This window comes from Mercenaria mercenaria, chromosome 12 (assembly GCF_021730395.1).
Source record: "Mercenaria mercenaria strain notata chromosome 12, MADL_Memer_1, whole genome shotgun sequence".
NCBI classification, from domain to species: domain Eukaryota; kingdom Metazoa; phylum Mollusca; class Bivalvia; order Venerida; family Veneridae; genus Mercenaria; species Mercenaria mercenaria.
In genome coordinates, this window is record NC_069372.1 from 67443237 (window position 1) to 67587415 (window position 144179).

At 34.8% G+C, this 144179-nt stretch overlaps 4 protein-coding genes and 1 long non-coding RNA gene across 8 annotated transcripts in view; 1 reads left to right on the top strand and 4 right to left on the bottom strand.

Annotated features, from left to right (window-relative positions):
* Positions 1-8572, bottom strand: part of LOC123533769 (uncharacterized) — a 42810-nt gene extending 34238 nt beyond the window's left edge. Inside the window, exons 1-2 of the mRNA XM_053520635.1 lie at positions 8507-8572; positions 4728-4815 (exon numbers count right to left, since the gene is read on the bottom strand). Of these exons, the coding sequence (XP_053376610.1) occupies positions 4728-4815; positions 8507-8557 (139 nt within the window). The 5' untranslated portion in view covers positions 8558-8572. The remainder of the gene's footprint in view (positions 1-4727; positions 4816-8506) is intronic.
* A 41445-nt stretch (positions 8573-50017) lies between these two features.
* On the bottom strand, positions 50018-78720 carry LOC123534739 (uncharacterized). Of its 4 annotated transcripts, none has more exons than XR_008366539.1 (8): positions 78691-78720; positions 77050-77183; positions 70725-70757; positions 67924-68040; positions 67207-67397; positions 64211-64315; positions 56110-61955; positions 50018-56046 (listed from the first exon to the last, which is right to left on the bottom strand). XR_008366539.1 is itself a non-coding variant. In XM_045317131.2 (7 exons), the coding sequence occupies exons 2-7, from the start codon at positions 77120-77122 to the stop codon at positions 61410-61412; spliced, it is 1065 nt and encodes a 354-aa protein (XP_045173066.1). In that variant the 5' UTR covers positions 77123-77183; positions 78691-78720; the 3' UTR covers positions 50018-61409. The 4 variants fall into 4 exon arrangements, 2 of the variants coding, with proteins under 2 accessions (XP_045173066.1, XP_045173067.1); XR_008366538.1 differs by having other exon boundaries at positions 50018-55868; positions 55912-61955; XM_045317131.2 differs by having other exon boundaries at positions 50018-61955.
* A 4933-nt stretch (positions 78721-83653) lies between these two features.
* On the top strand, positions 83654-107196 carry LOC123534738 (gametogenetin-binding protein 2-like). The gene is made up of 12 exons (XM_053520274.1): positions 83654-84090; positions 88825-89018; positions 89285-89428; positions 90192-90290; positions 93457-93567; positions 95459-95662; positions 96895-97075; positions 97640-97837; positions 98516-98831; positions 99850-99959; positions 100570-100659; positions 103704-107196. The coding sequence occupies exons 1-12, from the start codon at positions 84004-84006 to the stop codon at positions 103905-103907; spliced, it is 1938 nt and encodes a 645-aa protein (XP_053376249.1). The 5' UTR covers positions 83654-84003; the 3' UTR covers positions 103908-107196.
* Positions 107197-115005: 7809 nt separating this feature from the next.
* On the bottom strand, positions 115006-120807 carry LOC123534433 (sodium/calcium exchanger regulatory protein 1-like). The gene is made up of 4 exons (XM_045316681.2): positions 120596-120807; positions 116894-117066; positions 115607-115705; positions 115006-115327 (listed from the first exon to the last, which is right to left on the bottom strand). The coding sequence occupies exons 1-4, from the start codon at positions 120666-120668 to the stop codon at positions 115274-115276; spliced, it is 399 nt and encodes a 132-aa protein (XP_045172616.2). The 5' UTR covers positions 120669-120807; the 3' UTR covers positions 115006-115273.
* Positions 120808-131864: 11057 nt separating this feature from the next.
* Positions 131865-135215, bottom strand: LOC128547434 (uncharacterized). Its single transcript, XR_008366540.1, has 3 exons — positions 135080-135215; positions 133935-134044; positions 131865-133389 (listed from the first exon to the last, which is right to left on the bottom strand). It is a non-coding gene; the product is annotated as an uncharacterized LOC128547434 (long non-coding RNA).
* Between the last annotated feature and the right edge of the window lie 8964 nt (positions 135216-144179).

A 144179-nucleotide genomic window follows, 5' to 3' on the forward strand; every position in this document is an offset into this window, starting at 1 on the left:
AAAATCATACTGTGTCTTCACAGCTGAAGGGATAAGGATCTTAAAAAAACATTAAGACTTTAGAAAAGTAATAGGGTTATGAAATTGTAGTGTTCAACATTTAAATTTTGTATTTTTTTCACTATTTTTTGTGAAGGGGGTTCCATCACAAGATGTGAAATATTGGTAACAATAAGATGTCGGTAATGAAAAGAAGTATTTTATTTAAATGTGCAGAGTTTAAGTTATACAAAAAAGCCAAAGCTGTAACAATAAAGCATGGTTTTAAAAAGTAAGCCACAGTTCAAAACTATACTTCATGTAAAATGTCACACTTTTTTGGGTGCACAGGGGACAAAATTAGCTATATAATTTAAAATAACTTTAAAACTGTTTGATTCATTAAGCTGAAATCGCACACATTTATTGACTACATTGATTTGGATATAATTTGCCCCAAAATGCATTCTAAAACTAAACTGAATTAAAGTAAGGTGAGAGAAAAGAAAAAGCTTCATTATTTTGAAAACCACCCATTAGTAATATTGTTCTTTTGTCTGTTTTTGTGCCAAAACTATTCGAACATAGAAATATTTAGTCATCAACTAATTAAGCACTGGAACACAATGTTCTTTCAAATCAAGATAAACATTCTGAAGCTTCATGAAGATATGGTCATAAATGTGGCCTCTGGAATGTTAACAAGCTTTTCCTTCGCTTGAGCGAGTGACCTAGTTTTTGAATCCACATCACCCAGATTCAAACTTGGCCTTGGAATCAGCAAGATAACATTCTGACAAAGTTTCACGAATATAGGGTCATAAATGTGGCCTCTACAGTGTTAACAAACTTTTCCTTTGATTTGAGTGGCAACCTAGTTTTTGACCCAACATGACCAAGTTTGAAACTTAGCCTAGGAATCATCAAGATAAACTTTCCTACCAAGTTTCATTAATATAGGGTCATAAATATGGCCTCTTAGAGTGTTAACAAGCTTTTCCTTTGATTTGAGCGGGTGACCTAGTTTTAGACCCCACATGACCCAGTTTCCAACCTGGCATAGGAATCATCAAGGTAAACATTCCGACAGTTTCATGAAGATAGGGTCATAAATGTGGCCTCTTAGAGTGTTAACAAGCTTTTCCTTTGATTTGACTGGGTGACCTAGTTTTTGACCTCACATGACCCACTTTCTTGTCTGGCCTAGAGATCATCAAGATAAACATTCTGTGCAAGTTTTATCAAATCAAAGCATAAATGAAACCTCTTTGTGGCTGAACGGGCCAAAATAGAAAATTTTACCCCTTTCAGGGCCAGTAACTCTAGAACCCATGATGGAATCAAGCCGGTTTTCGAAAGGAACCGAGATATTATGCCAATACAAGTTGTTTGCAAGTTTGATTAAAATTATAGATTGCAAAATGTGGTCTTTATCGTGTTCACAAGAAATTGTGGACAAGACAACGGACGGTGGGCGATCACAAAGGCTCACCTTTTAACTATGTGACAGGTGAGCTAACAATATTTCGAATGGTAGCATATTATGTGACACACAAAATACATTTGTTTCAAGCTTTCTTGAACTAATATTAGGCTAGATCGCAATTCAATGATCTCAGATGTTACCGATAATTGTACTCGCTCGTGGATACCCTGGTACTCGGAAACTCTGCAGCCCTACATCACAATAGCCCACCCTAACACCTTAAATAACCTTATTATTCTCTTCAACTCTCTCCATTATTGTAATATCATTAGGAAAGGAAAATAAATGAATGTGCTCCAGTGTTAACACACCGAAATACCACTTTTTCTATGTACCAAAGGTCATAGCTGTGTAATGAATTGGATTTTCTCTATATTTTAACTTGTGTGATGATTTTGTGGTCATGATACATAAATTAATCTGACCAACTTTGACTACATTGCTTAAATTTTTTTACATTTTTATCAAGATTATGAGGAAACTGAACAGACATTAGCTGCATCTAGCACGATCAAATTAATATTTGCTCGGCCTGAGTCAGCTACTGTAGTGTGCTAAAAATGTAGTCGCCTTTAATTATTCACACTGGTATTTGTAGCATATGTTAACATTTCTTATTTCTGAATTGTCCTTTAAGGACTACTACTTGATAAAATTATTTTAGCAACTGCCACCTTTGAAAGAAAACATTAACTGACTTAAGAAATTAAGCTGAAAATTTGATTTGAAAAGGCAACAGAAAATAAATTGTTAGATTCTCATTCCCCGCCTGCCCCTGTCTGAAACCCACCACCACAAAATTTAACAATTACTGGTCAAAATCCATAAAATTTTCTTATCTTAATTTCAGTGCGATTGATTTTTAATTGATTAGAATTAAATTATCAGTTGTCTGGATCGTGTTAGATATGAGCCCGGCAAGCCATTTTCAGGTGCAAACCTGGCGGCACTACTGCACTATTTCTTTGCTAGGTTTGGAAATAAGACTAAAATATGTTAAGTTTGTAAGTCAGCTAGAAAAAGCCCTGTTTTTATAACTTCTTCTTTATAAGTCTTTAGCCTGCTTGGCCGCAAGTGATTCTGCCTTTGCAACCAGTGCAGACCAAGATCAGCCTGCACATCCATGCAATCTTGGTCTGCACTGTTTGCTATTCAGCCAGTAAATTTTCAGTGAACAGCCTTTGGAATAATAAATGGTACAGCCCAAATTGATAGACCAGTCCATTTTAGAAATTTAGCAGGGTAAAAGTTTATAAGCTGAGTATTGCAGAGAATTTTGTGAAATGGCTTTTCAATTACTAAATGTCATTTTAGATGGTAGTGTCCTATGTGGTGGAGTGGTTAAGGCAGCCGACTGAATCTCTTGCCCCTCATCTATGTGGGTTCAAACTTCACTCGTGGCGTTGAATGCTTCATGTGAGGAAGCCATCCAACTGACTTAAGGAAAGTCGGTGGTTTTACCCTGGTGCCCGCTCATGATGAAATAATGATCGGAGGGGCACCTGGCGTCTTCCTCCACATCAAAAGCAAGGTCGCCATATAAATGATGAGAAAAAGCCCTGCTGTCCTAAGTGCCCTATGTGTGTTAAATTTCATGAAAATTCATAAACTGATTACTTTATCATGGGAATTTATGGATTGTTTCATTTGAATTGGAAAGGAACTGTAGGAATTGAGGACATGATGTACAAAGCCTTTTTCTGCCTATTTCTGGAAAAAGAATTTTTCGAGTCATAAAATGCGCAAATTGGGGGGTGGGGGGAAAAAATATCAACAAAATTTGTACTCCTTTGATTTTATTGAATTAATATATTCATCTACACAAACCACCAAAAAGTGCGGAACAATCCGTTAAGTAACTTAAATGATAAAATATTTGTACAGAGAATGAATTAGAGTAGGTGTTAGTTCAAAACCCTGTTATCATGTATGACATGTGCGTAGGAAGCACTTCTCACATCCTAAAACTGGCTTAAGAAAAAAGCTATTAAAGCTCTCAGTGCTAAATGTACTAAAATTGTAACCACATAAGTGACAAAACCCATAGAAAACATCTGACAGTCATTTCAAGTACTAAATGTGTATCACACTGACGCTACATCATTGCGTCAACGGCGGAGACAACACACAGAATGAAGAGGTTCCTCCGATCCTGCTAGAACTGGCATGCATTTAAGCTCATCCTAGGTTTAGCCAAATGTCTGATGCAGTACCGGATGTCAAAATGTGAAATTACTTTTCAAACATCACCTAAATCAAGTAGGTTTGGTAAAGTGTTATAAACTAGGGATTAAAATAAAAATTATGTTGACTTTATTGCAGTATGGTAATCTACTTTCTGAACAGTCAAAGACAAACTCAACACGCATTCTCTTCGAATAATGCATCTATATAGACGATATCAGTATCGACATTTTACCATTTGAAAATTGCAGGTAGATTATTGAAACCAGTAAAAGTTATGGCACAAATATATAGAATTTTTCACTTTACCACTCACCATTTTTATTCACCTTTTTGACCGCCAATAAACCCACTGGCTCTGACCTGGTACTTGCCGAATGCAAGACTCCCGACAGGGATTACAGCTCTGGGATGGGATTTTTTGAGAGGGAACTGGAAAAAATACCCCTATTCGGCATTGAACAAAGTTCCAAATTCACAACCCATGAAATAAGCAGAAAAAGGCCTGTGTTTTGATGTAGTTGTAGTATTTCAGTCCAAAAAAAATGACATAACTCGAGATAACATGCATGCATTCAACATCCATTTCTTAGAATTTGTGTCTCCAATATATATATTACATAGTACCTATGAAACGATATGCTGGATTACACAGTACCTACATAATATATTTACTTAAGTAAATCAATGAAGTAGAACATTTAATTGGCAAATAATGGTAATGGTTACCTACAGCTTTTGAAAGGTGTTTCATGTTTGTTTTCTGTTTCATCAAGATTTGCAAACATTGTTTTCAATTTCCCCTCATAATTTTCCCAATTTTTGGAATTCTTAAAATCATGCTTTTTTGCATAAAAAAACCCTGTCTGACCAAAAGCCTGAGGGGAATGACTAAATAAATGTGCTAAGTACAGACAATGGATGCTGGGCCATCAACCTATACTAACAGCCTAACCATAAACCTTTGGTTCAGTTAAGGGCTCAAAATTTTGTATGTAAGGTTGGTGTATTTCTTTTTCTGAAGGTCATCAAAAATGTTCAGAAACTGGGATATGTTGTACTATACTTGTATACTTACTAAGTAGAACATGCAAGAGCTTACAGTGTCTGCATTGATTTCCATTCAGAACACACTTTTCATAAACTATAGTATTTGGATACAAAACCTGAAAGAAAACAAAACCTTTTGGATAGCAATTGGAGTTTCATTATTTATGTGGAATGTGGAAGTTGCAAAGCAGAAAAGGTGGGGGTCCTCCCATTCAGAACTTCATTTGCTTCAGGCCACTACAGCAGAGGGAATTCCCACCCCCACCCCCTCCCTTAATCAACCAGCCCCCACAAAAAAAAAACATTTAGAGGTGTTAGCCTAAGGCAGATTCTCCAAGAAAGCTGATGGCCCTTGTTCACTCCTCACCAGAGTTTAACAGCCTCCTTGAATAGTTCTGATGCTTGCAGTTTTGGTTGCCTTTAAATAAATACGGGCAGGTAATGTATGGGGTGTAATGGTGGGATGATGTTTTCAGAATAGCACAACACTTTACCTCTTTACCAAGAAATAGTAAAATGTATTTTTCTGAGAGGGGGTTGGGAATGACAACACCAGAGACTGTATTAAGAAACATAATAAACTAAAAGTTTGTTGGGTTTTTTTTTGCTGCTGGGTGGGATGCTTAGACAACATCAAGAGACACAATAAACTGGATGACTTCTTTTTTTTTTAATTGCTGGCTGGACTGGAGGTGCAGTAATGTGGGTAAAGATGACCTAGTTCTAAGAAAGAACACAAGACCCAAACAGTAAAAACAAAAGCTGTCGTCACTATTGGTGACAAAAGCCCCCGAAGCATGCCTAAGAATGCTACAGTTGTCTGGATCTTGCGCATTACACGTCGTTTCATTGTGGGGAACATTTATACCAAGTAATTTTAAAAATCCCTTCATCAATGGCAGAGTTATGGACCAGACACAAAACAGACCCTGGTAGCCTTTAACCTCTGTGACCTTGGAGCTAGGGGTCTGGGTCTTGCGCATTATACGTCATCTCATTATGGAACCTGGTCCTGCATGTTCAGAGAAATTCAGTTTTTCATTTAGCTATACAGGGTAAACTAGCCCTGCTGCCCCGAAGGCCATGCTTTTGAATGAAAGGGAATTATATAAACAATCTGGCACAGGTCACCAAAGAAATATTGCAGGGCTTTTTCCACCTGTCTTAAGGGGCCCGATATTCGGCCTCATTCCCAACGCCAAATATGCGCCATTTTCCCCAATCTGGGGCAAAAAATTCCTAACTGAAATCAGTTATTTTTTGTTATTCAAATGTAATTCTTGGACAGACTCGTTTTCATTTTTAGTAACATGACTGTCTGCAACCTTGGGAAGAATTAAATACAAGATTTTGCTAAAGAATTGTATGATTTGTATGTAAAAACCTCTCAAATCATAAGTACATCAATATTTATTGATTAAAGTACCCAAAACATGTTGACAGGTAGTTCTTACACCATTAAAGTCATTTGTCACATGTTTTCACGACCCATTTTTTTCACTTGAACATTCACACACTTTGCCACTCTACTTTTAGAAAATTCAGTTATAATTATGGTGAAAACAAACTGAAAACAAGTTTAAATATGACATTAATGAAGAGTTGCTGTATTTCATTTTTGCAATATAATATCAGCAACTTGGAAAATAATCCTGAAAAAATAAATTCTCAAAATTTCACAAGGGAATACTTTAAATTTGTAATTCATTTGAATGCTTGAGACTGAAGTTTTAAACTAACATAATTAAATGTTAAAAACTCCCTTGTTTTGTCAATATATTTCCCAATTTTGACAATTTACCGTGTTTAAAATTCCCAATCTGACCAGGGCCTTTTCCCCAAAAAAACCTAGAAAAAGCCCGGTATTCCTGCAAAATTATCAGTATCTGGCCAGCAGTTTCTGCGATTGATCAAGTCTTACCATTTGGTGGCAATGGCAACCACAATTCTGCATGGATGACCCAGATAAATCTGAAGGAATCTGAATCAGGACCACTCAAGGAACATTCCCCATAAGCTGGAGAGAAATTGGCTTAGTGGATTTTGAGATGCCCTTTACACAAATTGCGGATGACAGGCGACTGATATCCAATGATTCAAAAAGCTCAGCATGAGCATTCAGTCAATCAGTGCACTTGTGAGCTGAAGGGCTGTGTGAGTGAATTCAAGAAAAATATATCCTTTAAGGAGGTAGGTTACCTTGTTACAAGGGTAAATTCAAATTAGTTGAACCGCAGCAATTTTTTTGTATTTCGTGTAATACGAAGTTTTAACTGCTACAATCTCAGTTTCGTTTGTCTCTGTCTCTTCAAGTTCAGTTTTTATCCAGGTTTGAAGAACATGACCCTCCAAAGGTATTTCATATTGAAAGAAGAAGGAAAATACTGATATTTAACACTTTTCGGTGTATTTTAGTTTCATTGATATCCGTAAAAGTCTGCATAATTGATAATTTTACTAGTATGCACGTTAGCTTTCTAAAATAAGCTTAAAATGTATATGTCGCGGGGCTCGTGTTTCCATGGTAACGCATTTTCCCTAATTTTTAAACAACTTTGTATAAAAATACGGGTTTTCGACGGCTTCAGTGACATTCTGTTAATGACCAACATGGAATATTTGGGTAATACTATCAGCAAAATACCAAGCACTTTACATGGTACCCTATTTTTCTCAAAGCTTAAAGTAACCATGGCAACAGAGATGTTTAAAATAGCTTATATCTTGCTTTTTGTAGTAATTTCTTATAAGAAATATTGAATAAGATTATCTTTCTAGTTAATGTAGCTTTAAAACATGTTATTTCTAACGCAAGTTATATTTTCGTGTTATTTGCATTTATTCAAACAAATTTCACAGCTTAGAATACTTACAGCAGTACCCCTCGTCTGGCATTTTTCATGGAAAAATCGTTCATCATGCTGTTTTTATTCTCATGGATATTGTTGAAATGAAAATAAAAAGTCGAAGCTGTGTTTCTTAAATAGACCAGTGTCAACGCTATTGAATTTCACATTTAGATATATAGGTCACGGGCTTCGTTTCCATGGTAAAATCAATTTAATTCCAGAAACCACAATTTTCTACTGAAATTTGAACAATTTTAGATCTTAATTTAGGTATATAAGTAACAAATTATCAACGGAACCTGAAAAATAGGTATTACAAATCAAACTGCTAGATTTTTTATTTGAAAATGGCCGTAACAAGTAACCATTCACTCAACTATATTCCAAATAACTTGGTTACCATCGTCCATTTTCTTACATTCCTCATACCATTTCAATATAACTACACAAAAGAAGCAAAATATTGATTATTATTCAGAGCAATAGACTCATAAAAATATTTCAGCAAATAATGGTTATTTGAAAATAGTTGAAATAAAGTAAATGCACAGAATTACGTACTTTCAAGATAAAACCTATTAATTTAGCGCGGTAACTGACACGTAACGTCATGACGTCAATGACGTCATTTTGAAGCAACATTGTTTTGAAGCGTTCCTGCGGCAATTTATTCATTATTTCTGCATTATTAAACCATAAAGCATCAGATCGAAGACAGGTTCATGATTTGTTTTCAGAAGAATGAATATACAAACACATTTAGTTTGTCGTAAACGTCGTCGTAAATCGTTACGTTAGCTTCCGGTTGGACATGCGCACATAAAATATGAAGGTAACCCACCTCCTTAAGTGAGAGAGGAATTGGGACAGAATTCCTGCCCATAAAAGGCCAAATAAAAACACCTATCACTAATCTTTAAGTTTGGAATTTGTCAAATAAAACCAAAAAAGTTGTTACCATTCTATGTCTGTGCTGTATAAACATCTGATCAATCAGGCCGCCATCCATGGACCGTGTTTTGTTGGCTGACGGAAATAACCGATTCTGAATCACGTGTTACGTTCGTATCGTTCATGTATACAAAATGACAGAATACTCACCAATAAAACTTCTGTAAGGAAATATCTTGATATTACTCTTTCACCTGTTAGCATTTAGCACAGCAAGAATAAAAATATTAATAAAGAAATATTTTAGATTATGGCTTCATCTTTAATATTCATTAAAGGGACCCATTTTCCTCAAAGTGGGTTTGTTTAACAAGGCTTGTTTCCAGCCAGTCCAAGTGTATGGGGCATATTCCTAATTTAGACAAAAAGTCCAAACTGTACTGCACATAAAACAAGAGGGCCATGAAGGCCCTGTATCGCTCACCTGACCTTTTGACCTAAAGATCATCAAGATTAACATTCTAACTATGTTTCATTAAGCTATGGACATAAATGTGGCCTCTACAGTGTTAACTAGCTTTTCCTTTGATTTGACCCGGTGACCTATTTTCTGACCCCACTTGACCCAGATTCGAACTTTACCTAAAGATCAACAAGATTAACATTCTGACTAAGATTCATGAAGATATAGTCTTAAATGTGGCCTCTTAGAGTGTTATCAAGCTTTTCCTTTGATTTGACCTTGTGACCCAGTTTTTGACCCCACTGGACTCAAATTTAATTGTGACCTATAGATCATCAAGATTAACATTCTGACCAAGTTTCATTAAGATATGGTCATAAATGTGGCCTCTGGTGTTAACTAGCTTTTCCTTTGATTTGACCTTGTGACCTAGTTTTTGATCCTACATGATCCAGATTCAAACTGGACCTTGAGATCATCAAGATTAACATTCTGACCAAGTTTCATCAAGATACAGCCATAAATGTGGTCTCTACAGTGTTAAGAAGCTTTTCCTTTGATTTGACCTGGTGACCTAATTTTTGACCCCAGGTGACCCAATATCGAAATTGTCCAAGATTTTATTGAGGGTAACATTCTGACCAAGTTTCATCAAGATTGGGCCAAAACTGTGACCTCTAAGAGTGTTAAGCTTTTCCTTTGATTAGATCTAGTGACCTAGTTTTTGACCCCAGATGACCTAATATTGAACTCGTCCAAGATTTTATTGAGGGTAATATACTGACCAAAATTCATTAAAATTGGGCCAAAATTATGACCTCTATAGAGTGTTAACAAGCTTTTCCATTGATTTTACCTGGTGACCTAGTTTTTGACCCCAGATGACCCGATATCGAACTTGTCCAAGATTTTATTGTGAGTAACATTCTGAACAAGTTCATTAAGATTGGGCCGAACTGTGACCTCTAAGAGTGTTAACAGTCAAATTGTTGACGCCGATGGACGGACGATAACAGACACAGGCGATCACAAAATACCAAAAAGTCTGACTGCAAAAGTTCAGCACAACTGATAAAGATCACCAAAAACGCAAGTCAGTATGAAGAGACTAGTCTCTCAAACAGACATTATGGTGCTGTTAATAATAACAGTAAACATTATCTTGCCAAAAAACAGGCCATCAAAATTTTCAAAGCAAAGGCTACGAGTCCACTTAAAAGACACTGAGAGCTTTAATATGAAGTTTATACATAAGCAGGGCTTTTTCTTCATCATTACTGACTCCATTTTCTAAACTGAACCAACTAAATAAGCATTTTGAAATTTTTCCTTAAAAAGACAAAAACATAATTTCAAAGACATGAAAGAAAATGTTTTCAACTTCTTGTTTTTTTATTTATTTACATGTTTTAGTGACTTTTACCAATTCCAAGTTTCCCAATCTGCCATGTTCTAGAAGAAAGGCTACTTTTTGTTCTGAAAGAGCCAAGTTTGGGGGGAAAACTTAATAAAAATGTTGCTTTGATTTACTCGTTTTTTTTATCCGCACTCGAAAATTTTATATAATCATCTTTAACCCAAACACAATTTAAATACTGCCATGTACATGATGGGTTATAAAAATTTTTTATGAGAAGTGTAAAAACGAAAAAAACCCATCTTTACATCGATGACTGTTTGCACTTAAAACGTAGTAAGTATTTTAGTAAGATCTTTTTTTTTACGAACTTTTTAAAATACGGCTGTTGACATTAAACAAGATGCTTGGTCGTCCCGCAGATTCGGGAAAAGTTGGGAAAAATTCCCGGACATTCGGACCCCCAAATCCCTTAAAATACGCCAGACGAAAAAAGTCAGTACACCTCTATGTTGCTTTTCTCATCATATACGACCCCGGGTGCGATTTTAGTCCTTCTCAAAAAAATGTTTGGTCCCCCCTTTATTTTTGTACATTTTTTCTTTTCACATGTGCGGACGTAAGTACGTTTTTTTTCTGGGTTCGGAAAGGGCATAAATGTTAGTGCCCTTTTTTTGATGTGTTGTCCCAGATGTTATGTTCCCGGGTATAAAAAATCCGTCAGTCCGACCGCACCCGGATTAAAGAAACGCGGACATGTCAAAATTTTCGGGTATGTTCTGGGGAAGACGATTCCGGGAAGTCTGCTGTGCACGGGCATTTCTCCCTTTAAAACCCTTTAAACCGAAGAGCATTTGCAAAAAAATATGATTTTAGAAAAAGAAAATATTTTCTTTTCTAATAGGATCATATTTTTTACTAAGCATACAATTGCAATAGCATTACAGTAAAATCAGAACACACAAAATTTGTCAAGATACTGAAAATTTGTTCCTTATAAATCAGAGGTTCTTTGAGTGTGTACTGTTGTTATCATCTTTCAGATATATAACTTGTGAAGCTTGTACGAATTTACCTGTCTGTTACTTCCCTTAAAGAAAAATCTGTATCAAATTTTATTTTAAAACAAGTCATTCTGAAAACAAGAGCTGCTGACCACTATTAGTGACAAATGCCCCCGAGCATTTACCCAGTAATTTTAAACCCAAAGTGTGCCCTGGATTGGGAGGGGTCTGGATCTTGCATATAAACCCCTTGTACATTTGAGGAACATTAGCCAAGTAATTTCAAAATCCTTGATAAAGGCAGTTATGAACCGGACATGAAACGGACCCTGTTTACCTTTGACTTCAAAGTCTGACCTTGACCTTGGAGCTAGGGGTCTAGTTATTGTGCATGACACATCGCCTTTGGGAACATTTATAAAGTTTTTTAAAAACCCCTCAGGATGGCATTTACCCCCGGACAAAATTTACCAGACGCACTTGCGATTTTAATATGCCCACCTTTGGGGGCATAAAAAAAAATGTTTTCCGCCCTGCTTCCCCCCTTACAACATTTAGTATCTGCAGTGTTTATAATATTTTTGGATGTGCCCAAAATTAATTAAAAAACGCTGAAACATGTTGTGACAAAAAAAAAAATAGAAATTGCCCCTGGAACAAAAATGCCCCCACAAACATGAATTGCGGGGGCAAAATCCTACAGACTGGATGAACCCCGGACGCAAAACCCCCCGGTGCAAACTACCATGTGACCAAACATCCTGAAAATTTTTGTGCTCTGGGTATAATTTTTGGACTAGGCCGACAAAACATTAAAAATGCCCAATTTTACAAAGGGGGGGCCTAACTTCTACTGACTGCAGAACCGGATGCTAAACCCAGGTGCACAATACACATGCTGACCAAATTCTTGAAAATTTGGTGATTCTAGGTAAATACTTTTGGAGTAGGCGCACACAACATTAAAATGCCAATTTTTTACAAAGTCGGGGGCCAAAATTTCTAAATGAGAAAAAAACCCGGACTTTAAACCCCCAGGTGCACAATAACATGCTGACAAATTCCTGTAAAGTTTTTCCCCTACGTAAATACTTTCAGAGACCCCGGACACAACTTTTTCGGAAGGAGGGGACGGACAGACGGAAAAGAGAAAAATTATATGCCCCCCCCCAAAGTGGGGACAAAAAAACTTCAGTTATTTAAAGACAGAAAATAAGTATCTGGAGTATTTTTGATTTTAGATACTTTTTTAAAACAAATTTGTTCTATTGTGTACAGCCAGTTGCGGGTTCAACTGGCAAAGGACTTGACATAAAACTTCAGATTGTCACCTGTTTTTGAATATGGTGGATGAACTGATGGGGCAGCTGTATGTGTTATATTTTCTTTTTTCGATTTAGTTCCACTAACCCTGTGTTGCTCGCTACAAAATTTTTCTGCAGTGAATACAGCGAATCTACTTACAAAAGGCGGGATGAAATGAACCCCTTTCTGAATAAAAGCGAAAGGGCCCCAGAGCTCAAATGTATTTTGATGCGGGGCATCTTGGCAGTTTTTGTGGTGTTTACGTGTCCCCAGAAAAAAAGTTCCCTTTTCTCGAAATGGCAGAAAAACCCCCCCCCCAAGTCAGTTGACAAGTAAAACTAATACCCAGAGGCAAATGTCAACCCCACCACATGAGATATGACATAATTTGACCTCCAACTGTGACCCTGATTTTTAAATTTGGAAACCCTGGGTTTGCGCATGAACTCTTTTCCACGGGGGTTAACATTCATGAAATTAAAAAAAATTCCCCCTGCAGGGTAAAATTTTGGGTCGGGGACTTTGACCCCTTGTGCCCTTGCCCTTTTGGTACAAACCCGGGGTTTGCGTTGACACTCCATTCGCTGGGGTTTAAACTTATCCAAAATATAAACAACATTTCCCATGCATGTTCAAAGTTTGGTCCGGACAATCAAATTCAATACATTTTGTGGTTTTTGAACATGAAAATCATACAAAAATTGTCATAAGTAAGGGGTTTGATTCTGAAAATTGACACAGCTGAGTGACCCAAAAAAGCTATTCACATAAGTCTGTTGAAAATATTGTCACCCAACTATGAATAAAATTTGTATCTTCAACAATTTATCAAAGCAACTGCATTTATCAAAAATTCAAAAGCAACTGCATTATCGAAAAAAGAACATGAAGCCCTTGGTTTTTGTTTTGTCTGCTGTTTTTTGTGTTGGCGTATCTTATAAACCCATAGGTTTTGAAAAGCCCATTCTGCATTTCTTTTTGGAATTTTTTGCACATAATTTTTGGGGTTTTTATAGCTGATTCTAGAAAGATAGCAAATTTGTGACATTTCGGGAACCTAAATAAGGCTGAGGGGTGGTTTTTTTGGTCTGTCAGCATTTTTAAGAAATTACCAGGTTAAAATTTTTGGAAATTTTTAAATACTGTGCAATGCCTGTTTTGGAACTTATTGAAGTTATTTGCGGGGACTTTTTTTTTGGGCCGAAAAAAAAATTAAAAAATGGCGTCCCCCTGAAAATCCATGGACACAGTTCCGCACCCAGTACCAAACACTTTACAATTTATCCAAAAAAAAATAAAAAAGATTGGTAAAGCACATAAAAAGACGTAAAGGTTTTCCTCTTTCAGAAAAAATATTTTATACTTCAAAAGTGCAGGAGAGTTTGATATCTACTGGGCCAATCCCCGAAATATATCGAAGCCAAAATAGCAAACAAAATTTACCTTTCGTTCTTTCGGCCTGTTCTCCCCAATTTTGGCCCCCGAAAATGACTTCTTTTCCCCCCATCTGATTTTTTTGTGAAAAAAACACGGATTGAGATGGATAAAATATATTCTGTTTTTCCCCGACAAAGGGCTGTACCCCCCCAAGACAAGAAGTAGTTCCCTGCTAAACTTTAAAACGAACACTGCGATATCGTTTTAAACCCCGTGAAACATGGGGTTTTTCCCGGGTGGCAAGGGTGTAGGGCGAACACCACAAAATACTAAGCCAAGAGAAATACAACAAAAATGCGAGGGAAAAAATTTCAGAAATTTACAGGAACAAGGGGCCCAAGTTAAAATTTTTTTAGACGGGTGCAGCATTAGGTCCTTCAAAAAAAATATCTCTACGAAAAAACCCTTTTAAAAAACTTTCTAAAAAAAAATTCAAAAACTCTTTTCTCTGACTCAAAACTTTTTGAGAAGACCCGGGGGGAAATTATTTTCTGAAAAAATACAGTGTCAGTGTGATGAAAAAAATCACATTATTACGATTATTGATTAAAATACTTTGAAACTATTACTTTTTTTCTGGGTCTAAACTGTGGAAGACATTTGGTTTTTGTTTTAAAGTCTATTGAAAGGGTATATCTTTTTCCCAAAGGCTATAAAAATAAATGTTTTTTATAGTTCTTTGTTATTCCAACAAAAAGATACAGTGAAAAAGATCTCTGGCCGGATTTGACAATGTAAAATTTTTTAAAAAAAAAATTTAATGAATACTTTTAACGGCGTAAAAAAAATAGAAAATCGGACCACAAACAAAAAAATATGGAAATTTAGATATTATCAATTAATTAAAAAGGGGAGCCATTTTGGGTCAGTGACGTCATTCCCTTTTCCCTTTTTTGGGCATTACCAAAATTTATTTAGCAAAATTTTGTTAAAAAACAAATAATATGGGCTTAAAATTTTAAGGTTTAAATTTTTTCAACTACTAAGGTTATATTTATTTGGCCTTTGTTGAAACATGAGTTTTTGAACAGTTAACCCCATTTGACCCTTTTTTCCCCCTTTGGCAGGCTGGTCAATTTAAAAACCCCAGGTTTTAAACCCAGTAAAAACACTAAAATTTTTAAGTTTTTAAAATTTAAAAAACTAAATATAATGAGTTTCAAAATAAAATATATTGTTTTTAAAGAAAGAAAATTTACTGATAAATAAATCCTCATATGTTACGGCAAAAAAAAGGGAAAAGAATGTTTAATACCCTCGCATCTTGTGGAAAATGAAATCAAAGTTTGTTAAAAAATACATCACAGCTGGTAATTAGATATTCCCGCAATGTTACCTTTTATACCCCAAGAAAGGTTTAAAACCTCCCAGGATATAACATTATGGACCCGGAAAAAACCTTTAGATAACGGACCTCCTGTCAACGAACTGGATGCAGAGTATGGCCCTGACTTTGTTTTTACATGTGTAAAAGGGGACTGCGACAAAAATATGCTTTCCAATTTAAATAAAAATAAATCAAAAAAATTTGGAGAAAGATTGCAAAACATTTAGTTGTAAAAAAACCCGCTATCAAAACGAAAAACAAAAATTGGTCCGGACAAAATCAAAAAAAAAGGGAAAAGGGGGTGAGCAAACTTTTACTACCCCCGAAATAAATTGGAGTGTGAAATTTGCAGAAGAATTCACGACCAATTAAAAGAAAATTTCAACAAAGAAGGGTAATAGTTAAAGACATTGATGAACTTTGGGCAGTGATTTGTTGACATGAAACTTTTCAAAATTAAAATAAAAGGGGGTAAAAATACTTGTTAACCGTTATTGTATATTCAGTAAATATGCTTGGGGTTTTTCCGTTAAAGAATAAAACGGAGAAATTGTTACAAAACATTTGAAAAAATAATTTTTAAAGGGCGTTTTCCCAAAAAATTTTGGGTGGATGAAAGGGAAAAAAAAAATTTTTTAATAAAAAGTTTGAATCATTTTTGATAAAATAAATTAAAAATGTATCAACATTTAATGAAGGCAAAGTTAGTAATTGAAAAATTTATAGAACTTTAAAAAGAAAAAAGGGAAAAAAAATTTTTCAGCAAATAATATTTTACTTATTTAGATAAATTTGAGGATATGGTTGATAAATATAACAAACAAAAAATTTAGTATAAAATGACACCAATAAGCTAGTAAAACTTAAATAAAAAGGGATTTTTACTTTAATTTATATGGTAATTTAAAATACCAAAAGTAAAAAAAAATTTAAAATTGGTGATCGAGTCCCCTTAAGCAAAATGGAAAAAAAACATTTTGAAAAAGGATATACACCAAATGGACAGAGGAAAAATTTTTTAATTTATAAAAATTTACAAATCCAGAACTACACTATTTTAAAAATTTAAATGATGAAATAAATTTAAGGTTCATTTTTTGAACAAGAAATTTTTCCTACTACACAAGAGGTTTTTAGAAAAGAAAAAGTATTAGACAACTATGAAAAAACAAGCTTTGTAAAATGGAAAAGGGTTTCAAAAGAAAAATTTAAAAATTGGGTACCTTTAGAATGGGGAAAAAATTTTTTAGAAATAAAAAAATTTAATTATATAAATGAGTAATAAAAATTAATTTTAATTTAAAAATGGAATAGAAACAAAAGATCAATTAATATTCACTAAAAATAAAATGTGCTGCTTACAAAAAAAATTATAAATTTTGGGGAGAGTAAGTACTGGATTAATAACAGCAGTGTCTTTGGTTGTTCAGCTGATTGCACTTTTTCCCGATTCCCCTTTTTTGTAGCAGTTGTGGCGCTTTTTCCATAGTAAATTACCAAAATTTTTAACAACTAAAAATGGGCGACAAAATTTATTTTAAAAACCATCATCACAAAAAAAAAACAATTTTAAAAAAACGAGTATTGGAAAAATAATAAAGAAAAAGAGAAAAAGGTTTTTTCAAGATATTTTTTAAAAACTATTTGAAATGCGGGAAAAAAAAAATTATTCAACACCTCTTGAAAGATATGAAAAGGATTTAAATTAACGGATATAAAAGTAAAAAAAGAAGGGTTGTATTTGGTTTTTAAAGATTATTAAAGTTTTTTCTATAAGTAATTTTTTAAAAAATGAGAAAAATTATATATTTAAAGGGAAGACGGAAAAAGTACGTTTTTAGATATTATTAAAGAAAATAATCCCAATTTTAATATAATTTCCCGAACCAAATTTACGAATGGCAAAATGTTATGGATCTGTTATAATTATATAAAACCTTTTTTAACTTGCTGCTCAAGAACCCTTCCAAATATTTATTCTTTTCAGTAACAACTTTAAAAAGTCATTTAAAAAAAATTATTTCTGCTAAACAGTTTGATGGTATTTGTCTGAAACTTGTTATTTTAAATAACATAACGTTTTTACAAAACAACATCACGACAACGGTGTTTTAAAAAGACCCCCAGTGGGGAGTATAAAATTTTTTTTAACGATATATTATAAAACCCATACGGAAAAAACCCTATTGATGGATTTTTTTTATGTTTAAACCGACCCCGAAATATGTTTTTAAAAAATCCAAAAAAAAAACGAAAAGGGAAAAAAAACAAAATTGGTTTAGATTATTTGAAAAACCCCACACAAAAATTTCCGAAGAATGGTTAAAAAGAATGTTTCAAGAAAAGGGATTAAAAATTTTAAGAGTTGAAACAATTTAGAAAAAATGACTTTTTTAAAAACTTATAAAAAATATAGATAATATAAAAAAAATTTTCAAATAATATAATTTCTTTTGAGTGTTTTTAAAGATTTTTTTCTATAAGTTATTTTTATAGATGGTTAATAGAAAGGTAGATAGAATGTTATGCCAAAATTTTGGGCACTTTGGAGAAATAAAGAATCCCGAAAAAATTCAATAAAAAAGTTTTTAAAAAAAGAAATGTTATTAAATCAAAACTTAATCAAATAGTTAGCGATGAATTAAAAATTGTCATTGAAAATTTCAAAAAAGTTTTAGATCCTATCTTTAAAAAAAAAATTTATTTGAATGGAACTGTGTTGTCTATTAAGAAGAAAAAAAAAACGAAAGATTATGTGATTTCCCCGACAAATAATATTAAAACCAAAAATTATTGTAACCGACTGTGATATAAAGAAGAAAAAAAATATAAAAACAATTTTGCAGGTCTAAAGACCTTGGGATTAATTCTGGGTTAAAAAATGTGCTGCAAAGGAGAAAAACCCAGTAAATGGGAATATCAAAAAAAATGGAAAAAAAATTAAGTTTAAATTTTTAATTCTTTTTAAAAATAATTTAAAACTTTATTTATTTTATTATTTTTTTTTAAATTTTTTTTTTTAATCTTTGCTTAACGAATTTTTTTTTAAAATATAAAAATAGATGGGAATAGAGACTACAAAACAAATTTTAAAAAATTTTAAATTAAAATTACATTTAGAGAAGATCCAAAAAATCATTATAATTTTAATATAAACGATCTATGAAAAATTTAAAATCGAAATTAAAAATTTAAAAGGTATAAAAATAAAGTTGTTTTTAAAAAAAACTTTTTAAAAAAGGATAAAACTGTCAAAATTAAATCAGTTATTTTCAATCAAAGGCTTTAGAATTATTAACAAAACGAAATAAAAAAAATTTAATCAAGCTTTAGATGAATAATAAATAAATTGGGAATTGGGTTTGAAGGGAAAGGGGTGGGGAATAGAGTCAGTTGATGCTCTTATATAAATGATATAAGTATGTCCTTTGGCGCTTTTAAGTTATTTTGAAATTTCCCCCCCCCCTTACAACATCCCAAAGAAAGGATTAATAAATAAAAGAATGAGTAACGATGTTTTGTGGGGTCATTTAGCTTACAAATTTCCGTTAAAGAAAACCCCCAAAAGTTTAAATACAAAAAAAATATAAAGATCTTGATTATACTGGAATTAAATTTCCTGTTACATTAAATCAAATCCTAAAAATTAAAATTTTAATGATTACTTTTTTTAAATTTTTGGGTATGAAGAACCTACGGGGGAATTTTTTTCCATTGTACATATCAAAAAATCAATACGAAGAATGTGTATGTTTTTAATAATAAAAATAAAATAAATGGCGCTGTAAATCACCCCCGGACCCCAGTCCAACATTATGTTGGATAAAAAACTTTTTAATTAATGTTCAACAAAACAAACACAAAAAAAAAAACACTTCTGTAAAAAACTGTCGCAACATTTTTCTCAAAAGAATATTAAAAGAACACTACCAAATTTTTTAGCTATTTAAAGGTCCCCCGGGGTAAAAATGCCAAAAGGGGAAATAAATACAATTTAAAAATTATAAAAGGTTTTGCAGTACCTTTGTAATTTTTGGATTTTGAATCAAAAACAAAAAAATTTTAACTGCTTTTTCCATCAATGAAACTTCATTTATGAACCCAAACAAAATCATATAGTTTTTTGGGGGGGGGCCCATAAAGTTTTTTTGTTTTTACGGGTGACAAATAACTAAAACCAACCCGATTTACAGAGGTCATAATGCAGTTTATAAGTTTATTGATAAAAGGCTTGAGGAAGAGGAATATTGGATTAGTAATATTTAAAGAAATCATTTAAAAGAACTAAGAATGTCTAAAATATGTTGGTAAGTGGTATGTAAAAAACAAAAGTTTTGTCATTTCTGTGAAAAAAGACTATTAGGGAATATGAAAATCCTGGCAGGGATCATTTGTCATATTTAAAGGAAATTTCAGAGGAGGTGGTCTCACTCTGACATGTAATATTTTTTTAGAACTAAATACACTATATTTCCTGTTTATTTTCTTAATATTTAAGAGGTTATGACGGTTCATTTTATTATTGCATCAATTAGGAAATTTCAATAAAAGGAAATGTATGTGATTCCTTACTTTTTGGTATAGTTTTATGGTGTTATGTTTTTCCGACTTGGTCTTTATTGATTCTTTCTTTTTTTTGTCACTATTTCTTTGGATAACAATTGTAAAAATTATTCCTGATTGTTTTTTTTTATAGACGTATTGGATTACTTAGATTATTTAAAAACATAAGGTGTTTATCTTTATGATTACATGGATTCATTTGAAAAAGTCAAGGTAAACAAAATTACCTTCTAAAGAAGATTTTTATTCAATTTTTTTAAGAAACCAATATTTCTGATTATTGGAATACGAACATGCTAAAATTATTTCTGAGAGGCGGGAGGGAAAATAAGTTTTTTAAAATAAAATCAATTGGGGAGATGTTTTCTATGATTGTTTATTTAAATTCTGACGTATTACTTTTAGCTGATGTATTCGAAAATTTTAGAAAAATTATGATTTGGATAGTATACAATTTAGAATCCTTTTCATTATGTTAGTTGCCCTGGTTTAGCTTGGGATGCCTTTGTTGATAAATGACTGGTATTAAGTTGATTTATTAACTTGATATTGATAGTATTCTTGTTTTTGAAAAAGGGACTGAGTGGTGGATTAATTTATTTTTCATACCAGATTCAGTAAAGCAAACTATAAATTTACGAAGATTTTGATACTAAACTTGTCAGAAATTTACATGATGTACCTCGACGCTAAAAACCTTTACGGTGTGGGACCATGTTCTTCCTTTGCCCTCTGGAAACTTTAAATTTATATCCGTATAAAAAAACAATTCATGTAAATTATTTGCAAAAGGTAAAAGTATTTATAGTTGAATGTGATCGTGAATATTCAAAGAAAATACATTAAACCCACAAACTCGATTATCCTTTAGATCCTGGTAAAAATTTAAAATACCAGACGATATGGCTTTCCATTTAGTATATCTTATTAAAACATAATTTGAAATAGGTAAATGTATATGTAAAAAAAATTAGTTCAACTTTCATGAAAAAACTTAATTATGTTGTTTCAGTATATTAATCTTGAACTATTTACATATATTACGGTTTTTATAAGTAACAAAAATACACAAAATATTAACTTTTGACGAAAGTACTTGGTTAAAAAAAGTTTATTGATTTTAATACTCAAAAAAAGTTCTAAAGCAAAAAAATTCATTTGAAAATGACTTTTTTATATGTTATTGATCAATTCTGTTTTCGGTAGACGATGTGGAGATATTTACGCAAGTGGGCTAAGTTATATATTAAATTAACTCTTGATGAAAACCTTTTTTTTTAAATAATAGCCAAACATCATTTGTTAGTTTCCTACGATGTTTAATAACAAGAATTTGTTTGGAATTCATAGAATAAATGTTAAGGTTGTTATTATTCAGACCGTGTTTGTTGGAAGTGTGCATTTTAGTTTTATCAAAATATTTAATGTATGATTTTCATTATAATGTCATTAAGGAAAAGTACGTAGGGTAATTGTAAATTACTATTCACTGACACTGGTTCATTATGTTTGAATAAAACCTTAGATGCATATGTGGATTTTTATAAGGGACAAGATTATTTGAGAATTGGATTTACGATAAAACTCAAAATTTTATTCGCAATAATAAAAAAGTAATTGGTAAATTTAAAGTCGAAGCTGCCGGCATTTCCCATTGTTGGAATTTGTCGGATTTTTAATAAGTAAAAATGTCATTCTTATTTATTAGAATAAGATGTTAACGTAAAAAATGTAAAGGCATTTAAAATAACTTGTTGTTACGTATAACAATAGTTCATAAAAATTACAAAGATTCTTGTTTAATTCAACCCAATACTAATCACACCTTTAAAGTTGTTCGTTCTGTTAGCATAATCTTTCCAAGCTATGTGTTAAATAAATCCATTTTTTATGTTTTGACGTTAAAGATATATTCTTGATAATGGTATTGATACATTTGCTTATTCTTTAAATTAATTCTTTAATTAATTCTTAATTTAAATCTTAAATTATAGTACCATAATTGTTTACTGAATATTTTTCACGTTTAAGAATTAATATAAATAACTTTAGTTATTTCAAAATTTTATTAGAAGTAATTATGAAATAGATTCATTTTTTTCTGTTATTTTTTACATCGGTAACTTTGAAGATATTACATTTTTCTTTATTTTTGTTTGTAATTTAGCTTCTCCTTTATCTAATGGATTTGCATCAACAAGGAATAATTAAAATGCTATTAAATTAATCTTACTTTATTACCATTTGAACTAAACAGGGACTAGCATTTTACAGTTTTCCATTGAAATAATCCACTTTCGGCTATCTGGGGTTTTTTAACATTGTTAATAACATCGGAGGTTTTCTTATAATTGTCTTTCTATTTTATTTTCTTTTTCATGTATATTATTAATTATTCCATTTATTATTAATTATTCCAGTTAAATAATAAACACATGTTTTATAAGCTTGCTACACTCTATAAACCCCGCGAGAAAATTTACATGTCCTTATTGGTTTTTTATTAATTTTTAATAGTTCCCGGTTTCTTTTGTTTTACATTTTTAATTTTTAAGTATTTTATTACAATAAATCATAAATGTTTATACTATTCTTGTTACATTTTATGATTAAATTTATAAACAATATTAACCTACTGTGTGTACTTGTTTTGTCTGTTATTGATACTTTGTTGTATGTTTCATGTGGTATATTGTTAATTACTTCTTCGGCGGTGGTAGTCCAAATGGATCGAAATACTAAGATTTCTCAGAATATCTCGGTTTTATCGGAATAGTACATTTATTTAAGTAACAAATCCCATTGTGTTCCAGGTCCTGCTGAGTCTCTAAATTGCTTATTCCACAACCCCGTTCCTTTACTTTTAATTTTAGTTAAATTATTTAGACTAAATACACCCTAAATGTTTTTTTAAATTTTTATTGTTTTACCCATTGTTCATTTCAAGTTTGAAATTGGTTTGTTTATAAATTTTTTTATTTTTTTTACTATAGGTATTCGTCTAATATGGTCTTTTCTGGATTTTTCCCCCCACCTAATCTGTTGAACCAAAACCTTGGTTCCTGGGGAATTATAATTTCCACCCTGACCATGTCCCTTTCACTTAACAAGATGTATCAAAGGTATTCCTAGACTAGCAGCAGCATACCCAGGAACCCGCCATTTTGGTTTTTGTTTTTGTGTAAATTTATCACTCCAGATCTACTAGTTGCTTTCTTTGATTAGGTGTAAGATATGGTGATATTATTTTTCTCTTATCATTAGGCTACTGAAATCATACCATTCCCAAGTAAACTTACTATACTACTCAGTAATGGTCAGTCCAGAATGGGCTCCATATGCCTAGAGGGGATAATATTTTTTTGGAGATTTTTTTGCTGCCATTGGAAGATTGTTTTTCCTAACAAAAAACCAGCCAAAGCTCTAAATAATCCTCCATTTAGACCTTGAATGGACATTGTTATTTTTGTATTTTTTAATTTCTAATCCCTTCTTATTGCAACAGCTCATTTTTAATTTGATTTAATTTTGTGTTTTTGTTAATATTAATGGGATAGTTTCCATGTAATTGTCATGTTTTTAATCTAACATGTATGTGGAATCTTCTCCTCTTTTTTTAAGCTTGTGCTTAATTTTTTCTTTTGTCTCTGTTGGTAATAACTTTATATTCAATATAATTTGATACCATTTTTTAAATTTTATATTTATTTTTTTTAAACAATACTAAGTTCATTTCCTGAATTGTATTTATTTCAACTTGTTTCCTCATTTATTACAATTGCGTATATACGTTTTCTTGCAGTGGGAAGTGTAGTTAAATTATTGGTTAATGTTATATGCTTAGGATCTTATGGTATTGACTTACTTTTTTATTTTCCAGTTATAATGAACAAATCCATACAAACTCCGAAAATTAATCTATTTTAGAGGTCTTCCAGTTAGTTTTGTTATTTTGGTTTTATAATTATAATTGTGCATATACATCATCATATTTTCTTGATATTTCTTGGTATTGCGTTTTATGGATAAAAAAACAATTACCAACTTCAAGACGCAATAACACTCAATGTACTATTTTAATCATCATTGGCTCTGCATTTAATTGTATCTATAAAGTGGATTATGTTCCCTTGTGTGAATTACTTTTATAGTCGTTTTGTAAAATACAAATTCTGTTGTGGTTTTGTTACACAGCCGTTTTTCTATAGTTGTATTAATCTGTTGTGTATCTGTTGTTTGCGTAATCATTTCCGAAGGTATGACCTTCTTGCTTTTTGTTATCTTTCAGAAATTTAAATTATGTCCAAATTCTTAAAAAGCAAAACGTGGAACCATAGAATTAATGTTTGTTACAATTACCTACCTGGTTCAGCAGCATTTGCTCTAATTAATTAATTATCATCATCTGGTCAGCTTGAAGTGTTTTTTGAATTTGTCTTGGGTTTGGTAAAATTTTAGTTTCTAAACCATGAATAAAATGAATATTTATTAAATGGAATTTTAGTATTTACCTCAGAACCAACTTGGATTATTTCCTTTTCTAAAGCAAATCCTGAATTGTCTCGCAGTAGCTGCAGTAGCAGTAGTATCTTAAATAGATAAAATTCATTTGTTCCAGTTGATTTTTGCAATAATCCTCAGACAATTCAACCAAAACTCTTTACATTTTCTACACTTATATAATTATTACAATATAAACAATTTTTCCTTTTTGTTTATACCACTTACTGCATCGATTAATGATGCTGCATTATTAATTAGGGCAATTTGATCTCCACCAACAGATTAATTATTACCATTATGCAAGATTATTTACTTTAAACTTACTTCAAAATAAGCATTATTACCAATCAAATATGAGTTCTATCTTTAATTGTAAAGTGATATCCGTTTTTTTTTGATGACTGAACATTTTTTCCCAAGGACAGTATTAAGGCCATGTATCTAATTGAAAATGGAGTTAGTTTGTTTCTTTCACAGTATTGTTTTGTTCTAAACATGTATATATTATATATATTTTATTTTTTATAAATTTATTGTTAATACGTTTATGTGTTCCAGATCCTGACAATAATTATTTAGTCTTATTTCAATATCCTCCTCCTTATTATTATTTTTCACGTTATTCTTTTCTTGGTATTCCTTAACAATTAAATCACCAACTGCCGGAGCAGGTTTCTTTTTAAGTTTGTAACATTTTATTTACTGCTAAATTTCAAACTTGACTGTTCCAACATTTTTTGGTCCACTTTCTAACGCAGCTTTTCCTGCTGTTTCCAAGAGATTTTTTTCCAAGCTGTGCTAATTGAACGATGCTAACTCCGTTGAAATCAATTTCGTGAAAGTGCAAAGTTACCTGTTCAGTGTATTAATTTCTTCTGCGGTTGTGCATCAACATTCAATAAATATTTCCTTTATTTTTGTCATAATCTTTTTTGTACATTATATAAAATTAAATTTATAATTTCATTTTTCTTTTAATTAGTAGTGTAAAATTGTTTCAACCTCATTAAAATTAATTATTCTTCAAAATACACTGTAATATATAGTATATAACTAATTGAATTTTATTAATATATTTATTAATTTCAGAATATCAACCTCTTTGTGGTTATTTTGTAAATGGATAAGCTCTTGTTAAAATCTCTGTACTTAAAGCATAAATAATATCTTGATATTACCTTCTCACAGTGAAATATCATTTAGATCTTCAATAATTGTAATTTGTATCACTGGTTAGTTTTATTTGGTGTTGTAGTTTCCCCATTCAGTATTTGTATAATTTTTTTTTCTACTATTTCCATGAATGCTATGATTATTTTGACATCTTAAATCCATCATAAATAAAATTTTTTTTAAATTCTTTTATTGATATCAAAATCTTTAAACTACTTAAATAAATTCCAAATTATTGGAGCACTGTCTGATTATCAAATTTCAAATTCACCAGTACTTATTAATGTTTCCTAAATATAATTATTAATATCTGTTGTAAACTGTTAGAACCATTTCGTAAATATGGATATTCTTTCCAATCCTTACCATTATTATAACGGAATTCTTTTATTTATCATTTCATCACTTATATTATGCCAATGTGTAGGTCTTAGTGTTTATACTATCCAAACCGTCAACATAAGTTTATTTTTATCTAAAATTAAAGGAACGACTAAATTGATTGTAAAATCACTCGGAGTATTTGCGATTATCTTTAACTGTTCCAGAACTTAATACTATTTTTTGTTCCATTTATATATTCAAAGAAAAATTATTTTTATATAACTTTTCATGTTGTTATGGTATGAGTGAATTTCATTTTATTAAGTGATCTTCTACCTAATACCTTCATTTTTTAATTCTTCATTTTATTATTTCCTGCATCTATCGATACCACCAAATTAACTACATAACTCATTAACCAATTTTCTTCTGGATTACATGGACATAATACATACCCATTGTCCTCTAATTACTTTTTTAAATTTCATAGATCTTTGATTGATAGGTATTCCTGACTTTTTCTGTTAATTCTTTGAATATTTTCTTGAGAAATTGAATGCTTTTTTATTTTGTTAGATCTTTTATTATTCAAATCAATGAATTCCTTATTACTTCGTTTATTTACTACTTTTCCATTTCTTTGATCTTAGCAATTAATTTGTTGTGACCATAAAGTTCTATTTAAGTTAATATTAAATTTCCTTGTTGCAATTTGGTGAAACTTTATATGGGTTAGGATGTATTATTCCTTTTCCCATATACTTTTCCTTGTTTTAAAATATCAATGATTACGTCTCTATATTTTTTATAATTTTTCCGACTTTGATTAATTGCTTCCTTTTGCTTCAGGTCGAATATTTGTTTTGTTTTTCTTTCTTGTTATTGCACCAGATTCTATTACCAATTTTTTTTATATCCTTTGATGCGTACTTTTCTATGATATTTTTTTATACTTTTCTCTAGTCATTTTTTCATTTTCTGGTTCTTTAGATTTGCATGTGAAAAAAATCAAACTATCTTTTTTTTCTTGCGGCGTTTTATATTTATTGTTTTTCATCATAAACCTACGATCTAGACAATATCTTTAGTAAAATTAATATGTAATATTCTTTTGTTCTTGCTCCCAATTATTCTTCTAATTCTTCTGATTCTTCAGGAAATTCATTTAGTGTCTTCAAAATCATCTTCTTCATCATCCAATCCCTTATGTTCTTTCGGCGGATTATAATCGTATTGGTTTTGGAATATTGCTCTTCCAACCCTTTTTGATTTTCTGACTTCTTGTATCTTATCAGCAAACTGTTCTGGGAATTAATGCCACGTAGTTCTTTAATTCCAGGTTATGCTTTTAACTGTTTTCAACAATTCTTCTTTTTTGAATTTTTATTCCTTCAGTAATTGGCTTATATAAATTTCAGTGTACAGATCCTCGATTTGTAGCTTTTTTAATTTTTTCTCTCAGTATTTCTTCTCTAAGAGCTCTTGCTTTTGCCTCGTCTAAGTTTTTTCTTATTCTTATTTCATTATAGTTGTTTTGATTGCATTTTTTTAATATCGTAAGATAATGTAAGATAATGTAAAAGTAATGTAAAATAATGTAAGATATTGTATTATTATATATAAATGAAATTCCAATTTTTGATACAAAATGTGATATATCTTTTAACTTTAAAAATTTAAGCAATATCCCTTTATGCCTGATTCTGCTTTAGAATGTTATATGTGGATCTTTGGATCTGGAAAAACAAATATCATGAATGTTATAATCGAAAAACCTCTTATATATTATGATAAATTATACTTATTATGCTAAAAACCTAGAACAATCTAAATATCAACTTTTAATTAAAAATCTTAAATGGAATTGCAGAAAAAAATAAAATTATATCAAATGAAATACATTGTATATTCAGCTGTTCCCAACCAAATTGTTCCTGCAATAGCCTTGATTAGAAAAACAAATAAGTAGTAATTTGATGATTTGTATGTGAAGATAAAAAGGTTCAACATGAAATACCAAAAATTACTTTATTCAAGGGGACGTCACATTATTGTTGTGTTATTTTATTTAAGTCAGTATTTTCTATTAAACACAAATGTTATCCGAATTAAATGTTCACATTATATTTTATTTGAAAGTCCAGGTAAACGAGATAATGATATGATTTGTAATGAACAGAAATATTAACCCTAAATCTTTTGTAATGTGCATACAATATCAAAATTATGATTTCTTTTATATTGATAACCAAGGAGTTTTTAGAAAAAAACTTACTGGTAATATTTATAATTATATATTGGAGTTTTTTTCATAATATAGAACAAATAAGTGAACCTGGCAGTATAAGTAAAGTTAAATTTGATATTGAATTAAGTGATTATGCTACTAAAATTCATTCAAAAAACTAAAAGGTAATAAACGGAATCGTTTCTCACAAAAATAAGAACTTTGATAACTCAATGAACAGAGCAGTAGGATATGGGAGGTAAATAACTTATAACCTAGGAGATCCAGATAAACACTCGATGCAGTTTCAAGTCGATTTATGTTTAAAATGTACCAAAGTGTAATGATATCTATATTCTTTGAAGGGTACCATAAAAAAATAAATCAATCTATAATCAAACACTAGAGCAGAAGTAAAGGAATATGAAGAATTAAAAAAGATTTTAAGAAGAATTCATTATTAGTAGTTGATTTACAAGATGAAATTGAAAAAGATATGTAAAGCTATGTTGATTCTATTTAAAAGATCTTGAAGAAGAAATCTGATTTGACAGACACAAATAACATAAAGTCTAGTATTTAGGAACCAATTTTGTAAAAAAGTTATACTTATCAAGTGCAAGAATTAAAAGATAGTTTGATTAAACATGAAGATCTAATAAGAAAGATTGTGTGGCTGAGGGAAAAAGTTACAAAATATGTATCTGTTAGAAATCAATACAGAATAAATAATCTAACAATACTGAAACTGGAAATTTGAATAAAGTTTTATTAGATTTATTTCTAAATAACTTGCAGAATATAAATTATGAAACTGGAAAAGGCAGCTTCACAAGAGGTGATGATCATAACACAGCATTAGATAACCTTAAAATGAAAGTGAATTCTTATTATGAGATGACTTTTAAAAAAACAAATTCGAGTTAGTACTGTTGACAACCGTCTAATTTAAGTTGCAGAATTAAGTTTTATACAAAAAAAAATTACAAGATGATATTAATGGAATTTATTGCTAAAGTTGAAAAACATAAAAATAAAAAGGAACGGACTTGTAGTTAATATTCAGGTTAAACAGGCTGAATCAATTACTGCTATTGCTTGAAAGCTTTCAACACATTATATGTCAGCTAGGAAAATTTTAAGATAAACAATTCAGAACTTGATTAGTACTGTTGACTAACGTCACATATATAAAGTACGCAGACTCTTAAGTAAACTTTAAGGTTTATTTCAAATAGATTATCATCGAATTTATGTATAAAATTAAATATATTATAAATGATCTGGACTCTCAGTAGTTGAATATCAGATAATCAAGGAGAAGTCAATCACTGCTTATACCCAAGTATTTACTGCTAATACCTTAAGCTATACACCACAATGTTGAAGAAATTACCCTACTAATTACCATGAAATTTTCAAATGTATATAAATGTTTGTCTTTTTACATGTTATATCAGTTTGCTAGATCAAAAGGCGTTGTTGTTGACAATTTTTCTGCTTAGTCTGTATGTTGCTACAAACCCACAAAACGAATTGATGATTTAGCGAAATAATCTTAAACTTAAATAAAAGAATGATAAAAAAATAAAGAAGAATTGGAAAAGAAAATAGAAAAAGTAAACATGAAGGTTTCTATTTGAATACTTTTATAAAAGTTTTTTGATTACGTAAATAAAATGGACCAAAGTATTTTGTCCGTCGGGGGGTGCCTGGATATTTTCAACATATGTAGATATGACCGGTTTGAACTATTTATTTGCATTTGAATTAAAACCTGAATTATTGTAGGTTTATAAAGATTTTATACAACATAGACCAAGTATATATTACAGCTCGTTCCAGATGTGCTTTTGAAGTGGTGTGTTTGTAGAGTCGTTATAACGGGAAATTATTAATAGTTATTAATATTTTTATTAACGGGGACCAGGACTATAGGGTGAACCGGTTACTACCGATTAAATGTCCTATATCACATTTTATATTTAGATGGTTGGAATGATTTGGAGCGGATTATTAATCCATTTTTTAGGTTATTTGGTGGTATATTTGAAATTTGTAATATAGCAGACTGAGGACTTTGACACTGAATCAGTTTATTATCTTTGTTATGTAAAAAATTAAATTTTATTTAACACAAGGGACAATGTTTGTCAATTCATCCTTATATACGATTTCAAAATCTTCAAAAGTAATATTTACGCTTTTGGCGGATAGTTACATTAGATTCTACATTCGGATGAATCGGCATTTTTGATAGGAAACCAAAATTGGAGTGAATCTTTAGTTTTTATTAATTACTGTATGTTTTTATTTAACTGGAATATTTAATATAATGGATTATTTAATAATATATAAATGAAAAGAGTATGTTACAATATGCATATGCCTATGGCCTTACTCAAACGATTGAGTGATTTTCATAACCATTATAGTATTATGATATTCAATCATGTGTATACCCTTTTAGCTTTGCAGACCGTACCATAGCTCTTCGCATAACGTTGATTTTTCTAATCTAAAAGTGATTTTACAAGTGCACAAGGTTAAGATAAAATATCGTAAACAACGGGACTCTGTCTTGAAACTTTGTAATTGAATTGAATGACAGTCGATCTCAGTCATAATTCTGATTGACAGTGAAAGGATTATGACTCCATGTGTTGCGAATGGTATTTAGTTCGAGTTGGTAACTGTAATTTCCCATCAATTGAAATTCCCGCTCATAACTGGTAAAAATAATTACTTATATATGGGAAAATCTCATCGTCTTTGCCGTTCGGCAGCTGCCAAAAAGGGCATTTATAAAGATCAGTTATGTAATATTTCACTGGTTATGCCTGTTAGTAAGTTCATACTTCTGAACAGCACGTCGAAGAAATTTGGGCAGATTTGACCAATTTGACGTTGGACGAGCATATGTAGATCATTTTTGTCTTTACACAAAAATTGCCGTTAGGTAACCATAAGCGAATACGCGATAATCGGTGTTTTCTCCGATTATTGTTCCAGTTCACGCATTGTGAATCCAGCAATTAAACTGCATAAGCTATTAGGCTACTTTGCTGTTATTCAGGGAAGTTGGTAGTAGAGGTGTCTGCCCTAGGGGTGAGAGGTCCTGGGTTTCGAGTTTCCCAGTTAGAGCTTTATATTTAGATTCTGCTAAAGCATAGTTTTGCTGTTAATAGATGTTCTAAATTTTTAGCACACAGTATCATGGATCAGTATTTAGCAATCCAGATCAAAGTTGAATGTTAAATCAAATGTACCCAATTAGAAAATATTGACTATATTATGTCCCTTTGATGTTTATGCTCTCCATGTTCAAGAAGAGTTACATTTCCTTGATCACAAAATTTTCGTTATCATGAAAATATTAAATGCTCATAACTCCGCACTTCTGGTTAAACTATTGTCTATATTTCTGTTTTTGAGAAATATATGGACATTTCTCTTCATTTCAAAGCTTTTTAACTCCAAACCTATGATTTGAAAAACTTAGGTACTATCTCTATATAGCATACTCAAACGGTTGAGTGATTTCAGTTGTTTGTACTTAAATCTTGTAATACATGTTTAATAGTTATTAAAAAAATGCAAAAGCCGTGTTGTATACATTTATTTTAACCCCGACGCCAGGTAGAATTTATTACGTGCACACCCGACGCCGGGGTGAACCATTAGTGTTTCCTAAGAGACCTCATCTGTAGGCTCACCATACAGCTGGTTTTTCTTAAATCATCAAACATGCCCGGTTTTGCAGCCAGAATCACCTTCTACCCCATTGTTCGTTGAAACCTTCGAAACTAGAGACAAGAACGAAGTAAGGCAATTCAGTGCTATTACAACATTGACGGAAAAATTCTTTATGTGCACAACCAGTCAATGTCATAACAGCAGGCTGTAACCGTTAACAGACAAGGCGACCCAGTACACAAACCATACTGCAAGCTACCTTTAAACAGACAAGGAAGCGTCAGATCGACTTCCGGAACTAAGCGTAACACAACACGACTCAATGATATAAAAGTTGAAACCGGTTTTATATAGTGTTTATTCTTTATTATAATAGTGTTATGGTTTTGAAATTATCATAATTTTATTTTTCATGTGTTATAATTTATTCAATTACTTTTTGTTTTTAAATAATAACAACTCCTAAAGTAATTTTATTCATCCAATATTAATTAAAATAATTTGTATGAATTTCAGTTATCAAAGGGAGATATTACTTGTTTTTTTTAATTTCAATTATTAAAAAGGGGGATACATTTGTAAATAACCTGACCTTGTTATATTTGTTATATTTAGCATTTGGTTTCCCGGTCTGTGTTATTTTTAGTTTGAAATTTTCTTGTTTCATGGATAATTATTAATGTATTTATTGGTATTGTGTACATTTTGTGTCATTTCTAATGTCTTTAACAGTTGTTTTATCTATGTAGAAGGATTACAAAACAAGGAAGTAAAAGAGTGATTTAAACAGAAAATAAATGTGGTATAAATTCAACCACATTATATTTTACTTCCTGTATGTTATATTAGGCCAAACTTATTCTACATTTTGTCTCCCGGTGTAGTGTTTAAAGTTTTTAAGTGGAAACTATTTTTAAATAAAGACATATGTTTTCTTCATTTTAAATCATCTTTAGTTAAATCATCTTTAGTTAAATCAGAGGTTTTTACTGGGTTTAAAACCTGTGGATTTTAAATTGTCCGGCATTGACCAGTCCTGACCAAGGGTCAAAAGGTCAAATGAGGTTATACTGTTTCAAAAACATCATGTTTCTAACTACTATGGCCCACAAAATATGTTTCTCTTAGTTCTTATTCACTGATTTTCCATATATGGTAACGCCCATATACGGAAAATGATGATGTCATTGTGCCCAAAATGGCTGCCATTTGAGTAGATATATAGTATTCAAATGGCTATATATTTTTTGTTTGAAGTCCGATTTTGATACTTTTTTCATTAGTGTTTATGTTTCACTTAGTTCATTCAAATAAGAAATGTGTCCAAATGTTGCATATACCCATTTAAAATTAAAGTATTGATAAGAAAAAGAGATACATCATTTAGAATGGCCAAACAGGCTGGAATGGGATATTTGGCTAAAAGACATCTAGCACTTAAACATTTGATAAAACAGAAGAATAAAGTATCCTACACTAAACTGGTGAATCTATCAATACAAGAAGGTGTCTTTCCTGTGAAATACAAAGAAGCTGCTGTCAGACGTTTGCTAAAAAAAGCAGGTGTTGGACTAGAGCTTTCCAACTATAGTCCTGTGAGTAATTTATCATTGCTGTCAAAACTTATTGAGAAAGCTGTTCTTTACAGATTAAACAAACATGTAAATCAAAAACAGTCTTTTCCCTAAGAACCAGCCTGCATATGGGAAAGTTCTACCACTCCTGCGAATCTGCGCTGCATAGGTTGGTTAATGATCTTCTAAGTGGTATGGGGAAATGTAAGAAGATCCTTTTGAAGCATAGAATGCAACCAAGCAAAATAATAGCAGACTCGGTCTGACTGAGTCTGTTCATGAGAGGTAATGAAATGTCATTGTAAAGAAATATGTGTTTGATTAATTTTAATCAGTTTTAGTTTCAGTTTTCACTTATTTAGAAACTATCCTTGGCTTTGACAGTAACAATCCTGATCAAAGCTCATTCTCTACAAAAAATATTCTCACTAATTAAAATGCCAGACCAGACACACAAGGTTTTGCATCCCAATTAGATAATTCCAGTGGTTCAATGAAATATGGTAACACTGACAAAGCAAATATTCTTAATAACCAATTTCAATCCGTTTCCACTCCATTAAATTCCCCCTCTCTCTCGGACAGTCCTGTCTGCATATCATTATGGACAAACTGTGATTCAGAACTCCCCTTTCATCTCAAAAGTAAATATCCCATCATATCTGACATTTCTGTAAGTCTAAATGTTATTCTCAAACTGTTGGCAAATCTTAAAACAGTTAAAGCTGCTGGTCCTGACAACATCAAACCAATTGTCTTTAAAGAACTTTGTTATCAAATTGCACCTATCCTTAAAATACTTATCCAAAAATCTCTTGACTCTGGTACTTTGCCATCAGATTGGACAAAAGGAAATGTTGCCCATCTATACAAGAAAGCAACTCAGAGTAATCCATCCAACTATCACTCAATGACATTAATATATGTGTTCTTTGCAAACTGACAAAAAAAAACATTACTGCAACAAATATTTCCTCCCATGTTACTAGGTACACCATTCTTTATGAGCTGCAACATGGATTCAGAGAGCGCCGCTCATATGAAACGCAACTCTTACAATTGGTTGATAACCTAGCCAAAACCCTTGTTCTCCTTGTTTTTAGCAAGGCTTTTTATGGAATTGCACTCTGTGTATCACTGAAGGTTTCATGTGCATCGCCGTGTGAACACATCTGCGGATGTCTCTAAATTACATTCTAGTACTTACAACATGTGTAAATGTTGAGTTCTGCTCCACCCGGGGATAGAGGGCGTGGACGGTAGCTTGCATTTTCACTACCGTCCATGAACAGGCTCAGTCAAACCGAGCGTACTACATTTTCGTTTATGTTGTCTAGGACGACCTGTGGTTTTCCATTTTTTTATTTTGATACATTTAGTCTCACTTAAACTACTTTACAAACTTCATGAGCATGGTATCAGAGGCTCTACTCTTAACTGGGTTCGCTCTTTCTTAATAGGCAGAACCCAGGTGGTTGTTCTCGAGGGCGAGAAATCTGTAGAAGTTCATGTGACATCTGGTGTCCCCAGGGGTCTGTCCTCGGGCCTCTCCTCTCTTTTCTACATATTAATGACTTAATTAAGACATTCAGCTGTCTATCTTACTATCAATAACACAACTGATTGCAATAAGTTACAACATGATCTTGACACCCTAAAAATGGGAAAGTATTTGGGAAATGCACTTCAACCCAAGTAAATGCCAGGTTCTTAATTTCTCACGAAACAAACACACAGTACAAAATGGTTATATGTTGCATGGCCAGATCCTTGAAACCATATCAAATGCAAAATACCTTGGTGTAGACCTAACAAACGCCCTCTCCTTTAACACTCATATTAACAAAACCTGCACAACAGTAAACAGAACACTTGGTTTCATAAAACGTAACATTCAAACTAAAAATAAAAAGGTTAAAGAAATAGCATATAAAAGTCTTGTCAGGCCTCAGGTAGGATACCCATCCTCAGTCTGGTCACCCTACACTAAACATGATATCAATAAGATAGAAATGGTACAAAGAAGACTAATTAGATGGAAATACAACAACTATTCCACATATGAAAGTGTCTCAGATGTATAAAATTCTCTCGGTTCATGTAATTTTGTTTCAGAATTCATTCAATCGTCAACATATTTGTTATTTTCAATTACAAACATGTTAATTTCATTAACACTGAGACAATTGCAATTCTGAAACGGAACAAAAGGCACTTGCTAGGACAAAAATACGTCTATCCGGACGAAATAGGACATACGGTAATCACCAAACGTATAAGAAATTTAAAGGTTTGAAACGATTAAGCATTATTTTAAATAAATGAATGGCATTTTGATTGCTTCAAATGAGTTTGACAAAAAAAGAAGAAAGAAAAAAAAACACCAAACAAACAGAAACAAAGAAACAACAGGCAATGCTCCTTTCATGATGAACAATGCCAAATCTTACTGCTTTTTTTTTTAAATATAAAATCCACATACTTGATAACGTTACTTAAACATTTTCCAGTATATCAGATTTTCAGAGATTTGTATTCCTATAAAGAACTGTATCGCTTTCACGGTGGTTAAGCTACTCGGTCTCAGCGTCCCAGACTACTTATGATCAGGCGGAGGACTTCTTTTATTTTCATCAGAATATTTTAGACATATATGCTCTAAATAATAGTTTATAGTAATGAATGCATGTTGCATACGCAATGTAGATGCCTGACGGAATGTCTCACAGTGATGTCTATAGGAATAGAGTTTTGTATTCAAGAAACAATCAGGAGTTTTTGTGTGCAGAGGAAAACAAACCCGCATTGTGCCGGTAAAATATATCAACAAGAGGATCAAATGGTCCTAGGTCGCTCACCTGAAGAACATCTGGGAAAAACTTGCTGAACGTATGACTGAAGAAACTGTTCTCTTTTTTACTGTATTTTTTAAAGAAAGAAACGGAGAGGAATCATTCCGACTGCTGCATCCTTAACCTTTAACACATTGATCTTAAAAGTAATAGGGGTTATCTGCTCCATTTGGCCAATCACATATTCAAACTTGATCTAGATTTCATTAAGACAAACTATTTGATCAGATTTCATGAATATCTGGTGTAAATTGCTGCCCCATATTGCATACACAATGTTTTTCTTTGATTTGACCCAGTGACCTAGTTTTTGACCTTAGATGACCCATAATCAGACTTCATCTAGATTTGACCAAGACAAACAATTTGATCAAATTCCACGAATGTCCAGTGAAAAATGCAGCCCCTATTGCATACACAAGGTTTTTCTTTTGACCAGGTGACCTAGTTTTTGACCCCAGATTTCATCAAGGCAATCATTCTGATCAAATTTCATGAAGATCAAGTAAAAAATGTAGCCTCTTTTACATACACAAGCTAAGTGTGAACAGACGACAGACGTCGAGCGATCACAATATCTCACTCGAGCATGCTCAGGTGAGCTAAATAGCTGACCAACCTGTAAAAAGTTGTTTTTAGCGAACCCTGCATACTTTGAGATAGATTTTATGAAAACAATGTATTGCAAATTTGTATTAGAAATAATGTATAGACATTAAAACAGCTCAATAAGCTCACGTTTAATACAAAATAATGAATTCTATGTTTACTGTCTATAACTTTACGCACATTTTAAAAAAAATTCATGTCCATCCGGTCTGTCCAAATGAATTTTCATCTATTAGTGTATTCCGTAAATGGTGTTGAAATTGATACAACTACGAAATAATAAAAAGTATCAGCAACTTGCTACATATGGTTTATGCTTAAGTAATTGTTATATAACTATTACATTATAGTAAATATTGTCAGCATGAGAAGGATATTGCCAAGAGCCCGAAAACTGTTTTTCGGAATCATGGTCTGCTTACACGTAGCGTGCATTGCTTGAAACGTTCTAGTATCTGTGAGTGTAAAGTCTGTCAACGTATTAACTGTATCTTTTTATCAAAATATAACGATACAAAAATGATAATAAATAGAATAGTAAAAATAATGAACAATGTTATATAGGGGTTTTGTTTTGGAAAGATTTTTTTCTGTGATAATCGAAGCGTAACTACAACAAAAGAAACCACCATATTAACAGTAATGAATATAAAAATATTTGAATTTTCCTTATATAAATGAAGGCATAATTAAGCGGGTCTTCTTAACGGTCCTTTAGTTTTTTTCGGCGACGCCGTCTAAATTCGTTTTCGTTACCTATGCCACGTGACTTCAGTTTGCAAATCAAACGCATTATAGATAATTTATCAAAATGGAAGATTTATGTAACACTCTGCCTGATTGGACGAGAGTGTCAATTTCTTTCACTCTGTTGATTGTGCTACGCTGAGTGAAATGTAGACAAAGCGTTTATCCTAAACGACGCTGTTCACAGTTTTAAAGCTAACTTTGGCTCGGTATATTTAGCAAGAATATTGATATATCTCAAAATGATAAGTAAGTTTAATAAATATGATAAAAACCTGTTCAAATACCAACATATATCAAACTAAAGAAAGAGCTAAATACGGTCTGCGTATCACTTGAATAAGGGTGTGATAAGAGTCTTTTATGTAGAGAAGTGCTTTTTAAAAGATTTTCCTTGTTACAATTGTCGTCTGTATATGAAAAGGTTTCTTGCTTTTGTGACTTATTCAGATTGCATATTAAAATGAGTACTTGTTTGCTTTGATATATTTGTTATAAATTATTTAACTGATTTATTATATATGAATATTTTTCTTTAGTATGGTATGCAAATATTGAACTCAGTTGAAATCTGTTTTATTATATATATGCTATATAATGACTGAATCTCATTACACTGAAATGAAGGTACGCTGCATACAGTTTATCTATGTGATATGACTACGGTCAAACATTGCTTATAAAACAGAAATATTGAAATAATTACAATTGTATGTTTTGCTTGACCTTCACGTTTTATAGGTGTGACGTCATTGTCCAAAGATTCATGAATAGCGAATATGCATTTGTTAAAGCGGGATCAGTTGGCCTATTTTAGAAATAAATAAAAATAATAAATAAAAAAATCCTTTAATTGATTTTTTCTCATGTATTCTAATCAAACTTGATTTGTAGCATCTTTATTAGGCCCGCAGCCAACTTTGTACAGCTGGGACATTTGACCCCTTTTAGGGGCTGCTAGAGCTAAAACTAGAAATGCCTTTATACAGCGTCTCATGAACAGCTTGGTTGATCTTTGTCATACTTGGTCTGGAGCATCATTATAAGGTCCTCTTCCAAATTTATTTATATAGGAACTTGGGCCCTATTAGGGACCACTATAGCTAAAAGTAGATATGCCTTTCTTCGCATTAACCACTAAAATGTAATGGATTTTTATCAAACTCGATGTTTAACAATATCGTATGGTCTCCTGCTATTTTGTTACAAATGGGGATAGGGACCAATTTAGCTAAAAATATAAACACGTTTAATGACCTCTTCTCATGAACCGCTTCATGAATCTTCAAACTACTGCTGTAATTATTCGTCTCGTCTAAGGATAAACGAAACAAAATTGCAACCCTACGAAACCTTTGCGAAAACTTAAAAGAGAACCATTTAAATTGTTAAAGTGCGGTGTTTAGTTTTGCAATTTGAAAAATGTTAGATGAAAGATGAATGTTAGATGAAAAATTCATAAACTTCTTTCCTTATTAAAATTCGCCGACCATCATTTTCAAAGATATTTCTTGTTTACATATCATCTCCCTTGGAATGGGGTCTAAGTCGATATTGAGTTTGCTCTCACAGAAAACTTATGCAATAGATTATAGAGCTTTTTTTCAATCGATCATTATTCCGTGCTGCTGCATGGAATACCGAAAGCAAATGTAAAAAGACTACAGCACGTTCAAAACACAGCAGCCCGCCTCATCACAAAAACGTCCCGCTATGACCATGTTACTCCTATCCTGAAAGTTCTCGACTGGCTACCTATAGAGTACATAATCAAATTCATAATCCTTACACTTACCTATAAAGCATTACACAACAAAGATCCGGTATATATCAAGACAATGCTGAATGAGTACCAACCAAAACGAGACTTACGATCCCAGAATGGTTCATTAAGACTGGAGTTACCTACGAACATTCGAACAGCAACTTATGGTGACAGACGTTTTGAAACAGCCGCTACAAAGCTTTGGGACGCACTCCCTCCAGGAATAAAGGATTCAGCATCATTGTGTTCATTTAAAACATCTTTTTCATTCAATAATACGGCAGATAATTTTTGAGATGACTGGACGATGTCTCACACTTGGAAAATGGAACAGTGATATTATTTAAGTTGGAAATGGAACTGTGTGATATCATTTTACTTATTCTAATTATTTTATCATTTTAGTAGCGTCCGGTTGATGTGCCTTCTCGCGACAGCTTAGTGCGTAATATCTTCGACCTTGAGAAGGGAGGATTGTTCTATGTCTGGGGCTCTGTTCTAAGCACTCCGGGTAGGACCCGCTTTCTTGACGGGGGTGAGCACACTGACGACGTTTTAGCTAGTTTTTATTGTTATGTATTTGCTAGACATGATATCTTAGCTTAAGTTCCCGTTGTAGAATTGATTGTAAATTGTATGTTTTATTATACGTTGATATGTCTTTTTAAATCTCATAGTCATATGTTAAATTATAAATATCAAGATGATTTTTAGTGCATAACATTTATTATTTGGATTAGTTAACAGTATCATAATTTTGGTCTAGTCGTTTAAATAGTTTCATATATTTACTATTCAAATCAAATTATATCATGTACCTTGAATAACTGAATTTTTAGTTTAATTTCGTTCTACTGCGTATGTCTTATAATTATACTACGTTTTCTTATACTTTTTTCATATCTGTAATATGTCATATGTTATCATGTAAAGCGCCCTTGAACGTGTATTTTATATGAAAAAGGCGCTATATGAATATAGTATAATAATAATAATAATAATAATAATAATAATAATAATTAAAACGAATATTTTTTACCACCTATCACGATAAAATTCAATTCATCTACTTTAAAGTAATATAAACCATTGCATTTTTATTGTATTTCTTCTTGCTTCCATTTTCGTTTAAAAACGGTTTAAGTTTGAAACTCATGAGAAATGGTCAGAATGTTTGTCTTGATGACCTCTAAGTCAAGTTCGAATCTGGGTCATGTTGGGTCAAAAACTAGGTCACCCGGCCAAATCAAAGGAAAAACGTTTGAACACTAGAGGCCACAGTTGTGACCATTTTTTTACGAAACTTGGTCAGAGTGTTTGTCTTGATTTGAAAATGAGTCATGTGGGATCAAAATCTAGGTCAGTAGGCCAGATCAAAGGAAAATGTTGTTAACACTCTGAGTCCACTGTTTAAGTTTGAAACTCATGAGAATTGATCAGAATGTTTGTCTTGATGACCTCTAGGTCAAGTTCGTATCTGGGTCATGTGGGGTCAAAAACTAGGTCACCCAGTCAAATCAAAGGAAAATACTCTAGAGGCCACAGTTGTGACCCTATCTTTATGAAACTTGGTCAGAAAGCCGGACAAGATTTTTCTATTTTTAGCTCTGGCGGCCAATTTATGCAGCGAAGCGGAACATGCCGGCGATTTGCACAACTAAGCTTGGTACTGTTCACTCCTATTAAGTTTCGTCGAAATCCGGCCAGCAGTTTGACCTCTGAAAGCCGGTCAAGCTTAATGCGGACGGACGGACAGACGGACGGCGAAGGCAAAAACAATATGGGGGAGACATAATAATATTTATTTATCAGTGAGTAGTAAGTTTCTAGTTAAAAAAGCGAGTTTCGAGTTTAGTTTTAAAAAGTGAGTTTCGAGTAAACAGTGAGTTTCGAGTTAAAAAAGTGAGTTTCTAGTCAGAAAAAGCGAGTTTCTAGTGAGTGACTAGTAGTCAAAAAAGGTGTGTTTCGAATATAAAGTTTATTTATCAAATCAGAGCCAATATGGGTCTTTGCTGGTACTGGTACTTCTAAAATGAATTATTATTCTCTGTTTAACGATTACAGGACTTATCTTTGCATCTTTTTAGCATGGATTTACTAACTGATACTGCGCTGCTGTGGTTTGCGATATAGGAAGAGCGTGGCTTTCCCTTGTTGAGTATTTATCCTGACTTTTTTCCACTTTCCCCCAGCGCCTGGCCCATTTGTCTGCCCCTTGCTCCCCAACCCCCTTTTTCTGTACTTTTCATATTATTAAAATGTACTTGTTATTGGATTTTTGAAGCAACCCATCTACAATATTTTTCCGTTACAGCTTCTTTTTGTTGTGGGCCTACTTTGCGATGCATGGCCTTATGGCTGTGTTTGGGGTGCTTGTGCTTCCGGGAAATCTACCCTTACCTTTCTCTTTTTTCGGCGACGCCGTCTAAATTCGTTTTCGTTACCTATGCCACGTGACTTCAGTTTGCAAATCAAACTGCTTGATAACGCATTATAGATAATTTATCAAAATGGAAGATTTATGCAACACTCTGCCTGATTGGACGAGAGTGTCAATTTCTTTCACTCTGTTAATTGTGCTACGCTGAGTGAAATGTAGACAAAGTGTTTATCCTAAACGACGCTGTTCACAGTTTTAAAGCTAACTTTGGCTCGGTATATTTAGCAAGAATATTGATATATCTCAAAATGATAAGTAAGTTTAATAAATATGATAAAAACCTGTTCAAATACCAACATATATCAAATGAAAGAAAGAGCTGAATACGGTCTGCGTATCACTTGAATAAGGGTGTCATGAGTCTTTTATGTAGAGAAGTGCTTTTTAAAAGATTTTCCTTGTTACAATTGTCGTCTGTATATGAAAAGGTTTCTTGCTTTTGTGACTTATTCAGATTGCATATTAAAATGAGTACTTGTTTGCTTTGATATATTTGTTATAAATTATTTAACTGATTATTATATATGAATTTTTTTCTTTAGTATGGTATGCAAATATTGAACTCAGTTGAAATCTGTTTCATTATATATATGCTATATAATGACTGAATCTCATTACACTGAAATGAAGGTACGCTGCATACAGTTTATCTATGTGATATGACTACGGTCAACCTTTGCTTATGAAACAGAAATACTGAAATAATTACTATTGTATGTTTTGCTTGACCTTCACCTTTTTTATAGGTGTGACGTCATTGTCCAAAGATTCATGAATAGCGAATATGCATTTGTTAAGGTGGGATCAGTTGGCCTATTTTAGGAAATAAACAAAAATAATAAATAAAAAAAAATCCTTTAATTGATTTTTTCTCATGTATTCTAATCAAACTTGATTTGTAGCATCTTTATTAGGCCCGCAGCCAACTTTGTTCAGCTGGGACATTTGACCCCTTTTAGGGGCTGCTAGAGCTAAAACTAGAAATGCCTTTGACTTCATCTCAGTGTTGTAATATTTTCTGGTTTTTCGGGATCATTCGGTGCTAGGGGGCGTGGGCAGTGTTGCATTTTCCATTACTGCTCATGAACAGACTCAATCAAACCGAGTCTGCAATTTTCACTGTTTGCCTTGTTTTCGGTGCTTCCGAGGGATCTACTTTCCAGACTTTATTTATACAGCGTCTCATGAACAGCTTGGTGGATCTTTGTCATACTTGGTCTGGAACATCATTATAAGGTCCTCTTCCAAATTTCTTTATATAGGAACTTGGGGACCACTATAGCTAAAAGTAGATATGCCTTTCTTCGCATTAACCACTAAAATGTAATGGATTTTTATCAACCTCTATGTGTAACAATATCGTATGGTCTCCTGCTATTTTGTTACAAATGGGGATAGGGACCAATTTAGCTAAAAATATAAACACGTTTAATGACCTCTTCTCATGAACCACTTCATGAATCTTCATCAAACTACTGCTGTAATTATTCGTCTAAGGATAAACGAAACAAAATTGCAACCCTACGAAACATTTGCGAAAAATTAAAAGAGAACCATTAAATTGTTAAAGTGCGGTGTTTAGTTTTGCAATTTGAAAAATGTTAGATGAAAGATGAATGTTAGATGAAAAATTCATAAACTTCTTTCCTTATTACAATTCGCCGACTATCATTTTTAAAGATATTTCTTGTTGACATATATTGCGGGATAAATACAGAAAGTGGTTAAATACAATGCAGCTGAAGAACTACTTTTTCAGCTCTACATTCAAGTAAGGCCTATTAAGTTTTATTGTTTATTGACGACTGGCTAATTTTAAACGGAAAGTTGGGTGCAGTTGAAGACTCGTCTTCGTACAAACAAGTACAATAATAATGCTATATAAATTGATTAATTTATTCAAGTATGACAGGGAATGCATGTATATCAAGATATTCATAAATTTGTTTACCTCATATATACTGCTAAAATACATTATTGAGTAATGCAATTTGAAAACTCTAAAACATGTAGAAGACGCTAACGTAAAGTCATGAAATGTGTATATTTTTCTGGAATATGTGCGTCTATTTTTTTCTAGAATGCTTACGTCTTTATATTTTATATTTACGATCTTTTAAGATCAAAGCGTGCGGCAAAATAAATTTTGAAATACTTATTAACTTTGGCATCAATTGTTCAGATATGCGGCCGCGGAAGCTTAGCATGAAAATGACAGGACTTGTTAGCCTGGTGTTTGATTTAAACAGATTTTATTCCTTCCTTTTTTTCTGACAACATATACAATGTACATATACAGAACATATACAAAACATCAGGCTAGGAAAGGTAAAAGGGTTGGACGACAAGTTCATCAAACATTAGTAATTCGGTCTGTCCCCGAAGGTATATTTAAAGGAAAAAAATATTTTATTGATTGCGTTATATTCTTATGAAAAAAAAATGACAAAATGTATTTGGAAGAGTACGAAGCTAAGCGAAATGAATAACAACGGAGAAGAAGTAGAAATGACCTAACTGTAGAAATTTAGAGAAAGCGAGATAGATAGAAAGATAGAGAGGCAGAGTCCGAAGTCCTGGGTCATAACTGGGGAAGGTACAATTGCGTTAAACTAATAATTTGACAGCAATCAGATATCTTAACGAAAACGATTTGTAAGTTTGATATATTTTTGTACTTCTAAAAGTTTTAGTGAACTTTCTTCTTTAGTATAAATTTCATCACCAAACGAAAGAGTACGCGAGTACTTACGCGTATTCACACGGCCTGTAAACACTGGCTCGTCCTCTTTGAGGAGATGAATTGAAAAAAGAGCCAATGATACTTCCGAGGAGGCGCTAATGACCGGAACTTTATGCAGAATGTAAACAAAGAAGAAAGGTGAGTTGATTGTTTCCTTTCTCTGATAAATATAAGGCCATATTTCAAAAAATAGTCAATGTAGTTCCACTGAGAAATGATTATTCTTTTTATATATGCAGGTCATTTTGCAAGGTAGAATCATTCCTTGACGTGAGAACTTTTGAAAATTGGAAAATAGAGCAAGTCCTAACCAAAAGTTGAGATTTTCCCATATATTTCACCCTAATTCACACAAATTTAGAATTTTATAGTCCCTGCATCAACTTTGCTGAAAAGCATATCATACTACTGCATGACTTATGTGGTTTACTAGCGTGTTTATCCGGTACATTTGCATTTATCACCATGTGGAGGAGCCATCGCCGCAGAGGAGGCGCTAAGAACCGGAGTGGGAGCCAAAGCACTTTGAAATTGAGATTTTTTTAATGTATTATCAATTCTCACAAACCAGAGCTTTATGATTCCCTCGGATTGTGACAAACATCTGATGGATGATATTGTAACAACAACCTATTCGTTTCCTTAGAATGTATTCTGAGATATTTGCACTTCTCTTTTCTTTTGCACTTGTCTAATGATGGGCTAACATGGCGTTATAAGGTGTATAATTATGATATTTTCTGTGAATGGGACATTTCCTAATGCACAACGGTTTTCATGTTCAACTCATTTTGGATTGTTTAATAGTTAGTGTTAACTTTGTGGAAGTCTTGAAATGCAATTGCAATATGTGCTTCACTAGGTACTTACGAATGCTAACACTCAAAATACTTCTCCCAGATGTTCTAACGATAACAGTGAAACTGAAAACGTTAGATATTCATTCCCCGGTCGAACCGCTTGTATTATATAGGTTTTGTCTTATCCTTGTCCGTCTGTCAGTCGTTCTGCAGTCAAAGTCATATTAAGTTATTATTTAGTACTCTGAGTTTGTAAATAGGGTACCATCAGTTGAGGCAATATTTGCTGTCAGATTTTTTTTTAATAAATGACACGTAGTAAGAATGGGTATTGACCGTTACTGAGCTTACAGTTACAGAATTATAAATACAGTTTTCTAATTTTACTTAAATAACGTTTGTAAGGAAACATGTATGTTGATACTTAATTTCCAGCTTATATTTACATTATATACTATCACTGCCTTACTCGATTTTATTTATGCTTTCAAATAAACTCTTAAAAAATTTGTTTCTAAATGAATTAGAAAAGACATAAAAGTATACTGAAAAGATAAAAAAAAAACAACATATTAGCAAAAATATCGAGGGAGTTTTATAAATAAAGAGTACATTCTAACATGACTAGCAATGCTTAAAAATCGTCAAAACGATATTGTGTTTACGTCACACGGACGTTGTCTTTAGCGCCATGTTTGCACCAAGAAATAGCGCTTCAAAGTTTAATCAAACATTTTACTTAGTAGCAAGTATAAAACCAAATGTCAAATAGCACAACTGTTTTGCTTAATTTACACATATACTAAGCTGATTAAAGGCCTTGTAGAATAAATCGCCATCATTTCCGCAAGAACTATTACTATTTCCGGTCTACAAGCGAACAATCGGTGATAATACATTTTTTTGTGCAAATGAGATCTGAATGTGCTCATTTTATTACTGGTGACAGCCGTTCTCTTGCGCTTTTTATTTGGGGTACTTGTGGTTACATTTCTAAACTGTTTGTCTAAATTTGATGTATTTTGCTGTGTTTTCTTTTCTTTTCTTTTACATTTGTATGTTACGTCGTTCTTTTTCGTCGTCAATGATAACCCTTTCCTACGTTTGCCTTTAAACAGACCCATCTGGAACAAAAGTAATAATATCACACAGAACTGAGCATCCTTTCTTTGCGGTTCCTTTCAAACATTTAAAATAAAATTGACCATTTAACATTAAACTTTGTAGCCGTTGCGTTGATACATGCACATATATTTTTAGCTCGATTTTCCGAAGAAAAAGTAGACTTATTTCACTCGCACCGGCGTCGGCGTCGGCGTTGGCGTCGCCGTTGGTAATTTTTTAATAAAGTCAAATATCTCTGTTACTATCAAAGCTATTGACTTGAAACTCAAAATAGTTATTTACTATCAAAGTCTACACAAGAGGAATTTAGCCCCATGCTTTGATTTGAATTTTGATGGAGTTATGTCCCTTTTTAACTCAGATTTATTGGTTAACCCTTTTGGTTAACACTTTGATAGCAACAAATATCTTTGTTACTATCAAATCTATTGACTTGAAACTTAAAACATTTATTTGCTATCAAAGTCTACACCAGGAGAAATAATCCCTGAATTTTGACAGAGGTATGCCCTTTTTAACTTAGATTTTTAGTTTTATAAAGTTTCTACCTACTGGCAAAGCTCTAATTCAGAGTCAAGCACTGAGAAAAGTCGAGTGCGCTGTCTTATTGACAGCTCTTGTTATTTTAGGTAGATTATGTGCATTTGGGTAGTATAATACAATTTCAAGCATCAAATTACAAACATTAAAACGAAATAGATATTACATTGTCAGAACGAAAACGCTTTATACGAGTGTTATTCACCCAGGAAAAGAACTGGTCAGTGGCTCCGACTCTGGACTTTTGCGCCTCCTCCAAGGCTTTGGCTCCTCCTCTTAGCCAAAATAGAGCATAGAGGGGTAAAACCCGCCGTCAAAACACATAAATAATTCAGATTTAACATGCCATTATGGGAAAAATTGGTACAATGTATGTTTACTCTTATTTGTGTAAATTGGGGCGAAATATATGGGTAAATCTCAATTTTTGGTTCGAACTTGCCCCTTTTTCCAACTTTCAAAAGTTCTCACGTCAAGGAATGCATTTACCTTGCAAAATGGCCTGCATATATAAAAAGTATAATCATTTCTTAGTGGAACTACATTGACTATTGTTTGAAAAAGGGCCTTACATTTATCTGAGAAAGGAAACAATCAACTCACCCTTCTTCTTTGTTTACATTCTGCATAAAGTTCCGGTCATTAGCGCCTACTCGGAAGTATCATTGGCTCTTTTTTCAATTCATCTCCTCGAAGAGGACGAGCCAGTGTTTACAGGCCGTGATTCAGTGGATGAAAAATACGTGAGGCGTTAAAAAGCTGTATTCTTTGTAAAGCATAATATCTGCATTTAAAGAGAAAATGTTCAGCATCCTCAGTAGCATGACTACAATCAAATGCAGCATTGTCCCTCAAATGATTTCTATATAAATCAGCATTTAAATTAATGCATTTATTACGCATTTGAGCATGGAAAACCGAGTACAGCCTTTCGCCAATACAAAAATATGTGGGTACAAAGGAGGATTGTATTTTAGTTTAAGTTTTGATTTAAAAATATCAGTTGTGGATGAATTTCTTATATCGTATTCTAAATCGTCCCACAAAGAAGCTGATGGAATAAACAAGTTATCAAAAATGTGTGTGCGACGAGCATCTGTTATAATTAGGCCTATTATCATTCCTGTTTCTTAGAAGACAGGGTACATCATTGGCAACAGTTAACTGTTTCTGGAATTAAATTAATAGATTGTCCGGTAATGTACGATGTTTGACTTTATACATGGAAACAAGTTTTTGAATGTTCCGTCTATCGGACAGAGATACCCAACCAATTTCATTAAGAAGACGTTCGATAGACGTGCAGCCTCATACTGGAGTTTTTCGTAATCTGCACAGCCGTCCCAGACTACAGATGCGTATTATAGAACAGGTCTCATATAGGATATATAAATTTGATTTAGAGTATTTCTTGTTAGTCTGAAGTGCTTGGTATTTTGCTAATAATATTACCCAAATATTCCATGTTGGTCATTAACAGAATGGCACTGAAGCCGTCGAAAATCCCTATTTTTATACATAGTTCTTTAAAAATGAGAGAAAATGCGTTACCATGGAAACACGAGCCCCGCGACATATACATTTTAAGCTTTCATTAGAAAGATAACGTGCATACTAGTAAAATTATCAATTATGCAGACTTCTACGGATATCAATGAAACTAAAATACACTGAAAAGTGTTAAATATCCGTATTTTCCTTCTTCTTTCAATATGAAATACCTTTGGAGGGTCATGTTCTTCAAACCTGGATAAAAATTGAACTTGAAGGGACAGAGACAAACGAAATTGAGATTGTAGCAGTTAAAACTTCATATTACACGAAATACAAAAATGTGCTGCGGTTCAACTAATTTGAATTTACCCTTGGAACAAGGTAACCTACCTCCTTAACGAGACTGGATAGGATGTCATGTCATGCGACACGGCATAATATTTCACTGAAACAATTCTATAAAGTTGTGCTTCGTGTTCACTGCTACATGTAGATATCGTCGCTATTTGACTAAAATCGTTAAAAATATAGACTCTTAACCCGAACACGCAAAATAGCCCCTAAACCCGAACACGCACGCACGCGCGCACACACACGCACATACACAAAGGACTTTTTTATCCAGTGTTTTTAATTCGAATGCAGCATGTATTCATATTAACGTTAAATACGCTATAAAATACAACTGACCCTAGTTGAATTCGATTACACAAACACGCAACCACACACGCGACGCTCGCCCACACGTTGGTTTTGACAAACAACTGAAGCTTGAAAGTTGCAATACTTCTAACAGAATAAGTCCATTTAATAAACTGTAAGTAAAATATTATTTAATAAAACATTATTATTAAATCTACATTTAAAGTCCTTTCCATTGGTCTAGATGTGGTCAAATGATCAATAAAAAAAAGTCGTATTGACTCGAAGGCGGAGCCAAAAACACGTATTGACCTCCAGCTGTGACGTCATCAAGGTTTGACGTCAAAACAATGCGACGTCATAAACAATTTAGCCTACCACGAAAAATGACCAAAGGCTGCAGATATTTGTATTTAATCTTTATACTTATAAGTAGGCTGGATTTAATAATAAAACAATTGTTGCCTTTTAGGTTCGGTCGATATGTGGATTTATCGGCCTATCGGCCTCACCAAAAGGCAATAATTGTATATTATTTTCATATTTATAAGTAGGCTGGATTTAATAATATAACAATTGTTGCCTTTTTGGTTCGGTCGATATATGGATTTATCGACCTGATAAATCCACGTCGATCTCGCCAAAAGGCAATAATTGTATAATGGTTTCTCCCCCTATGGTGCTATGCCAAATGATTATATACATGTTACATGTGTTAGAATGTATCAATTGGAAATTATGTAATTTTACAAGAACTTGTGAATGAATTTAACTGTGATATATATTGACTGCAAGTTTAAATGGAATCCCTTCTGTACTCCAGGCAATGTAGCGTGGCCGCCGTATAAATTCAAGTCAACATCCAGTCTGTTTACCTACAAATTTATTTCATAAGATTTTACTTCATATATAGTTTTCAATGTAATCATTTTAACAAGTAGCATTTATCGTGCCTTGGACCGCTCTCGTGACTACTCCAAAAAGCCATGCAATTTATGTGATTGAAGACAACTGCGTATTTCATGTGATTCATATCTGACCAGTATTTATGACATAGCCTAAAACAAAATCTCCTACAGTAAAACCATCAAAATTATAGAAAAATCAATAGTTTTGTTACAACAAGCCTTAAATGTGCTTATTAAACTCACTGACCTCAAGATATTTCATTAAAACTGAAGCTGGGTCATATTACGAACATTAGAATATGAGTTTTTGTTTCTAAACTATCTTAAAAATGCCAAATCAAGAAAAAAGATACTCGCGTCGGGAATGGAACCGGGCCGCGGCGGCATGTTTTCCGTTGTCTTTACCAATATTTATTATTAAGGAAGTTTACCTCGAGTAAAGCAATAGGCCTACAAACGCTGTTCGATTATCATAAAACCAACTAATTCTCACGTGTTTCTGAATTCTGCATTGGTGCTTTTTGGAATTTCATATCCATTTGAATTATCCGTTTTGGGGCCGTAGTACCTTTACGCTTTGCCACGGAACGTGGATATATAAAATGGTGTTATAACCGTACGTGAGCGCGAGAATCTCTATGTTATCAAACATTTTCTCTCCAGTTAAAACACCCCCGGAAAGTGAAAAGAACAGCAGTTTTATGCTAGAATCTACGTTATCCTGATAAATGACATTTGTGCAAAAACTTGAGAAAGGATTATCCCCTTATATGAGAAGGTATTACATCAATTTTGTGCTGTCTATCAGTTTGTCCGTCTTTTGTCTGTCACAATTTGATTTTGATTTGGGTTTTACGGCGCACCAGCAGAGTATAGGTTACATGGCGCCAAACAGGACTAAATGTTTTGATTTCACATCTCATTTACATCTCATACTGACTCAAAACCTTTATTCCTGCTTGAATCATAGAGATACAGCAAAACCAAGTGTTCAGACCATACTATTCGCCTTTTACGATCATGCAAGGGTATGACAGTGATTACATTCGTGAAGATAAGTCTATTTAAAATCTACTTGTGTATGTATAAGAGATTAATTCTAAGGTAAAAAACTGAAATTAGAATCACACAGGAATAGAAAAAAAAATTGCAATGTTTACAAAATACACAAAATATAATGCAAAAAAATAATTTTCTCTAAAATTAGCCAGCCATAATATTTTGTGATTTTAAACAATATTTTATTGTCCTATTGTTATACAATATTACAAGTATCAGCACTGAAGCTCGAGTAGTAAGCTTATTTCAAAACTCTCACCCTGTTTTCCTGTTGTTTACTGCTGATGCGATATCTACTGAAATAAAAGAAAATCCTGAAGAATAACCTTTATATATAAACAAGTATGCCAACGGGCAGAATGTCGAGCCCGCCGGCTGTCAAGTGTGACCTTGACCTTAGATCTGGTTCTTGCGCATGACACTCCGTCTCATAATGGTGAACATTCATGCCAAGTTACATCAAAATCCCACCATGCATGAAGAAGAAATGCCCTGGACAAACTTCAATTTGACCTTTGACCTCAGTGACCTTGACCTTTGAGATGGGAACATGGGGTTTGCGCATGACATGCCTTCTCATTGAGGTAAACATTCATGCCAAATATAAACAAGATTGGTGCATGCATGTCAAAGTTATGGTCCGGACAAAATCGGACGCTCGCACATTCACTGAACCGCCAAAAGTTGCGACTGTATCGAGCTCACCGCAAGCGGGCTCGACAATAAAAACTATAACTTTGCCAATTTCTATGTATTGCAATTCAACCAAATTTTGAACATGTGCTCTTATAAAAATGTGGAACATAACGTCTATTAGTCGTGTATTGTTTCACTTGAGGCAAAATTTGTTACCTTATTTGACAATATCAACAAATCAGGTATTGATACCTAATTCCACTGACAATAATTGGTCGCACAGATTGAATTAAATATTCATTTGATGATAGTTTATCTTTGTTCAATTATTACCAAAGCTTGAAAGACCAAAAATGTTGAACAGAGTAAAGAGATAGAGTGTGCTTGCTCACAATATGAAGATGGTTTAACAGTTCATACAGCTATTTGTGATGTACTGAGTCATGCCAGTTAGGATGGCCTCACAGTCAGGCAGACTCTTGAATAAACTGAATAAACAAGAGCTGTCTCCATAGGATGACACATGCCCCCGATGGCACTTTGAATGAATAGTTATGGCCGATGTTAGAGTTTAGGACCTTTGACCTACGGAGCTGGGTCTTGCGCGCGACACGTCGTCTTACTGTGTCACACATTCATGCGTAGTTATTTTAAAATCCATGCATGAATGACAAAGATATGGACCGGACACGCCCATCAATGCACTATCATGAAAAATGACCTTTAACGTCTAAGTGTGACCATGACCTTTGAGCTACGGACCTGGGTCTTGTGCGCGACACGTCGTCTTACTGTGGTACACATTCATGCCAATTTATTTGAAAATCCATTCATCGATGACAAAGATATGGACCGAACACGCCCATCAATGCACTATCCTTTAATGTCTAAGTGTGACCTTGACCTTTGAGCTACGGACCTGGGTCTTGCGCACGACAAGTCGTCTTACTGTGGTACACATTTATGCCAAGTTATTTGAAAATCCATCCATCGATGACAAAGATATGGACCGGACACGCCCATCAATGCACTATCCTTTAATGTCTAAGTGTGACCTTGACCTTTGAGCTACGGACCTGGGTCTTGAGCGCGACACGTCGTCTTACTGTGGTACACATTCATGCCAAGTTATTTGAAAATCCATCCATCGATGACAAAGATATGGACCGGACACGAAAATTGCGGACAGACTGACAGACCGACAGGCCGACGGACCGACAGACGGTTCAAAAACTATATGCCTACCTTCGGGGGCATAAAAAGTACTTGTGTTGTTTCCTTATTGGAAAAAGTATTTGAAAATGATTACGGCTTAAAAATGAGGCACCTTGAAAATAAATCGCCAAATCCCTACTAAGTCATGGCATATATAAAGAGATTTCAGGGTATTAGTTTATATCTCAGTTAAGTGTTAGCATGCATAGATATGGGCCATTACATGTATCAGTGACAAAAAAATCAAAATTTGTGATAACAAAATGTTCATGAAGAACATTCATCTAACTTTCAAGTATGAAAATATGAAGAAATTATCTTTGCTATTTCAAGACTTGCAATACTTTTAAGTAGGTCACCATAGGCATTTAGAGATGTGATGTTAAGAACATCATGAAAGCAATACCAGTTGTTGTGCAAGATCTGTATTTTTCATGTCATTTATGCGGTAAATTATGTCTATCACTAACTAAACATCATACATTTGAATATTCAGAAACAGTTTAAATTGATTTTATTGAAAAATAACTTAGCCTTGTATTATTGGTTTCATCATGGGCCTTTTAGCTATACACCACTGAATTCTGCATGGGTGCTTTGGAATTTCAGTTGCCATGACAACACAAATAAAATGTTATTTGTAAAATATGGCAGAATTTGATCTGCATTAGATACCTGCATTACAATATACTAGTTTCTAGTTTCTGCATAAACATAAGAAAAATAATGATTTTCCAGTATTTGAAACTATTTATTATGCAATAACTATACTGTGTCACTAATACAGGGGTTTTCTCATATAATGGGTAAACTGTTTAAAAACATGTAATAATTTATAACTGAAGCCAACTAAAACTACAGCTATCACAGAAGGTGATGAATGTACCCCCATCACGCACTGACACTGTACATTGCAATCTGACGCACATAAGATTGCATAATTATGTGGACTGTATGTATATAGACTCTATGTATAGTATAGTAACAAAAATCAAAGTCCCATTAACTCTGCAGAATATGTATCTTAAAGAACATAACATGCACCATGTATAACTAGGGTTGGTACTGATCACTTGTGTGAAGTTTCATTAAATTGTGTGCAAGGGTTCAGGAGATTAGGCGCACACAAGATTGCATATGCAGACTGTATGTATATAGTATATTAACAAAAAACGAAGTCCCACGTCTGTGCAGAATTTTTTTCTGAAAGAACCTAACATGCACCATGCACAACTAGGGTTACTACTGATCACTTGTGTGAAGTTTCATTAAATTATGTGCATGGATTCAGGAGATTTAGCACCCACAAGATTGCATATGCAGACTGTATGTATATAGTATAGTAACAAAAAACAAAGTCCCCTAACTCTGCAATTTTTATCCGAAGGAACCTAACATGCACCATGCACAACTACTGATGTTACTGACCACTTGTGTGAAGTTTCATTAAATTGTGTCAAGGGGATGAGGAGAGATGGTGCCCACAAGATTGTGTCTACAGACAGACGGACTGCCTGAAACCAGTATACCCTTCATACAACTTCGTTGTTCAGGGGGTAAAATTATTACAATTTTCAATATACAATTACACATATATAGAATTGTTCTATTACAACAGGAATTCGTTAGAAAGTATATAAAAGAAACAAGAAATTAACTTAACGAAAGATACATTTAACTTAAACTATCAACAAATGTAGAAAAGATTAATAAAGTTTCATAACTATAAATATACACAATTCTTTGGTAATGTTGGACATGTCTAAAATATATCATAGTTCAAATCTTATATGTAAAGAGATAACAAAAAATCACACTTACACATTAATTTTATAACACTTAAAATAAAAAAAATAAACCCCAAGAGCTCCCAAAAGAACAGCTAGGCTACTTGAAAATGTTTGCCAAGCTATTATAATAAGATATAAACAAGTGTGACAGTCTTTTTTAAAGTGGGATGTAATGCGATGTGGGTTGTAGGCGCAGAGAAATGAGAGAACCCAAGAAACAAAATAACATATGATATTGTGAGAAAGGTGAAACAAACTGGAAGCTGGGGTTTGGAGGGGAGCAAGAAGCAGTGTGTGGGGGTTATGAAGTCTAACAAGAACGGATATGAGATGTGTGAAAGTTGTATAAAATATACAAGAACAAACTTGAAAGGGTGGGTTTGGAGGCAGGGAAATAAACTAAAACATGTCTACCCCCTTACTAAAATTAATCCTTAGGTGAAGTTTGATGATAACTGGGACAGTAGTTAAGATGATATAGAGAAATTGAGAAGGTTGTCATAAACTTTAACCAGCACTCTTACAATATTTAACCTCAGTGACCTTGACCTTTATGATACCTGAAACTTAACTTACAGATGTCTGCCCCGTGCCAAGGCCTACTCTTACGAGATACTAGAGTATAAGGGCAGTAGATAAGAAGATAACAGTGAAACTGAGAAACATGCCATAAGCCTTCAACCTGAATACAGCAGCCATGCCAATACCAGGACAAACTTATTCTCTGAATAGATGGGCTAACGAAATTACAGTGATAACTCACGCTTTTGTCAAATCTTAAATACATCTTAGCTGTTATTGAAGTACAATTCTGATTGTTTTTAACAGTTTGTTTCTTCTGTTTTCACTGCTGTTTACACATGACTGAAATATATATTTCTTATTTTGGCTGTGAAATTACTAAATGTATTTCACAGCTGTATTTCAATAATCCACAGTTATATTTCAATAATCTGCTGTTTTATTTCAATAACAGGCTGTTATATTTCAATAACCTGCTAATAACCTGCTGTTATATTTTAATAACCTGCTGTTATATTTCAAAAACCTGCTGTTACATTTCAATAACCTGCTGTTAGATTTCAATAATCTGCTGTTATATTTCACTAACCTGCTGTTATATTTCACTAACCTGCTGTTTTATTTTCAATAACCTGCTGTTATATTTCAATAATCTGCTGTTTTATTTTCAATAACCTGCTGTTATATTTCAATAATCTGCTGTTATATTTCACTAACCTGCTGTTATATTTCACTAAAACAATAATTTGCTGTTATATTTCACTAACCTGCTGTTATATTTCGCTAACCTGCTGTTATATTTCAATAATCTGCTGTTATATTTCACTAACCTGCTGTTATATTTCACTAACCTGCTGTTTTATTTTCAATAACCTGCTGTTATATTTCAATAATCTGCTGTTATATTTCAATAATCTGCTGTTATATTTCACTAACCTGCTGTTATATTTCACTAAAACAATAATTTGCTGTTATATTTCACTAACCTGCTGTTATATTTCACTAACCTGCTGTTTTATTTTCAATAACCTGCTGTTACATTTCAATAACCTGCTGTTATATTTCAATAACCTGCTGTTTTATTTCAATAACCTGCTGTTATATTTCAATAATCTGCTGTTTTATTTCAATAACCTGCTGTTACATTTCAATAATCATCTAAGAAAACATGTAATAAATATGTCGTTACATATTATCAAAAATATTATTATTCAGAGGTACTTGTCAAACATACCCAATGTACATGTACAACAATATTACATTTCATCTCCTTTCACTACACATTTACAAATCAACATCCTCATGATTATTTTTTTATCCTTTATACAGAGGCATAATGTTGTTATGAAAATGAAAGCCTCATACTGCATTTTCAATAGTCTATGTTTTGGTCTGCCCTTTTCCTTGGCAAAACTCTGTATTTGTGTTCAGTTTTCAAACTAATCCATAAATATAATAGGAACATGGCATATAAATACTTGAGGATGACCTACTCTAATGATACAGAAAAATATGATCAACCCTTGTCCCATACTTTATCACTGCAACCTTTTGAAATTCTACAGTATTAGTTATACATACTTCCTCATGACCAAATATAAAATGCATTTACTGTTCTAGATTATTAGGACACTTCTGTGGCCCACTACTGTAAAATCATTTAATTTTGTGGGCATGAAATTTTTTGGTTTTGGTCAAAATGGCAATTTCGTGGGGATATGAATTTGTGGATTTCACCTTCTAAACATAAAATGAATGAGAATTTTACTTGTTCGTTGGAATTAAATTTCGTGGATTGACTCAACCACGAAAATTAGTCCCCCACGAATATTAATGATTTCACAGAATCCATTTGTATAAACAATGTGTAATACACCTATTGAGCATTTTATTATTTCTATGGTCTTCAATTTGTAAAGCTATGATCATGACCTAATTTATTTACCTGGATTGAAAATCTACCAAGCTGTAAGTATGAGTATTCTACATGATTTCCAGCTTATGCAAGTAGTACTGACACTTTTAACCTTTAGACTGCTGGTGGCAAGTGATTCTGCCTTTCCGACCAGTGCAGACCAAGATCAATCTGCAAGCTGATCATGGTCTGCACTGTTCGCTATTCAGTCAATAAATTTTCAGTAAACACCCCTATGAATAATAAGTGGTACTGCCCTAACTGAATGATGGACAAGTCCATTTTAGAAATTTAGCAGGTAAAGGTTAAGGTACATATAAATATAGAAACAAAGAAATCTACCATGCTATAAGTGTGAGCACACTCCATACATTCCAGTGACAAACAGCTTATGCAGATAATACTGATGCTTTTTTAAATAGAGGATATTACAAGAGTGTCTTTTCATACCGAATTTATTAAACAAGTTTAATAAATTCAATGTGTAAAGTCACAAATGTAATATTCTTTTTATCACATGTTAGCTTTTCCAGCCAAAAATTTAAAAAATCTACTTTCTTTAACTATAATAAACAAATCAGTTAGATCAACGTCTCCGATACTTTAAACGATGTTGAGATCAAAGCTAGTGTATTATCAAATTTATGTAACGGCTTTATTTCACTCCTGTGACGTCAAACATGTGAAAATTATGAAACAATGCATTGATGTTCCTTGTGACAGACAGCAAAATAATGAAACTTGAAATAAAATAAATCAAACTGAAGAAGGCCAGTGCATTATGCTTCATGTATACTAAGCTAAGATGAAACTAAAATCTACCTTCTAATCAACTATAAAAAATCCCATGAAAAGAATGACTAAGGAGTGAATAAAATTATTATAACAGATGAAAAGTTTTAAAAAATGTTGGTCTTAATTTAATATACTTATAAACAGGAGCTGTCATATAATTTTGTAATCATGAAAACTACAACAAATAAGTAGTTGGATGAACAACTAACAGATAACAATGATGAACACTTCATACCTACATGTTAATACTGGCTACCTTATGACTAGGTACTTATAAGTACAGAAGTAACAAGAACTGTCTGAGGACATCAACTCTCCACTATTCAACAGCTGTGTTTTTCAATTGTATAAATATAGTACTCCAAAAAGGGGCACAATTTTGTAAAAAGGTAAAACAAGAGTTATGGAACCTGTACAATGCATATCAACTCATCACAGTGAATAAATGTGTGAAATTTCAATCAATTTTCGTCAGCGGGTACCAAGATACCAACTTACATACAAAAACTTAACCAAATTGGAATGTCAACAGTTGGGAATGTTCAATAGCTCTACCTATTTGAATAGTTGAGCTAACAATGAATTGAAAGGTATCTAAAATACTTCTGTGAAGATGCTGTGTGATTGTCAATGCATTTTTGTTTTATATTTAAAGATAATAATAATATAAATATATACTTAAAATATTTTATAGTTGTAGGTTGCAGCTGTCACATTCTACCAATCTCTAAAACAAGTTTCCACAAGCCCATGAAGTTCAATCGAACAAAGTTAGACTAAATATCAATAACTTTTTGTAACTGAAAGCAGTCAGGTTTAGTTACAAGCAGGATTATTAACAAAAGTTAAAATAAAGAAAACAATTAAATATAATGTTTCCATGGAAACTACAGTTGAAAGCAAATACTAACAAAACTTCAAAATTTGTTTCATTTTATAAATATTTTGTAGTTTTGAGACTAGCTCAAATATGTAAAGGTAAAACAAGAGGGTAATTGACCCTAAAGCGCTCACCTGTGTACAAGGCTTCAAGTGTGTTTGTATAAGTATAGAGTTAGAATTCTTCTATGTTAGCCTATATTATATACATATCATACACATTTTAACCTAGGGCAATAATTTGAACAATTATGGTAGACATTACAAATCTGATATCACATGCAAAATAATAAAGACTCTAGCTATTACTGATTCAGACAAAGAAGTAGATTTTCAAAGTTTCTTAAATAAAAGCCTATAGTAAGTACATGTCAGACACAGGGGCGTTGCCATTTTTTTGACCTTAGGGCAATATTCTGGACAAGTATGGTAGAGAGCCAAACACTTATATCACATGCCAAATATCAAAGCTATAGAGAAAAGGATTTTTGAAGTCTGATATCTGAAAACCTATTGCTAACCAAAAAGACACATCCACATGTTCAATGAACCGGAACATTTTGAACAATTTTGAAAGAGTGCTACCCAGAGATCATTTGTGTAAAGTTTAATCAAAATCCATTTGGTGGTTTTGAAGAAGAGGTTGTTTAAAGAAATTGTTGATGAAAAGTGACGCCTTCTGGCAGCCATGTTTTTTGACGAATCAGAAAAATTTGTACACTATTTGTAGAAGGTCACACAAGGACAATTTGTGTGAAAATTATTTTATAATTGGGTTAATAGTTTTATATAAGAAGATTTTCTAAGTTTCTACTATATATATAAAGGGAAAAGTTTTTTGACAAATTGATTCAATTTGAAAATCTTGGTAGAGGGCAACAGAAGGACCATTTGTGTGAAATTATTTCAAAATTGGACCATCAGTTTAGGAGGAGATGTTGTTTGAATTTTTTTTCTATTTTTAGCTCTGGCGGCCCCTATATGCAACCAAGCGGAACAACTTCGATAGAGGACTATCAAAGGAACATCCATGCCAAGTTCCATCAAAATCCTTTCAGTGGTTTTAGAGATGTCTTTTAAACAAAATTGTTGGCGACTGACGGACTGATGCACGCATGACAAACGTCGGACACAGCCTGATCACAATTGTTCAGGTGTGCTAAAAACAACAACCTCATTTCACTTACATTTACATGCCTACCACAATATAAAATAGTCTTGTTCAGGCATTATACAATTACTGCTTTCTAAAGAGGTCAATATCAGGATTTATCAACCTGGCAAAAGATACCGAATGGGTAGCCTGGCTCCCTGGCTGCATGATTATTTTTTTATATTTATAAATACTGCAAGCAAAATAAGAAAATCTTTAGCCTCTAAAATAGCACATTTTATCTGATGGCTGAACCATACATGTTCGGAGCCAGGGGCAATAAAAAAAGTCAATGAAGAAACAACCTGCTGGAGTTACTTCCCTCTTAATGAATAAACATATATATGTAGAACAAACATAGGGACGGGAGCCAGTCTACCAAATGGGGGACGTAGTCTGAGATTGGTATCAATTTTTCCTTGTTGATAAATCCTCATATTAACCAAATGTATACAGCAACAACTGTTTTATCATTACATATAACAACTATCAGGCTAATAATATAAACAACTACATCATGGGTAACAAGCAAAAAAGTAAAATTCAAGTAGAAAATCTACTATAATGTTGTTACTAATATGGTGTCATGGTTATTTCATGCCTTTGTGAAGTCATGCCTGAGGATTTTTTGCACTTGTCAACATGTGTTTTTAGACTCTGCCAATGAGCAACTACCATGTTTTATCAGTAATCATGTAACTGTGTTAAGGTCAATGGAATGAATATAGCAAAGATTCAATAATAATCTGATTTTGTGCCCTTGCCAATTAGCTTAAACATCTTATAATCAGTCTGTTCATTACTACAATTCAAACTCCATGGTTAAATGCCAATCCCTACCCCTTACCCCAGAGTTTGGAGACCAGTCTAAGAATACAAGATTGCCAATTTGAAGACTTCGGCCAGAATCAACCAATCACATGCTGGAATTTTCAGACTTAGGTCAGAATCAATCAATCACATGCTGGAATTTTCAGACTGCTTCCAAAACTCAAGTTTTACTAGAGATGCTTTTGAGGAAAGCGCATGTCTCCCACAACTGCCTAATCATCTGAATAGTAGTATACAAGTCAACCATGCACCAAGACCTCAACTGCCTTATCAGACTTTGAGTGCTTTGATTATCAAAAACAAGTTTCAAGGGCTGTAATTCTGAAATGCTTGGGCCGATTTGCCTAGTTATCGAATTTGGCCGAGGTCTTATTGGCAAACACGTTTTGTTCAATTTTGGTGAAGATAGGATGAGAAATGTTGAACTTAGAGTGCGGACAAGCTTTGTGACAGAGTGACAGACAGACAGACAGACAGGAGTAAATCAATATGTCTCCCGCACCATTGTATGGTGGGAGACATAATAATCATGAACTCAAGTGACATATCATTCTAAATTAAAAGCACACTTCCTGGTATTTGATCATAAGTTCATTGATAAATTGAGGAAGATACCATTGTTCATCTGCCCCCTTACAGAACCTGAAAAATGTGTGATCCATTCTATGGTGCATTATATTTTTATGATATAATCTATATAGTAAAATACTTAATACTGACTGATCAAATCGATGACAATCAAAGTAGACTTGTTCCTTGCTTCTATCACAGTTTATATACCTGTTAGTGTTGTAATCTGGAACCACACATCCAAATGACAAAGCACAGGACACCCATGGTTTCAGGAAAAATTCTGAAACAAATTTGTTACCAAATATAAGAATAAAGGTTGCTTCAAATTCATTTGTTGCCTTAAATGTACAAGCTTCTTCGCCGAGTGAAAGGAATGTCTTCGGGTGTGTTCTCATGGCGATTGGGGCAAATCCTTTTGCTGCCATAACCCCAAGATTTCGAGCTCTTTCAAAGTGAGCATCAAGATCTGTGGTTGTGAATCGTACTGAAGCATCCATCCATATCACAAAGGGGTGGTCTCTCGCTGCAAGCTGAAAAAATAATGAAAGGTCAGTATAAGACAACATGGCCATAAAAGCATTCAAATCTCAAGTATGAATCACTAACTCGTGTATGTGGTACTTTGCAATCCAGAATAAATGTATCGCTAAACTAGTCGCTGAACATGTCATTTCAATTAAATAATTATTTAATTTATTGATATTCATTAGCTGATAGGTTCATGATTTGAAAAGCGTTGCTCCATACCAAGTGGCATTGTAAAGGTAGGTATAAACACTGTAACAAATGTGATTCATTAACTGATAGCCTAAAAATGATTCATACTTCATTGTTCTTTATTTATCATTATTGTTCTCTAACATGACAAACAATGTCTTTGTGTGTATGTGTGTACTGGCAGTGTGCCTGTCCATGCATGCATTGCTGCAAACTGCAGTCTGAGGAGTATGCATTCCTGGAATGTGACTTATCTTGTTGGATATTTATCCTTGTTTTTAGCACTTTTGATAAATTTGTGCACTGCTTGGGACATGTAGGTATAAATTTCTTGCCATTGTCATTTATACATATTTTATATTCATAGTATACAGTCGAACTTTGTTCGCTCGAATTCAGACAATTCACTAAAAGTCATCTTCAGGTCCCCGTAAAATCCTTATATAATCTACTGTAAAAGTGGTTATGTTAGCGAGGTGGAAATATTGGCGAATTTCACGATTTTACAAAATTCGCTTACATTTTCTCCAGCGTAAATATCAGCCAACCCATCACGAAAACACTAGTAGAAAACAAGAGAAACTGACCCTCTGTCTCAGTCTATACACTATACACGTTTTTAAAGCTACCTTTTTGGCCTTAAATACGTCAAAACAAAAAAGCCCGAGTTGTTTGGTTATACATGTATTTCAAAAAGGTAAAGATTATCATAATTTGATTTAATTCCATTCATTTGTTGACAGAAAAGCTAATTACCGTAAACTGACATAGGCGAGTACGGAAGCGAGAAAACATGCTGACTTTTAAAATTGTATTTCACACCTTTACAAAATATAATAAAAGGTTTTACTTCAATACATATTGTTAGTTTTTTTTTAGGTTGATAAATACACATATTCTGTTTTCCTTAATAAATACTAGTCGTTTCAAGTAATTATTTTTTTTATAAAGATAAGGTAAACAACAATTTTAGTTATGTGTAGCACATTCTTTTATATACAAATATTCACTGGCTCCATATAAGTGATAACCATGCTGTCATGCAGCAAAAATGTAATTATTACGCCAGATACATTAGTGGTTCTTATGAAAAGCTATTTTTACGCAAGTTGGAAAAAGGGAATTCGCTAATATTTCTGCTGGAATTCCGAATTTGCTAACTCTTCCGAGTTTGACCCGCGGAAATAACTACTTATACAGTATATTGTCCAATAGCTGGAACTTCTGATAATTCTAACATATTTTGCTGATCCTGTCAAGTTTGAGATAATGCAGTTTGACTGTATAAAGTTATCAATGACAATCGAAGTAGACATTCAACAGTTCATCATTCGTGATGACCACATTTGCTTCAATGTCAGACCATTGCTAACATAGTTGCTATTGAGGAATTTGATGGACATTCCATAAGTAACAATGGCATTCATCAATACAAGTTACTTGTTCAGTTTGTCATACTGCTTAACACTGAGAACAAGTAAACTTTGTTTCGACTGCCCCGTCAGACAATGCATAAATCATAAAATCAAAGCATTCACTTTTCTTGTTACCACAGTTACTGTCAACATGCTGAATGACTTTTGCTCCAATCAAAGCAGACCATGGTACAAGTTACTACAACTCTTTGTAGTTTACCCAATCTGACCATCCTTTGATCAAGCTGAGGATTTCAAATCAACAACTTATTTACCCATATGATATACCAGGTCACACAATACCTGGTTAGTAAAGTCATTATGCTGACCACTCAACTGCCCAATAACAGGTTGCTAATGGCTATCTACTGTTCATATGTTAAAACTTTGAAATTTATAGCGTTATATATCACTTACTAACTTTTTAATGAATTAAATTGCTCCATTCCATTATGACTTATTTCAATTTCATTAAAAGGTTGATAAATGATCTATAACCCATACTTACTATTAAAACTACCATTTGCCTTACATACATCATTTTTTCTGTTTTTCCTGTTGTTTCCTAGCACATACGAATCTATTTTTTCCGATAACCACTTTTTTATTACTTGCATTCATTACTTTTAAATATATAAAGCTATGTTGTATACCTGTATAACAACAGGTTTCCAGGCATAGCCTTTCATCAGTTTCATATGCTGGGGTAGATCCGTATAGGGAAATGTCTTCACTTCACACTTGCACACTCTCTCAATCTGAAGAATAGAAATTTACTGTTACTACAGCATGCCTTCAGATGTGAATCACAACACTGTTAAAAATAGAAAGCAACATATAAAACTATGGAATGATATTTAGGTAAATATTACACAATGCCTGCTGACTGTTACAATTTACTCACTGACACTCCCATTGTGCTTACTGGTATAGTAATCATGCATGCTGGCACCTTTAACACGCTTGTTGACAATGATACCATGCTTGCTGACAATGATACCATGCGTGCTGGAAGTTACAACTTCTTTGCTGCTTAGACCCTGATGTCTTTATCATAATTTCATTTGGCAAAATGACAGTGCCGTGTACCGTATTGGAATATTTCAACATGCTATGGTTATACTGGTTAATCTGGTGCATCCAAGAACAAAATTCACGAAGTGATCAACCAGTAAGGTCAATGTAATCAGGCACTAGGCAAAATAGGAGTAAGCATAATGTCATTTCAAAAGTATATGTCACATTTTGATAACAGGGGGCGCTATGTTCAAGTGGTCGTGTTTTTTAATCCCCCGCCACAAGTGGTTGGGGGTTATAGGAATGGTCTCCTTCCGTCGGTCCTTCAGTCCTTCCGTCCGTCTGTCCGTAACACTTTCGTGTCTGCTCCATATCTCCTAAACCCCTTGAAGGATTTTCATGAAACTTGGGTCAAATGATCATTTCATCAAGACGATGTGCAGAACCCATGAGTCAGCCTTGTCCGCCCAAGGTCAAGGTCACAACTCAAGGTCAAAGGTTTGAGCCTTCCATTTTGTGTCCGCTCTATATGTCCTAAACCCCTTGAAGGAATTTTATAAAACTTGGGTCAAATGATCACCTCATCAAGATGATGTGCAGAACCCATTAGTCAGCCATGCCGGCTCAAGGTCAAGGTCACAACTTAGGGTCAAAGGTTAGAGCCTTCCATTTTGTGTCCGCTCTATATCTCCTGAACCCCTTGAAGGATTTTCATCAACTTGGGTCAAATGATCACCTTATAAAGGCAATGTGCAGAACTCATGAGTCAGCCATGCCGACTCAAGGTCAAGGTCACAACTGAAGGTCAAAGGTTTGAGCCTTCCATTTTGTTTCTACTCTGTATCTCCTAATTCCCTTGAAGGATTCATTTTAAACTTTGGTCAAATGATCACCTCATCAAGGCGATGTGCAGAACTCATGAGTCAGCCATGCTGGCTCAAGGTCAAGGTCACAACTCAAAGTCAAAGGTTTGAGCCTTCCATTTTGTGTCCCCTCTATATCTCTTAAACCTCTTGAAGGAATTTTATAAAACTTGGGTCAAATGATCACCTCATCAAAACGATGTGCAGAACTTATGAGTCAGCCATGCCGGCTCAAGGTCATACCTTAGGGTCAAAGGTTTGAGCCTTCCATTTTGTGTCCACTCTGTATCTCCTAAACCCCTTGAAGGATTTTCATCAAACTTGGGTCAAATGATCACCTCATCAAGAACTCAATAGTCAGCCATGTCAACTCAAGGTCAAGGTCACAACTCAAGGTCAAAAGTTTGAGCTCTGTATCTCCTAACCCCTTGAAGGATTTTTATGAAACTTGGGTCAAATAATCACCTCATCAAGACGTTGTGCAGAATTCATGAATCAGCCATGTCAGTTCAAGGTCAAAGTCACAGCTAAAGGTCAAAGGTTTACCCTTTCACTATCCATAGCAGTGGCGGGGGATTTAGCTGCCTTTCAGACTGCCTTGTCCGTACTTTGAATAATTATTTGCCGGAAAGATTATCGAGGATATCCGAATATGTATAGAGATCTAACAATAGTTACTTCCTCTTTTTGCAAATCGCCATTTGTCTTAACTTTATTTATTTTTAATGTTGTGTTTATTTACAAGTGACGTGTTATATAAATGGAAGCCTTACAGTTTGAAATTCCTGAGATTTCACAAATTAAAGCGGCTGTTAAGGACAAAATTTTGCAGATTGCTAATAATGTGTCAAACTGTCATTTTGAACATGTAGAATATGAACTTGAGTCAGTGATGATTGTTTTGACACTTAGCCAAGAGCTAATTAAAATCCGTTATAGGCCGGATATTCCCGTTACCTTTCGTGAAAACCACGAACTTGCGTCCCCTGGTATCAAAATGTGACGTGCAATGTTGCACTTTGCATTATGCTTACTTTCAACTTGCTTAGTGGCTGATTGCATCTTTCATATTGTGTGGTCACATCGTGTATTTTCTTCTGTGAGCATTGTAACTGTGCAACGTTGCTTATATACAGTCCCGGCATGTTGAAATATTCCGATACGGTACACGGCACTGTAATTTTGCCAAATGAAATTATGATATAGACATAAGGGTCTAAGCATCAAAGAAGTTGTAACTTCCAGCATGCATGGTATCATTGTCAGCAAGCATGGTATCATTGTCAACAAGCGTGGTATCATTGTCAACAAGCGTGTTAAAGGTGCCAGCATGCATGATTACTATACCAGTAAGCACAATGGGAGTGTCAGTGAGTAAATTTTAACAGTCAGCAGGCATTGTGTAATATTTACCTAAATATCATTCCATATAAAACATCATTAATGATATCTATCTGTTTATCTGTTATGAGTTCAGCGCCATTTTTCAACAGTATTTCAGTTATGTAAGTGGGCAGTTAGTCTACCCAGTGTTCCTGGATTCTGTACTAGAACTAACCTGTACTTGAGGCGTTTTTTTGGTCAATCCATGAAATTTAATCCCAACGGAAAAGTAAAATACGTTCATTTTACATTCTGAAGTTGAAATCCATGAATATAACCACATGGAAAAGGCCTTTTTGACCAAACATGCTAAATCTCATGCCCACAAAATCAAATGATTTCACAGTGCCAGTAAAACATGCTTTAAAGTAGCTGAAAAACCTTACCTCTTTCTTTTGTGATGTATAAAATCCCAAATCATAAACAATGAGTTTAGTTTCCTTGTATTTGTCTATGACAGCAGATATATTGTAGACTAGTTCCATCACTTCTGTATAATGACTAGCGGAGGCTGCCGTCACAAACACCGGCATCTTTGGAAGATTTGTCTCATCAGGCAGTGACGGTGGAAACAACTCTGAGAATGATAAAACATTTTCAGTGCTAAGGCTTGTTATTGCACAAAAATATAAATTTCTGACATCAATAACACCAGTGACATGAGACAATCACTGTTACCATGCTTTATGTACCAAGACAATTTCTTAATAAATAAGCAATAATACCTAAATTTGTAAATAGATCAAGGTATTTTGTTAATAGGAATTTTTGTTGTTTTGTATTTTGTTTTACACGTTTTAATGGCTCTAATGACATTACTTCTGGAACAACTGTGGAACATGTAAATCTAAATAACTCATAAATTCAGAAGTTATGGAAGGAAGGAACAGACATATGTAAGTTAACTGCAAAACTAGATAACATTTTTGCCCTTGATATCAAAACAGATTCTATATTTAGTGGAAGCAAAGTCTAAGAAAGAAATCAGAGGACAAACCGGACAAAATAATTCGAATGTAGCCCCTCAAAAATGTCTGGTGGAGGGGTGGGGAGGGGGTGTCAAATAGTTCAAAATTAAACTGAGCAAGAAGCAATGATATTACCTTCTAGGTATTTCTCTGCCTCGGGAAATGAGTATGTTTTGATCTTCTCTATGTCATCTTTCACCGTTGGTCCAAGACTGGCATTGCACAACTTTCCATCATTAAGCGGCATCTTTACTGTAAACAATATTTATAAAACTTTCAATCTACTTTCGTAAATTAAAAAAAATAACCTTAACAGAAACAATCAAGATTTAGGGACTTTAAAAGCCAATAAAGGTAATTAGAACTTAAGGTTAATATTATATACAGTCAGATAATCATTTTAATCTTCGTGCAATTTCTGTTAAAAGCTGCTTCTCCAATTATTACTTTAACCTTTACCCTGCTAAATTTCTAAAATGGACTGGTCTATCATTCAATTTGGCAGCACCGTTTATTATTCGAAAGGGCGGTCACTGAAAATTTAATGACAGAAAAGCAAAAAGTGCAGACCATGATCAACCTGCACACAGATGTGCAGGCTAATGGCTGATCATGGTCTAAACTGGGCGCAAAGGCAGAATCACTTGCCTGCAGCAGGCTGAATGTTTAACTACCTGTATTAGAGTTTAGACAGTTTATACCTACAAAAATGTATATCAAAAGGATTTGTAGTGACAGTAGGTTTATAGGCCACTTCCAACAGCCTTGCTGTTGGGTTAACCCTTTAGCAATGTGGTTAGAGTGTCCGCCTATGGATCACGAGGTCTGGGGTTCAAGCCCCAGTAGGGACCTTGGTATTTTCTCTTCCAGGGTTTACAATGAACATTGTTTTTTTGTACTACCTGTTTCTCAAAAAATTTTGAGAGAAAAAAATATGCATGACTGCAAATTAAGGAAGTTTCTCATTTATGGTTAATCAACATACATGTATATCCATTTTCCATTGTTTATCCTAACATAGTATTTTTCTCATTATCAGTTTTCTCATTATCAGAGTGTTTAGTTTTCTAGAAAAACAATTAGACTGGGTTGTCATCCATCCTTTATTTGACCCTGATCTCTAAAATTAAAGATTTTTTTAAGTGGCAAGTTGTTCTGGTTTATCTGATTTTCTCTGCTAATTTTCAATTTAGTTGCTTATTTTGGCCAGACCTACTGTAAACAGATTTTTTTTCATTATCTGAGAACATCTAAAGAACTGCTTTAACTGATATTTATGGTAAAAGGTACATGCCAGAAACGCTAAATTTTTCAATCTTCATTCTCTGTAGAGCAAAACTGAGACTTTTACTTCTTGTTTTTATGTATTATTTCCCAAAGTCCTAAAGTTAAACAACAAATATGTTAAACTGCAAGAAAGTTACCTCTTCATACAACGGTCTAAGTAAGTTAAACCGCAGGAAAATGACCTCTTCACACAATTGTTTAGGTAAGTTAAACCGCAAGAATATTACCGCTTCACACAACTGTTTAAGTAAGTTAAACTGCATGAAAGTTATCTCTTCACACAATGGTTTAAGTAAGTTAAACTGCATGAGATTTACCTCTACACACAATGGTTCAAGTAAGTTAAAGTTTAAACCGCATGAAAGTTACCTCTTCACACAACAGTTTTGTTATCAAAAAAGCAGACTGAAAATATGACTCACAATAATTAGAATTCCAAGAAATCACAGTTAGTAGGGCACTAATTTTTGTTCAATATGTGATTATGTCGATCAATGAAATATCCAAACAAACAAGTAAATTTCTATATTACCTAAAGTAAAAGTATTAAAATTTGAAATCCACAAATTTGTGTCTCAATGAAAAGGTCAATTTCAGAGTACATGTGAAGCAAATATAGTACACTCACATAAACATATTCACTGTCATTTCCACCAGATAAAGTTAAAGGTGTTCAGACTATAAATTTTTCTCCCATGTAGAAATTTGTTAAAGCACTATCTTTCAAAGCATCATGATGTACCGAGAAAAATCAGACAGCACTGAGTGGAGGATTTCTTCCTGGACTGGTTAGAAACATAATCCACATAACAACTGCGTGCTGGACTATTTGAAAATATTGTCACACCCTTCTTTACAACATTTGCTTAAATACAAAAGCTTTACGAAGATTTTCTATGTATAGGAGACTGCACAATTTTGTTAAAATGTATTGAACCTCAATCTGACTAAAGTACTTGATCTTCTAAACGAAGATCTGAGAACGACCTATTCACATTCGTCTTCTGTATATTTTGGATTTCCATTATTGCTATTTTTATGTTATCCAATCAGACGACTTGTTCGATTGTCAAAGGATAAGAAAAATATGCGGTTATTCCAGGACTCGAACCCGGGACCCCTCGCTTACAAAGCAAGTGGCCTACCGACTGAGCTAACCGGCTATCTGATACGTTACGACATAAGAATTGTAAATACCAAAAGTCAATGCTACATGTAGATTTGCAAGATGTTGTAAGCTAGGCTCTGATTGGCTAGCGAAAGAGCCGTCAGAACGAGGCAATGAATAGGTCGTTTTCAGATCCTATGCGTAGCGTAATAGGAGATGTACTTTAGTCAGATTGTATTGAACCTTGTCATCATACGAGGTCTTCCAATAATGTAGAAGACTTTGGTAGAGTTTGAAAGCATTCAGCTCAGCAAGTGATTTTGCCTTTGCAACCAGTGCAGAACAAGATCAGCCTGCACGTCCATACAGGCTGATCATGATCTGCACTGTTCGCTATTCAGTCAGTTAATTTTCAGTGAACACCCCTTTGAATAATAATTGGTGTTGTGCAAACTGAATGATGGGTCAGTCCACTTTAGAAATTTTGCAGGGTAAAGGTTAAACAGATAGAAAATATAAAATTAAGTGAACAATTTGTTACCTTCAAAGTAACCACCTTCTACCAGCCATGTCACTGAAAGAAACAAGTAGAGAAATATTTACAGTTTATAATGTGGCAGTGCTCAACATCAAACAAGGACACAAGTCAGACACATTGCTGCTATTTTTCAAAACTGAAATTTTAAAATCTTGCTTCTATATCACTTAAAAGTCTAATTAATATTTCAGAACATACATGGATTTCCTACTAACCAGTGTCCACATAAGAAATCACAAAAAATCTTGATGTTTTAAGTAACATAAAAATTCTTTGATATATTACAACAAGAGGGCCAAGATGGACCTAAGTCACTCACCTGAGTAACACACAATAGCAGTACAAGAGGACCATGATGGTCCTGAATCGCTCACCTCTTCCCACATGACCCAGTTTTGAGTATGACGTCGTTTTTTCTATTATCTGATATAGTGACCTAGTTTTTGAGCTCATGTGACCCAGTTTTGAACTTGACCTAGATATTATCAAGATAAAAATTCTGACCAATTTTCATGAAGATCCATTGAAAAATATGGTCTCTAGAGAGGTCACAAGGTTTTTCTATTATTTGACCTATTGACAGGCCTCCTAGCAGGCCTGAACAAAAATAAAGGTTTTTAAAAAGGCTCCAATCTATGGAAATAAAGGCCTTTTAGTGTAAAATATTAAAAAATAAAGAGGAAATAAAGACTATTTTTGTCAGAATTCTCGTTGAAAACACATAATATATATAGGTATTTACTAAAAAAAAGTTAATTTATATATGGAAACCCACACTCTAAAACCAGATATCAGAAAAAGGCATGTTTGATATTATCTCATACTGTTTGAATTATACATTATGATTGATATACATACCTAACTTAATGGGTATACCTACTTTCACTGCACATTTATATCACCTATTTTGTATATGGTTCCTGTTTTATACATTGTAATATATTGTTTTTATTCTAAGCTGTTGATTATGTAAAATCTATCTGTTTTGTTCTTTGTTCATGTTGTTAATATGTAAAATGTACTATGTTATTATGTTTAGGTCCTTATGGAATTTTTTCTGTACTTCTGGTTTTGTAAAATGTATCTGTTTTGTTCTTTATTTATGTTGTCGTACCATGTTGTAAATATGTAAAATGTATCATGATATTACGTTGAGGCCCATACGGAAGATTGCTTCAGCAAGTATGCTGCCTCGTTAAATAAAGTCTTTATTATTATTGTGGTGTCTACATCAACTTTGCTCAGAATGCTGTATCTTCACCAGACCTTGTCCACTGTTACCATAGTGTAAACATCATGTCACCAGACCATTTCAAGCATTCAGCTCCATGGTACCTTATGCTGAATACATGGAACACCCATGGTCTGGTGAACACTACTGCAAACATCTACATGTATGTGGCCTGGTGAACACGACAGCATTCTGAAAAACTCAATATGAAAGATACACAAGCAGTATCCTAATAACAACACTTAAAAGGGGGGAAGAAATACAGTAGTATAACCATTACTTGCTTTAAAATGGCATGGCAAGCAGTCTGAACAAAAATATAGGTTTTAAGTGAAAATTACAGGCTATTTGGCCGTTTTAAAGGTTTTTCAGAAGATTTAAAGGTTTTAAAGGTTTCCTCTGAAATTAAAGGTTTTTAAAGGTTTTAAAGGTTTCACTAGGAGGCCTGTATTGACCTAGTTTTCGAAGGTACGTGACCCTGTTTTGAACTTTATCTAGATATCATCAAGGTGAACATTCTCACTAATTTTCATGAAGATCTCATGAAAAATATGGCCTCTAGAGAGGTCATAAGGTTTTTCTATTTTCATACCTACTGGCCTAGTTTTTGACTGCAAGTGACCCAGTTTCGAAACTGACCTAGATATCATCAAGTCGAACATTCAGACCAATTTTCATGAAGATCCATTGAAAAATATGGCCTCTAGAGAGGTCAAAAGATTTTAGACCTACTGACCTAGTTTTTGACCGCAGTTGACCCAGTTTCAAACTTGACCTAGATATCATCAAGATGAACATTCAGACCAACTTTCATACAGATCCCATGAAAAGTATGGCCTCTAGAGAGGTCACAAGGTTTTTTATTATTTGACCTACTGACCTAGTTTTTTAAGGCACGTGTCCCATATTCAAACTTGACCTAGATATCATCAAAGTGAACATTCTGACCAATTTTCATGAAGATCCATTCAAGGGTTTGACCTCTAGAGAGGTCACAAGGTTTTTCTATTTCAAGAACTACTGATCTAGTTTTTGATCGCAGTTGACCAAGTTTCAAACTTGACCTATATATCATCAAGATAAACATTCAGACCAACTTTCATACAAATCCCATGAAAAATAGGGCCTCTAGAGAGGTCACAACGTTTTTTCATTATTTGACCTACTGACCTAGTTTTTGACTGCACATGACCCTGTTTCGAACCTATCCTAGATATCATCAACATGAACATTCAGACCAACTTTCATAAAGATCCCATGAAAAATATGGCCTCTAGAGAGGTCACAAAGTTTTTCTATTATATGACCTACTGACCTAGTTTTTGACGGCACATGACCCACTTTCGAACTTGACCTAGATATCATCAAGGTGAACATTCTGACCAATTTTCATGAAGATCTCATGAAATATATGGCCTCTAGAGAGGTCACAAGGTTTTTCTATTTTTAGACCTACTGACCTAGTTTTTGACCGCATGTGACCCAGTTTCAAACTAGACCTAGATATCATCAAGATGAACATTCATACCAACTTTCATACAGATCCCATGAAAAATATGGCCTTTAGAGAGGTCACAAGGTTTTTCTATTATTTGACCTACTGACCTAGTTTTTGATGGCACCTGACCCAGTTTCGAACTTGACCTAGATATCATCAAGGTGAACGTTCTGACCAATTTTCATGAAGATCTTTGAAATATATGGCCTCTAGAGAGGTCACAAGGTTTTTCTATTTTTAAACCTACTGACCTAGTTTTTGATGGCACGTGACCCAGTTTCGAACTTGACCTAGATATCATCAAGGTGAACATTCTGACCAATTTTCATGAAGATCTTGTGAAATATATGGCTTCTAGAGAGGTCACAAGGTTTTACTATTTTTAGACCTACTGACCTAGTTTTTGAAGGCACGTGACCCAGTTTCGAAGTTGGCCTAGATATCATCAAGATGAACATTCTGACCAATTTTCATAAAGATCCCACAAAAAATGTGACCTCTAGAGTGGTCACCAGCAAAAGTTTACGGACAGACGGACGGACGCTTTGGATCACAAAAGCTCACCTTGTCACTTTGTGACAGGTGAGCTAATAAACATGTTTTACCTAGTGATTTCATGGAGACAAATATTCTGACTAATTTCCATTAAGATTAGACTAAAAAACGTGGCCTGTAAGCAAGCTTATTATTTGATTTAACCTGGTGACCTAGTTTCTGACCCTACATGACCCAGATGAAAATTCATACAATATTTCATGCACACAAACATTCTGACCAAATTTCATGCACATCAAATGAACAAGAGTGTGAACAAGCTTTTCCTTTGATTTGACCGGGTAACCTAGTTTTTGACCCCCATGTGACCCAGTTTCAAAAATAGCCTAGAAATCATCAAGATAAACATTCTGACCAAGTTTCATGAAGATAGGGTCATAAATGTGGCCTCAAGAGTGTTAACTAGCTTTTCCTTTGATTTGACCGGGTGATCTAGTTTTTGACCCCATATGACCCAGTTTCGAATTTGGCCTAGAAATCATCAAGATAAACATTCTGAACAAGTTTCATAAATTCATGAAGATAGGGTCATATATGTGGCCTCTAGGTTGTTAACAAGCTTTTCATTTGATTTGACCTGATGACCTAGCTTTTGACCCGACATGACCCAGTTTTGATCCAGGCCTAGAAATCATCAAGATAATCATTCAGTGCAAGTTTGTATCAAATCAAAGCATAAATGAACCCTCTATATGGCTGAAAGAGCCAAACTAGAAAATTTTGCCCCTTTTAGGGGCAGTAACCCCAGAACCCATGATGGAATCTTGCCAGTTTTCAAAGGAACTGAGATGTTATTATGACTTAAGTTGTGTTTAAGTGTGGTTAAAATCAAATATAAAATGTCACTTCTATCATGTTCACAAGGTAAAAATTAACAAATTTTGACTCTTTCAGGGGTCAATCAGGGGCCGTAACTCCAGAACCTATGACTGGATCTGACAGATTCATCATGGAATCCAAGATTTATTGTTGCTGAAGATATTTTCTAAGTTTGTATCAAATCAAACAGTAAATGAAGTCTGTATATGGCTGCAAAAGCCAAAAAAGCAAATTTTGGCCCTTTAAGGGGCCATAACTATGGAACCCATGATGGGATCTGGCCAGTTTTGGAAAGGAACTGAGATATTATGCCAATACAAGTTGTGTGCAAGTTTGATTAAAGTTGATTGCAAAATGTGGTCTCTATCGTGTTCACAAGCAAAAAACAAGAGGACAATGATGGTCCTGAATCGCTCACCTGTCTCCACATGACCCAATTTTCATGAAGATCCATTGAAAAATATGGCTTCTAGAGAGGTCACCATGTTTTTCTATTATTTGACCTAATGACCTAGTTTTTAAAGGCACATGACCCAGTTTTGAACTTGACCTAGATATCATCAAGGTGAACATTCTCACCAATTTTCATGAAGATCTCATGAAAAATATGGCCTGTAGAGAGGTCACAAGGTTTTTCTATTTTTATACCTACTGACCTAGTTTTTGACCGCACCTGTGAAAAAATTTTCATCTAGTTCAAAAATTGTGGTGTACATAATTTCCCAACAGTCTTTATTCTATCACATATTTATTCTATCACATACACAAATCAACCTATTATCTAAAGCATGGCCAAGCAGTCACAGTACTGACACAGTCACATACCAACTACAAGAGGACCATGATGGTCCTGAATCGCTCTCCTGTCCCCACATAACCCAGTTCTGAACTGAGTATGACGTCGTTTTTTCTCTTATTTCACATAGTGACCTAGTTTTCGAGCTCATGTGACTCAGTTTCGAACTTTAACTAGATATCATCAAGGTGAACATTTAGACCAATTTTCATGAAGATCCATTGAAAAATATGGCCTCTAGAGAGGTCAAAAGGTTTTTCCATTTTTAGACCTACTGACCTAGTTTTTGACCACAGTTGACCTAGTTTCGAACTTGACCTAGATATCATCAAGATGAACAATCACACCAACTTTCATACAGATTCCATATAAAATTTGGTCTCTAGACAGGTCACAAGGTTTTTCTATTATTTGACCTACTGACCTAGTTTTTGACAGCACGTGACCCAGTTTAGAACTTGCCCTAGATATCATCAAGATGAACATTCAGACCAACTTTCATACAGATCCCATGAAAAGTATGGCCTCTATAGAGGTCACAAGGTTTTTTATTATTTGACCTACTGACCTAGTTTTTTAAGGCATGTGTCCCAGTTTCAAACTTGACCTAGATATCATCAAGGTGAACATTCTGACCAATTTTCATGAAGATCCATTCAAGGGTATGGCCTCTAGAGAGGTCACAAGGTTTTTCTATTTCAAGACCTACTGATCTAGTTTTTGATCGCAGTTGACCAAGTTTCAAACTTGACCCATATATCATCAAGATAAACATTCAGACCAATTTTCATACAGATCCCATGAAAAATAGGGCCTCTAGAGAGGTCACAACGTTTTTTCTATTTTTAGACCTACTGACCTAGTTTTTGACTGCACATGACCCAGTTTCGAACCTGACCTAGATATCATCAACATGAACATTCAGACCAACTTTCATACAGATCCCATGAAAAATATGGCCTCTAGAGAGGTCACAAGGTTTTTCTATTATTTGACCTACTGACCTTGTTTTTGCCAGCAGACCCAGTTTTGAACTTGACCTAGATATCAACAAGGTGAACATTCAGACCAGTTTTCATGAAGATCCATTGAAAAGTATGGCCTCTAGAGAGGTCACAAGGTTTTTTCATTTTTAAACCTACTGACCTAGTTTTGGACCGCACGTGACCCAGTTTCAAACCTGACCTAGATATCATCAAGATGAATATTCTGACCAACTTCCATAAAGATCCCATGAAAAATGTGACCTCTAGAGTGGTCACAAGCAAAAGTTTACGCATGGACGCACGGACGCCGCGCGATAACAAAAGCTCATCTTGTCACTTTGTGACAGGTGAGCTAAAAACTGTAAGCAATACACAAATCACACAAGTATTCGCCATATTTTATCTCAGTTAGCAATTAAAATATTAGATATAATATAACATACTCATAAAATAGATGACACAAACTGGGATAAGAAGTCCTGTAAGGATTTTCAACTTTCCATGTCTTCTCATCATACTGAACAGCTGCTGGTTAATGAGCACTTCAACGCAACAACATTTATGTTATAAACACATTCTGAAAATGTATTAAGATCACATAATGTAAAAGAAAAAACATTTATGTTATGCACACATTCTGAAAATGTATTAAGATCACGTAATGTAAAAACGGAAAAAAAAGTTATGTTATGCACACATTCTGAAAATGTATTATAATCACATAAATAACGAAAAAGCAAAAAAAACTAGAGATGCTTTTGAGAAAAGCGCATGTCTCCGACAACTGCCCCATTGAAAAATGTCTAGTTTCTCCCGATGGCTTTGATGAGTGGACCCCATTGAAAAATATCTAGTTTCTCTTGATGGCTTTGATGTATGGACTTAATCAGTAATTCAAGGGCCATAATTCAAAAGTGCCTGGGTGGATTTTACTAGTTATCGAACTTGGCCGAGGTCTTATGGTCAAACACATTTTGTTCAAGTTTGCTGAAGATCGGATGAGAAATGTCCGACTTACAGTGCGGACAAGCTTTGTGACAGACAGACACATATACACACACACACACACACACACAGACAGACTGGAGTAAATCAATAAGTCTCCCAAACCACTGTGTGGTGGGAGACATAAATATGTTGTGAAAATTCTGAAAATGTATAATATTCACAAAAATAAAGAAAAAGCAAAAACATTTATGTTACGTACATTATCAGAACATATCTTGAAACTGCATTAAGAGCACATACATAATGTAAAAGCAAAAACATTTATGTTATATTATGTACTCCAAAATAAACAAGATGACAGCGCCCTCCACTATTCGCAGTCGCAAGTGGTTTTTTAGAACCCTGCTTACTGCAAACTTTAACCAAAATTTCTGCAATGTACCCTATGGTGTTAACTCATGAGGCCTTACTCAAATACTCAAAACAACAGAAGACAATCTTGTCCACATACACTGGGGATAAACTCTGTGTATAAGGTATGTCTAGCTAAGGCTTCAAATATGTGCCTTTAAGATATTTCAAAATCCCTTCATGGACGGCACAGTTAAGGACCAGACAAGACAGACCCTGTTATCTTCTGACATCTAAGTGTGACCTTGAACTTGGAGCTAGGAATCTCGATCTTGCACATGACATGTCGTCTCATTATGGTGAACAGTTATGGAAAGTTATTTCAAAATCCCTATATGGATGGCAGAGATACAGACCAGACAAAATTTACACAGACGCATGCACACACGGATGGACATTTCAATTTTATAATATGCCCACCTTCATGAAAATAATGATCCTGTGCACGTAAGATCTAGCTTGAAAAAAGTGAATGAAGTATTGCCATTCATCATTTTCCCGTCATTCTCAAAAAGGCAGTGCCTTACTGTCATCTATGTATCCGAGATACATGCTGTCCGAAAACTATTGTATTTTGAACCAGAATAGAACAACGAGATTGTCAAACATGCAAATATCAAAAGATAGCAAAAGAAACAAGCTTTATCACTACGAATAATTAGTTTACTTACTATATTAACAAATTAAACTAAAATTAACATAATATTTTTTTTCAGTTTGTTTACCAGTGGCGAGTTGTTCCTCCGTCTCGGTTAGGTAGCAGATGGCGGTTTTTTCTAGTACTTCGGACTTCCGAGCGATGTGGCCAAGTCAGACGGCTTCCGATATCTTACGAGATGCAGACCTGAAAATAAAAAGATACCGGTTTACATCATACTTGAAGAAGAAATAAAATACATAGTAAACTTCATACAAAGCCTAGATTTTTAAATCCACAAGCCACCTGAAAGATAATTTCAGCCCGCGAAAATACATGACATTTCAGCCCAAATTAGGTAGCAAGACATTTTGACCCCTTGACACCTTGACCCCTAATAAAATAAGATGACACCTTGACCCCTAGACACTTTGTCCCCTATTGTCCATTTTTTCATAGTGACACTTTGACCCCTAATTTATTTTCTTTTCATTTTGCTTGGTTTAAGTGAAAAATTTACATTTTATATGTCGATGTGCAGTATTTATAGTTAGATTTTAGTGTTTTTGTTGAATATTGACAAAGGTTCTGGCTCAAATATTTCACATTATTTTACTTTTTTGAAAGGAACAGACATCAGAAAATAATACAATTTTAATCAAATTTTAATCAAATTATTTGAAGATTTTGACATCACAAGACACATCAAAGAATATGTAAAAAGGCGATAATGATATGGTAAGTATAGAACAGAACAGAACAGAACATCACTTTATTAACTCTAGTTACATATTACAGTAACACAAGAGTGTACAATGCATAATACAATTAAACAAAGCATGCTTTTACACGTGACATAGTATAAAGAAGAACATTTTTTTAATTTTTTTTTTTTTTTTTTTGAATTATTGATAATGATATATGGTAAGTATAAATGCTGTATTAAAATATAATGACTTTTAATATCTCAACGATTACTCTCTTATAGTAGATTTAAACATTCATTTAATTTTGAAAAGTACTTAAATATAATTGAAGATAAAAAGTTTTGAATTGCTCTTAGTAGATTTAGATTATCATCACATAATTTGGAAATAGAAAGAGGTAGATATAACAACATGGATCAAAATGATAGAAAATGTAAATTTTGTAATCTTAATTCTTTAGAAAATGATTGTCACTTTCTTCTTGTATGTCCGTTGTATAAATATAAAGAATTACGAAGAAAATATTTAAAACCATATTACTGTAGATGGCCCACTCTAAATAAATTTGATAATCTGATGTCTACCGAAAATAGAAAGGAATTACTGAATCTCTACAAGATATTGAAAGTTAGTTTCATTTTTGAAGCAACACCATTTTCCATTTAACATAGTTATTGTATGTTAGAATGTTCTGGATGTAAAATTGTAGTTATTGCAATCAGAATAGATAGATATCAAGGATGTGTTTGTTGATTTATTAATGTAAATGAATATATATTTTGTGGAGTGAAAATTTCACTATTAAGATTTGAACAATTAAAGTCTATGAATGAATAACACTTATTATAATAGCATTTTATTTCACGTTTATCAATTTTTTCAATGTATTTTCATAAAATTGATATTTCAATATTAAATTAATTTCAAATATAAAACTCTTCAAAAATAACATAAATTACAACTATTCTTTAAACAGATTATCAATTTTATCTATCATTTAATTTATTGTTTAAAGGCATACTTGAACTCCATCAATAGGGTGGTGATTGGATTAAAAACTAGTTGAGGTGTGAAAATTGGATTACATTGCACTATAAACTGAAGCGTGCCCCTAATTACTCTAATCTTGGTACAATACAATAAACTTGTGTCCTTTAAGTGTTACCAAATGGGGTCTCACCTTCACAACATGCAATAAGTAGGTAACGTATATTAATTGAAATGTATGGTGTTAAAGGATATCAGGCTAATATTTTATGAAAATTCCTTAAAATCAAAATATTTAACTTTTATCTAAGTTGAATATTAAAAGTGTTGGTTTACAATGAAAATGGTTTAAACGTAAACATATGTATCAAAGTTATGCCTAATTTATTAGATCAATTTCAGGTTTGTGGCAGGCTCTTCGGCAGGTCTTCCCAGGTACAGATCTACATGGTTGTGCTTTCCACTGGGCTCAGTCCATCATTCATCACGTGAAGGAGCACGGTCTCGCCAAAACCTACCAGGACAGGAGAACCATCAGCTGATAAGCAAGCTACTTGCTCTTCTGTTTCTACCGGGTCGGGACATCGAGAGCGTTCCAACGTCTGAGAGACCGTGCCATGACCAGCTTGCATCCAGTGCGGGATCTCTTCCAATACGTCTGGGATCAGTTGTTGGGCTCAAGTTTGTGGACGGCTGACGAGTGGAGTGTGTACAGGCAGCCTGTACGCACAAACAACGACTGTGAGGGTTGGCACCGGGGCCTCAACCAGAAAACTGGACGCAGCATACTCCCCTTCTATGTGACCAGCAGTGAGCAGGAACCGTCTTCAGGTGTACGTGTCAATGGACAATCTTATTGGTGAGCTATGGGACAAGTACGATGACCATGATATCATGTGTTAAGACATTCTAGCCCGTGTTGGTGAGATTTACGGCCGTATGTAAATCTAAAACTCAACCAAATTGAAAGAACAGTGCCAGGACTTAATAATAGACTGACCAGTGCTCATCATGATGAAATAATGAATGAAGAGAAAAAATTTTAGTTTTAGCGTTATTGTATTTATTTATAAAAATGTAAATTTATGAATAAAGTAGTATACTATACCAATAAATGTGAAATTTCGAACAGAGAGATATTTTATTTTTTCAATTAGTAAATAAGGTTATTTATATCTATAATTACTAACTTGATTAGTAATTTCATCTAAATAATTTCTTAGATAATTGCAAACGTTTGTGAAACATCATTTTTAATAATACCAACATGAGTAAACAACACACAGGCCCGTGTGCAGGATTTGTTTGATGGGGGGGCCCAACTTGGGGTGTCCCCTCCCGATCGTGAATTTTTTTTAATATGGCACATGAATAGATGCATTTTCCTGCTACCTGAAACACCTTTAAGGATGCATGAATGTATTATATATTTAAAGAAAAGTCTATTCATCAAGCCTTTTCAATGTATGTATGATTGTACAGTCACAGTGTATGGACTTATTTTTCTGTATGATACCCAGTTGAAAAAAATGTTGAAGTTTTAAGATGATTATTAAGTAGACTAGCTCCTAGACTATGATGATTTTTTTCACACTTTTATGATTTCATGTAGTGAACTGAGCCAGTCTATATACTATGTCCGATATTACAATTTTAACATCAGTCCTCTTAAAAAATCTCTAGAATAGACTGGCTTTTGTCTCTATGAACATAAAAAAGAAAAAAAATCATAGAAATATCGTAATTATCAGTCTAGTGGCTAATCTAATTATTAAGGGTATCCTATTTGCAAATGGCCAAATGTTTTTAGATTTCCAACAAAACAAACGAAGTATTATGACAATTACTATTTACATCACAGATTTAAATCTGTACTCTTAACTGTACCAAAGATCTATAAAAATAAATAGATGTGTATTTTATACTTCTTTGACTGTACAAACTATAACATCACAGCACATATTAAATGATATTTTTATGTATAAAACCCCTCATAAGTAACAAGTTTTAGATGCGTTTTGTAAGATTTACTGAGAAACTACTTTTAAAACTTTGAGAGTTTTTAAGTAAGGTTATTGGACCCAAAAGAGTAAAATTGATACAGTAGTTTCAAATTCATAATTGTTGTAAAATAAAAAGATAGGATAAATATCTATGAATTTAATAAATTTGGGGAATGTGCCTTAATGTAAAAACAAAATACAACCATCATAATGTTTCAATTTTCAGATTCATTTTATGATTTACTTAACAAAACCAACAATGTAATGATCATTTTAAAACACTTCCGAAGAGTAAAAAACATAATAGTTTCTCCACTACCCAATCAAGTACCGATCAAGCGATCAAAGAAGCATGCACAGATAAACTTTTACCCGTGACATGCCTGGGGCTAATTTCCACTACTGGACACGGTTTTATGGCTCTTTAGCCTGTGTATTGCTGTCAAATCAAGCCAGTTGCGCTGGTGTATAAATTTGTTAATTGAGGGGCCCATAGTAATAAAAATCGTAACTAGCCAGCCAGCTGGGGGGGCCCGGGCCCCCTGGCCCCCCACCTGGACACGTGCCTGAACACACATAAACCATACTTTGTCACCTACTCATAGTCTAGAACTTGTACAAGTCCATCAATACAGCTTTTATCAATGACTTACATGCACATTAAGAAATTAAACTGCAGAAAAATATACCCCTAGCCACAAAAAAAATGTAAGGGGTCAAAGTGTCAAATAAAAAAAAGTAGGGGTCAAGGTGTCACTGGAAATAGGGGTCAAAGTGTCACTAAGGGGTCAAGGTGTCATCTTTGGTAAAAAAAATTAAGGGGTCAAGATGTCAAGGGGTCAAACCGTCTAGCATTCCCAAATTAGCCATATCTCCAACTGGCCTTAAAATGTTAGGAGAAATGATAGAGCCAAATGGCCACTTGCATTCTGTACCCAGTTTCAAGTATTACTTGCAGAGCTGGACAAAAATACCTGTCAACCGATTACTTTTTTCACTATTTTCAACTGTGTGAGGTCTATATGACATTTGACAGTTCACGAGACGCTCAATGCTGATAGTGGTACATATGCATTTCAAGCAGTTATATGAAAATGATGCCATCAAGCTTACATTCGCATCTGCCAGAATTTCTGCAACATACCATTCTTAAACTTGTTAATCACAAACTCACATCAACAAATATTTCAAACATCAAAACAGCCTTCACTTCAAGGTTTTATCTCTAATGACAGATTTTGACCCTGGCCAATTCGAATCTGTGGCTGGAAACTACCAACTGCTACCTTATTAAGAATAGTCTCCCCTATATAATAGTATTTCCCACTAGGGTGCGCGTGATCCAGAACTATTTTTCATCCATGTTGTTTTATTACGCAATAAAATACGAACTTAGTATTTATTACAGTAATATTAAAGCCTGATTGAAGAATTAATGCTTGAGTCTTCATATCTATGCTGAAAGAAATCAACATTATAGAATTGCGGTACCATTTAAAATTGACATCGCGGAAGATTACTTCGCGGTGGCTGTGTTATGCGGTCCCTAAACTCGAAGTCAAGGAAATTCCTATATGGGGCAAAATATTTTTCACTTAAATACTGCTAGATTCAGCGCCTAGCAAGGGAAATATATTGTTATTTTCATAGCTCAATATTCAGTTAGTTAACTGTGTAACTGTCATTGAAGTTATAGACCCAGCAATGGCAAAGTTGATAGCAGTTTGCCGGTCTGAGGATTATCAGTTTGAAAGGAGACAAATCCCACTGGTTGTTGACGACACACTTACTGTAAGTTCACTTGGCAGTCACATTAAAATCCTTTCTTAGCCAAAACTATCATTGTTATAGGAATTTCTGAATTGGTTCTTAAGAAGCATTGAAAATACTAAAGTGTATTTATATGAAACAAGGTCACAAATCACCCCACCCACAGATGGCCAAGTTATATAAAGAAGTGCTGCATCAACTTACAAAGTAAACATTTCCATTTTCTTGTTAAAATATACTTGTTATTTTGCGAGTACTACAAATTAAATACAATGGCAAATAGAAAGTCAAAACTATGTATATAGTAATACATTCTGTTCCCACTGAACAGCTGATCGCATGTATTGACTTGCTACTCTTACAATTGACAGGTCTAGGAAAGTGGTATATTTACAGATTATCTGTAAATTTACAGATAATCTATAAATTTACAGATTTTTCGATCAGTAAATTTACAGATTGTGTGTATCAAAATAGATGAAATTACATTATTCCCAAAACCGCGGCTTGAAATTAATTGATTTATTTACAGTATGCACAAATTAACATCATTTGTGAGTTTCAGCCATTTTTATTGACTTTGAATTTTTGGCATTTTCAAAAAAATCAGAGTCAACAGAAATGACTGAAAGATATAATTGATCTTTATTTATGCGTACCATAAGTAAATCAATTAATTTCAAGCTGCGATTTTGAGTCCCAAGTATGATTTTAGCAGTTTTCAAACATTTGATCTGTAAATTTATAGATTCCTTATGGAAATATTATAGTATGCCGCGAATATCCAGCGAACATGCCGCGAACACTTGATACAATTGGTATAATCGTTCGCAGGATGTTCGTTTGGTGTTAACTTTTCACATGCAAATTAGTTTTGCTGCAAACTTCCCGCGAACAAGTAGCTGTGAACTTCCCGCGAACAAGTTGCTGCGATCATCCCGCGAACTAGTTGCTGCGAACATCCCTCGAACTAGTTACTGCGAACATGCCGTGAACTAGCTGAAAACCATCACTACAGAAATAGTGTACAAAAAAGCATGTACAGAAAAAGTGCAAAAACAAATAAATTAATAGGAATCAGGGATCTAAATTTATTGAATAAACTTGAACACTGAGGTTGTAACAAATTCAAATGGTCTATGTCTGAACTTTTTCATATCATATTTGGAGCATTTTTAACAAAGTTTTAATGATAAAATGTGTTTGAATTTTAACTTTTACTTGTCATTTCAATAACAGTGACTGAGTGCATGTATTTAAATTTCATCCCAATGTTTTTTCTTCACACTGCTTATAAGTTATATGTATCACTACAAATCTGTCATAGTTTTACATATGTTATTATTATATCAGACTTATGAAGCTTAGAAGTTGTCAGAATAAGCTAGTTTTATATTTATTTTTAGATAATCTGATACAGCTCTGCAAAAGGTTAAGAATATCTCTTTCGTTTTCAAAATTCCTTATGTTTATTGAGATTTATGAGTATAGATATTAAACATAAATTTTTCTGACTTACCACAAAAAAGTATATATTCCGAACAGCCTCTAAGAATCACTTATGAAAATTGTCTGTAATGCACACAGATTTTCTTCTAAACATGACTCATACTGTGATCTTACAGATAATGTTACAAATTAATTGATCTACAATATACCTGCTCTTATAAAAGCTCTTCAGTATCAATTTACCAAAAGATTATAAACTTCTAAGTTCTTCTCGTGAACATGCTGTGATCACTGGTTTTTTCCTGCGAATATCCCGTGAACTAGTATCAAACCAATCACGGTAGCAGCAAATATCCTGCGAATAGGTATGTTCGCAGCATGTTCACGGCATGTTCGCAAATTTTTGACCATTTCGTAAGGGATCGAATAATCTGTAAAATTATAGATTATCTGTAAATTTACAGATAATCTGTAAATATACCACTTTCCTAGACCTGATTGAGGCAAGGTAACGGCAGTCAAATTCGAAGCTCTATGTAACTATGTATTTATAACTTTTATTTAAGGTTTCACACTCTGCAAATAGCAATTGATATATATATATATATATATATATATGCCCTTGTGTTATTCCCTTACAGCTGCTTTTAGTTTATTACTTTACCACTCTTTGTCGGAAAATAGCTTTAATGTTATTTGTTACATGTAATATCTGATGTTAGATAATGTTTCTTGTACCTTGTATATTCAAATTTATTCAATGTTACTTTGTTATCACTTGTTTTTCATGGAGTACCAAAACCTGTTTTTAAAATGTGAAACTGAAAGTATAGTATTTTTCCAAATAATCATTAATCATTTCTGTCTCAGTTTCTTATGGCCCAAAATCATCAGTGATCATGAAATTGTTTACATTGAGAAATAAATGTCTGCGTATGTGTAGCTGTTAAATGTGCTACGTTTATAATTGCTTTGAGTCATGGACAACAGTTATTTATCTATCTCTTTTTCGTTACAGTCAAACCCTTTACAGGGATGTACTTTTTGTAGACCGTTCTGTGTGCATCAAGCCATAAATATTGTTAGTAGAAAATAAAAGAAAATCAGGCCAAATTAAAAGAGGAAGGAAAATTTGTTCGTGATTTAAAAGATAAAAAGTGGGGTAAAGAGCAAGGTTGTGGTGAAGTGTGTTCAGTGTTGCAAACGCTCGAGGTTGGGAGAAAGGGAATGTCAGGTGGAAGATTCTTCCATAGGACTATAGTCCTGGGAAAAAAAGGAGTAATCGTAGTCAGTGGTTGCAGAGATTAACCTGTAAGACAGCAGATAATGACATGATTGCCTAGTAGTAGTAATGGGGTAATCTTCCATGGGGATTGCAGCCAGCTGATTTAAGATTTTTTCTATAACGGAGAGTTGGGAGTCAATGCGCCGGAGAACTAGCCTGCGCTATTTTGGACCCTATGACACTGGAGGTGCGGCCAAAATCGGACACAGCCCAACGCTCTGCCTGTCTTTGGACCGCTTTTATTTTGTATATTTGTGTTTTTGTGTATTGAGACCAGACTTTGGAGCTATGTTCCAGCTGTGGTCTGACGAGGGTCTGATCATATGCCATGGACTTAAGGGGTTTGGAGTTAACCTTTATATTCCTGCAGAGCAAACGTAGAGTTTGATTTACCTTTTTGGTTGACTTATTTATGTGGGCGTCCCACAAGAGATCATTCAAGATATTCATGCCATTGTATTTGCTGAGGGGACAGATTCTAGTAGTGTATTATTGTGAGGGAATAGAAGACAGGGTTTTCCTTACCGCGTAAAAAGTGCGGGATTACACTATTTTGGGCAGTCTTGTCCCCAAAAATCTGCAGGATTGCGACCTCGATGTCATGCAAAAAGTCCTTTCCCATAATTTCTTTCTTGTTGTACTTTTTCATTAGTTTAAAAGCAAGACGCTTTATACAGTACATTTTAATAAGCATCTATGTGGCTTGGATATCTTTTGGACTGGCTATTGTTTTTTTGCCTTAAAACGGTTCTGTAATGTAGGAAACACAGTCTACTAAAGTGACTAATCAAAATACAGAGTCAAAGGGGGCCTCCGTGGCCGAGTGGTTAAGGTCGCTGACTTCAAATCACTTGCCCTTCATCGATGTGGGTCGAGCCTCACCCAGGGCGTTGAATTCTTCATGTGAGGAAGCCATCCAGCTGGCTTACGGAAGGTTGATGGTTCTACCCAGATGCCTGCTCGTGATGAAATAATGCACGGAGGGGCACCTGGGGTCTTCCTCCACCATCAAAGCTGGAAAGTCGCCATATGACCTAAAATTGTGTCGGTGCGACGTAAAACCCAACAAAATTAAATAAAATACAGAGTCGAAGAAACTTTCTTTGCAGTCTACGGACCATTTTTGCGAGTCCTGGTTATGAAAATATCCCCCAAAATCATGTGTATGTCCCCTAAAATGTAAAACTAAGGGACACTATGTCTTCCGAATGAAAAATCCTAGGAAAAACCCTGGATCTGATGTCTCTTTCCATATCTTGGTCCTACTTACATTTTCTAGTGTTTTAAGGTCAGTTTGGAGGGTATTAAACTGTCTGACAGAGGTCAGTGACATGTATATTGCAGTATCATCTGCAAGTAGACACACTTTTAAATGACTTTAGGCCCATATGCAAGATTGGGAAACCTAATGTGTAGCCTCATTAAATAAGTCTTTACTTACTTACTTTGACTGGATATTTTGTGGGAGGTCATTTATATATGCAAGGAAGAGCAGGGGCCCAAGCACAGACCCCTGCGGAACTCCAGAAGAGACAGGCTGCGCTCGGGTATATATCGAATAGACACAGCCACTCATTGTCTATCCTATACAATGGCAATGAAAATAAATACACTTTGTCATGACAAAAGGCAGTGATTGAAGGTTGTTTAAATGCTGTAATTTCGTGTTTGAAGGCCTGAGAAGAGTGTTTGTATGCTCCCCAAGTGAAGCAGATAGTCACTGCTTTGTCCGTGTGTCAGTCTGTCCTGCAGTTCATGTCCGGAGTATTTCTAATCAACCACATATATATATACACCATCTATTTTTATTCAAGTTTGTAAGAGTGTGAATAATTGGCTTTCTGCAAAGGCAAATACTGGACTCGGATAAGCTTGATCATACAGTCAAGAATGTTGTAAGACATGCATAGTATTTCATTAAGTGAAATAGCAAGGTACAGATTTAAAAGTTGCAATAGCAGTTTTATATTTAATTGATTTATAAGATACATATACCAAACACATGTTACTTTCAACTTCAGATGGTTGTCCAGTTTGCTGACAAGTGTATCGATTGTGACCATGTCAATGGAATTATGTGTAAGGATATGGAGCGGTTTGTACAAAGGTTTAGTGCACTATCAAAGGACGAAATTGCAGTGGCTATGATGGTCACTAGTAAAGACATCATGAACTTACTGACCCATCTTGTACCTTGTGTTGGTTGTAGACGAAGGTAAGTTCTGATAAATTTCACATACAGATTTAAACTGTTTGACTTTTGTCTAGCATAGCTAGCATCAAGAGCTGTAAATGTAAATATCTTTGAAACTTAACTCTGGAAAGTCTTAAAGTCTGAATTACAAACTTAAACTGTTCTGACATCAACTTACTATTGCTAGTATTATTTTCGAAATAGCATATGAAATGTGCAATGCTCATAATTTTTAAAAAAATGTGCCAGGTTGTATATTTATGTTGTTTTTTTTTGTAACATTTCAGTGTAGAGAGACTATTTACTCAGTTAGTTGATTCACAACACCCTGCACTGGAGCCTCTCATTGTTACCAAAAGTGCTATTATGTCAATCAATAGGAACTATTTGTTTGATCCCAGGGCCTTATATTCACTATTCTACATTCATGGGTAAGCTTCTTTGCATATTTATTGTCAACATTTATGTGCATTTAGAATTTTATATGTGTTTTTGAATTTACTGGAATCTAAAATCTGTGAATATAGCAGAAATAAAATCTGCAATTGAAAGCAGCTGTGCAGTATCATGCTTCTGTTATAAGACACGGTAAAATTTAGTAGTTGGAAGTAATGTTGTAATTTCATCAGGAAAAAGTTAATTTAAATGAAGATTTTGTGAATGATGCTAAGCAATAATCTTGTAATTCGGATGGCATTCATTTGGCATTTGGAAAATATAGAATGTTGGTCTTTTTTTTTTTTTCATTTTTCATGTTGTTTTTGGGTGTCTTAATAGATGAACAAAATCATGCTAACGATGCCACTGATTTGGTCCACTTACACAACAAAATACACAGAGATTGTGATGCTTCAAAATATTATTAAAAGAGCTGGTACTGCTTAGAATTTTTTCAGACTTCCTGTATGTAATAAACAGACCTATGTTTTGATAAAAAGATGTCCACATTTTTTCGTATGTATAAACCTTTGGGTGTTGACAGAAGTAGGGAAGTTTTTCGCTCTGTAAGAGAAGGGGCATTTACAGGCCCTTTCCTCTCAATGAATTCCGTTTGAATCCTGCAGTTTATCCCAAAATTGACTACATTAAGTTTTAATTCCCTTTACCTAAATACCATGCTACTGTTTAACCCAAAGGTAAAAAAAAAACAGGTCTGCAAAATTAATTGAAATCATTATCCTTAAACATTTTCAGGGCAAAGTTATCCACTATGGTAGATGCTATTCCAAAAAGTAAAAAGAATAAAAGATGTAATCTACACTCACTGGAGACTCATAAAACTAAAACTACAGGGTAAGTATGAAACAAGAATAGTCCTCTGTTTTCATTACAGCGCTGAATAAAAAAAATGAAATTCTGCTGAGATCTACATCCAAAGACTTGAAAACTGAAACTACTGTTAGTGTGAATATTTGAAATATGAAGATATATTTAAAGGAATAATGATGAAATATTTGTACCCCCCAACAACAAAGTTGTAAGGGGGGGTATACAGGTTTCAGGTTGTCTGTCTGTCCGTCTGTCTGTCTGTCCGTAGACGCAGTCTTGTGCGCACCATCTCTCCTTATCCCCTTGACAGAATTTAATGAAACTTCACACAAGTGATCAGTACCAACAGTAGTTGTGCATGGGGCATGTTAGGTTCTTTTAGAAAAAAAATTTGCAGAGTTATGGGACTTTGTTTTTTTGTTACTATACTATATACATAGACACAATCTTGTGCGCACCATCTCTCCGCATCCCCTTGACACAATTTAATGAAACTTCACACAAGTGATCAGTACCAACAGTAGTTGTGCATGGGGCATGTTAGATTCTTTTAGAAAAAAAATTTGCAGAGTTATGGGACTTTGTTTTTTTGTTACTATACTATATACATAGACACAATCTTGTGCGCACCATCTCTCCTCATCCCCTTGACACAATTTAATGAAACTTCACACAAGTGATCAGTAACAACAGTAGGTGTGCTTCGGGCATGTTAGGTTCTTTCAGAAAAAAAAATTGCAGAGTTATGGGACTTTGTTTTTTTGTTACTACACTATATACGTAGACACAATCTTGTGCGCACCATCTCTCCTCATCCCCTTGACACAATTTAATGAAACTTCACACAAGTGATCAGTAACAACAGTAGTTGTGCATGGGGCATGTTAGGTTCTTTCAGCGACAAAAATTGCAGAGTTATGGGACTTTGTTTCTTGTTAACATACTATGTACATACAGTCTGCATATGCAATCGTGTGCGTGCCTAATCTACCAAACCCTTACACACAATTTAATGAAACTTCACACAAGTGATCAGTACCAACCCTAGTTGTGCATGGTGCATGTTACATTCTTTTAGATAAATATTCTGCATAGTTATGGGACTTTGTTTTTTGTTACTATACTGTATACATACAGTCTATATACATACAGTCCACATAATTATGCAATCTTGTGTGCGTCAAATTGCAATGTACTGTGTCAGTGCATGCGGGGAGTACATTCATCACCTTTAGTGATAGCTCTAGTTTTCTTAGCTGTATAATATTGTTAGCATTTGTTATCGGTACATCAGACATCCCAACTCTCCCGATCCGATCATGTTTCTCCCGATTCTGGTTGTAAAACCCGATCACCCCGATCAGAAGTCTCAATCTCCTGATTAAAAAAAACAACAACAAAACAACATAAACAACAAAAAAAAAACACAAAAATTATGAAATAATCCACTTCTTTGCGCCTATCTGATACTGTATCACAACTGACGAGTCTGTAAACAACAGCTTTCAGATATTTTCGCACCTTATTCTACCTGTGCTGATTATTGTTAATCACACGATTTAACAAAGCCAGGTGTTGATTAATGTGTCACAATTGAAATTAAAATCCAGACATTAGATATCTAATTAAATTCAATCAAATTTAGATTAGAAATTATACTGGCTTTACCTTTTTTGTAACTTTTTGAAATCAAAAGTAGATGGTCGCCGAGTCAACCTGCTAGGTTTTAAAAAACATTTCTCTTAAATTATTTTGATAAGAGGAAATGTCATGGTAAATTTTAATATCACTTACTATCAAATGCTGTTAAACTGTCTTTGCATCATAACAATTTGTCAAACACATCCTTTTAACTGGAGATTTAGGCAAATCTACGAAAGTGTAACAATACCCGGACATTCAATTTTGGATAACAGAATTTTGATCAATAAAAGTATTTGAGCCAGGGGTTTTAAATGCTGGTTGACAGGGATGAGAATCAAACAGTAAATTTTCTATTGCTTGAACTTTTATTTTTTTAGCTATATACATTTTGTAATTACAGTTCTAACAGCTGTACTGTTTGTCATGTAAAATTCACCTGGGGAGTCTTCTTTCCAACAAAAGAAATAAAAGTGCAGGTTTAATTCTCAGTGGTGTTTTGAATTTAGACATAGTGCTTAAAGTGCCATAACTATTTAATTTTGCACAGAAGGCTTCATGTATTATTGTTCCAAAACATTAAAAATGCATGAATAATAAGATATAGACAAGTGAATTTTTTTGAGACTAGTGATTTTATAAGGGCAAATAAGTTTATGTTATCATTAGATTTGTTAAAAGCTTCGTTATCATGAACATAATTACCGCGGTATAAAATCTCCCACTTGAACACCTCAATCTCCCACTTTGGAAAGCAAAAACTCCCACTTGGCATTCAGAAAAAGTTGGGATGTCTGGTACATGTACATGAACATGTTATGATACTGAGAAGTGATATTATTGTTTCTAAGTATGGAAGGCACACATGTCAGGAGCACTTTCTTGTTCAACTAATCACTTTTGTTAAGTTGCAAGTAAATCAAAACTTTCAATTTACTGTAGCACAATATGTGAATAAAATCACCCTGCATTCAGTTGAAAAAAAAAGCAGTAGAATCTTAAAACTCATTTAAAGGGCAGGGCTGCCTAATTATAAGTTGATTTTATATGAAAGCCATCACTCAGAAATTCAAAATTTTGAAAGATTTTTTTTAAATATAGCAGCTTAAAATGGCTTACCATTTGTGTGTGGGGGGGGGGGGGGGGGGGACAGCTATTTTAGTGTTTATCACATTTACTTATTTACTTAGTCACTCACTCCTGGTATATTTATTCAGCAAAACCCATTTCAGATAGGTTATTTTCTATCATTTCTTGAAGTTAGATGAATAGCATGATTATATCTTTCAGTCCAGTTGGAAAAAAATAAATTGTTTTCCAGAATTATAAATTTATTTTATATCGGCCATTTTATTTTGCATTGCTATTGGAACAAAATGGTTATCATTCTGATCAAATATTCAAATATTCATAACGTAGTAAGTATCTTTAAGTTGATTTTGAAAATTCTTTCACTTCCTCAAAGAATTAAAGAAGACCTAACTGACAGAACAGACAAAAAAAAAGATTGCTTTTCCCATGAATGCAACATGCTTGTTTATATTTGCAGTAGTTGGATAGATATCTGGGATCTGTTGTCTCAAGAATGCAGAGAGGAAGTAGTGTTAGTGGATGCTGACAGTCTGCTTGATACCCTCGAAAACTACCTTAGAAAACACAGGTACATTATACATTTATATACGTGACAGAGAACTCGGGTACATTATACATTTATATACGTGACAGAGAACTCAAGTACATTATACATTTATATATGTGACAAAGAACACAGGTAAATTATACATTTATATATGTGACAAAGAACTCTTTATATGCAGACAACTTCATATTCCTCGCTAAAATATGAATTATCCTCACACAGGAATTTTATGTACTATCCATCTTAAGTGATTTTTAATGAAGCTGAAGCTGTTTTAAACCTTGTTGTGAAATTGACTGTTGCTGCGAAGTTTTCCTACAAGTGTTACCAGAATCATCTGATGTATTCATCGTGGGTTATCACTTCCTAACTACGATTGCATAGGTATAAAGCAGAGAGAATGGAACTTTTCTCTGTCATATATATGAAGAGTATTCTTACATAAAGATATAACTCCTAAAGCATTGCAGCATTTTGTAGCTTCTTAAAATCTACAATTACAGAGGGATAATATGAAACAATTCTTTGATCAGGTGTCTACCAGAGGCCCCTTCATCAAATTGATACTTCTATTTTTACAAATGTATGAGAATTTTTACTAAAATCTGAGAATGCATAACTAGAGAAGTTAGACCAGAAACCCTTGTCATGCTGTTCACCATGTACCTCTGATTCAAGGTGTGAAGTTGTGATACTGTAAGGTGTTGGTTAGATAGTCAATAAAAGTTAAATGTCAACTAAACACCATGGTAGCTAGTGAAAATACTGGGAAAAGGTGTTTGTCATACTAATCTTTCTATTAAATGATGTTTGTTACATCTACTGGTGATCATTTTCACCTTTCACTGCATGCTCCTCACCCTGGCACTTGTTATTAATAAAATCTTATACATGTAACTAAAGAATCTTTATCAATGATTTATAAATATCTGTGACTTTTTCAACAAAAAATAATAAATACATATTAATTATGTAAAACTTAAAAAAAACAAAAACTTTTATAGATCAGCTAATTTGGGCTTCATGCAGGTCTCAAGTATTTTCTGCTGTTCTTGTACTGTAAACCTGAAGGTGAAAACCCATCACCAGGTCAGATTTGATTGTTTTAAACTTTTTATAATCCAACCTTTAAAAGTTGATTTGAACTTTACAAGAATGAAAACAAGTTCTGGTTGCAAAAGGATCCAGGTCTGTCACAGTTTAATACATGTATACATTTATAACAATAAAAGGCAGTGAAAGATAAGGACAAATGGTAACTCCCAGTTACAGTTTATGAGTACAGTCTTTAGCAATTTTTTTTTTCAACCGCTAGCAAGTTTGTGAAATTCTGCATTGAAGGTCTGTTTAAACCTTCACTAAGTAAGATATTACTAGCTCTGACTGATATACCTCTTTATGAGCCTAACGATTATGTTTAACCCTTAGCCTGCTGCAGGCGAATTTAACAGCCTTTGCAAACAGCTTGGAACCAGATCAGATGCCGATTTAATTGGCGTCTGATCAGGTTCCAAGCTGTTTGCTACTTTGACAATATTTCTTCCAATTTTGGAGCAAATTGAATGAATTTTACAATTTTAGCAGACGACAAGCAGACGACAATTTATCTAGCATGCTAAAGGTTAATGTACCTTTCAGTGATAAAAGGTAGCTACCTGGAAAAAATAATAATAGAAAAAATATAACCATTTGTTCTTGTGATTTCTAGCAAACTGCATATGACTGTAGATATGAACATGCATAAAGTGTTTGATATATTAGAAAAAGCAGTTCTGGAGGGGCTAAATGATAATATATGTGGTTAAATGTGATTATATAATATAAATAGCAAATGAAGAGTATTCCAGGGCAGTTTTCAGTGATGAATGAAATTGTTTAAATTTTAAAATACATTTGGAAATATTTGTTTCAGGTTTTGTTCTGAGTGTAAGTCAAAAGTGTTGCGTGCATACAGTATTCTAGTGGGTGATATAGACAGTGCAAAGGAAAAAGGTTATTGTCCAGCATTGTACGAGGGTCTGAGATGTTGCCCTCAAGAACGGCATATACATATGCTGTGTGATACAGACTTTATAGCTCATCTCATTGGTAGGGCAGAACCAGAAATCATTGGAAGGTATTTTAACTTTCTCTCCATTTTATTCTATTTTGCACTTAATGATGATTATAAATTTTGTTTTTGGTTAGAGCAGTATGATCTGGCTACTAATTTCTTGTTTGGTAGGGCATATATATATTAATTTTGCAGTATAATACCTAAGTTAGGTTTTAATATGCATATTTCATACTAGCAAACTTGCTTGGACATGTTTGAGAAATAAACACATGTTTTTGCAGCAGAAATCTTGTGTGACTTTAGAATCACAGTATTATTCTGTGAAAGAAGAGTGCATATTTCTCCGTGCAATTTTCATAATCTCTGTTAAATTCACTTATAACTCTTTTTTTTTATGAATTACATAAATTTGTTCTTAGCCAACATGAAATTAAAAGTGTGCTTGTTGATAAACTTTTAAACACAACAGTACTTTAACATCACAAATGATGTTTTTCCCATGATGAATGTGGAAAAATACTGACATTTGAGGGTGCTTGTAACTTAATGGGGTTGAATAATGAGTCTGTAATAATGCTATTATATTAAGGTTCCTGCTTTGCTATAGTGATTTTATACTGTAATATCAGCTGTTATAATATTATCTTATCAACTCCCTTGTATGATATTGACATATTTTATATTTAAGAAATAATATAACTCATTTAGTGCTTTGTCGCTGAATAAAATCATTGTTTGGAGTTCAGATGCGAAGGAGTTATCACGAGTGCGCAGCCTGAGTGATATAATAATACGCATCTGCACGAAAAGCAATGGATTTTTTTTCAAGAGCAAATCACTAAATAAGATATATTATTTCGATTTTAACACGTTACTAAGGATTTTAAAGTATATCCTTGACGACATCCATTAAATATTTGCCTGTTTTCTGTTGGTTTCTTTTCAAGCGCACCTCTATGCGTGTTGACGCTATGACGTCAGAAAAATGAATTGTTGTTTTATAGCACAGTTTTCAGCCTTCTTTGTTTAATAGGAAAAAAGAATGGGTCATGTTAGAATTGATATTTTGACACATGTGTGGAGGCTTGCTCTTTTAACTTTGTTCAACTTGGTTGTAAGATTTTGTTGCTCTTCGGACTTTAACTTCCTAAGAAAATGGTCTACTGAAAAAAAAAGTCTTTGCTGCCTTTAGAAGGTTTTTGCTGAGCACCAGAGGTTAAACTGTGTGCTAGCTTCACATGTCAAAACATAAATATAACATACCTTTAACTTCACCATTTGTTTATTTAAAGCAATGGAAGACGAGACAGACATGCCAAGACGTTAGATATTGCCCAGGAAGAAGTGCTCACCTGTCTGGGAATACATACGTATGAACGGTTACATAAGATATGGCAGAAATTGAAGGCAGAGGAGCAAACATGGCAAATACTGTTCTTCCTTGGAGTAGATGCACTTAAACAAAGCTTTGAGGTAAGAGATCCAGGAGTTACAGAGTTATAAAGTCTGAATGAAATCCAGGTTTGAAGTTCAATTGATGCTTACCATTGAGTTTTTGATAGGATGAATAGGGGAGTAGGGATCAGTGATATCATAAGCACAACTGAAATGTAAGCTGCAGTATAAAAAAAATTTGGAAATTCACAGATAATATTCATGAAGTGATATCTTCTTTTGCATTACGAGTGACAGGGTTTTTTTTTTTTTTTCAGGACAATACTAACATTCTGCATTGTTCAGAAGTTTCCTTTTTTCAAACATAGCCTCCAGAGCTAAAATTAAAAAAAGTTTAAAAAGCAACATCTGCTGAAAAAAGCAACTGTACAATCTTAAAATAATTTCTTTAAGAAATATTATTATGAGGGACCCTGTTTCAGGATCGTGTAGATTATTCAGAATAGTGAGAAACATGCCTGCCAGGAAACATGGTCACTTTATGTATATAGCAGAAATAGCTTAAAGCTGATTTCATTTCCTGTAGCTGGGAAAGAAATGCAAGGTATATGCATGCAAAATATATTGAATAATTCTTTACAGATGGCATTAGAGCGTAAACAGGGTGTGTCAAACTTAGAGTTAATGTGTGAGGAATTGTTAGAGGAAGAACGAGCTCGTGAACAACGTCAGGAGAAGAAACGACAACGTAAAAAGAAAAAGAAGGCAAAGTCAGGTCAGTTACATGAGAAGGAGAATCTGGTGTTAGAAGAAGAAGAGGATGATGATCGTTGTAATAATGTAAGTATGCTAGTTTTCTACTCATAATCTAATCTTGTAAGTAGTAAAGTAATTATGTACAGTGGTCACATGTGTGAAGGTTCTAAGTATTCCTAAATTCAGGTTTTGTTTACTGCCCGATGTAGTTTTTGCAAAACTAATTGGGTAGTAGAGATTTAAATGGAATATTGAGGTACTGCATACATTGAAATAGGAGAATTTCTGTTAAATTAAACTAGAACTGATTGAACACACTGTAGAATATTGGCTGTAAAAAAAGCCATGGAAGTATTGTAGCTGTTGGTTATGGTCCTCCGAATATAATTTTGCTGTTCTTAGTTATGTGTGGGTAGCCGTCATTTTATTGAGGCAGTTAATAGTTCGATAGTCATTTTTAAGTATTTCAAAACTATTACCAGTTGGTAATATATTATTACACTTCAGTAATCCACTGAAAAGCATGACTTTATGTTCGAAAGGTGAATTAAATAACAAATTTATTGAGATATTCATTTCATTACATACTGCTGAATGTTTTATACATGTATAAATAGTTTAACATTATTAATGTATTATCAGATTATAAGTAAATGAGAATTAAACTGAAATTTTACCGAGCACAATATTTATTATCCCTTTGGTGCTGATTATCTTTGCTTTTATGATGTATGAGTTTAGTTTATGTTGTTTGCTTTGCAGTGTGATAGTTCAGCTTGCTCCATGACAAAGAAGTCTCCTCAGTCATGCACCTCATCTGGCTCACACCACAACTGTGGCGATCACAATTCCAACACCACTGTAGCGTCAATGAATAGTTGTAGGAGTTGGGAGCGAACCTGTGATCCTAGATCCCCAAGTACGGGACCGCCACATAAACCACAAATGGTACTTGGGAGTAGATGTAGTGATAATGGTTATTCTTCATGTGGAGATGGGTGCGAGAGTTGTAGTATGCCTAGTTCCAATGATGGCTCGGATATTGCGTGCTCAGAGGGAGTTTGTACGGGAATTGATGGTAAATATTTTGTTTGATTACTTATTTAGCTGGCAGTTACAGCATAAAGAATGTTGCGTATTGTGTATATACTGTACGAGAAGCCTTGTTGGCAGAGCGGCAGTTAATAGTATGGTAGTCTTTATTATCCACAAATAGGTAAAATTTCGATGCCTGCTGATCCCGTGTTTTTTTTGGTAACATTTGAAAAGAAAATATAAACTACATGACAAAAATAAGTTGTCTGCTGAACAAGAATTAGCAAGTTAGTTGACCTTAATAATTTGCACGAATCACTACATTCATGATTTTTGACTGCGAAATGATAAATATTACACAGTAATAAGCTGGATTTCTGTTGAAATATCATTGAAAACTAAAAAGCAAAAAAATAGAAGTTCTGTAACTTATTTTTGTCATGTAGTTTATATTTTCTTTTTCAGTAGACAATACACTTTCAAATGATACCAAAATTATATGGCCTTACCAGGCATCAATATTTGATATACATTTTGTATTTTAATAGCGCTGTTCTATAGAAATTGTATATTTGTGGACCAGATACCTTAAGTTGGCTGACCTTGAAGTACTTACCATTTCTACAGGTCTGAGCCCACTCAAGATGTTGAGTTATTCTATATGATAAGGAACCTTTGTGGTTCTACCCAGTTACCTTCACTTCCTCAAATATATGAGCCACAAGGTCTTCCTCCTTTTAAAAAGCTGAAAAGTCATACATCATCTGAATAGGTTAAGTCATATTTGTGACTTGAAAATCCACTCATCAGATCACTTCAGCTATCACAGATAGTCAGTTTGTACACTAATATAAGATGGAATGATTTTGTTTTGAAAAGATCTATATGCCCACCAACAAGGTATAGGGATATATTGTTGTGTTGACGTCAGTCAATATTTAAGACTTATCCCGAACTGGTGAAGGTTTTGGTCTATGGCCTGAAAAATAAGGTCTTTCGCTGATGTAAAGTTTATAAGTGATAAGTGCCATAAAACCAGCTATGTACATGTATGCTTGTAGGAGATGATCACATACATGAGTGTAATCCCCGCGGTAGAGAAAGATGTCCAATGTCAGAACTGTCTCCGGAGAGAGGCAGAGTTTCCCCACCTCTTCCTAAAGGAAACAAGGTATATATTATATCAGAATAATTACAAGTTGTACATGTGATTGTTACAAGCTTTTCATCTTTTTAAGAGAAAAAGCTGTGAGTGATTTAGATCTTTATGACTTTACGGAATCCCTTAAAATCTAAAAAGCTATAGGTACTTCATTCATTGTAAAATCACTTTTATTTAATGTTATCATTATATACTAGATTCTTAGCTCAGCTGAACTTTGTTTAGGATTAACTGTTCTGTTGGCTTGTCCTTCCTCTTGCTGTTGGATTGTCCTTCCTCTTGCTTCAACATTTTCATTTAAGCATCTCATATTAAACTTCTTTTCAAAACTCTAGAGAAGGACATGTATTAAATATGAAAAGGTCAAGGTTAGGCAAATAACTTTAGAACCGTCATGACCTTCATTTTAAAAATATATTTGAGATTATAAATATCAGTCAGAAAACACCGAACAAATTGAAATTATAGGTTAAAAGTTATATTATTAAAGATTATTGAAGTTGCATATATCATACTTAAGTAGTTTTTGGTTTAGGCATATGTTGGATTTATCTTTACAGTTTCAGAGAATTCTCTAAGCTTTAATTATATTTGAACATGCTGTCTTTTTAAATTTCAGTGTGAAGATTATTTCATTCCTACATGTAAAGGAGATTGTGAAAAACAAGGCCAATACAAAATGACATTCAGCTTAGAAGATATGCTTGAGGTTAGTATCTGTGAAGTATAGTCTACATTTTCTAATGAAATTAGAAGTATTTTCAGTGTTAAAAAAAGAAAAATTGAGCCGTGCCATGAGAAAACCAACATAGTGGGTATGCGACCAGCATGGATCCAGACCAGCCTGCGCATCCGCGCAGTCTGGTCAGGATCCATGCTGTTCGCTTTTAAAGCCTATTGGAATTGGAGAAACTGTTAGCAAACAGCATGGATCCTGACCAGACTGCGCGGATGCGCAGGCTGGTCAGGATCCATGCTGGTCGCAAACAAACTATGTTGGTTTTCTCATGGCATGGCTCAATTAGTACTACACTGCTCATTTGTCATCAGCAGAGTTATATATCCCCATCAATCATACTGTCAGTAGCTCAACTAAGTCTAGCTATTCTACTCACCCTGGCGTCAGTGTCGGCCACAGTGTCACACCTTGGTTAAAGTTTTGCATGCAAGTACATACAGCTATCATTTAAAGGTATATAGCTTTGAGGCTTATTTTTTCTTTTTCTAGGTCAATTACCAACCTCACTGGGTCAAGTTCCATAACTCTGACATGTATTTTGAGCTAATTATGCCCCCTTCTAGACTTAGAAAATCCTGGTTAAAGTTTTACATGCATGTTTCTATCTCCAAAACTAATGCAGATATTTAATTGAAACTTCACATGTGCCTTCGGGGTTATAAAACTAGTTGATAGCATCAAGTCCCATAACTCTGACCTGCATTTTGGCCAAATTATGCCCCCATTTGGACTTCAAAAATCCTGGTTAAAGTTTTGCATGCAAGTATATACAGCTATTACTAAAAGGCATATAGATTTGAAACTTATTTTTTATGCCCCCGGCATCTACTGATGCGGGAGGCATATAGTGATTTCCTGTCCGTCTGTTCGTTCGTCCATCCCTCCTTACAAGGTTAACCAAATGGGGCCGTTTCGTCTAGCATCAATACCCCTTACTAGAATGACTTGATACTAATGCAGATGTAACCTGTGACCATTCCTCATCTTCAGACATCACCTGACCTCAGTTTGACCTTGACCTTGACCTCATTTTGGACTTACGTTGCTTTATATGGGCCATCTCTTGGTTAACCAAATGGGACCCTTTCGTCTAGCATCAATACCCCTTACAAGAATGAATTGATACTAATGCAGATGTAACCTGTGATCATTCCTCATCTTCAGACATCACTTGACTTCAGTTTGACCTTGACCTTGAACTTGACCTCGTTTTGGACTAGGTTGCTTTGTATCGACAAGGATGCCACCGGGGGCATCAAGCGTTTATTGAACGCAGCTTCTTTTTCTTTTTCTAGATCAATTACCAACCTCACTGGGTCAAGTTCAATAACTCTGACATGTATTTTGGGCAAATTATGCCCCTTTTTGAACTTAGAAAGTCCTGGTTAAAGTTTTACATGCAAGTTACTATCTCCAAAACTAATGCAGATATTGAATTGAAGCTTCACATGTGTCTTCGGGGTTGTAAAACTAGTTGATAGCTTTACATAAAACTAGTTGATTGTATCAAGTCCCATAACTCTGACATGCATTTTGGTCAAATTATGTCCCCTTTTGAACATAAAACTTCTGGTTAAAGTTTTGCATGCAAGTTACTATCTCCAGAACTAATGCAGACACTGGATTGAAACTCTATAGATATTTTAACATTTAGGGTAATATTTTCCTGCTTCTGGGACAATAATTCGAATAGTCGAGCATTGGTTGTCTTATGAACAGCTCTTGTTTTAGGATGTCTCTGACATTATTATGCCCCTATCCAAAGGAGGAGGGGTATATTGTTTTGCAGGTGTCGGTCGGTCAGTCTGTAGACCAATCGTTTTCCGTATGATAACTCAAGAACGCTTAGGCTTAGGATCATGAAAGTTGTTTGGGAGGTTTATCATGACCAGCAGATGACCCCTATAGATTTTGAGATCAGTAGGTCAAAGGGTAAAGTCTGACTCGGAACAGTTAAACGGTGTCCAGATGATATCTTGTGAACGCTTTGGCCTAGGATCACGAAACTTAATAGGGAGGTTGATCATGAACAGCAGTTGACCCCTATTGATTTTGAGGTCAGTAGGTCAAAGGTCAAGGTCACAGTGACCTGGAACAGTTAAACTGTTTTCGGACGATAACTTGAGAATGCTTGGGTCTAGTATCACAAAACTTAATAAGGAGATTGATCATTACCAGCAGATGACCCCTATTGATTTTGAGATCAGTAGGTCGAAGAGAGGTTGATCATGACCAGCAGATGACCCCTATTGATTTTGAGATCAGTAGGTCAAAGGTCAAGGTCACAGGGACCTGGAACTGTTTAGCAGTGCTCTTGTTTCATTCTCTGATGACTTGTTTTACAAATTTTTATCAGATTATTTTCAGAATTGATATTTAAGAATAATCATCGTGTCTGCATTTAATAGGGGGTGTTTAGGTTGCCTGATTTTTAAAAAAAAAATATGGGACTTGAAAAAAAATATTCATCCATTTATTTTGGTCATAGATATGCTTTTGTGATTCTTATGACCCTTGTACTAGGTATTTAGCTAAAAGAAATATTATGTTATGACACCAGTGCCTGTCTGTCCGTTAGCAATTCCCTGTCCGCTCTATAACCCTGAACCTCGTGAAGGATTTTGAAGAAACTTGGCACAAATGTGCACTACATAGAGATGACGTGCAGAGCGCATGTTTTGGATGTCTTGCTTTAAGGTCAATGTCACACTGAGGGGTCAAAGGTCATATGACTTTGTTTTGTGTCTGCTCTGTAACTCTTGAACCCCTAGAAGGATTTCAAAGAAACTTAGTACAAATGTTCATCACATCGAGACGACTTGCAGAGTGCATGTTTCGGATGGCTCGCTTCAAGGTCAAGGTCACACTTAAGGGTCAAAGGTAATACCTTTGGGCGTATATTGCTCCGCATTGCAATGTTCTTGTTTGTTTTTTTACGGCCAGTTTTAACACCCTGACAAGTAGTACCCAGTTAGGTTATGTTCATTTTAAACTCATTCTCCTTTTTTTTTCAGCAATTTTGCTCATCTGAAGATGAAGCGGTCATATCAGAGGAGGAAATCATGAGGTTCAAAGCCAATGAGAAAAAGTTGATGAGAAAACGTCAAGAGCTTCGAGAAACACTGCGGCAAAGGTTCAACAACATGCAGCATAAACAACAGTCTGATGGTGTCGGGAAACAGCCTTTAGAAAGCGAGATGTCACTTGGTCAACAGTGACTAAATTGCGATATTTGAACTGTGATTTAATACAGAGTATTTCCAGAAACTTTTTAATTTTAGGTGCATCAGGCCTTTGCTTTTTGCTCTCTAATTCTCTGTACGAAATGGATTATGGATTTTATTTTATTTTGTGGTTAAACTTGTTTAAGATTAAAATCCACAATATGTAGCCATTAGTGACAGTTGCTTGCTCAACACTTGGTATGCTTATGTTGGCTTCGTCCAAAAATTTTGTTCTCTTCTTGAAACAGAAAGATGAACCGTAACTTTTACATTTACTGTTACTGTATATTTATTATTATATTCTATGGTTTTACCGGACCATTGGTAAACCATTTGTAGACAGTAGTTGTCCATCAATGATTTCTGTTGATATGAAATTATGTTCAAAAAAGGTCAGTAACTTTTTGATACTTGTAAGAAGAAACAAATTATGGAAGATTAATGCTAGAATAGTGTTATAAATAGTAGTCATGATTGACCAAGAACATCAAGCATTTACATTAATGGCTTATTATTTGAGGGATTTTAGTTTTGAAGATAACTTATTTTGGCAGTATATTTGTTAAGACATACGAGACAGAAGTAGAGATATTTACTATTTATTTAGATTTTTTGTTCCACAACTTCTTGTGCTAGATTATTGTTTAGTTTGTTTCTTTAGAAACGAATGAACCTTAAGTGTGAGAAAAGTAACATGACATGTAGTTAAATTGGTTTAAAGTTAACTTTTTATTCTGTTTTTGTTAACTGTCTTTATATGTATTTAACCCTTACTATGCTGGACACGATTGATTCTGCCTATGCGACCAGTGTAGATAATGATCAGCCTACACATCCGTGCAGTCTGATCATGATCTGCACTGTTCACCATTCAGTCAGTATCTTTTTGGTAACAGTTAATGATACTGTCGAAATTGGAAGATGGACAAGTTCATTGTAGAAATTAAGCAGGATAAGGGTTTATTGAAGCATTCAAAAATGGTCACAGTATAATTCTAGTTAATGAAAAAGTTTTGCCTGGAATGTTTGAACTAGGATTCCATAAAATGAAATGGATTTATTGCCAAAAATGTCATGAAATATTTAGTTGTTATTTCTTCTCTGTACTGATGGTTGCCATGTAAACACTAAAATAATGTAATTTATTTCACTGATGCAATTGCCAGAAAAGCAATAAAAAATGCAACACCAGTGTGCTTGAAATGGTTTGGAAATATTCAGAGTCAGTGTGAGCCCTGCCAGTACATAATTGAATCTTTGTGATCAGTTTATTTTATTAAGCAGTGAACATTTGGTTTAGGCACAAGAATGTTAGTTTCTCATTCACTTTCTCTCTTGTTATGCATTCTTCATAAAACTAACCTTACTGTTAATGATTTGTAATTATCAGGTTTGTTTATTACCTTCACCTGGAGCTTTTACCCATCTGTTACCAAAAAAAAAAAAGGGCAAGACTTTATAACTCTTCCCCACTGTTTTAAAACAAAGATAAAGACAAAAAATCTGAGTGGATTTTTCCCCATTTTTTTTACAAGCTGCAGGAAAATGTGTAATGTTTCTGCTATTATATATTTGATGTATTCTGAAGTGTAATCCTTACTGTTTTAAGAAGTTTGCTGTAATACAACCTTGTAATGTATAAGTGTGATAAGATTTAAGACCATCCTTTATTGTTCACTTCCAATTTTTACTATGAACAAACTTCTGCAAGAAAGTATTACAGGGTTCACATAAAAATGAGAAAAGTCATGGGTATTGAAAACTGCTGATTTTGTCATGAAAACTCCAGAAAAATTCTCAAAAATAATTTTAAATTTCAAAGTACTCCCATAAAATTACATAAAAAATTATAAAAGATTGCCAGAATAACAAATAACACTAATTTAAACCTTTTTCTTCAACCAAAATCAAAATGAAGTAAAAAAAATGTTAATAATACAATCTTAAAAACATTACGAAATATAGTTACAAATAATTTTTTACCTCTCTTGTCAGGGTTAAAAGTCATGGAATTTTGTCAGTTTAAGTCTGTGTAGAACTTAGTATTACAGTAAGGAGCTTCTTCTGAATCTGTTTATTTTGGGTTACGTTTCAGTATGATTACCATAGATTTTACAGCTCCTATAGAGACATTCTTTACAGTCAAATACATGTCGTAGATCATTTTCAGATTAAGGTCAATGCTATAACACCTTCTCACAGAGATCTCATTTTTTCTTCCCATTTATCCATGACTTGTGAAAATTTATCTGCTTTGAGAGACCACATGTCTACAAAGACATTTTTTTCTTCTCCCCCCAAAGGTCATGGTGGCCAACGTGCGTGACATGGATACCATACTCGCGGAATTTTTTTTGTCCCAATTCAGGTAATATTTTGCCCATTATTTCCTTATTACTTGGTGGATTCATATGATATACAGCAAAATGAGTGCTTACCTCCACACAAAACATCTGCAATCAGTTCAAACACTGACCAACTGCGGAAGGTTGTACATTACACAGTCAAAGAAAATCAGTTGGGCCAAGTATTTGAGAAAAGAATTGATGGCAGATGCTTTTTGAGGAGGAAAGTACTCATTTTGCTATCTTCGACACACTTCATTTTATTAAAATCGGTCAAGTAATAAGGAAAATATAGGCAAAATGTTGCCGGAATTAAAACATTTACACTGTGAACCGCATCCAGAAGTGGTGTGGGTTGGCCACCCAGAGGATGGTCTTTACAGACAAGTTTGACATTATGATTTTGTGGATCTGGATGAAATTAATGAAAGTTTGATCATGATTATTTGTTGCAAACAGGACTTAGTTTTGTTAATGATAGTACAAATAGTGAAAGGTATATGCAAGTCCAGTGCTTTTAAATTTGATTTTGCCAGAAGATTTGTTCTATTAAAAGCACTATAGGCAAAATACAACAAGTACAAAAGATATACTAAAGGACAAAAGAATCTGCCTGATTTGCTCAGAAAATAGAGCACAGTTCTTCTCCATCTGACTCGTGTTCAGATGTTGCCAGTTAATGTAGATTGGTTGATTTTTGCATTGGCTTTATTTAGTAATTCCTTGGTTAGCAGCATTATATGCAGCGTTAAGATTTGCCAAACCTGTTTGTGTTTTAGTACATGGTGCAGATTAAAAGTTATTTAATATTTTACATTACTGATGTACTGTTGAAAAATATTGCATCAAATCAAAATAAACACAAAATACAAGAGACCTGACAATAAAAAAAAACAGGAGAGAGACCTGACAATAAAATGCATGAAACCTGACAATAACTTCTATAAATAGAATAGACCACTGGCACCAGATCAGAAAGAAAATGCCTCCGTACGTGTTATACCCTACCCCTAGGTATTCTATAAGAACCATGGTCATGAACGGGAAAATATACTAACCCGTTTCAATCGCGCATTTCATACCTAAAACACGCAGTGCGGTAAATGTGTACTATGGATATCAAACAAGTGGTAATTTATCTTCCATTGAGTACCGGTCGCATTTCTTTAATACATCTTATCTTAGAAAAACAACGCGTAGTTTATAGTAATTTCAACGTAACACAAAAAACTTGCTTGAACTTCCCTGGTGAAGTTCCGTTCTAGATTAAAAAAAACATTCTGATTGGCTGTTGTGAAAATGTATGTCAATCGTCACTTTACTACACGTGTTCGCTAAAATGTGAAAATGCAGCATTAATGTGCAAAATGAATAAAATAAACAGAACAGATGCAGACCAATGTACGATTTCAAATTAAATATCGTATACAAGATGAATTTCATTCATCATTTGGAGTTTTAGTGTAAAATTGTGATTTTTTTAAATTCTGTTTTTGTTTGTTTACGTTTCGCCAAACATGTGCACACTGTCGTGACCTCTAGACCGGATGTTCATTAGGGAAGGTCAAGCAAGTTTTTTCTGTAACGTTGACGAAAGCATAAAATATGTTGATAATCTCAGCAATATGGAATATTGAGACAATGTGACTGGTGCACGATGGAAGATAAATTATCGCTTGTTCAATATGCTACATACCCATTCACCGAACTGCGCGTTTAAGTTGAGAAATGTACGATTGAAACGGGTTAGTATAATTTCCCGTTCACGACCATGGTTCTTATAGAATACCTAGGGGTAGGGTATAACACGTACGGAGGCATTTTCTTTCTGATCTGGTGCCAGTGGAATAGACTAATACTTTATCCATTATTTGGACTTCTTGTAGAATCAGATACTCTTTTACAGAATTGAACAGGATATTTTCATAGAAGTTCAGTTTTGATTTAGGTAGTTTTTCATGTGTATTTACTGTTTTATGTTATGAATTAGGTATAAACATTTACAAGGACACTGTCCAAAATGTCTTGATAACAGTTCTAAGGAAGTTACTGTCATCGAAATAATTTTAACATTGACACAAGCCTGACTCCACACTTCAAAATATTTTCTTGGTTTATTCCAAACTGTCATATATTCTGAAATATACTGTAGAACTGGGTCCTCCTTGCATATTTTCAGACTGCCTATCTTGTTCAGATAATTGACTAACAGATGCTAGGTGTATTTGTCTTAGCATTATGTTGACACTGTTAGTGAAAACAAATATGATATACTAGTAAAGGGATAATGGTCATAATTGTATATGGTTTTAAGAATATTTAATGGCCACATTAAATTACTGGTCAGAGGATTTTGTAATAAGATGATGCATGTTGGTGTGAGCATCCAGCATGAAAATATGCTGCCGAATTAAACAAAATATATTTATTTTACACATCTTGTCTTTATTTTCCGTCCGTCCTTCCTTGATACTGAGGAGAGATGCGGAGCTTTATATTTCTGCTCAATCTCAACTCCAAGCATCAGTGATGTAATCTAGATGAATGGTTTAACTCAATACAAGACATAGATTGAGAAGAGTTGACCATTTTCTGCTAATTGAAAGGATGTTTTTAGCTCACCTGAGCCAAAGGTTCATGGTGAGCTATTGTGACCGCTCAGTGTCCATTTTCTAAAAAAATCTTCTTCTTGAAAACTGGGCAGAATTACACCAAACTTCACAGGAATGATCCTTGGGTGGCGCCCTTTCAGAATTGTTCAAAGAAGTGAATTCCATGCAGAACTCTGGTTGCCATGGCAACCGAAAGGAAAAACTTTAAAAAAAATCTTGTCCAAAACCACAGGGCCTAGGGCTTTCATAACTGGTGTGTAGCATCATCTAGTGGTCCTCTACCAAAATTTTTCAAATTATCCCCCTAGGGTCAAATATGGCCCCGCCCCGGGGGTCACATGGTTTATATAGACTTATATAGGGAAAACTTTGAAAATCTTCTTGTACAAAACCAAACGGCCTAGGCCTTTGATATTTGGTATGTAGCATCATCTATTGGTCCTCTACCAAGATTATTCAAATTATCCCTCTAGGGTCAAATATGGCCCCGCCCAGGGTGTCCCAAGTTTTACATAGACTTATATAGGGAAAAAAGTTTAAAAATCTTCTTGTCTGAAACCGCAACACTTAGACCTTTGATGTTTGGTTTGTAGCATTGTCTTATGGTCCTCAACCAAAATTGTTCAAATTGTACCCCTGGGGTGAAAAGAGGCCCTGCCCTGGGGGTCCCAAGTTTTATATAGACTTGTATAGGAAAAAACTTTAAAAATCTTCTTGTCTGAAACCATACAACCTATGCTTTTGATATTTGGTATGATGCATTGCCTAGTAGTCCTCTACCAAAATTGTTCAAATTATGCCCCTGGGGTTAAAATAGGCCCCGCCCTGGGGTCACTTAGTTACTGTGTGAGTTATATAGGAAAAATACTTAAAAAATCATTTGATCCAATTTCCAAGACTATTTAATTATAATTACCTGATGACCCCAAGTAATATGATGTCACTTGACTGTGACCTTGACCTACTGACCTACTTTCTTGTTTTTTAAGATAAAGCCTTGACATTTTGATGACATACACAGTTTTGCACACCAATCGTAAAACTGAATTTCATTGACCATGAATGTGACCTACTGACTTTCTTAGTATTTTATCATCAGTTTAATCTTTGAAACATGTAGCTCATATTACTCAGGTGAGCGATCAAGGGTCATCATGACCCTTTTGTTACAATATTAGTCCTACTTTGAAGAAGCAAAGGTACTATACTGTTTTGCTCCTGTCTATCTACCAGTCAGCAGACAATTTTGTCTCCTCAGTAATACCAAACTTCCTAGGATAATTGCCTGTGGCCAGTAGGTGAACCCTATTGAATCAGGGGTCAGTAGGTGGGAAAATGATTCCCTTTAAATTAGTGAGAACACTGGACTACAATGGTCAAACTTCATAGGATGATTGTCGGCTTAGTAGATGACCCTTATTGTGTTTGGGTTAGTAGGTCAAAGGTCACAGTGACCTAGATTGAAAAGGGTTTACGAATGTTCCCACCTGGGACTGTAAACTCTAATAGGATGGTCACCTGCGCTCAGAAAATGACGTCTGTTGTTTTGGGAGTCAGTAGGTCAGTGACCTAGAGGTGAAAATGGTTTCAGATCTCTTGCGTATTCAGCCATCACACTTCATAGCTTTATTGTAAATTGTCAGTTTGGGGATCAAAGAACAGGGTCAATGACCTCGATAAGTAAATAATTCACAAACCTACAGTTGTCGAACTATGTAGGTCAAGGTCAAAGTGACCTCACAACTGAAAATGGTTTCCTTTTTAGCTCACCTGAGCAATGCTCTGTTGAGATTTTCTGATCGCTCGATGTCCTGCGTCTGTCGTCAGTCAACATTTAGCTTGTGTATGCGATAGAGGCTGTATTTTTCAACTGATCTTCATGAAATTTAGTCAGAATGATAACCTTATGAAATCTAGGCCGAGTTGGAAAATGGGTCATCTGGGGTCAAATCAAGGAAAAACCTTGTGTATGGGATAGAGGCTAAATTTTTCAATTGATGTTCATGAATTTTGGTCAGAATGATTACCTTGATGAAATCTAGGCCGAGTTCGAAAATGGGTCATCTTTGGTAAAAAACTAGGTCACTATGTCAGATCAAGGAAAACCTTGTGTATGCGATAGAGGCTGAATTTTTCAATTGATCTTCATGAATTATGGTCGGAATGATTACCTTGATGAAATCTAGGCCAAGTTCGAAAATGGGTTATCTGGTGTTAAAAACTAGGTCAAATCAAAGAAAAACTTGTGTATGCGATAGAGGCTGAATTTTTCAATTGATCTTCATGAATTATAGTCAGAATGATTACCTTGATGAAATCTAGGCCGAGTTCGAAAATGGGTTATCTGGGGTTAAAAACTAGGTCAAATCAAAGAAAAACCTTGTGTATGTGATAGAGGCTGTATTTTTCAACTGATCTTCTTGAATTATGGTCAGAATGATTGCCATGATGAAATCTAGGTCAAGTTCGAATATGGATCATCTAGGGTCAAAAACTAGGTCACTATGTCAAATCACAGAAAAGCCTTTTGTATGCGATAGAGGCTGTATTTTTCGATTGATCTTCATGAAATTTGGTCAGAACGATTGTCTTGATAAAATCTAGGTCGAGTTTCAATGTGGGTCATCTGGGTTCAAAAACTGTCACTAGGTCAAATCAAAGAAAAAACAATGTGTATGCGATAGAGGCAGTATTTTTCAGTTGATCTTCATGAAATTTGGTCAGAATGATTGCCTTGATGAAATCTAGGTCGAGTTCGAATATGGGTCATCTTGGAGTCAAAAACTAGGTCACTAAGTCAAATCAAAGAAAAACATTGTGTATGCGATAGAGGCTGTATTTTTCAATTGATCTTCATGAAATTTGGTCAGAATGGCTGCCTTGATGAAATCTAGGTCGAGTTCGAATATGGGTCATCTGGGGTCAAAATCTAGGTCACTAGGTCATATCAAAGAAAACACTTGTTTAAACTTAAGAGATCACATTTTTGGTCCAATCCTAATGAAAATTGGCCGGAATATTAAATTTTGTTTCCATGAAATCACGAGGTCAAACATGTTTACACTGTTATGGTGTGTTTCTCAGATGAGCGACCTAGGGCCATCTTGGCCCTCTTGTTTTACTGGAGGATTTTATGGATGAGGACTGTCAAATCTTTTATTTAAGGATGTCGAAGACTACAGTGACCTTGAACTACAAATGGTGTCTTATCAAGTGCGAAAGTGCTTTGGCCTATGGCTATTAAATCAGTTAAGAATCCATATTGTTTGGAAGGCCAAAGGCTAAGATCACTGACCTTAACACTAGGGATAATTAGCTTCAGAAAGATTTGGGTTATGGCCTTCACATTTCATACAATGCCTATGATCAAAAGATTTCTCTTGGGTTTTTGGATCGGGTCAAAGTCCACAATGACGGAAGGAACATTATAACACAGGAACTTATCAATGACTAGAGAATGCTTTTGGGCCTATGGATCATAACCTGATTGGCTGTGGTCTGTAGATGTCATCTATTGCTTTGAAGGTCACCGTGACATTGAAACTTAAAAGTTTCGCCTCAATAGCCTAGTAACCTCCTCGATGTTCTAGTTGTCGAGCGTCCGCTTTGAATGCGGGAGGTTGTCGGTTCGACCCACGGCCTCGTCGCACCAAACACGTGAAAAGTGGTACCCGTAGCTCCCTTGCTTGGCGCTCAGAATTAAAAGGGAAACTAGTTTTCCTTCTCTCATGGATAATATCCGGAATGAGGTGTCGAGAATGATAATATAAGTTGTAGAACTTCCTTCACAGTCGACTTAAAATGAATTGGTATACATGTAAATTAATGTTTAAGCTTGGGCCTATGTCCATCAGATTTCATAGCCTGAATATCTATGGGCAGTAGATGAAATAGATACATGTAACCGTTTTGGTCACAAGATCAAATGTCTAGCTTACATAGCAAGATAGCTCCAACAGACCAACATGGGGGCAAAACCTTGTATCCCCCATTTAAGGAAAGCCTGATTGTTCACTCATCCAGCGCAAAAAAAATCTTGAGGTCCAATTCGTCTGTAAAGCTTATATTCGTGGAAATGATAAGTTATGTTCATATCACGTGTATATGCATCGAAATGTAGCTTGAATGTAAACATGTCAAAATGTCCAAACGTTCGAATCGGGAGAAAAGCTCTTAGCATCACAATTTACATAATATTTTAAATCAGTTATAATCTGTGGTAAAAGTGTACGATGGGTCACCACATGTGAATGGTTAACGTCTTGTATTCATTTTTGATGGTGGCGCCGTGAAATAGGATATAACATAGATGTAGAACGGGAATTTTACCCTATTGTTGCCGCATGAAAATTTTTGGTTTAGCACAGCCAGACGGATAACATATGGGTAAAAGATGATATACTACAGACCTTCTAAAAGATGGAATAAATTAGCGAGCGCATGGGTGTTTTATATGTGCCATATTAATGCGTGAAATTCGCCTGAAAAACATGAACTGGTGATATGCCAAAATAGCCATACTTTTAAAAGCTGTGTAATATTTCCGTTGCTATGAACAATATATATGTCATGCATACTAAAGGTTGTAATCCGTTAGCTTCAAACATGTCCATGCACGTAGTAGTTTTGGAAGTCAGATTCGTCCATACTTTGCATACGTGGATAGGCAAAAAATGCCTGTTTTCGAATGGACTAAACTTTATGTATATAACCAACAGAGTTTCAAGTGTTCTTCCCACTGGCACCAGATCAGAAAGAAAATGCCTCCGTACGTGTTATACCCTACCCCTAGGTATTCTATAAGAACCATGGTCGTGAACGGGAAATTATACTAACCCGTTTCAATCGTACATTTCTCAACTTAAACGCGCAGTTCGGTGAATGGGTATGTAGCATATTGAACAAGCGATAATTTATCTTCCATCGTGCACCAGTCACATTGTCTCAATATTCCATATTGCTGAGATTATCAACATATTTTATGCTTTCGTCAACGTTACAGAAAAAACTTGCTTGACCTTCCCTAATGAACATCCGGTCTAGAGGTCACGACAGTGTGCACATGTTTGGCGAAACGTAAACAAACAAAAACAGAATTTAAAAAAATCACAATTTTACACTAAAACTCCAAATGATGAATGAAATTCATCTTGTATACGATATTTAATTTGAAATCGTACATTGGTCTGCATCTGTTCTGTTTATTTTATTCATTTTGCACATTAATGCTGCATTTTCACATTTTAGCGAACACGTGTAGTAAAGTGACGATTGACATACATTTTCACAACAGCCAATCAGAATGTTTTTTTTAATCTAGAACGGAACTTCACCAGGGAAGTTCAAGCAAGTTTTTTGTGTTACGTTGAAATTACTATAAACTACGCGTTGTTTTTCTAAGATAAGATGTATTAAAGAAATGCGACCGGTACTCAATGGAAGATAAATTACCACTTGTTTGATATCCATAGTACACATTTACCGCACTGCGTGTTTTAGGTATGAAATGCGCGATTGAAACGGGTTAGTATATTTTCCCGTTCATGACCATGGTTCTTATAGAATACCTAGGGGTAGGGTATAACACGTACGGAGGCATTTTCTTTCTGATCTGGTGCCAGTGGTTCTTCCCTGTTTTAATTGTACGAACCTTTTACACATGTCTAAGCGCCATTGCAGGAGGTGGTAATAGCGTTTTGTTTTTTTTATTGTTTTTCTTTTTTGTTGTTGTTGCTGGGCAATGTTTTACAACTCTCTTAGACACGTACTAAGTACCAGAAATAACAAGTTATGTTCCACAAGTCTTTATGCGCTAGCAAAGTTCAAAAGCTGTTGTTTTATTTCTTGAAAAAAGGAAGGGTATTTTGGAGAGAAAAGAATAATATCTGAGGTTTTATGAAAACGTTTTTTCGGTCGCTTTGGAACACAACTCTAAACCTTCTCGCCAAAATAGGCAAAGTAAAAAAAAGAAAAACATAATGGAACTATGCACGATGCAGTTTCATTACAGAACGGGGAAACAGAAAAACAACGTCGAACCTCAAAAACAGATGTTGTATAAAAAGAAATACTATTTTCAGATTGTTAAAATAAAAAGGCCCCATGTGCACTTAAGTTAGACATAAATGGCAAAAAAATATTTTGACTTCTGTTTAATTTTTATATCGAGATCAACTGAAACATGACAAATAACTAAGTGTAAACGTCTTTGCAACCCACTTCCATCTAAAACTACTGTTCTGTTTTCTGTAAGTCAAACGTTGGTAGATCTCGCAATCCGTGTCTAAAACCAGAGATGCTTGTATACCAGTTCTGCTAAATCAAATCTACCATTTGCATATTCTTTCTTTTTTTTCCATTTAATAAATTCACACATGGAAACAGGAAAGCTGTCCGCAAAGTACTACTTAGACTTTTTATACGTCCGTGTGCAAACGGCGTCTTTTGCTGTGAGTTTCTGAAACAAAAGCAATCATTTTACGATAGGAAAAATGTTACAGATGAGGTAGATCACCCCGAGGCCATATTTATCAAAAGAACCATTTGCTTGAACGTGAAGTATTCCAAATTTAAAAAGATTTAAAAAAAAAAAAACACATTTGTTGTCTTTAGGAAATAATGCATCTTTTTTATAAGCATATTTCGAATGCTCTTACATGTAGCATGGTGCCAGTAAGAATTTACAACGGTTTTCTTTATACAAAATGTTTCTTTTCGTAATATAAGTCATCCCTACCATAGTCATTGTATCGCCTGCCCATTCACGGCTTATGGTGGAGTCAACATCGCCCTTCTGTACTGCCGTCAGTTTCTGCCCATCTAGAGACATAACTGTCTGGAAAGGTAATGTAATATCTGTACCCATGCTTCTTAAAAATGGAACACTTACTTATTAGGGATACACGTAAAACATTTAGTTTATACTAATTTGTTTTAGCTCGAATGTGATGAAAGCTTCAAGCTTATTGTAACCATTCTTGAGTCCGCTTCCTGGAAAAAACAGTACTGGTGTCATATGAGAAGTTATGGCCGTGACCCCGGTGGGGCTAGAACCCACGGCCCCTGGACTGAGCGGCCGACACAATACCCACTAGGCCAACCGCTCCCCTTGATGTCTTGTGAATCGTTGAAGTAAAAAGTTTGATATAAAGATAATTTTAGAAATGTATCGTACACTTTGAATTTTGAAAAAAAAAGATGGGGATGGTCTATAGCGGGAAAACCATGGTTTCGATCCGTGATAAATAACACGCGATATGTGGTCAATAATGATGTTTTTTCTTTAACAACTGAGGGATCAGAAAAACACTCATTTCATGTGCAGGTGTAAACTTTCTGAATGTCGGCATTTTTCCGAACCATTGTAGGTCTACATGAAATTAAAGATTTCGAAGTTCATCATTCAAAAGCGTTGACTTTGTGTACAGGTAAAGTGAAACTCGATGATTTGATTTGTAAAATTATTAATTTGAAAAGTTTAGCATTACTTTCAAAACTTAACAAACCAGCCTGAAGGAAAACTCATACGATAATACCTAAATTCAATTTAATACGAATATAGACCACATTAAACATGTTTTTGCTGAATCTGCTTGGCGTATCAGATGGCATATATTATTTTACTATCTGTCGACTACTGAAAAAAAAGCCCTCACGTAATGAGGCAATGATCAATAGCGGTAGGTCCAGATACAAACCTAACTAAAACCTATGCTCCCAACTTGAATAAGTCAAGCTACTGTGCGTTTTCAAAAGTTTCAGTGTAGTATGACAACTTCAGAATTCACTTCTTTCAGTGCCATATGTAACTGGAGATTAAACGAAGGGACCATTATTTTAAATGCCAATTTCAACGTTCTTATCTTTCTTTTTTGTCTCAGCAAGATGTTAGTTATTTTGAAAGATCAGTTTTAATCTAGTATGGACACCAGGAACACTGAGCATTAGGACTGACCACCGTAACTGATGCGAAATATTGCAAAATGTTTAGGTAAGCTCATAGGAACTAACTGCTAGTTTTTACTTTAACTTTTCGTCCATCTGCAGTAGTTTCTTCGAATTCCTCTCCAATCACGAAATCAATTTCCGTTGTCTTTAAAGTTGAAATTGTTTTAATTTTCCATCTACCACCTTCTACCGAGATCTCCTGTGTAGGTTTGATCGTTGCAGCCATTTTCCGCATAACCAGACCAACACCTTGATGAACAAAAGTAAAAAAAAAGAATATATGCACTTTCGGCATATGTCGCAAGGAGGTACATGGCGCATACTGGTGCTATATAAATTATGTTTGTTTACTGATGGTATATGGTGGTTCATGGTGAAAAATGATGCCGCTTTGTGTGCGGCAAGTCGAGAGTTCGATTCCCGGACACATCATACCAAAGACGTGAAAAATGGTACTTGTAGCTTGGCACTCAGTATTTAAACGGTTGTCCCAGAAGGTTAAATAAGCCCAAATAACTATAACACTTACATATACCTTTATGATGTATGTGTACCAGTGGTTTATAATGCAAATGCGCTTGAGGCAAATGGAGATACATGATGCATAAATTTACATGGAGGTACATGACGCATGTGCACTGGAGGTACATGATAAGTACATGAAGATACGTGGCGGTACACGGAGGTATATAAAGCATGTGCACTGGCGGTACATTGAGATACATGAAGGTACGTGGCGGTACAATATGCATGTGCACTGGCTGTATATGGAAGTACATGGTGCATGTGCACTGGCTGTATATGGAGGTACATGGTGCATGTGCATTGGAGGTACAAAATGCGTGTGCACTGGAGGTACATGATGTGTATGCACTGGTGGTACATGTAGATACATGATGAATGTGCACCGGATGTACATGGGATACGTGGTGATACATGGAGGCTCATGCCACATGTACACCTGCGGTACATGGAAGAATATAATGCATGTGCTCTGACGGTAGATGGAGGTATATGATGTACAATGCAACCTCTGTAGAGCAACACCCTTTGAGAGATACAAATATTGACTATTATGAAGAGGTTGTTGTTCTGGACAGGTAAATTTGATAGTATATTTCAGCTTAGAAAATTTTTGATGATGTTGTTATATAGAGGTTTTTGCTTAAGAGAGGGCCGCTCTGGAGAGATTGTACTGTTTATGCACTGGCTGTACATGGAGGTATATGAAGGATGTGCACTGGCTGTACATGGAGGTATATGTAGGATGTGCACTGGCTGTACATGGAGGTATATGATGTATATGCACTGGCTGTACATGGAGGTATATGTAGGATGTGAACTGGCTGTAGATGGAGGTATATGATGTATATGCACTGGCTGTACATGGAGGTATATGATGTATATGCACTGGCTGTACATGGAGGTATATGATGTATATGCACTGGCTGTGCATGGAGGTATATGATGTATATGCACTGGCTGCACATGGAGGTATATGAAGGATGTGCACTGGCTGTACAAAGAGGTATATGAAGGATGTGCACTGGCTGTACATAGAGGTATATGATGGATGTTCACTGGAGGTACATGATGCATGTGCGCTGAATGTACATAGAGGTACACGAAGCATGTGCGCTGCCGGCACATGGAGGTATAGAGGCACGTGTTCTCGTGATACTTGCTGCATGTGCACTGCCGGGTTCAAGCCAGTTGGCTCATTCATTATCAGATACTTGTCAAATTTGCCGTATAACTTTGTTTAAGCCTATATAGAGCTGTGATTGTGTGTGGTCTAACATTTTATTCACATATGGGCATTCAAGTTTTGGATAAGAATCTCATTTCAACAATTCAATTACAACGTCGCATTTTAAAGATGTTTTAAATACTCTGTAACACTGCATACATATTCATTAATATGCATTCATATCTATGTATAGCAAGTTATCTACAAACTAAGACTGTCAAGTAGTGTATAAATCAGATCCATTTACCGTGCTGTTATAAATTGTACCGGATTTAAGTTGTAAAAACTCACAAAAGATATATTGGCAGGCTACAAGTCTGAGAAATATTTTAAAGTGTTTTTCTCAGGTAAAAACAAAACTATTCTTCAGTCTGTTTAGCATAGCTATTAATCAAAGTAGTCATGGTTTTGGTGAAACATCTTTCACCTTAGTTAAAAACTGGTCTTAATAATATGGTGTGCCATTTGGGTCGAAAGTCTGCTTTGCTTGTGCGCACATTTCATAATATACAGGCAAGCGTAGATATAAACGTCTACCTGTATATTTTATGCGTGCACGTGTTAATATGTAGATGCACGCTTATATGAACGTGTGCGTGCACTTGTAATTATGCGTGCACGTATAGACTTACGCGTGCACGTCCATATACGCGTATATATACGTTCACCTATAATGCGACTAAAATTTGCATGCACGAATAAATATGTACGTCCACGTGTATGGATTTATAAATTTATATGGATTATAAATTTATAGGTGCACGCGTAATAACAAGTGAACGGATATATACACGCGCACGTCTATATATATATATATATATATATATAAAGCGTGCATTATATAATCAAGCGTGCGCGTATAAAAATATATACGTGGACGTACATGTATATGTTTAAGCCTGCACGCATATTTTAATAAGTGCACGTATATTTTGAAATGTGCGCGCACGTAAAGCAGACTTTCTACCCAAATGGTACACCACATTAGTAACCCTGATATGCCACTAAAAGATCAAGGCTTCATTAAACAAGCCACTAAAAAAATATTGCAAAATACGTGAATGAAATAAAAAATTTGACTTGAACGTATAGTTAAAGGTCGCGCTTGAGACGGCTTTATCAGCTCTGATACTCAAAAGAATGAGGCATATAGTGTTATCGCATATTAAACAATGATATTTTATGGATGATCTGCTCGACCCTTTGACATTCTGTATGTCTCTTTGTATCTTGTCTGCGGTTTGTTACCATCGTAATTGAAAAACACTCCCATGTCCGCTTTGTAACATTTGGATTATGTAATTAAGTATTACATTGCCTTTTGACCTTCACAAAGACACAAAATTTAATTTAAATATATGACCTTCATCACTTGTTAGCCAGTATTGTAACAAAACTACATTTAGATTTTTTTTTCTAGTGAATTACATAGCTGTGCTCGCGAACAATTTGGGTGACAGTTAGTTTTGAATATCTTTCTTACACCTTTGATATATAACGTATAACATGCCTATTCGAAAAAATGATCAGTCAAATGTAGACTTCGTTCATTCTTTCAAAAACTTTTCAGACCTTACACTCCACAAAGCTCTGTTTTACCACTTTAAGGAACACATTTACGAAGGCCAGTTTGAACGAGTCGCTAAGATCATGTGCCAAACAGTTGTTGGTTTAAACAGAAGCTTGACCATGATGATTAATATATGTAACCCACATGAACAATGATCTTGAATAATAATACAAAAATACGTAGATCGAAATGTTAATTCTGGCGAGTGCAAGAAGTTTGACTACAGACATATTTCTTGTTGTTGGCAGCCCTACAATTTTATGTTCACTAATAACAATAATGAATGCGTGTTAAGCACACTCTCGAGTAACATTCTTACATCAAACTAAAAAACATCAAACTTGTATTTCATGCACACCCTACTATCTGACTCTGAATACAACTATCTATTATGCACAAATATAAATACATATATCGAAACTTAAAAAAGTCTACAAAATAGTTTTTTAAAAACTTACCGACTGCTTTCATGTATTCATCAAAGTTTTCTGTTTGCACCAAATTCCACGTGCCTGTTGCAAAATCCGCCATCGTGTTAGTGTATCACTTGTAAATGAAATGAAGAATGGTTCAAATTGTATTTTAAGATTATCTAAACCTTTCAAAAGTTCACGTGGTCTATCTTTGGACGTGCTTATCTCAAACCACCTTAACTTTGATTACCGACACATAATGGAGACAAGTTTTAATCTTGAAACTTGAAAGATATAAATTATCCTTACACAGAAACTTTAAAACAAGTAAGATAGGTCCAATTTAACAAAACGGAACCTAAGTGTCGTTAAACTTGCCTTGATTAATATATGGAATACTGGGATTTGCGTTATTCAAGGTCAGCCCGAATTAAGCATAGTTTCTATTAGATACATGCCAATATCTAATGTCAGATTGACCACATCGGTCAGCTGTACGTATTATATCAATTTTAAAAATATTAAACAGTACACACTATTACACGGTCAGGACTATCATCCTTTCGGTCATCCTGGGAGCGAATGTACCCAATTAATAAGAGGGCCCGACAACGTAGTAAGTTAGAATACTCGGGAAGCTGCAGCTTAGCTGCAGCTTAGAATCTACACATAGGCGGCTCAGGACTTTGGTCGCAGTCTAACAGCGGAACCTCACAGCAACTTGCATGACTGAGAAACGCTGTTTAGAGACGCACTTCTTACCGCTGCAGTCTAGGAAACTCAACATTTCTGAAACATACTTCGAAACAACTAGAAAAGATTAGCATGATCATAATAAAGATGAAAGGGTATTAATTTTTTTAGTAGGTCGATACAATATTGGCACTGCAGCCCTATCAGAAATCAGTCTAGCAGAGGAGAGACAACTTGCAGAGGGCAGAGGCGGCTACACTTTCTTGTGGAATGGACACAGTGTCAATGAAATCCAAAGATACTAACGGAAGAACCAACAAGGTACTGTGATAAGTACATGGACATCAGACAACGTCAAGACTATTGCCCACTTCAAGTGTTTCTGAGGGTGACACACTCGTCAAATGCCGGAGTTAGACCAGATCACTGCTTCTCAACATCTGTGCTGGTTACCAACCGGTTTGATACACAAGAATGGCCAAAAACAAAACACTGGAATATCATGCGTTATGTCAAACCAGGAATGTTATCAAGAAGGACGTGAAGGTCATGGGTGAAGCGAAGTCTTACCAGTTATCTCCGGTCAGTACCTGATGTTATGGTCATCTTATTAGAGCAATGGACCTCACTTTTATGAAATTTATTCGTTCTTTTACTAAAGTTGTACATGGCAAGTTGCATGCGGAAATAAAAAGCAGTATGTGTCGGAGAAGGTATGAGACCTGGCAAAATATGTCACGCCTTTTGACACTTGCATTAATTTTCCCGCTTGCTACAAATAATTTAAATATTGTATTAGGGACTTCAAAGCACCCCACCCCACCTTCACCGATTTGGGTTGAGCGTCAAATTCTTCATGTGAGGAAGCCATCTAGTTTGCTTTAAGCTAGAATCACTATGCCCCAGATGAGCTTCCGAATTTATTCAGGATTCCCATCCCCGGATTGTTCCGTGTGTGTGAGAAACTGTGGTAAAAATACGAGCTATTAAGGTTTAATTCCGGTTCTAATAAGGTTAATTAAGGTTCTGTTACGATTGCATTGGATATTTATAATGTAACAAAGTCACAAAACCATTTTTTCTTACACATCCGAAGCAATCCGGGGATGGGAATCCGGAACTCATCCGCAAGCACATCCGGGGATGGGAATCTGGAACTCAAGCGAATCCGGGGATGGGAATCCGGAACTCATCCGCAAGCCCACCCGGAGCAGTGTGATTCTAAGGTCGATGGTTCTAAATGAAATAATGCTGGGAAGGGCACCTGGGGTCTTTCTCAACCATCAAAAGCTGGACGACGCCATATTATCTATAATTGTGTCGGCGTGACGTAAAACACAACCATATATATATGTCACTGCTAACATGTGAGACATGATAACAGAGATTTGAGTATACATGAAAATGTTGAACCAGTGCAAATGTTTAGTACAACTCGGATGTGTATATATGTAGCATCAAAACCAATCTTATTGGGTTAGTGGACTTGTTGTGGCATATGCACGCTCGATTGTACTGCTGGGCGCTTTGTCGTAATTTGTCTGATATACTGTGGTGGTGATTAGTTCGTTTAAATTCTCTCTATTTATATATTATCGCATAGTGCGGCAATTTTCCTTTGATCTTTGCAGCATGTTATACATAGTAACACACATTATTACTACAAAACTGTGCTGATATCTTACAAAACTGTTGCGATATATATCAACACGGAAATCTCTATGGAGTTTCATAAGAAAAAAAGTGTTCCGATATATATCAGCACAGTAAAACTGTTCCGATATATATCGGAACACTTTTTCTCTATTGAGGCCCTATCAAGGGAGTATAATTTTTTCCTTTCAAAGAAAAGATGATTTTAGCTCCAATTTACAGTTCAACGAGCAAGAATTGTCACAAACACCTACATTTATAAAGTAAAAGAATAAATAAACTAGAATATTTCAAAAACTTGATAGTTATTGCCAAATTCAGAAATACATGAAATATAGGAAATTCTGAGATTTCTCAAATGTTTCTTTTTCTTTGATTTTTTTTTACAAACAAAACAACAAGTTTTACAATATGTCTGGCCAATGAAATGCAAAGATTTAAAACCAATGCAGAAATTTGTTGGGTACTTTTATCTGGGGAACACATTTTCTAAAACAGAAGTTTTAGTGTTTCAGTCAGCGAGGCGCAGAAAGGGAATCAAAATAGTAAAAATAATAATTAACAAATTTAAATGAAAATGATATATAAATTTTAATGATAAACTATGCGATAAAACAGTTATAATATGTAGTGCTCGTGTGTTACCAGGATATATCAGAGCTAGGGGTACATCTCGTTATTTTTCTCTTCACATATCTGTCTCGGCCTACCGGCCTCGACGATATGTGCAGAGAAAAATACCCTCGATGTACCCCTAGCTCTGATATATCCTGGTAACACACTCTCACACATACTATAACTATTACATAATTTATAACGCGAACTTGTAATATCCTTACGGATCTCATGTATGGGAAAGTCAACTGTTCTTAAATTTGATTACATCACTTAATGCAAACAATCTCTATAAATTCTGTGTATCCTTAAGATCGAGTTAACTTTCAGAGAAAGAAAATACAGCTTCTCTGGTCAGTTAAAGAGACTAAAATGTCACTGCTGATTTGTGAGACGGTGTTGGCCCGGTACAATTTCTCCATCTTTGCTGTATAGTAAAACAAGCACTTTTGGACATGGATTGTAAATGTCACAATAAAATGACAGCATTGACAGCTGTGTATTTATAAAGAGTAACATTATCCCAGTCAATGTATCAGACAAAAACATTATCATCTTTTGCTACACATCAAAGTATTTACTCAATGTTCAAATTTTCCTCACACATCTGTCATGGCCGCTAGTCTGGTGTAGTTTTTTATCCTTCCGCACATAAATGTAGTCATGAAAAACACAGACAAAACAACTCTTAAAGACATCAGAAATGACACAAAATGTACACAGTGTCAAAATATACATTTAGAATTTAGTAAGTCAAAGTAGGGATGGCTTCAAATTGGGATCTTCAGAATTTCAAAGAACTACTTCCTAGGATACAATGACCCGGGAGTACTTCAATACCGGAGTGACAGGGATTTGAGTATATATGCAAATATTGAACCAGTACGAATGTGTAGAACAATTCGGATGTGTATATTAAGTAGCATCGAAACTAATCTTATTGGATCAGTAGACGCGTGGCATGTGCACGCTCGTTTGTACTGCTAAACACTTTGTCGTAATTTGTCTGGTATACTGTGGTGGTGATTAGTTCGATAAATTCTCTCTACTTATATACTCCAGCAATAAAGAATTGTCTTGTTATCATGCAACTGAGCAAAATAATAGCAAAATAGCAGACTCGGTTTGATTGAGTCTTTTCATGAGAGGTAATACAAAGCACAGCATCCCTCGCGCAGCCTAACACTGGCTTAAGCGGAACTCTGTTACTGAGGTATTGAATTGACTTCATGATGCAAAACGACCAAAATATGACAACACTGAATCACAAACGTTAGGCAGAGATTGGCATAAAATTAAGGATAATAGTCTGCTGAAACAGATTCTACGGCATCTTAGGTAGGGGAGATAATGAAAATTCTGCTGAAGACATGAACAGTGCTATGATTCGTTCCCCTGTCAGTAATCAAGTAACTATGTGCGGGATCCCCGTATCTTCAGTGCAGATCCCGCGTGTAATGTTTCTACGACTGAAAAAGGAACTGTATCTTACGGAAGCCTAGTATGGGACACCCTGATGATGGGCTGATGTCGTCTGTCGCGTTGCACACCACAATAAGTCGTCAAAAATATGACGAAAAACCTTTATATACCACGTCATGTTGTATTAAGATATGTCAATGTGTCGAGTTATTAAATCCCGACAAAATAACACGTTATATATATATCGACTTCAAGTAACATGCCTGCCGACATACTTCATGCCGATATACAGTATACAACGCAACAAGTTGTCAAACAAGAGGGCCATTGACCATAAAGCGCTCACCTGTGTACAAGGCTTCAAGTGTGTTTCTATAACGTAATGGTTCAAGTACAGAGTTAGCTCCGTCTATGTTACCCTATATTATATACATGTCACACACATTTTGAACCTAGGGCAATAATTTGAACAATTACGGTAGACAGTACAACTCTGATATCACACGCCTAATATTAAGGTCTTGCTTTCAAAGTTTCTTATATATAAGTCTATAGTAAGTACATGTCACACACAGGGGCGTTGCCATTTTTTGACCTTAGGGCAATATTTTGGACAAGTATAGTAGAGAGTCAAATCCTCATATCACATGCCAAATATCCAGCCTCTAGAGATTTGATAGCTGGAAGCCTATTCTTAACCAAAAGGACACGTATGTTCAATGAACCGGAACCTTTGAACAGTTTTGAAAGGGGGCTACCCAGAGGTCATTTATGTGAAGTTTCATCAAAATCCATTCAGTGGTTTTTGAGGAGATGTTGTTTAAAGAAATTGTTGGTTAAAAGTGATTACGCCCTCTGGCAGTCTTTTTTTTTTTTTTGACGAATCAAAGAACACCATTTGTAGAAGGTCACACAGAACAATTTGTGTGAAATTATTTAAAATCGGACTAAGAGTTTTATACAAGAAGATTTTTTAAATTCAACTATATACATATAGGGGAAAGTGACCACGCCCCCTGACGGCCATGGTTTTTTTTTTGGTGTGTGTTTTTTACGTATTGGTATAATTTGAACAATCTTGGTATAGGGTGACATAAGAACCATTTGTCTGAAATTATTTTAAAATCGAACCATCGGTTTAAGCGGAGATGTCGTTTGAAGATTTTTCCATTTTAGCTCTCGTGGCCCCTATGTGCAACAAAGTTGTATATGGTTTTGCCACATACAATGCTGAAAGGTTCATGGGCTCCACTTTTGGCACCCCATGACAGTGCGAAAGATATAATTCATGAGTCACCTTTGTATTGTATGGTGCAAAAACATGAAAAACTTTTAAGTATTGTATGGGGCCAGAAACTGGAAAACTCTACTTAGATTAAGAAGTCTTTTGCCACACACAATACTGAATGGTTCATGAACTCCACTTCTGGCACCCCGTGTCAATGCAAAAGATCTAATTCCTGAGTCACCATTGTATTGTATGGTGCAAAAGACATGAAAAAAATTAAGTATTTTATGGGGCCAGAAACTGGAAAACTCTACTTAGATTAAAAAGTCTTTTGCCACACACAATACTGAAAGGTTCATGAAGTCCACTTTTGGCACCCCGTGTCAGTGCAAAAGATCTAATTAATGAGTCAACTTTGTATTGTATGGTGCAAAAACATGAAAAACTTTAAACAAGAGGGTCATGATGACCCTGAATCGCTCACCTGAGTAATATGAGTTACATGTTTAAAATGACAAAATAATGCTAAAATATGTGAAAGTAGGTCAGTAGGTCACATTCATGGTCACTGAATATTAGTTTTAAGATCAGTGTGCAAAACTGTACATGTCATCCATATTTCAAGGCTGTATCTTAAAAACAAGAAAGTAGGTCAGTAGGTCAAGGTCACAGTTAAGTGAACCCCTAATCGCTTGGGATCATCAGTTAATAATAATTAAACAGTCTAGGAAATATGATCTGATAAAGTTTTAAGTATTTACTCCTATATAACTAATATAACAAGGGACCCCCAGGGCGTGGTCTCTTTTCATCCCAATTTGAACAATCTTGTTAGAGATCCACTAGGCAATGCCACATACAAAATATCAAAGGTCTAGGCCTTGAATGTTAAGACAAGAAGATTTTTATTTGTTTCCCTATAAAAGTCTATGTTAAATTTGGGACCACCAAGGCAGGGCCTCTTTTCACCACAGGGTTATAATTTGAACATTTTTTGATAGAGGACCACAAGGCAATGCAACATACCAAATATTAAAAGCCTGGGTCTTGTGCTTTTAGACAAGAAGATTAAAAAAATCTATATATCTATATAAGTCTATGTAAAATTTGTGACTCCCGGGACGGGGCTCACTTTTTTCCCAAGGGGCAAAATTTGAACAATCTTCATAGAGTTAGATATTAGATGATGTCACGTGCACAGTGGTTTTCAAGAAGAAGATTATTTTTAGAAAATATTGACGGACTGGCGACACGACACACGAGCACGACGAACGACGAATATTATACGGTCACAAAAGCTCACCATGAGCGTTGAACTCTACTTAGATTAAAAAGTCTTTTGACACACAAAATACTAAAAGGTTCATGAACTCTACTTTTCGGACAAGAAGATTTTTAAAGTTTTTTCTATATAAGTTTATGTAAAACTCGAGATCCCCCGGGGCAGGTCCTCTTTTCACCCCTAGGGTTATAATTTAAACAATTTTGGGACCACAAAGCAATGCTACATACCAAATATCAAAGCCCTAGGTCTTGTGGTTTTAGACAAGAAGATAAAAAAAATCTATATAAGTCTATGTAAAATTTGTGACTCCCGGGACGGGGCTCACTTTTTTCCCAAGGGGCAAAATTTGAACAATCTTCATAGAGTTAGATATTAGATGATGTCACGTGCACAGTGGTTTTCAAGAAGAAGATTTTTTTTAGAAAATATTGACGGACGGGCGACACGACACACGACACTCGAGCACGACGAACGACGAATATTATACGGTCACAAAAGCTCACCATGAGCGTTGAACTCTACTTAGATTAAAAAGTCTTTTGACACACAAAATACTAAAAGGTTCATGAACTCTACTTTTGGCACCCCATGTCAGTGCGAAAGATATAATTCATGAGTCACCTTTGTATTGTATGGTGCAAAAAACATGAAAACCTTTACAAAATATTGTATGTGGCCAGAAACTGGAAAACTCTACTTAGATTATGAAGTCTTTTGCCACACACAATACTGAAAGGTTCATGAACTCTACTTTTAGCACCCCGTGTCAGTGCAAAAGGTCTAATTCATGAGTCACCTTTGTATTGTATGGTGCAAAATCATGAAAAACTTTAAGTATTGTATGGGGCCAGAAACTGGAAAAATCTACTTAGATTAAGAAGTCTTTTGCCATACACAATACTGAAAGGTTCATGAAGTCCACTTTTGGCACCCCGTGTCAGTGCAAAAGATCTAATTCATGAGTCACCTTTGTATTGTATGGTGCAAACACAAACATGAACAGTTTTAAACAAGAGGGTCATGGTGACCCTGAATCGCTCACCTGAGTAATATGAGCCACATGTTTAAAATGGCAAAATGATGCTAAAATATGTGAAAGTAGGTCAGTAGGTCACATTCAACTGGAAGTTAGTTTTAAGATCAGTGTGCAAAACTGTACATGTCAACCATATTTCAAGGCTGTATCTTAAAAACAAGAAAGTAGGTCATTAGGTCAAGATTATAGTCAAGTGAACCCCTAATCGCTTGGGGTCATCAGGTAATTATAATTAAACAGCCTAGGAAATATGATCTGACAATTTTTGAAGTATTTATTCCTAAACTAATATAACAAGTGACCCCCAGGTCTGTAGGATATCCCTTCAAAAAGAAATGTTTTATGTCTGCCACATGTTCTGCCAGGTTTTCCTTCTCCTTGATGAATCGCCTGTTTTCCAACTCTGCAAGGCAAGAAGAAGTGGATCTCTTCTCCCTGAATCTTGTTTCCATCGCAGATTATAATTTCCGATAACTTAACAATGAGTCATCAGTAATCTGTCTGAACGAATATTCAGCTGCCTCACTCCGAAGACTGTTTCGAAGACGGAAGAGCTGTTCATTCGTGTCCCAACGACATGTATTCATTATAGCTTCAAATGCATGAATGAAGCTTTCCCACGATTTTCCCACCGAAGAGAAGCTGCCTTGGTAAAGGTACATCAAAATGACGATGCCGGGTATTTGTTGTGTGCTCAGAATAAACACAATTTCTGTTGATTGACAGTTCTTGTAGTTGCCTCTTTTTTTCTATGTTTATCTCATTAATTTTCTCTTGGTAGTTTCTGACCAACTCATCCCTCTGACGAACTGATTCCGATTCATTTGCCCTTAAACGATCTGCTAGCACAGAATTTTCTTGTTCGGAAATCCGCAGCTTTTGTTTTAACTGCTCAAGTTCATTGATAAGCCATTGATCAACATTATTGTCACTGTTTACAGAAACAGCACTTGAGTCCTTCTCAGTTTGTTTCTTAGGTCCCATTTTGATATTTAGAAGTCCACAATGCTAGTAGATTTTAAGTCCAGGTTTTCGCTTTGCCAGAAATTTAAGTTAGTAAATAAGATAATCATATCATGCAGTCTCTTTAAATACGTGTTAAAGTCCTCATCGCGACGCTGCCACCAGTGTAGTAATAATTCGCAGATATACACAAAGACAAAAAGTTTCAATTTTGATTAAATTTTTAAATTTACACTAAATGTAATAACGAATATCTAGGCAATTGTTCCAAAATGATAACTTCTCTTTCTCTCACATATTTGAGGCTTCTTAACCTCGATAATCTCTGGACAATCCACCCAGAAAAACAATCTAAAAAGCCCATAAAACATGGGAACAACCCCTTTTATACCAGCTACAAACTATCTCCCAAATATGGAATGCTATCTCATAAATTATAGCATTAGCCCTGTCAGCTAGGTAGCCTAGACCCTAGAGATTTATGGAGCTACATGTTGAAATACATACTGACCCTTGCTGACCCTAGCTGACCCCAGCATTCTGCAGAAAGTAGTAGAGATTCTCTGATATGAAATGCTCTAAGAGAAAGAAAATAAGAAAACATTTAAATTCTTTATAAAATTATAACAAATAGTCAAAATGAAGAAAGTTTGTTTATAGAAACACACAACATAGGTACTTTTATCTCAGAGGGACGAGAAACTTTTTAACGAGATAAATGGTTAATTTAGGAAAAATAAAAGTCAGTTTAAATAGAAAAGAGCTTTTGAGTTGCACTTGTTCGTCTGTCTGTCCGTCCGTCCGAATTTGTGTCGTGCATATCTCAAAAAGTATTTGACTAAGAGTCACTAAACCTTGCAGGATTGTTATTCTGCATGATAAGTAGTGCACCTGGTGAATTAACTGGGATCCCACACAGCCAGACCAGAGTTATGACCATTGACCTAGTCAAAAATATGCATAAAAAGGGTCTACAAGTGTCGCATGTAACTCAAAAAGTATTTTACCCAAGATTATGTCACATTACAGGAATATTATTCAGCATGTGGAGTTGTGCACCTGAGGTTTTACTAGAGATTTCATTTAGCAAGACCAGTGTTATGGCTCTTGTCTTAGTAAAACATGGATGAAAGAGCGTAAACGTTTATGTCGCACGTATCTTAAAATGTATTTGACCTAGAATTATGAAGGATAATAAGAATATCAGCATGTGAAATTGTACACCTGGGATTTTGTTCGGGATTTCTGTCGGTCTGACCAGACCTATGGCCCTTGATTAAGTCAAAAATATGCATAAAGGACAAATAAGTGCCGCCTGTATCTCAAAATGCATTTGATTTGAATAAAAAACATTAGGGGCTTGTTATATAGTATGTCTAGATGTGCACCTGGTGTTCTCTTTGGGCTTTCACTCAGCTAGACCGGAGTTATGGTCCTTGACTTACTGAAAAATACAAATAAAGTGCTTAAAAGTTTGTGTTGCAAAAAAAAAACAACAACATAGTTCACACAGAGCAGAGCCACGAAAGCATGTACAGTGACAGGAATGGGTGTACCTGTATCCTATAGACGCATATCTAATTTTTATCTAAGACAGTGAGGGGAAAAAGGTGTGGGTTTTTTTTTTTGTAAATAAGGTGGATGGAGAATAATGTTGTTCAAAGAGAAAATGACGTTTCCTTGTAACAGACTTTTAGCAGAGTGGGAAAAAGAGTTGCTTGTAACAAAGGAGGATAAAGAGAGTTCTCAAAGGTTTTCTTGTGACAAATTTTAGGAAGAATGAGGCGGGAAAATACTAAGTTTGCTTCGTTGAAAAAAAAAGGTTTGGTTTCTTGTAGTTAAAGAGTATGTGAAAAATGTTCAAAGATACAAAAAAAATGAAAAGAATGGGAGAAATTTATTATAGGAGAAAGTTTGCTTTTAAAGAGAGCAAACATTTCTCTTATAACGGAAGAAAGTTTGTTCTAACACAAGAACAAAATACTGGTATTTGAGGAGAATGATGAAAGTTAGATAATTTTAAGAGAAAAAAGAGTTTATCTTGCTTGTATCTGAGGAGGGCGAGGAAAGATTGTTCAAAGAGAAAAATAGATTATCTTGTATTTGGGAAGAGCGACGAAAATGATTTCAAAGGAGACTTACTTCTAAGCATGGAGAGCGGGTAAAGTGTGTCCAAAGAGAAAAGAAATTTTCATGTGTAACTAAGTGTTTTCAAAAAAGAGACTGTCTTGTAAATAAGGATGGTGAGGAAAGTTTATTCCTGGAAAACGCATAATATAGTTACTTGTAACTCAAAGGGTAGTGTTCCCAGAAATCCTCAAATGTGTGTTTTTCACCCCCAGAATGGTATTTTGCACCAGTTTTTGAGACAGCTGTTATATAATTGTGTCAGGCCATGAGATTTTTGGCCCAAATGAGATTTTGGTCGAAAATGGGGTTTTCAGGTAATCTGACAGATTGTCATGTTCCAAATAAAAATCTGCTATTTGACAACAGAAATCAGCCGTTGTTATGGAGAAATTACCGCTTTTCGGACACCATATTTTCGTCTAACTGTATCAAAATAGAGGCAGAATATCTTAATTCAGACTCCTTCTTAAAATAATATGGAAAAAAAATACATAATGAAATATCAAACACAACATACAGTTAATTAAATTTATTTCTTTCTGTTTCTTTTTTTCATATAAGCACATATTATTTTCCCCTTAAAACCGTTTCCATGGCAACACAGTTGTTAAATCCAATTTGAATAGTTCCTTGATAAATCCAGCCAAAATTTACATCAAGAAAGTGAAGTTAATATACCGTCAACATTTTCCAGTGTACAGACAGAGTTTAAAGATAACAGTTGTTTTGCAAAAATCTTAATATGGCTTTCTTTTGTACAAAAATAGATTTACTGGATTACGGGTTAGATAACATGACAAAGCTATGACAAATTAACCTTGTTGTTAGAACACTTGACTCATTGACATATTTCTTTGTAACTGTTAGACAGAAAATCAGGCAAAAAGATATAATTATTAGAAATATTATAGACTGATTTTGCTTAAAGTAGTAGTACAGATGTCACACTGATCAGTGACTCGTTACCATAGCAACCATGATGTATTTTCTTACCAAAAGTACCATTTCTATCAAGTTCTTGAAATAATTGAATATGTTAAAGTGTTTTTCAAAATACTATTTACATTGAAAGCTGTCTAATTTCATATTCAAAAGTAAGAAAACCTCATTTCGTGTAAACTGATGTGACACTGTTTGGGATATACATTATTTTCTGATACACACGACACACCTCTTGCTAGTTTAAGGCAAATTCATATGATAACATAATGTTTTGTTGATGCAGTTATTACTTAGAAAAGAATATGACCTTACATTAATTTTTTTAACAAATAGAACATATAAACATGAAAGATGTTTTACAATAATTTATAGTCAGATTAATGTTTAATACCATGGCAACTATGCACTATTTTCTTATAAAATTAAAGATAGCATTTATTGTCAAATTTCTTGAAACTGTATGATTATTTAAATAAAAAAGGAGCACTTAAGACATATTATGCATGGAGTATGTTTTCAAAAAAAAATTCTGTATTGCTTAAACAATGAAGACAGTTTTACTCTAACCACTTCACTGCTGTTCTGACAACAAAACATACTTTTACCAAACATTTCTCACAGTTGAACTGTGACAGTTCAGTTAGTTTTACTTTTTTTTTGACTCCCATTTGTAGTTTGAATCAGCTTGGTGAACTTTTGCAGAAAACATGACCTTATTTTGTGCACTTCTGTGACAGTTGCACTTTATTTCATTGGCATACTTTCAACTGGATGGTAAGCAAATATATTAGTTCCTTGGGTTTCATTTCCATTCACAAATTCATAAAGAATTTTATTTTTCTGGCTGGAAATTCTTTCTTCCTTCAGCCATTCTGCAAAACAAAAATACATTAGTATTAGTACCTTTAAGTAGAAAGTTACAGAATAGAATACTGTGAAGCATTTTTTAAAAATAAAAGTGTCTTTTTGTGTAATCTACATAAAAGCATGACTAATAAATACCCATCCATTCATCAATCTCATAATTTTCAGGAATACAAAAAACTAGCTAATCTTCTGACATACTAGTAGACATACACTTAAAAGAATTAATTCATTCAGTCTAACTAAATGAATACTCAAATATTGCAACAGTTTCTTAGGAAAATACATGTATGATGATATTCAATCATTATGCATATTTCCCCACTCTCCTCTTTTTATGCTAGATATGTTTGTTGAATGAATCTATTAGACTAGTAATGATTTCTTTCAAAATGCTATTAATACAATCAGGTCATTTATGTGTATGATATTTTAAGATTTATTTAACTTACTTGTACTTATTTTAAGAGGAATTTATTTTTTGTATATATTCTTAAGATGTATTTATCTTTCTTACAATAGAAAAACTGCAAAAATGCAGAAAATTACAAACCCACAAACTCTTCCAACATGTGGTATGTAGGCATGCCTTGAGAATTCCTTTTTTTGTTTAAGGTCATAGCAATATGCCAGATGTTTCTCAGTAGTTCATCAATAGTTGATCTGTAAAATTAAAAAAATACTTTAAAAAAAGCTGAAATGTGAGATAAAGATGGCCTAGCTAGTTACCTCAGGACACAGAACACAAAGATTTATACTATGAGTGTTATATGTTTCAATCAAAAGCATGACTTTCTTAACAAAATGTCTTTAAAGTTTAAAATATATTCATTTAATGTGTAGAAATTGTTTGTAACTTGTAAAGAACATTTTGTAGTGGTGAGGAATCCAACAATCATGGTCAGGTGAACTGAATGCAAACTTACATGAAAAGCTATTGAGCATCTGTTTTATACAAAATAAAAACAAACAGCTATTCTTTATACCTTTTTAACTGAAGTGAGTTTGACATGAATAAGAAATAATTTATTTAAACTGACAACTGTTCCTGTAAGTCACTACATAAATATGGATAAGGCTGTGACTTTTGACATACTGGTCTTTCATACTGATACACTGATGAGAAATAAGAGTGAAAACTGTTGTGGAAAAAAGTAAGCTTCCTGAATGCCCCTCACCCCCGCCCCCACCCCCCGCCCCCTTATTTGGAGGATATAGGAGGGGGGTAATTTACAGTTAAAAGAAACGGAGGAGGGGGGAGATGGGGTGTATTTAGTTTATAAATGTAGTGTAGAAGCAGTTCTCAAGCTGAGGAAGGGTGTATTTCATATGACAATGGGTGGGAAAGAGAAGGGAGGTATTTGGAGGAAGTTGATGGGAAGGGGGGTGATTTGAGGTAACCCAGTTGTGGAATGGAGAAGGGGGGTAAAATGTTTCCGGGAGGGGGTGATTTCCTTTTTTTAAAAAAATGCGGGTGTTCTGGCTGACATAATTTAACTGACGCTGTTTTAATTTTCTGACTATTTCCCATTACCATCAGAGGTCCGTAACAGCATATAAACATCTCTGAGCTGAATATTTTTAGCTAGAATTAAAGCCCAGATGACAATTCCGGGATATTTTCGAAGGACAAAACGGTCAATATGGATTTAATTAATATTTTAAAACTCTACATACTAATTAAATATTACTACTTACCTGTAAATCGCTCAATGACATTCATTATCCCTTTTAAATCAATCGTCAAATTACTGTTTAAAAGTTTCCTTTCACACGACCTTTCATGTTTACAAATGGCGTGTTGATACAAAGGGCGATAAATTGTCAATTATTTGATAATGAAACGAAATGTCAACACACGGAAATGTTACAATACCTGCTTGGTAAATGACGTTTGTCTCTTCATTCATTTATCGTCCCAATAATATAGTTGTAGTGGTTTTTGGTGGTGTGCAACCTAAGTAAGACGGGAACCATCGCTATTTGATATACTACGCGCAAAGTCGAGAACCAGGATCCCCGCACAAAATTCCATATCCGGTTGTTTACAAGTTGTACAAAGCTTATAGTGAAAGACAAATCTTTATACATCGACTTCACCGAGAAACAGGCGGCGGTTTGGGCCGGTTGAGGTAAGTTATCTATAAAGTATTTCCACTATATTGGCGCTGCGAGCTTGTTCGAATTTGTGCGATTAGCAATTTATCGGCATCAATCGCAGTTGTTTGCAAGAAACTTGCAAAATTTCTCACTACGATTTTCGTCGTGATTGTGCATTTATTTCTTCAGATATTATAACCTTAGGGTATTTTATCTTAATATACATTGATAAGGACCAGTAATTCTTGCTGTCAACCTTTTATTTTGTTGTATTTCGTTTCGGGAAATTTCCCGGACTTTTTTCCTCCGGGTCAATGGCGGCGCATCCGCGTTAATCAACTGTAAAGTTCATTGAACTTTTTAAACAATATTTTATAAGTAGTTATTATTACATTTAAAAGTAATCTTCAATCGTTACATGTATTTTAGCAGTTTTTGGCATAATACTCATCAAATAGTTTTTTAGTTTATTTTTCAGTGGAGTCCACAGTGGTACGGCATCCGTCAGAATTTTGGTACAGTATACGTAAGTATATTAGGACCTGCTGATGTATCCTTTTACAATATTTTAATATTGTTAAGTGAATAAAAGAAATTAAGTAAATCATTACTGTGTCTTGTTTTGAATCCTACTTGCTTTGTAGTACCACACACTTGCCAACATGTCCATTAAAATTAATAGTTGTGATTTTGAAGTACTGCAACGTCTACAAGGTGTAGGTAAAAAGGTTGCAGAGAATATTCTGTACTTCAGAGATGAAGAACATAACATCATGGAAGATACTATCCGTGATATACCTCATTTGCGGGTAACGGAACAGCTGTTATCCCAGATAGATTTTACAGAGTGTGAGGACGAAGATGCTAGGGAGTCATTCAAATTTCACCTTCGTCAAGAAGAATTGCATAAATTAAAGCGTGAAAGATATAAGGAAGATTTGAGAAATTCCATTGCTGAAGAGATCCGCGAGGAGGACCGGAGAAAAGTGAGGAAGCTGATAGAATTTCTCGGATATCAGATGTGGCAGACAGAGGTCCACGTCGAAGTTTATTGCCAATGGAGGCATCCGGCGATGTTAAGGCTGGATCATCTATTCGCAATGTTGATGAGGACATAGATACACCAAGGACGCTTGGAGCGAGACGAAAAATCAGTTATACTGCATCTCCTGTAATAGCCAGTTCCCGCAGTGATTATGCGTTCAGAGACGCTGATGGGTATGAATCTGAGGAATACAAAGAGCCAAGTCACAAACCAGCAAGAGAATATTATCGTTCTACACCTTTACCAAAAACTTTTGCATATGATGGGAAAACTTCTTGGCAAGCATTCTACCAGAAGTTTCATTCATTCACAAAGGAACAAGGGTGGAATCAGAAAAAATGTCAGCAACAACTTTGTTATTGTCTCACCGGCAAGGCAAGCGAGTACTATGCTTCCATCCTTGAGCGTGAACCATCAGCAGGTTATTACAACATTATAGATAAAATGAAAAAAAGGTTTGGTCTAAGGGACCTTCCTGAGACAGCACAGATAAGGTTCTCAAATGCTAAACAAGATGCTGATGATTCACTGGTAGAGTGGGCAGACAAGGTTGTAACTTTGGCAACAGATGCATTTTCCCGTCAAGAGAGGGGAGGCCGGGGTGGCAACATAGACAAATTTATGAAAAACAAACGGTGATGAGGTTTTGCCAAGGCTGTTTTAATAGGGATGCAGGACTTTATGCTCTGAACCAAAGACCGCAGACGATGGACGTAGCTTTGGACTTAGTTAGGTGGTTTGAACACACTAGTCAGTCTATGCAGCAACCGAAGTTACGAAAAGAGAGGGATGTAAGGCAATGCTTTCCAAGTGAATCTAGGCAATGCTTTGAAAGCGATTCAGAAGATGAGGACTCTGATGCTGGTATTAAATATAAAGTCAGTCGTGCGTACAATGATAACCGGCAATTTAGGGAGTCGAGACGTAATCTGGATGAAACAATGAGGGTGCTAAAACAAAATAGTGAACGAATCATGGAGATGGTGGAGAAGTTGTCTACCAGTATTGGAAAATTGGTAACAATAATGACCAGACCTAGAAGTCGCTCGCCAAGTCCAGGTGGCGGTTGTTTTCACTGTGGAAAATCCGGACATTTCAAACGCGATTGCCCATCCTTAACAGGCAACAGAGAACATTCACCACATAATGAAAAGCGAGTATCATTTAAGGACGATCAGAAGCATTTAAACAGGAATGGGTCGGACAAAGGGACCTAAACCCGACCCAAGAGTTAGATGTTGGTCTCGAAAAAATACAGCCAATATTAGTAATTGAAGACCAGGCAGCAGGAAGAACAGATCCTAACCCGGCAATGTTTAAAGCTGGGTCTGGTTCCGATCTAGATGAAAGTTGTTCTGACGAAGAGGATATAACAGTTTGTCAACTTAGCTCTGGTTCCATGTTTCGGGTACCGATTGCAGTGAATGGTAAGATGGTTAAAGCAGTTGTTGATACAGCGGCAGAAGTAACCATAATATCAGATAGAGTGTTTGAGTCATTACTGCAAAAACCTTCAAAGAAGAGGTCAGCGGTCATGCATGCAGCCGGCCGGGATATGAAGATGAAAGCAATGGTAGTTGGTCCTGTTAATTTGAGGCTTGGACAGAAAGATTATAAGGAAACCATATTTGTGGCTCCGATTGAAGATGAAATGCTGTTAGGTATTGACTTTTTGCGGAAACATGGTTTAGATATACAAACCCGTAATTGCAGCCTCAGCAACGAAGATGAAATAATACCAATGGAATTGAGTGGTTGCAAGAGGGCTAACAAGGTTGCACGAATAACGGTAAAACGTAAAGCTGTTATTCCACCAAAGACTGCTATTCATCTGCGGTGTGTGATGGACCAGGAAATGCCACAATTCATTGCGGAGCCAGTAAATCAAGCTTCTGTAATTGTACCTAAGTCTTTGCATGCTGCAGGAAGATATCCAAAGCTATGTTTTATTAATGTTACAGACCGGTACATCACAATTAAGAAGAGGAGTGAGGTGGCTAGAGCTTATTGTGCAGCGGAACTGATACCGGAAGAAGGGAAGGCCGAGTTCACAGTCAATTCGCTGAAAATAACTGAAGGGGATGTAAATGTACTTCCAGAGCATTTACAAGAAATGTTTGAGAGGTCAAGGAAGCTACTTACGACAGAGCAGTCTAGAGTATTGGCAAAACTATTATGTGAATACCAGGAGGTATTCGCTAAAGATGAGTTTGATCTGGGTAACTTTGATCATATCCAACATGAGATAGACACTGGGGATGCACATCCAATCAAAGCACGTATGAGAAGAACACCGGCTGTATTCGCTGGTGAAGAAGAGGCACATATCCAGAAGATGTTGAAGGCTGGTGTTATTGAACCCTCTAATTCCTCATGGGCGTCAGCTCCGGTGCTTGTACGGAAAAGGGACGGCACGGTCAGATGGTGCGTGGACTATAGGGCCTTGAATTCAAAGACGGTCCGAGATGTGTACCCGTTACCTCTGGTAGAAGAATGTCTGGACACCTTAGCCGGGAACGAATGGTTTTCTAAAGCTGATGCCAATGCCGCATATTGGCAGATACCAATTCGCCCAGAAGATCAGAAAAAGACGGCATTTATAACAAAATACGGCTTGTATCATTTTGTAAAAATGGGATTTGGACTGTGTAACGCGCCAGCCACCTTCGCAAGGGTGATGAATTTAGTCATGCGTGGTTTAAACTGGAAAATCCTGTTGGCTTTTCTAGATGACATTTTAGTTATGGGAAAAGATTTTGAAGATCATATAAGCAACTTGCAGGAAGTTTTCCAAAGGCTTAAAGACTACAAGCTAAAGCTGAAACCGAAAAAGTGTGAATTTTTCCAGAAGAAGGTCGAATTCCTTGGCAGAACAATAAGCAAAGACAGCATGGAAATGGGTAATGAAAATGTTGAAGTAGTGCAAAAGTGGCCAGTTCCTAAAACAGTTAAGGAGGTAGAACAGTTCCTTGGTTTAGCCAATTATCATAGAGCGTTCATCCCGAAGTTCTCAGAAAAAGCTGGTCCGTTGTATGCTGTCACAGGCAAGAAGGAATTTCACTGGGGACAGGAACAAGAAGAGGCATTTAGCAGAATCAAGTCTGCTCTAGTAACACCGCCAGTGCTGGCTTTACCAAATCAAACGGACCCTTTCATATTAGACTGTGATGCTTCGAACCATTCGTTGGGAGGAGAATTGTCGCAAGTTCAGGGCGGTGTAGAAAAGGTAATTGCATATGGCAGTTTTGCTTTGACAAATGAGCAAAAGCGATACTGTACTACAAGAAAAGAACTTCTAGCTGTAGTACGGTTTACAAGACAGTTCCGGCATTACCTCCTTGGTAGAGAATTCAAGCTGAGAACTGATCACGCGAGTCTTACATGGCTTTTGAATTTCAAGGAGCCTCAGGGTCAAATTGCACGTTGGCTAGAAGAACTTAGTCAATATAATATGAAAATACAGCATCGTCCAGGCAAAAAACATGGTAACTGCGATGCTTTGTCAAGAATCCCCGATGAAGCGACATGTACAAACTACAAGTTGGGGATATCTTTGGACAAGCTACCATGTGGCGGATGTGGTACATGCAAAAGAGCAGATGATAAGTGGGAAAAGTTTGTTGAGGACGTTGACAATGTGGTTCCATTGGCAAGTTTCCATGGAAGAAGAGTGTTTAGGGACAAAACAGTGGATAGGGTATCTGTGTTGGAACTCCCGGATTTCGATCTAGGAGATTTTATTCAACAGGTAACCACTGATACTGGTACATTGCCTGAAGGTACAGTTTGGGGTCATAGGCTGGACGAAATAATAAAACAGCAACACGAAGATACTGACATGCAACTAATGATAGCATGGTTGCAAGATGGTATACAACCATCAGAAGGGACACTTTTCCTTGCAAGTCCGGCGAGTAAATATATGTGGATAAACAGGGAATTGTTTCAGTTAGACCAGGAGGTCTTGTGGAAAAAAGCCACAGACGAGTTGTTAGACCGGACTTTGGTAGTACCAAAGTCATTGAAAGAGACAGTGTTGCATGACAATCATGATGTACCCATCGCAAGTCATCAAGGTTATGAACGCACAAAGGCACGGATTAAAGAAAAATATTTTTGGTATCGCATGTCTCGTGATATCAAAACTTATGTGATGTCATGTCCAGTTTGTAACCAGTTCAAGAAAGCTACGCGACACATGAAAGCACCGTTAACAATATTCCATGCTGGGGCTCCTATGGAAAGAGTACATTTGGATTTCATGGGACCATTACCAAAAACAAGTAGAGGTAATGAATATATCCTGATGATGGTAGACCAATTCTCTAAATGGGTGGAATGTATTCCATTACCTTCTCAAACAGCAGAGGTAACAGCAAAAGCAGCTGTAACAGAATTTTTCTGCAGATTTGGCTTTCCATATCAAATCTTTACAGATCAGGGTCGTAATTTTGAGAGTAAATTATTTTCTTCTGTTTGTGATTTACTTCAAATTCACAAGGCTAAAACAACGGCCTACAGACCGTCATCAAATGGTCAAGTAGAAAGATACAACAGAACCCTGATGGACGCTGTACGGTGCTACATCGGAAAAAATCAAAGGGATTGGGATGTGAAATTACCACTAATAGCAAGTGCAATGAGAAGTGCGGTGAACAGAAGTACAGGTTTTTCTCCAAACCGTATGATGCTTGGCAGAGAAACCACCACACCAGTAGATTTAATGTTTGGTATAACGTCCAATAAAAATTCTCCACCAGCAACTTATGTTGAAGAGCTGGAGAGAGATATGATTCAGGCGCATGAAACTGCACGGAAAAACTTGAAGGAAAATCTGTGTAGAAACAAAAGAGATTACGATTTGAAGGTCTTGCAGAAAGAATATCAAGTTGGGGATGCTGTGTATATGCTGGACACGGCTACAGTTAAGGGGAAAAGTAGAAAGCTTAGTCCCTTCTTTAAAGGACCTTTTCTTGTGATCGCAAAATTCACGCCATATTTGTACAGGATTAAGACGAAAAATGCTCTCATCACGGCTAATCATGATCGATTGAAGCTGTGTAATGACAGAGTGTTACCAGGCTGGATTAGGGATTTAAGAGCGGATCCAGCCAAGATGGACCAGTTGATACCTACAAAAGATATAGGACAAGACGATGAAGTGTATTGTCTGTGTCGAAAACCAGACCGAGGAGAGTTCATGATCCAATGTGATTATTGTGATGAATGGTTCCACGGCTCATGTGTAAATATCACTCAACAGGATGCTGTGGAGATAAACAAGTATAAATGCCCCTCTTGTGGTACTAGGAAGCTTGTAGTTATGACCACTTAATAATAGGCATGTGTTTATGTATAATTATTTTTATTTTTTGCAGGTAAAGATGTCAGACAATGAAAAGGAGAAGAGGACGTGGAAGAAGGAACGTCGATTAGAGGACGTTCCAAGTATTGTCCACCAAGTAAGGTGTCACACGGCTCAAGGAAAGCTGTTCAACCCAAAAGATCTTATCTACAGGTTGGGGTGGGATAATGTCTCGGACTCATTGTTCCGAGAATTAGTCCACGACCAGTATAGACTGGCTGTCCGGCAAAGTAACAGTGGCTGGATAAGGGACGCCAGATACTATTCTGGACTGAGATTCGTTGGCAGCCCAGACTGGGTGGAGGAAGTGTTACCTGAGGTAGCGCTTGGGAAATCTAGGAGCATGCACTCAAGGTCTCGGTCACCAGTAGACAGATCACGGCCCAAGAGCTGTGATTCGAGTCATGGACACCGGGAAGTGTTGCACGGTCAGTCGCTCGGAAAATCCAAGAGAATGCACAGGTCTCCGTCACCAGTAGAAAGATCACGACCCAAGAGTCGTGATTCACACCGTGGACACCGATCTAGTCACTACAGTTCATCACGTCGAGGGAATGAGCACCATAGGCAGTGGTCAAACTATTATGACAAGCCACGTAGGCAAAGCCATCGAGAAGTGTCTAATGCAATGGAGTGGAAAGAACGAGAGTATAGACCTGGACACCAGGATAGGTCTAGGCATGGCCGAGGGGAACATGGGACTGCTGCCAAAGGTGGTAAAAGGCTGGTGTCAGCGAAGGGTCAGAGTTTGCAGATTACGCTGGGGACAAAGCCAGAAAAAGTTAAGAGCCGATCAGGTCAGGCTTGCCCTGCTAACGGATGTAATGCTGTTAGCAAACACATTAGAAGGCATGTCCAAATGACTCATATTCCGTCAGTGTTCTGGGAGGAAACAGCTGGCAATGATCTGCCAGGAAGAAGACTGAAAGCTCTAGAGCAATTGGCAATGCTAATCATCGGTCGGCCAGGTGTAAACCGTCTGATGGAATGGGCAGACCGATATGTCAGGATCCAGGCAGGCTCGACACCAAATTCTACTTCACAAACGGCCATGAGGGCTGTTTGTAAGTACGCAAGATGGAACATTCCAGATCAGTTCACCATTGCACCAGTTAATTCTCCGGCAGCATTGATACACTGGAGGATTATCTGTGCTATGATGGAACACTTGTCCGAAAGCCAAAAACGGAGATTCCTGGATGAACTAAAGGAAGACAGAGGAAAGAGGGATGAGGATGAGAAAGGGAAAGATAAGAAAAAGAGCAATAAGAAAGATGATCATGATGAACAAAAAAGGGACGCGGTTCACTCTCCTGAACCACAAGAGAAAAGCTCCGGCGAGGAGGTCATGGATATTGAAGAGTTAAATTTGGAGGCTGGAGATGAGGAAGCTGGCGTTCAGGATGTGATTCAGGATATTGAATCATTACTTCAAGGCGAAGAGGTGGACAAGGAAGCTGAAGATTCAGAGAAAGATACTGAGGGGGTGACAACGGTTGAGGCGGCGGTTAGGGTTGAAATTGTCTCTGAGGATAACTTACCAGTAGGTCCACTTACCTACGCTCAGGTTACCAAGTTGCCACCAGCAGTAAAGCCTAGAAGTCAATCGAAGAAGGTACCATCTGTACGTCAGGGGTTTGATTCGCACTTCCATTTGGATAGAACGGCAAAGTCGCTGTTCGGACAAGACTGGGTTGATTTACACAAGTTGTGGCCAGTAAAACAGGATCCAGCTCCAGAAAACAACGTGGAAATCGTTGGTGGAATCCTTGTGTACTGCGATCCAGAAAGGTACCATTCTGTTAAGTGCCCAGAAGATGCTAACTTCAAAGTTGCCGTGGGGATTCATCCGAAGAAAAGCGATTCTTTTAGTTCAGAGAAAGAATCAGTTTTGAAGGAACTTCTCCATAAGCCCGGAGTTGTAGCACTAGGAGAAGTAGGAATTGATCACTCTGTGTCCCGGCATCTTTGGTTGGAACAAGAAGAGGTATTGAACCGAGTACTCGGGTATATCAGAGCTGACAAAGTTTTGGTCCTTCATGTTAGGGGACCAAAAAATGACCCAATTTCTCCCTCAGTTTATAGTTTGTGTAAAGACATAGTGAGTCGGCATTGCTCCAAACAGCAGTCTATTCATTTGCATTGTTTTATGAGCAATCTTAGTGTTATGCGTTCTTGGCTGGAGGACTTTCCAAACTGTCACTTTGGTTTCACTTACCTGGTGAAAACGTTTAAGTCTCAACAGCGAGAGGCACTCCGGCATGTTCCAGGAAATCGCATATTACTGG

Bases quoted from the DNA above. Each gene is read 5' to 3' on its own strand.
- LOC123534739 (XM_045317131.2), bottom strand. From the start codon at position 77,122: ATGATGAGAAGACATGGAAAGTTGAAAATCCTTACAGGACTTCTTATC. The intron at 70,758-77,049 runs GTATGTTATATT...TGTTTCTTTCAG, and splicing joins TTGTGTCATCTATTTTATGA to TGACATGGCTGGTAGAAGGT. The intron at 61,956-64,210 runs GTATACAACATA...TTATTTTTTCAG, and splicing joins GGAAACCTGTTGTTATACAG to CTTGCAGCGAGAGACCACCC.
- LOC123534738 (XM_053520274.1), top strand. From the start codon at position 84,004: ATGGCAAAGTTGATAGCAGTTTGCCGGTCTGAGGATTATCAGTTTGAA. The intron at 89,019-89,284 runs GTAAGTTCTGAT...GTAACATTTCAG, and splicing joins TGTGTTGGTTGTAGACGAAG to TGTAGAGAGACTATTTACTC. The intron at 95,663-96,894 runs GTATTTTAACTT...GTTTATTTAAAG, and splicing joins GAACCAGAAATCATTGGAAG to CAATGGAAGACGAGACAGAC.
- LOC123534433 (XM_045316681.2), bottom strand. From the start codon at position 120,668: ATGGCGGATTTTGCAACAGGCACGTGGAATTTGGTGCAAACAGAAAAC. The intron at 117,067-120,595 runs GTAAGTTTTTAA...TTGTTCATCAAG, and splicing joins TGAATACATGAAAGCAGTCG to GTGTTGGTCTGGTTATGCGG. The intron at 115,328-115,606 runs GTAGGGATGACT...CTTTTGTTTCAG, and splicing joins CAGGCGATACAATGACTATG to AAACTCACAGCAAAAGACGC.